A 104513-nucleotide genomic window follows, 5' to 3' on the forward strand; every position below is an offset into this window, starting at 1 on the left:
TAACAATATCATATCATAAAAACGAATTTTTTTTATGAAAAAAGAAACAGATCTACGCGTATGACTTCATATATCCAAACCTAGATATCTGAGAAGTCACCGGTACACAAATAATTCGGACGTTAAGGGGTGTTTAGTTGGGGAAATAAAAATTTTTAGATATCACATCAAACGTTTGATCAGATGTTGAAAGAAGTTTTAGACACGAATGAAAAAACGAATTTCACGGCTCGCTTAGAACTCACAAGATGAATCTTTTGAGCCTAAGTAATCCATCATTAGTCCATATGGGTTACTGTAGTATTTATGGCTAATCATGGATTAATTAGGTTCAAAAGTTTCGTCTCACGATTTCTCACATAACTATGCAATTAGTTTTTCATTTTATATATGATTAATACTCTATTTAGATGTCTAAAAATTCGATGTGATATTTTTGGCGGAAAATTTTTAAGAACTAAACGGGGCCTTAGTTTGACGAGATGCTTATCCAAAATGACACACACACGCACATTGATGATCCACTGGAGGGAGTAAATGGCAGGAGCGGTCAGAACGTGGATTCCGTCCCCAACCATCGGTGGCTACCTTTCAACTGGCACGGCATGGTCCTGGCGCTGTCGACCACGCTCGACCGGGTCACACATTCGAACTTGTGCGCGGTGGTATATTACACGAAATCCTCGCTGTCTCTGCAACAAGCAAACAATTTCATAAAACGAAGGGAGGGAGGGAGGAAGAAAAGAAAAAAACGAGGGCCCAGCCAAGTCGATCATACGCAGTTTGTGAGCAGCGCGACATGATGGAGATCGACAGGAGAGACGGATCGACGATGCATCGTTCGGAGACGCTGTTCACATGAGCTCCATCATGGCCAGAGCCAACACGGAGAACGCTCCGTCACATGACCCAGGGCGGGGGGGCCGGCCGGAAAGCCGTTTCATTAGTTTGCATCCTTGTTTCATCATCAATCTCCTCCTGTTCCCTCCCCTTCGTGCTCGTGCCTCCCATCAATGCGTGTGTGGCCTTTAGATTCTTTTGCCAAAACTTTTGCTGCCCTAAAATGACATGGTGCCACCACTGTAATACCCATCTGTCTCGGCGTCTCGCGCTGCAAACCTGCAGTGTTGGTGACCCGATTGGTGTGTGTGTGTGCATGCATATATGTACATATAGATATAGGTATATGTAAAGGTGGGGGTACTATATACTAAAAACTTCTTTCTTTGCACTCAATTTCACAGTGCTTTTCCTCTGTCATGTGTTGATGCACATGTACACATGCTTTTCTTTTTAGGGGGGCACACACATACATGGATGGAAAATTAGCCATTGGCTCACTTTTTTTTTCCCCTCGAGGGGAGGACACTGCACTACTGCTGTGGTCCTTGCAAAGTTTATGTGGTGCTCTTTATGTAGCGGCCATTGTGGTTGGGCATCCTTTACTGTTTTGCCAAGTATCATACAGCAATTTGCTCTTAAGTAGTATTTCTCATGTCAAATATTATACAGCAAAGTTGTAGAGGCAGTTTGGCCTATAGTTCCTGTTTTGGGGTGCAGGATTCTTATGGACAGTCTTCAGGGGCTTTGTAGAGAGAAAATAATATGCGCAACTTCCTGTATCATAATTGAACTAAGGATTACACATATGAATTCAAAATGAGGTCTACTGCTTTTGCATTCCCCACAAGATGAGAGTGTGTCTGATGCTGGGGTGTGCGTGACCACCACCATCTGCTGGTCAGTCTCTTTAATACTGTTGCAATTAGCTTATCTGGTTCTGAACCTCAATGCACACAGATAGGTATCCTAGGGCTGGAGGTCGCCAGTATATTAAGTCCAATTAATACAAGGAATTAACTTTGTGTGCTGTACAATGCACTGGCATTGGGAATGGCCTCTTGCTATTGGTCAAATTTTCTGTGAGATTTTCTACTAGTGGAGCACCACTAGTTGTTTATTTAGCAAGTCAGATAGGAGTACCAAACCACACACTTGTGCTCCATGTTGAGGCTGTAAAAAATGGTGCATGTTTCTAGGTTGCGAGTGACCAATAGAAGAAGGGATCCCCCTAGCCACCACACAACATATGCATGACTTGTATAGTATTGCTAGTAAACTACAGGTAAAAGAAGAAGTGGTTTAGATAAGATAGTCTATGGGCCTTGTAATCTTCCTGATGCATGCTCTGATCTCTCCTTATACCCAAACAATTAATCAATCATGCAACTGTATGAACATCTTTTGTCTCGCAAGTTGGAGGCCGTCGATTTGTCTATGCATATGTACTCATGCAAAAGACATCACTGTGACGTATGCTTGGGTAAGATCTTGGTATATGCTGGAGTAGTTGGTTGTTAAATCTTGCTTTGTAGCAGTTGGAAGTACTCAAATCAGTGTTTCTTTTTTAATGGCTGGAAATGGCTTTGTTGGTACCTGAAAGATTCTGCCGTAGTAGCGATTGATGTATTGTTGCAGTACAAAAATTACTCTACGGCCTGAGAGAATTTTGAGATCGGGCACGCGCGCATGCATGTTATGTGCATGGTCCGTGCCCTAGATAGCGGCAGCAAACTATACGCTCGCGTACACGTACAAGTCAGTGCAGGTGGAGACAGTGGAGCGTACTTGCTTGTATAGCTTATTTTGTGGTGAATAAATAATTTGTAGCTTACATGCATTGCAATATTGCATCATGATCTGCATAAGGGATGATTCCTGCATGTGTTCTGATTCAAGCATGATGTATTCTACGTGCAGGATGGAACAGTCTCTCTCTGGACCATAACATGATGCATTGATGCTTTTATTTTGGACACTGACATATGGTGGTCATATTGATATACACAATTATATACTTTTTTAATAACTTTATGATAACTGGTACTCTACTAATTATTTGCTCTGTTTCTCTTTATAAACGGTACATATACATGATTTCTTATCTTGATATTGATTTTTATTATAATAATATTTTTTATTGTTCTAGATTGTACTTCTACGTGGAACCTCATTTTACTATTCTTTATTTTTTAATTCCTAATTTATATTTATACTTGTACTCCAATCTGTGCTTGCATAAACTCTTTTTTTTATAATATTTACTTTTCAGTTCAAATTTTAAGTACTTCTAAATTTTATTTATATGTCGACTCTTTCTCTTAATATAACTTACTTTTATAAATTTCACTTATAGATGGACACTTTGCTCCATTTTAATTATTTTTTAATTTTTAATCCGGATTTTGGATTTTTCTAAACTGTATTTACACATGAACTCTTTTTTTACTTTTCTTTCTTTTTGATTCTAAAATTATATTTCTAATCGGATCTTTTTTTCGAATAGTGTGGGTTTTTTTTTAGCCCTGTGAAAGCGAACATGACGACTCCCTTCATATTATTTTTTCTGTACTTGTTTCTGTGGCTGATCCCCTTAATTGTCTGTAGATCTACTAGATATATTGGCAAACGATCGTGCATGGATGGCCATGGCCATGTCTGTGACCACTAACCACTAAGCAGGCCGCAAGTACATCGATCTCGGTGAATCATGGCACAGGCCATGAGAGAGGGCAATGAAAAGTACTACGACGTGAGGTGACAGTTTGGTACTCCAGTCAAGTTGTCACAAAGAGCCAATAAGCATTACTACAGTACTTGTTACTCGGTTAATCAACGCGTACAGTATGACAATTGGCCCTAACGAGCCTTCCATGGCCGGCTCATGCTGGATGGACGAGTCGCCTGTGTGAATTGTGATGATAGCTCTTTCTGCCCACTGCCCTTCTTCTTTCCGATTCGCCGGGGCCAAGCCAAGGCACGCACGCAGGCGAGGCGAGGAGGGAGGAGCTCATCGTCTGCGGATTGCGTCACATGGTTTTGGTGGGAGCAGCAGCGGATGTGTCCCCTCCTCCGCCTCGAGGACAGCAGGAATAAGGGGGACTCGCGAGCGTTTTTGGATTTTGGAGAGCCACGCACAACAAACGCATGGACCGAAAGATTAGCGATCGAGGCGAGCGATACGCGCGTGCTGGCCGCAGTGCATGTCGTTGACATCCGCGCGCCCGGTGTCCGGCCTCACCGACCCCGTGCATGGCAACTCGTAAACTATTGCTAGTACTGCTGCCGTTGCTGCTGCTGCTCCTCCGTTGCAGCAGCAGGCGGCCTTTTTCGTGGCGGTGAAAAGGCTTTGGCTTTGGCAAATAATCCGCGTCTCCTCTGTTCGTGGCTTTCCATGGTTTATACAGCATATGGTCCGAGGCCGGCCGTGCGTGCGTCGCCTGGAACGCGCTTTGAGATACCTGCATGTTCACCACGTACTACGTGTTTTCTTATTTCCGAGGACGGGGCAGGACGTACGTGCGTGCACGTAGACGCACGCAGGATTAATCGATTGATGACCAAAAAAGCTATCTTCGCCAGTACGCCCGTTATTTCATTTCTTACATATAACTCATTCTTTTTTTAAAAAAGTATTATATATGTAAAGTTTGTATCATCCATGTTTATGCATATAAAGTGTATATATTTGACTCCAATTCAAACTAGTATTCAATTTTCTAATTTCAAGTCAATATATTTATATATATATATATATATGCTTAAACTTTATACATATAAAATTTATACTTAAGGTTTATACATGTAAATTTTATATATCTAAAGTTTATATATATTAATTAAATAAAGTGATCGCTAGGAAACTATACTCGGGATGGTTTTGGCTGTTTTACAGTAATTTTGGGTCCACCCTACTTTAACTAAATAAAGTAATTTTATTTTGAAGTAAAGTATTTTGTTAAACTGGTCGATACTAAATTGTCCACGGGTTAACTCGTGCCCATCCCATGAGCTACAATATCTCGAGTCAAGCAACACGATAATCTTTGATAAAATCTATTATTAAATAACTTATGAAGTGAAGATAATAGTAAAAAATTAAACAAGATTAGTATATTCTGGTAACAATAAAATCGATTAACTGATTTTGTATCTCTGCCCGTATCACACATTACAAACGTTTGATCGCGTCTATCGGCCGGTCAGGGCTGAATGCGTGCTAGCCGGTACGTTCTGCCAAACCGTCGGTTACGAAGTACTACCTCTGGTACGAAAATATTTGACGTTGGTTAGTTCAAATAATAATGTTGGGAGGGAGTAACTAATCCACGATTGCGACCGACTGCATGCGTAGTTGCATATATACTTGCATGCACGTCGTGACCACCCCCAACCACGATCGTCGAATAATTAACCCGCTGAGTTGGTGCTACCAGTAGTAGTATATACAGCAAGTGCTTTAATAATTTCAGGGGATCCGTCAAATCCTTAATTTGTTGGTTAGATTCTATTTGGACCAACCTTGACTTGATGCATCATGGAGATAGGTCATATCCCGATCTACTAGTGTTTGATCTATCCGGTGATAGATATAGTTAACGACGTCGCCTCCGTCGACATGTACGTGGAGCCCATCTCATTCTGTTAGCCTGTACTTGGCTCGAGCTAGCTGCCTAAGCTTAGTGGACGCTAGCTAGCAAAGGCCCCAAGTCATGTGCCCAACTGGCACGAGGAGCTAAAGGGTATATGCCCCGGAGATGGCATTTTCGAACACAACAAATTTTGCCAGCCCGCGTTAACAGTTTACATAAACACTTTTTTCCCTGACCAACGTTTTTGAAAATTCCGGCGGTGGGACACGTTGATTTCCCGTCGCTGACAGCTAATTCCACCGGATTTTTTCTACTATGGCATTATCACCCAGTGATCCGCCGACCGTCTAATCCCATGTCGTCCGATCTAGTCTATCATCTGAGCAGGAGTGTGTGCGTCGCATGACAAGCTCATCAATTGGCAGTCGCCACCAGATCTACGCACAGGAGTACTGCTACCAACTCGTCACGAGCTCTGCAGCGACGGCTGGCTGCAACTCCCTGCTCCAGCATACATTTCCCATCAGAACGTGTGTGCATTTGGGAGCCAATCGATAGTAGGTTATCTAATCATGGTCACGTTGATTAATATTGCAACGTTTAGTAACGCATGATGACGCAGTAATTCCATAAGCGTTTCAGATGCAGAGATCATGTGAGGAGAAATTAAACGTGCCACGGCATACGTGATCCGATCGGTCACGTACCACTGCCGAAAAGCTAGATTTGGGCAGATTTCTCGAGCTTAGTTTACCCTCGGAGAGAGAGCGCCGGCGATCGGAGAGGAGCGGTGCGTGCACCCGAGCTGTACGCATTCGAAAGCAAAGCAAATTATACAAAATAAATACCGGTGTCTGCTGCACGCTGCCACAACGCACAGTGCGGTCTAACTAGCAATTTCTCCCTTGTACGATGCCGTTCGTCACAACTGCATCATCGCTTTGAACGGGCTTAGTTTAATGAGGTGATCAGAGGAGCTCCGTGTCCGTGGTACTGCGACTCACTCACACCAGTTTTTTTTTTTTTTTTTGCTTCAAGGGGGAAAAAAATACCTTGTCGGCACAGAACGTAGTGTAATTGCCCACCTACTGCATTGTTTGTTCCGGATGTTTCCGGTTAGTGACACCGTGACAGCGTTGATTGATCTATCACGAGACAAACTACTGGGAATAGGAATAACAGCTCTTCACTCCGCTGTCATTGTTAGGAAATGTACTTCGGTCCTCAAAGAGGTATAGGCCTCTCATAGTATTAGAGACGTTATACATCTCGATTAACATAAGATACCTCCGTCTCATACATACCGGAGAAAACCATGGATGGTACGGCAAATTAAGGTCAGATGTATCAACAAATACAAACTCGCGCACTGTGAAATTTTGGTTCACGGCAACGGGCATTGTCTTCGATCGTGTTGGAGCTCAAATTGTTTCCGTTCCGTTGCACCCAAAACAAAACAGAACACACACACACACAAAATCCTCTTAAATAAAAGACTACCGTTATGGGATGCCCTAATCATCCAGAGGCTCCTCCCGGTGGCGATGGATCAGACGATCACGTGGACGGCACATGGAGGCCGCCTAATAAACCCAGCCAAAGCCGCGCAAAATGCCTTACGGAAACAGTTATGGATGTGTCACAACCGCTACGCTGCTACGCGCAAGATTAGAATCGGTTCCCCGTTTCTCCTGTTTTGTTTAGCCACACAACTTGCCTCGTGCTCCGTCTAACAACGGAGGCTGTTGTACTGGGTGAAATGAAAACTTTTGCGTGTCACATTAGACGTTTGATAGGATATTGGAATAGGTTTTCGGACAATAATAAAAAAACAAATTTCACGGCTGGCATGTAAACTGTGAGATGAATCTTTTGAGCCTAATTAATCTATCATTAGCGCATGTAGGTTACTGTAGCACTTATGACTAATCATGTATTAATTAGACTCAAAAGATTCGTCTAACGATTTCTCCCATAACTATATAATTAGTTTTTTCATTTATCTATGCTTAATACTCTATTTAGATTTGATGTGATGTTTTTGGGCGAAAATTTTTTACAACTAAACGGGCCTAAACAAACAGGCTCACGCACCCCCGTGCCGTGCGTCACCCTATCCCCCACCACGTTGCTGCCGTCAAATCGCTCTCCCCCCGTCAAGTCGATCAGACCGTCAAATCCCCTCCTGCGTGTGATACGGCGGCGAGCAAGCACACTCTGACCTCTAAAAACCGCCCACTTGGGACGTTGATTCATGCGAGTGCAATGCTGATGCATCATCAGCGTTGGCTTCCAGAGGCCACCACCACATGTACATAGGGTGAAAAAATAAAAAGGGGTGTCAAGTGATGCACGCTGTAACGTGCACTGTCGTAGCTGCAAAAGAGGAAGGGGGAGAGCTCTCTGCGTCTCTGGGGGGGTTCCCCTTCTCTGCATCTGGTGGTCTGACCTCCCCCGTCTGCTCACAGCAAAAAGAGACACCACGGCACGGCACGGCGCGGCGCGGCTTTCCCTTGCAAAAGCCACACCCCGGTGACGCAGGCGGTCATGCGGCGCACAGTTTGGCGCAAGGCTCCGAGGGGCGCGAGGAAGATGATGACTGAAGAGCGTAGTCGTATCTACCACTAGATCGCATCATCAGGGCCACTGTTGCAGAGGTGCAGGACAGGGGCTGCATGCAAAGAGGCCAGTGTGTCCAGTTGAGAGGTAGACATCACACACCAGCACCAGAGCCAGAGCACCCCGAAGAAATCGGCCACTGTGCATCATTTACTCGCAGCTTTAAGGGTCGCCCCATCCTGTGATGATTCTGAACGCATTGGCCGGACGCGATGATGCGAAGATGCCTACTAGTAGTGCCCTAGTGGATTGCACAGGATAGATGTGTGCAGTAAAAGATGGGTTGCAGTGCACACACAGCAGCACAATCTTGAGCCCAACGAAAGGGGGAAAAATGAAGGATGTACACATGGTGGAAGGATAATATTAGGGGCACCGGTAGCTCTCAAGTCTCAACACAGGAAGGAGCTGCAACCGGCAGGAAACATGGAAGGCTAACGGCACTGTAACAACTCACATTAAAGAAGATGCAACCAAAAATTTACCCTCCAATCTCCACCTCCCTGCCAACAATTTGGCTCTGCCACTCTGAATTTTTTTTACTAGTTTTCTGAACGATCCGTTTTTTTTTCTCAAACGCCCCTCTTCCCAAACTGTACAATAGCGAAGATGTATCGAACAATTCAAACTTCTCTCCGGTTTCCCGCCACCATCCTGGATCTTCTGTTCCATCCGTCCCCGCGTGGTCCGTACAACCCGCATCAGATCGCTCCGGCGGGCTGCTGCTTGCCGTGTCATGGCTGGCACCCGTCAGCAGCTCATCGCCTCGCACTTCACCGGCAGGGCGCGGTCGAACCCGCCGCGTGATAGCAGGGTCCCCACCACCGCCATGTCGCGGCAGAACACCCCTTGGTACACCGGCGCCGTAGACGTTGATGCCGCCGACGCCACGCCGGCCACTGGGGTGGTTGATGGTGATGATTTCGGCGCGGCAACAGCGGTCGCTGTTGTCTTGGACATCGTTGCCGCGGTCGTCCTTGCGGCCGTCCTCGCCGTCGTCGATGTTGCTGCTTTCCTGGACATTGTTGTTGACACGGTTGCAGCGGGCCTTGCCTTTGGTTTGAGCTTCAATGGCGTGCAGCGTTTCGAGCAGGGTGCGCTCTCCGTCTGCCTCGGCCTATCCGCCATTGGTGGCACGGCCGGTTCTGACTTCGCGGCTTCCTGTTTGGCCGCCAGAGCCACCGCTGCAGCCGTGGCTACCGCTGCCGCCGCCTCCTCCTTTGCCTGCTTGGCCGCCAAAGCCGCCGCTGCAGCCTCGGCTGCTGCCGCAGCCGCTTCCTTCGCCCTCTGCCTCTCGGCAGCCTCCTCATCAATCACGGCAGACATGATGAACGAGTAACCCTTCTGGAGCATCCGGTACAGCAGAAGCGCTGACATGCGCGCCTGGTCGCGTACCGCCTCCAGGTCGCGGTGCTCGTCCACAAGCTCCAGCCGCTCGCCAAACACCACGGCACGGTCAGGCTTGAGCTTCAGAGAGAGCAGCAAGTGCGCGCGCTCCAGCTCAGAGCGAGTGCATCCACGCCGAACACCCAACAGCGCGTAATAATCAATGTTGCACGCCTCGCCGGCGGCGACGCGCCCGCGGAGCCCTTGGATGCGCGCGATAAGCTTGCGGTGGGCGCCGGCGATCTCGCGGTACCGCACGCCACCTTGTGGTCGCCACCTGGGACCTGGGAGCTTTCCGTCCCGGAGAGCGGCGTCGTAGAGTAGCTTGAGATGGTCAAGGTCACGGAGACAATCGGCCAGTGCGCCCACGGACTGAAGAAGGTCGGCACGGGCACGGAGAGCCGGAATGTACGCGGGGTCGAGGGCGAGCGCGCGGTTGCAGTCGGCGATGGCGTCGGCGGGGCGTCCACCGGCCTGAAAGGCAGCAGCACGACCAACGAGACACGCGGCAGCGAACGGGTGCGGAAGTACGCCACGGCGTGCCTCTAGGATCTTGGAGAAATGGCGCACGGCCTCAGCCGGGAGGCCGGCGTCGAGTGCGGCCATGGCAGCCGTGCGCCGGCGGAGCAGGAGCTTGACGTGCGCGAGGAGCTGGGACACGGCCTCCGACTCCATGGCCGGTATAATGAACGCCGCACCGGATTTGGTGGTGTTCCCTGGTATGGGAGCAACGGCTGCGGCAGGGGAGGAGGAAGAGAAACTGTCCTCCGACAATGAGACGCTCTCGCGGCGGAACGCCGCAGAGGCGAGGCGGCGACCGGTCTGGAGAAGCACCATGGCGTCCTCGATCAAACCAAGGTGGAAGCAAGCTTGTCCAAGAACCAAGTATCTGGACATTGCCAATTTCCACATTAGAAATCAGATGTATGTACTGAATCGGGACACATCAAACCAGGTGTAATGGTAAAGGTTATACCTCCATTGGGTGTCCGTGTTGGGATTCTTGGATAGGCCGGCGAGAACTCGGCGCTTGAGCTCGGAGATGTCGAAGCAGCGGAATGAGCGGGCGGCGGCGGCAGCGCCTGCTTCGGCGGCGTCGGAGCGGTGGCGGTCTGGCGAGAGGAGTTTGGCCCTGGATATTGTGCCGAGGTCACCGGAGCCGGATGACGAAAGGGACGACGACGTCGACGACAAGGTGTCGTCGCCGGAGCAGGTCTTGGTGCAGCTGGGGATGTAATCCCGGAGCATTTCCGCCACTTCCCGGTACCGCCGCAGCGCGAGGAGTGCGCGTCCCCGAAGCTCCAGTGCGGCCTCCATCCTAGGCGACAGCTCCAGCGCCGCGTCCACTAGGCCAAGCGCCGCGACGGCGTCCCCGCTGCCGGCTTCCGGCGCCGCCGCAAGAATAGCCCTCGCCTCCCGCAGGTACTTGTCGATCACCTGCAAACCCAAAAGAAAAAAAGAGATTTTCCAATCCATGGTTAGATCTTTTCCCCAAACCGAGAAAGATCAACAAATCTACGGCCAGAAAAAAAAAATCAAAAATTTTGGGGGACAAAGGGGACAGACAGAACAACCAAAACAAGACGAAGAGAAAGAATGCGCTCAAATCAAGCTGTTCTTGAACGAAACAAGCAAACAAAAACCGCACGCCGGGCAAGATCGAAAGGGGTAAATGGTCCATGGCTCAAACAAGCCGTCGTTGCATTGGGACTGAACAGAAGCTTCTCAAGTCAAATGAAAGGACCAAATGCTGTTGACATCTGTGCAGTACCAAAGACCAGGCTGTTCCGGAACAGATGAACGGTCGCGTTCGGCAAGAAACCGCTCGAATCGCTGGAAACCGGCGAACCCAACCCATCCCAACCCAACGATGGTGCAGAGGGAGAAGAACTCGCAGGGAAAACCGACCTTCCGGTTGCTGAGCAGCCATTTCCTCTTCTTCTCCGGAGCAGAAGTTGGCGAGGACACCGCCATTGCCTTCCACGCATCAATCGATGCCAACCCAACGGAAGCCTCAGCCGATCCCCCCGGAGACACAGGAGGAGGCACCCCCAAAGGAAGAGAAAAGAGAAGATGGGAGGAGAGGAAGGCAGGAAGGAACAGAGGTTATATATACATACTACTGTGTGTCGTTCTACTTCTGCCCTCGCGTATTTTATAAGCCTTTTTTCGTTTGAAGAGTGGGGAGAAATGGGATCGGAGATACAAATGCCAGCTTTGACTGCACTGCACTACACCAGCTCTCTCTCTCACTCTCTCTCCTGCGTTCCCTTTCGGAGAAAGCTTCTATCCTTCAACATCCTAGCTGGCCAAGATGTCTGTGGCTCTGTGCAACAGTTCAAACCTCTTCCGCCGCGTTTATCACATATACTGTCTATATTATTTTAAAAAATAAATTAATTTATTTTTAAAGTTTTTAAAAACTAATACTTAATTAATTATATACTAATTATTTTCTTCGTTTTAAATTCGCTGATTGAACATGTAGTCATTGCCGGCTGCCAACGAGCCCTTTTTACACACACTCATGTGGTGTTTAGATGGAGAAAATTTTTGGGAGAAATGTCACGTCAAATGTTTGACCGGATGTTGGGGAGTTTCGGGCACGAATGAAAAAACGAATTTCACGGCTAGCCTAGAAACCGCGAGACGAATCTTTTGAGCCTAATTAATTCGCCGTTAGCACATGTTGGTTACTGTAGCACTTATGACTAATCATGGGCTAATTAGTCTCAAAAAATTCGTCTCAAGATTTCTTTCATAACTGTGCAATTAGTTTTTTGGTTCATCTATGTTTAATGCTTTATTTAGGTGTCCAAAAATTCGATGTAATATTTTTGGAAAAAAATTTTGGGACCTCACATGCCCAGGAGATCTAAATAGGTTCTTGCAGTATTATGGTGAGCTTTTAAAGGGTGTAGAAAGAGTAGTGTTGATGCCCCTAGAGTACTTCTCTTTTCTTTGCGCAACCAAAAATTTCCTCCTCTTCTTTTTTTCCTCTCTTTTTTGCACTTCTTTTTGCCCTTTGTTTGATTCTTTTATTCTCTCCCCTATTTTAGGTTATCAATTTTAAAGTGTTCATCATACCAGTCCTAGTATATTCCTTCAAACATAAGAGGATATCAAAAAAATAAAGCAACGGAGCATTTTCTTTTAACTGGTGTGGGTCTATGTATATAGAGAGTTTTGCTAAAATAAGTTGTAACTCACAGGTTGCTCTGTGAGTCAGGTCCAAAAACATATCAAATCACCTCTAAATTTTGATTTATATGACTCAATACAATCTTCATATCAAAATCTTGTTGCATGCAATTTTTTCTATTTTTGGAGATTTTTAGGTATTTGTTTGAGATTTTTAAAAATGGATGTACAATATTAATAAAATAATGTCATGTACCATTTAAAAAATCTCAAACAAAAACCTAAAAATCTACAAAAATAGAAAAATTTTGTGTGCTACGAGATTTTGATATAAATAATCTATTGAGCCATATAAATCAAAATTTAAAGGTGATTAGATATGTTTTTGAACCGCAACTCAACGGAGCAGTCCATGAGTCACGACTCATCGTAGCTAGACTCATAATATAAGACGTGCTACGCACTAACTAGCACATATATTTTCTCCAAATTTGATTTATTTTAAATTTTTTACCATCAAAACGTTTAACCATATTATATGTATGCATAGACACACCTAGGTAATCTAAACGATAAGATGATTATAACTCTTTCTTGATCGCCGTGTTAGTGGTGGGTACGTTTTATATTATGAGACGAGGGGAGTATTTTCTGGTATAAACGGTAAAATTAACTATTATTGATTTAAAATTCTACTTTGAAAAGGGTTACATAAAAGTCGATAAATAATTCAGGGATAAGCTGCTAAAAATGCGTCAAACGTTCTATAAATTTGACTATTCTAAAATCCATTTCCTTCAATCTAATTTTTTATGTTTTTTCTAAGCTGTGTTTCTCTATTTTCTAAGCTATACGGTCATAATTTCTATACCATCTTTAAAAAAAAATCAAATTTCTGGCTTTGCTTTTTTTATTTTGACAATTAACCGATATATTTATTGTGGTCAAGATGGTCTCATTTCTTAAATGCCCCAGGTATCCACGTATGTAGAGTGCATTATAAAACATGTGTAACCATCTCGTTTGAAATTTAACGAAGATTCATCCATAACATGTCTTTAATTGACATATTTGATTACACACAACCTATATTGTGTCTCAAGAACACGCATTAACAAATGAAAAAAACTCTTTTATCATCTAATTTTATTATAGATTTATATTTTTTCTAAATTGTGTTTTGTATACACCCTCATTTTTAAGGAACGTATCCTATATATAATCATGATAGTTTTGTTCATTGAATCTAACTACCTAAGAGTAATTAGTACTCAAAGTCAAAATAGTGATACTCAACTGTGTTAGTTACGTGAAATTGGAGGGAGTAAACTTTTTGTTTAACCTACAGCGTTCAATCAAGACCCACTCCACTTTGAATCAAAAATCAGTTTTCTCATTTTACATCATATTTGTTTCAAATCTTGTAGATTAAAAAAGTAATAAGAAAATGAGCCACTACTTGCACTCTCACGAGTTAAAAAGCACCAGATTAATCAAAAGATAAAAAATGAATCTAATTAGAAATACAAATTCGGGACTAAAAGTAAAGAAAAGTAAGAAATCCATCTACAAATACAGTTTAGGAAAATCCAAAATTTGGTGTAAAAAATAAAATAAAAAAATAATTAGGTGAAAATCATATCCCGAAATACCACTTAGAAACATCTAAAGCTCAGCCATGAAATATTCAAAGAATGAGTCATCGTAGAATTACAATTCAGAAGTATCTATATTTTGGATTGAGAAAAATTATATAAAAAGGAATTTATGTATAAGTAAATTTTAGAATACAAATATAAGTACAATCTAGGCACAAAAAATAAAGAAAAGTAAGATGATACTACATGTAGATATACAATTGGCTATTATGTTAATAAATTAATTGTAAAATAAACCACCATGTTCGGTCTCAGAGGCTGGAAAATCACACATTAATCAACAAATAATTAATATAATTCGACTAGAAATACATAAATACACTTTAGAAAATCAATGAATTTTGGATTAAAAATTTAAAAATAGTTGATATGGGGTTTACAGTCCATCTAGAAATATATTTTAGAAATATCTAAAATCCTGGTTAAAAATAAGTAATATTAGAAAAAATATCATTGTACAAATATAATTTAGAAATATATAAAATCTGGCAAAACCTAAATGTTATGCAAAAAATAGACTATTTTGGAATACAACTTAGGCCACATCCGGCTAGGAGGCTAAGTTGTCTAACCGGTTTTCGCGCGCACGCTTCCCGAACATTGTATTTTTTACAAAAATTTTCAATAGAAAAGTTGTATGAAAAATCATATTAATCTAATTTATATTTTTAATAATTAATTAATTATGTACTAATCTATTACTATATTTTCCTGCACCGGATAACAAACACCCCCCCCCCCCACCCCTTCTTGAACGTGTCCATAGAATCCAACTGGAAACATAATATGAGAAAAAAAAGAGTGTCCAGTTAGAAATACAATTTGGGGGAAAAATCTGAAATTCGAGCCAAACTTAAAATACAATTAAGATGATGATAAAATCACATGTTAAATACAATCTCGAAAACAATAAAATCTGGATAAAAATAAAACAGTAGTTACTGTTGAGAAAAGAGTCTGCGTAGAAACAAATGGAACAATACATTTTGGAAATATTTTTAAATTCGAATTAAAATAAATAATATTAAGATAAAAGGTTCACATGTAATACAATTTAGAAATATCTTAAATTCGAGCTAAATAATTAGTATTGAGAGAAGTGTTCATTTTTCAATGCAATTTTGAAATATTTAATTTAAATACTATAGCAATAAGTAAAATTGATGGAACAGTTCATGTCTTTTCCTATATTAACGAAGTCTCTTTTAGGAACCTCACATTAATCCTACGATGCAAAAATAGCTAGAAACTCTGATGTTAATTGAACAATTACTAGAATTCGTGTGTTAACCGAATAAAATAAATAGATTGACTCTTCGGCCCACATCAAAAATACAATTAACAGATGAGATCAGATCCTGAAACCTATACCAGCACGAATGGATTGGAAATCCTAACTGGATTCTAAACCATGAACATCACCAACAGCAAAAAAAATATAAGAAACTTGAGAAGAAAAGAAGTGTTGATTATAATTGATATTGTTATATTTAAATCTGGTTGCAAGCTATCGTGAATAAACGATGCAACCATCATGTTTATTTTATGGACATATTAATTTAATTATAGTATCAAACATATAAGTTTGATAAGTTAGTTAGTAGTTTAAAATTATATTATTGTTTTAAATATTTTACGCACTAAAATGTGAAAGAGGATATGTCATTGTATGAAATTTTTAACGATAGTAGTTGCAGAATATGCGCGGGTCACCGTGCCAGTCCAATTATTCTAGTTATCATGTTTGTTGTGCACTCTGTTTTTAATATACCATATTAAATTTTATATGTCCCTAATTGTTACGAGTAACCGCTATGTTTGTTTAGACGAAACCATTATGATGGCCATTTTTGGTTTATTAGAGAAATAAGCGAAATAACATGTTTGCAAAAAAAATTAATAAAACTTTTATATATATGTTTTTAGCAATCTAAAAGTCAAAGCTGAATAAACTACGATAAAAAACGCTAAAATCAATTCTAAATTTAAATCTTCTCTTTTAAACATAAATATAAGTGAAAAGATGACGTTGTATCATTTGGCTCTGCAGTCCCAAACAGCAATCATTGATGTTGATTTTTCTATTTATTTAATTAGTGTGAGAATTCCTAAACCATAATACTATTGCATTGGGTTTTTTTATTAGTATTAGTACTAGTACATTGCTCGTGTGTTGCAACGGAATTAATTTAAAAAATATCATAACGTGTTATTAACATTATTTTTTTGTATGTGTCATATTTTAATTGTTACGCATATTTGTTATTGACATATATGTCTATTAATCTCAGGATTGTTTTCTTCTCATAATAAGTATAGTTAGTGAAAATGGTTAATATATGAAATCAACCACTGTTTTTTCTTTTAAAAATAGAGTGTAGATAAAAAAACAAAGAGTCGGTGGTAGTGGTGATAAATTCTTTGTCAGCACCACTAGTAATGTTTATATGTTTATAGTAGTCAGATAATTTATTAGCATGTTACAATTCACGCATGGATTGTCCTTTTGATCTATACCACTATAATTGACATATTTAGTACAAAAATTTATATCTACAATAACAATTTATAGTTGGTTAGCTGGCTAGTTCTTCTTGTATATTTACCATACAAATATAAGTATATAAGAGGGTAGGAACTTTCCAAATTTGCCTGAATACCAGCGTCCAAACTCCAAACCTGCCAGGCACTTCATTTGATTGTAGGTTCACCCCTGTTTTGGTGACAATACCTGCAGGTATAAATAGCACTGCAACTTGCTGATACTAATGCCTCTGCAGGAACATCTACTAGCCTACTGCCGTCATAAAAACCGCACCGTATGTACCGCGTAAATGGCCACAGCTCTCAGCAGAATACAGGGGAAGCGTCGGGTCCCTTTCTTGTGTGTACGCACGGGACAAAATAGAGTTGCGCGCAGTCTACGCACTCCTGTACAACGTACGTACACGTACAGAACACAAATACGCACCGGTAGCCAACCAGGCATCGGACCACGAAGCGCTCGCGTCGCCAGGGCGCGGTGAAAAATCGGACCGGCCCCTGGTCCCCCTCCATCTATCGTCGCCGCACGAACAACCGGACGCGATCGGCCGAAAAACGGTGGATTTCTTCGGTTGATGCGATTAGGCTGCTGCTCCCCCCACCCCGTATGGGTTAAGCAGGCGTGTCCGTGCGTCCGCCACAGCTGATGCCGGTGTGCAGCATACCGATCAGATCATCAGCGCACGGCTCGTCAGCGCGAAGCCGAGCGCAAGCGTTTTGATTGACACTTTAACGGCTAAACACTGTCTTGATCTCGTTTTCTGATGCGTGGACCCCCTGCATTTGAGCGTGATTAGCCCTGCTCATGTCCTGCTGACACTTTAGCCATGCATGACGGAGTAACAACGAGCGGAAAGAGACGGCCGATGCATGTCGTGAAAAGTTTCAGACGGTCGCAATGGATCAGCTAGCTCGTCCCTATCCACATCGATCACCCCGGGGGATCGGAATGTTGGCAAGATTCACTTTTGCTGCTCCGTGGGCCTCGAGTCCTCGATTTATCGATGGATGAATCGTTCACCAGCAAGACGCCAAGCTCCCCTCTCTGCGATCCATGCTTCCCGTGCTGCATTGCCAGTTTGGCACTGTAGCGGGCGTCAGCAAGCAAGGCGATAGGATTGGGGGAGTAATTACTACCACGCGCTACACCGCCGTAGGGCGATTATGGCCTCGTTTAGTTTCCAAAATTTTTTCTAAAAACATCACATCGAATTTTTGGATACTTAAATAAATCATTAAACATAGATAAACCAAAAAAACTAATTGCACAGTTATGGAAGAAATGTTGAGACAAATCTTTTGAGTCTAATTAATCCATGATTAGTTATAAGTGCTACAGTAACCAACATATGCTAATGACGAATTAATTAAACTCGAAGATTTGTCTCACGGTATCCAGGCTAGCCGTGAAATTTATTTTTTCATTCGTGTTCGATAACTCCTTCCAACATTTGGTCAAACATTTAACGTGATATTTCTTCTAAAAATTTTCTTAATCTAAACATTACCGCGTGCGTGCCGGACTAGTCCCGTAGTAGTAGGAGCAAGTTCAATAGTATAACCAACTACTGGCTCCAATTTATTTATAATCAATCTGATAGCCAACTTATACAATAGTTACCTATAAAACATCAATATATGGTCCTACATGTCATATATATATTTTATGTTGAAATTTGTATGTAGCTGGCTATAAAATTATAACCCAACTCTCTTCTCTCTTATATTTTATCTCTTTAAAATATGTGTGTAGCCTGCTTTAAGAGTACGTGGAGTGCGGCAGAAGCAACGCCGCTGCGGTTAGCCGAGTAGCCTGTCCTTTGCAACCCCTACCGGCTTTACCCATCGCCATTGAATGCGTCACATGCCGAGGAAATGTCAGCGTCGCCGCCCGCCCGGCCCCGTCTCCCCTCTCCTATACTACACGTACTCCTGCTTTACAGCCACGGCTAGCTAGCCGCGCTGGCTTTCTCCTACTAAACTATAATTATTTCTAATGTATTTAACAGCAATTAAAATTAAGAAAAAAGATTGCAGTGTTTTTTAATAATAGGAATTAATAAGTGTAGGAGATTATGTGGGGATAAAATAAGAATAGTCTTCAATAAAAAATAATTGACGTGACAAATAATACTACAAATAGGGTTAGAAATGCTTACGTTACAAAAACAAGATTCAAATGCGAGAAAGGATTATATTTTTAATACGGGGTACATTCATTTCGAAATATAATCATTTTAGGTTGTTTAATATAGACTAAAAAGAACTAAAAGGTACTCTTTAGTCACTGCAATAGTTAACTTTTAAATTTTGAATTGATTACATTCTCTTTCTAAACATCAGTGCACAAATACTTATATTATGATGTAAAATTTAAATTCTAAAAATATTTATATTTTGAAACGAAGGAAATAATACTTTCTCCATTGCAAATTGTTGCTATGTAGAAAAAGATTTCATCTATATTAGAATTATGAATTTGGACCCATCTTCGATGGTCACATTTTATGATGGAGTGAGTATCTCTGTATGTGGCTTTAATAGATCTAATATATTCCAATGTCTATGTAAATTCGGGGAAAAAGCTAGACCAAACTGACGCAGCCTAAAGTGTATAGTTATTTAGTTAAATTGTTGAATATAGTTAATTCACAACCAATCGAGAGTCATTTGTGTATAGATGCTATACCATATAGCGCTTTTGACCGTTTTCATGGATGCTCCATGATACTCCTATATGAGCAAGAACGAAAAAGAAAAGGTGCGTGCCTGATGAGCAAGGTGTCCCATTATTTGATCAGGAGCTGGGCGTGAGCATCTCCTGCTAGCTAATCATGTGTACATGTTCGAGCAGATTAGGCCATCGATCTGTCCATGTGTTCTTCTGTGAAGTTACTTGCTCGGAAAGCATGGTAGGCTGATTTCAGAAATCAGAACGGAGCAGCAACATAAAAATAAAGTCGCTTCGAAACTTCTGTAGTCTAAACTCTAAATACATAGTTTCTGAATAGGTTAAGACTGGTATGAATTGCATTTTGAAAATGTGGGGAACAAACTAATCATAGGAAACATTAAGACAGATCCGTCGTGAGTGACCACCCCATCTTTTCACTTTCATATGTCAAAATTTCAATTTTCAGCTTTAAATTTTGAGTTGATTTTAAGGTTTTCTCATCAAATTTTATTTTTCAACATTGTCTTTTTTATCAAGAAGAATAAACATATAAATTTTTTATTTATAAATTATTTTTTGTTTGTAAATACTACTATGTTGTTTGGCACCAAGCTAACAGGGAAAAAAATAACTAAAATTCTTTTGGTCAACGTGAGTACGTGGTACAAGTCCTCCATTCGGTTCTAGAATTCTACTCGTCCTGGCCAAACAGTGAATTTCAAAATTCAACACGTTCTAGTATTTTTAGTTTATTTTGGACTTGTATAGCCTTGCATGTGCACGGTGGACGCATTGGCTTCCGGCTTGAGCGCTTGCTCCCGAAGCATGCATGCATGCATGCAGCTGGACGCATGCAACTTCTAGGCGCTCCATTCCGATGCATGCATGCAGCTCCCGTGGCGCTGCGCTTCCCGTCTCTTACGCTGCTCTTTAAATTGCGTCGCGGCTGTGCTGCCATCCCATCTCTCCCTCGCTGCTCCGCCATTGTTGCTTGCTGTGTGCCGTTGCAAGCTGCATGAACATGGCTATCGTACCTGACTCAGAGGAGGAAGACGCGCCGGACAAGTGCAATGGTGACGCACTGGAGGACGGGGCGCCTGAGATGGAGGAGGAGGACAGGGCGCCCGAGATGGAGGAAGACGATGGCACGCCTGCGTGCGAGCGCTGCGGAAGTGTACACGCTGTCGACGACGGGAAAGCCTGCTGCAACGCTCACCTCCTTGCTCGCCAAAAGCCATGTTCACGATGTGGTTTGTTTCACGACGTCTATGCGCTCTCGGCGCAGATTATCTATGGCCTTGATGACTTCGACTGCGAGCTTCTGATTCCTGATGTTAGTGTGCTTCGCATGGACGGCGAGACCATTCTACTACCTGAGCACGTTCTCAAAGTGCTCGACGATATGTATGCAAAGAAACAAGCTACAAAGGAAGTCGTCAAAAAAAAAACATCTAGAGCATCAGTAAGTAAAAAGCTGGTTCCAGTTTCAGCAGTTCATACATTTGCTAGTTCTAATGATGATACAATTAGAATTGCCTAGTTCTAATCTTCATCTAATTGTTTGCTACAGCAAGAATTCCCTTTGCCTCGTCAACTGTTGATCTCTCACAAGCAATTTGCAGTGGAAGCTGACCTAGTGTCTCTAGTCTTTTTTTTGTTCATGTGAGGAATTTTGTACTTGTTCGATCCAGCAACCTTCATGGATTCCTTCATAACTAGATGCATAGTGAGCCAAATTCTATTAGCCTTCTCTGGACAGTACTCATTCAAAGCATGTTTCAGTTATGAAAAAAATGTTAGAATGAGTATGCAACATAATTAACTTACATGAATGTACGAGAAAATTTACCTCTTGCACAATTGGAACAAGATCCTGAACCATTCTCGCTGATTTCCTGTATTGAATGGCTTGAATTGCTCGAAAGAATCCCAAATCCAATATATTGAAATCTGGAGAATTTGGAGATTGACAAACTAGCCTAATATCGAATCCTCCTTGTTTACCAGCTTGGCAAAACAAAGGGTCATTAACCTCTAAATGTGATGGTGCATTGTCTCGAACAATGTAGATAGGATTGTGAATATCCTCTCGTGACCATTTTTCTCTAATAGCCGGCAACACCCTTTCAACCATGAACACCCTAATCACATCTTTTGTGATGTGAGTAATTGGCTTAACTTCCCATGTTCCGGCTTGTCTGTTCACTCTACTCCTCTTAGCATGTTCATAAGTCACAAGAGGGAAGCATCCAATTTTTCCATCAAAAATACAAACTCCATTATGAAACCTTGGCCGAGCTGAGGCAACCAAAAACATTAGACGTGGAATGTAGTTCTTACTTTTACTACAACGATGTGGATCATCTTCCTCAGGCAACAAGTAATATTTTGCAGAATTTTGTGTAAGAAAAAACCACTTCTCATCGATGAATACATGATCAAATAAAGCTTTGAACCTTTGATCATTAGGTGTGCTATTTGGATCGAGCATATCAACACACCACCGCAACCTATTGTTCTTGTTTGCATCGGTTAGGTAAGGTTTGATTTTGTTTGAATGACGTCTAAGTAGCCCTTTATGCATGTACCGAATGAACTTTGCCTTATGCATGTACCGAATGAACTTTGCCTTGCTAACATGGAGGCGCCTGCTCACAGCTTCTAATGTCATTCTTTCATTGAGAGGAATATTGCATAAAGATTCTAAATCAATAGGAATTTCCTTACGGCCTGAACGACCTCTCTTTCTACTTGTTACATTGACCACAACACCTTGGGCTAGTGACTCTTTTCCTCTCTTCCAAATATCCTGAACAGTACGAATATGCAAACTAAATTGAGATGCAACCTCATGTGTAACCCTCTTCCCTAACCTCCCATTGTTACTTCTAGCCAATAAAGTTTGGTAAATTAGTTTTCTAACTTCATCAGTGGCATCTTTCCTTCTACTAGGACCTAGAAGTTAAAAATAAAAATGTGTTGGCATGAAATTCAACATAGGTACAAGTGGACACAAACACAGATAGAACTTCAAGAATCAAAACCTTGTACAGGTGCCTCCATCTCTAACCCATCACTGCCACCACTTGTTTCCTCAGTAAACCCCATCACACTGTCATCATCACCTAAGCGCGGAAAAAGACATGCCAATCAAACACAAGTAAAAAAAATACAAATCAAAAGCAAAATGGGCAAGTTCAAAATAGAAACCTTGATCCGCTGCCTCAATTTCTAATTCATCAGTCAAGTCCATAGCATCATGTTAAAAGTAAAGGTTAAATCCACCTGCAAGACTAAATATTAGCCGGTTCTACTACCAAAAATATGATAAAAAATTTAAATAACAAACTGACCATATTGAGGTGCTTCAAAATTGATGGCACCATCATCTAGTGGCAAGTTCAAATCGATGAAATCATCATCTTGTGCCTCCATGTTTAAATCAAATCCTATTAAAGAAAACTAAGAACTGATGACATACTGAAATGATGGTTGCGCCGGAACTAAAGAAAGAAGAAGAAGAAGTAAAGTATTACCGTTGTCTTGTTCCACCTCCAGAGGTTCCAGGTTGAGATCAAAAGTTGAAAAAAACTACGTCATTTCCAGTCCCTGGAAGATGCACTGGAGGATGCACTGCTGGCCGCCTGCTTTCTTCGCGCAGATGAAAACGCACAGGGAGGACGCGGTGAAAAGAAAAGCACGCACGCACGGCGGGAACAAAAAAATGTGGCGTCCGCTAACGAAAAGAAAAGCAGCGCCATGCAAAATATGCAAAGAAAGATTCGAACCTACAATCTCAAGAAACCAGACTCACTAGGCTAGCCAATCCAGTGGAGGGCAGCTCTTGAATGAAAACAACCCCGAGATTTATTTAATAAGGGCAAATATGAAAGACTAGACCTAAATTAATCACATCTTGATATACTAAACTATGTCCTAAACGAGTAGAATTCTAGAACCGGAGGGAGTGCATTTTAGGCCTTGTTTAGTTCCCAATTTTTTTTAAAAAACATCATATTAAATTTTTGGACACCTAAATAAAGTATTAAACATAGATGAACCAAAAAACTTACACTGTTATGGAAGAAATCTTGAGACGAATCTTTTAAACCTAATTAGTCCATGATTAGCCATAAGTGTTACATTAACCAACATATGCTAATGACGGATTAATTAGGCTCAAAAGATTCGTCTCGCGGTTTGCTAGCCGTGAAATTCATTTTTTCATTCGTGTCAAAAACCTTTTCCAACATCCGATCAAATATTTAACGTGACATTTCTCTAAAAAATTTTCTCAGATCTAAATACCACCTCACAGAGTGCAGTCCCATCGTGCGAACGACCAATCCGCGCCTACGGGCTACGGCATGCCAGCCAGCTATAGTACTCCTAAAATATTTTTCCAGGGGTTTCGGTAACCAAAAAGCAGCCGATGGCGCTGGCACGGCGTGGCGTGCGATTCTCGCGAGGACGATGAGGGGGAGGCGTGCGATTGGTAGCATGCATGGGGTACGTGCTACACACCTACCGCATGGTGGTTACTCCTAGGCTAGCCGGCCGGGCGAGAAGCTAGCGCACGTCGTGGCGCTGGGCGCGCGCGTGTGTCCCCGTGGCCAGCAGCATGGGCGCGACCGGCGGGATGCGCCGCGCCAGCAATCCCGGCGCCTGTCCCTCTCCCTCTCCGCCTCCCCTGCCGCTCGCTCGCTCCCTCCAGCCCCGCCCCGGATGGATAGACAGGATCACTCAAACGAGACGAGATATCATCGTAGGAGTAGTGGCGCACCATACCTGGTTGTGGTTTGGTTGGGTTGGGTTGGGTTTCTTTCGATTCTGTGAACAGCTTGGCCGTGTGGGGTGGGTTCTCTGGATCCCGGGTCTGCGAAGTCAACCGGTGCGTGATCCTGCGAAATCCAGCTGCCACACGTCGACGTTTGCGTGTTGATTTCGGCGTGCCTCGTGGAGCTCGTACAGCGCTCTGCGACCACTTTGAGCCTTGACGCTCAGAGACTCCAATGGTGGCCAAAATACGATCGATGTGGTGTACAGTAGTAGTCTATGATTGCTTTATTTTTTACGGATAATTTTCTTACCGGGTCATCTTTTAGTTTATTGGTGGAAGAAGCTAAAAGACATATTTAAAAAAAAATTTATAAAGACAACTTTTATATACGTGTTCAAGACGATTTAAAAAAAATATAAAGACTTTTATATAAGGTTAAAAATTTAAATTTTGTCTTATAATCCCAAGTAAAAGCCAAATGATTGGGAGGTTAGTTTTTTGCGTGTACGATTACCAACCGGTTATATAATATATTTTAAATAAAATATGTAATATGAAAGTTTTGATTACACTATATTTCTAAAATAAATTTCCAACTTTGTAGTAGCTAGTCTATCATTTATATCATGAAAATAAGTATAAGAAAAACATATAATCTTTTATATATTTTATTTATCTAACAAAATACTCTATCCGTCCCTAAATGTTCGACGTCGTTAACTTTTTTATACATGTTTGACTATTTGTCTTATTTAAAATTTTTGCATAATTATTAATTATTTTATATCATTTTATTTATTGTCAAATATAATTTTATGCATATATATAACTTTATATATTTTATAAATTTTTTTAATAAAACAAATAATTAAATATATATAAAAAAGTCAATTACTTTATTTAGGGATAACACTTTGACAGGCAGAGCCACATCGGATCCTCATATGCTTCTGTCTGTGGGCCACTTGGGAGTATGCTTGTCTACGTGCTGCCACGGTGTCCGAGAAGTTGAATAGGAGTACAGCTCTCGCCCTATAGGCAGTGCATTGTTGACAGGTAAGCCTAGTGGCAGTCGTTTCGACTTTTCGACTAGGTATAGGTCCACGTGGACAAGATAAGCTGGGTCCACGACAAAAGACAGGCGTGTTTGCCGCAAATGCAAATGCAGGGCTTGCCTGTTTTGGAGGCTCAACAGTAATAAGATAATACGTGTGTTTACTGATAAGAGTAAGAGTTACTTCTAGGAGATTACTGTAAATATAGAAAATTAAAAAAATACGAATGATTTTCATGTGAAAGAGATAGATCTACACATGATACATGATATATATGCATTACATATATTATATATAATTGTAAATATATACTAAGTGAAAAGAAAAATGCAACAAAAATAATATAGCTAATCTACTCCTGCACATTTTGTATTTAATGTCGTTGAATCTTAAATCATAACTATTTATCTTATTAAAAATATAGTTATAAATTATTTTATTCTGATTTGATTTATTACTAGAGACACTTGTAATTTCGTGTATTTACACAAATATTTTGAATTTTACGAGTGGTTAAGCGTATATATAAGTAAAACAGAGAAAATATTATATATGTTAACTCTGATGGTAAACACATGCTATAAAAAATTATGCCAGTTTACCTATGATATGTTTTTAATTCTTCTAAACATCGTGATTTTCAAGAAAAAAACTTTCTATACATGTACTTCCTTAATTCAAAATAACTTAATCTTTCTAGTTCAAATCTAAACTAACTTATTACAGGATAAAGGAAGTTCTATCATTATAGAAAACTATTTAAATCTATCTTTTAACATTGTGATGGTTATATTTTTTTATGCCCTTGAATAGTTGTAATAAAATCATTTGACTATTCCGCCAGTCAACTTATTCCTATAAAAATAGTGTCAAAACATAGCACTACGTTATGGTAGGCCATTAAACTAAACCAGCCCTAAATTCCTTACCTCCACATGTGAAATGAGCTCTGTTCTGATCGTTTGGGCTGACACTGAAACATGTTCTAGAAATGAATTTTCTTGGAACAATGATTATGAATGATTTGGATTAAATTCGGTGACATGACTTGTACTACTAATTAATATCCTCTATACAGCTCTACCAAACCAAAGAATTGTTAGTGCCAGTCTGCCGCACACTACTAATCATTTGGTAGGTTTGAGAACTGAAAGGTACCCATATATATGTACAGTACTTCTTTTTGACACAGTCTCCGACTCTCCGATTCACCCTTTCAATAGTTGCTTTCTCCAAGTCGAGTATATGTTTATAAGAAGTGGTAAAAATGGTCATTATCAGTTTATTAAGGTTGTTTCATAAAAAAATACAATACATTCTGAATATATCATGTCTAAAGTTGTAATTTCACTGTATTTAAGAACGAAGTAATTTAAACACACTTGTTCCCTTGTTTGGGTCCATTAAATAGATAGATACTTGCGCTTTACAATGGGTATGGATAAAAAACACACTTTACGGGTATTAACATGGTTTCCAACAAGTTAATTCTAAGATTTTAGAAACTATTCTATCTATGTGGCCGTGTTTACATAATACTACCTCTATCCTGAAATAAAGTCATTTTTCAGTTTTTAGATACAATGTTTTGACTCTTCGTCTTATTTAAATTTTTTTACGACTAATATTTTTATTGTTACTAGATGATAGAATATGAGTAGTTGACTATTTTTTTTTAAGTTTTTGAATAAATTTTTCAAATAAGACAAATGGTAAAAGCATTGGGCACAGAAATCGAAAAACGATCTTATTATGGGACGGAGGTCGTAAATTTGTACTAATTGTAGAGATAATATGTAGAGTGAAAATTTAATAATATTAAAGGACATAGTGCAGTGAGTAAAACCATGAAACGTTTGTCCTATAAATATTTCAGTTTTCTACGCGAATCATTCACAAAAATGAGTTTTTGGATCGAGGGATACAATATTAATATATACGATAGGTGATAAATTCATCGTTACCACTATTTTTTAATAGGAATATAAATATTCGTTCGAGTTTTAAAACTAAAATGCGCGCTTATCGTCGAAGGTATAAGACTAAATCTCGCTTACCCAAACACATCAGCAAGGAGGAAGCAGCTGCATGCCATGATTATGGAGCATCGGTTTGAACAAGTATTCAAGGAAGTAAGGTGCGCTACAACAGTACTACGGTATACCAAAAACTTTATGATATGCGTTGCACGTGTGTCGGTTTCTCCCTTCAAGGGTTGGCACTCGGTAGAACAGGCCAGTTCGGTGCAAATTAATAGCTTTCGTTGGGCTCCAAATCAAAATAAATCGCATCAGATGATGGATTGATGCGTCCTGCGACCGGTGAATGGTGATCCCTCTCCCCAGCATATACTCCCTCTGTAAAAAAAAAAAAAATCAATTCTCCGATTTCCATGACAACGTTTGACCATCCGTTTTATTTAAATTTTTTTTTAGAAAATAGTTACACATAAAGTACTATGCATGATTTATTATCTAATAAAAACAAAAATATCAATCGCAAAAAAAATTGTATAAGATGAAGAGTCAAAAATTATAGATAAAAAGTAAAAAATTGGTTTATTTTAGGACGGAGGGAGTATATCTGGAACAAACCATGCACACTAATCTATATACTCATGCGGGTGCTAGCTGGTCAAACCTGCAGATTTAATTTGTATGAATATTCCAACCTACTGTGTCGGTTCTAACGTTGGTTTAAACGAAAGCATCGAGCCATCAAGGCCGAAGACACTTGAAACTTAAGCAACAAGAGATACTTAATATATAGCCCGTCATTATTATCGGCCAATTATTATTTTGAGCTGTTAAGCACCTAGTCTGCTGCTTAATCAAGGTCGTTCTTTATATATGCGCGTGACGGCGTAAGTGATGGATAAACAGTCAGGGATTGACAGCTCTATCTGTTTGATCAGCAAGTGAACCGTCATTATCACCTCTAATTGTCTTGAATCGAGACATTTAATTTCCGCTCCGGATCGATGACCGGATGGATTTCATCATTGGCAAAAGACTAGCGATAGAGTGATTAATTGTTGAAGAAAAAAAACAAATAACATATTTGCAAACAAAAACTAATATATAAATATTTTTTATATATATTCTTAACGATCTAAAGCTAATGTTGAAAAATAAGCTTCGGTGTAACAACCTAAAAACCAACTCTAAATCTAATGTTTAAAATTTAAATTTTAACTTATAAATATAAATAAAAGTGAGAAGACAGAGGTGCAGGTGCATTGATCCATCTCACCTTAATCTCTCTGTAGTACTAGAAGTCTAGTACTATCAACTATGCAAGGCAGCAGTTGCGTAGACCCAGTAATCTAAACTCGTTTATGTAGGCAATTTGGAATTACTGTAACTAAAGAACTTTGGCACAGTATGCATTACACCGAAGATTCTCATCTGTGAGCCACTCCACTACCTGAGCAGCCATTCCTTTGTGACTAGCTAGCAAAAATATCCCGAGTACAGTACAGAAGATTTGCGCATTCATGCATGCCTTATAATGCCGAACAGCTAGTCGAAGCTCCAGTACTGTTAAGGTCAATCTCAGTAGAGATTTTATAGTTAATAAATAAGGTGTCATGTAGATATTTTCGATGATGTAATAAAGTATTAACTAAGAGAGATGAAATGAGTTTCATAGAGATGAAACCTTGTGTGTATTGTTACCAAGACATGTTATATTTTGCATGTAACCTAGGAAACAATTATAGATGAAACTATGTATTAGAGATGAGTGTTTTATTTTAGTTTTAAACTTTTAGATGACATGTTACTTTAGATAATCATGTCCATAAAACTTAAATTGAAAATTGTCTAATGAGTTATTAATATAGGTGTACCGTGTACCAAACATGTCGTGCAAGGTCTAGAAAAATAATTGGTGCATGCACCAGATATTCAACATCCACGCCGGTAGCTCCCCAACCACTCCGAGAGTTTTTGGAGACCGAGTGATTGTGCGGCTTTTGAACGTCCAAACTCCAAAGCCGTTGTATTTGATGCACAGCTAGCTCCACACCGCGCAGATCGTTTTCATACGTATTTGCTGTTTTTGTTTGTAGTTTATATATGATGCAGATTTAGGAGTCTATGCTTAAGGGAGCACGCTCGTGGTTCCAAATTTCAGTTTTTAGAGGCTAGACTAATGAACATAACTAGACAACCTCCATGTCACGGGTTGTTATTTTTGTTTGAAAAAAGTTTGTATTACACTCCTGAATTGTTGCGTGAGTACAAATTACCCACATGAACCAAAAAACATCATTTTTACCCTCAACTAGTAATACTGGATAGAAAACCCTCTCAAGTGGGTTTGAGGTTGGTTTTTGCTTAGTTTAATACACGTGATTGTTTTTTGAGCAGCCACATATACGATCACACGTGTTGATCTAAGCCAAAACCAGCCTCAAAGCCGCTTAAGAGGTTCCTCGTCCGGTATTATCAGTTAAGGGTAATGCGTGGTTTTTGGGTTCAAAGGATAATTAATACTCATCCAATAGTACAGGGTGTAATTTATACTTCTCCTTTCCTGATATTATAAATGTTATGGTTTGTAAATGTTGTTGGAAGTTATATTTAAACTTTGTTTAAAAGACTTAATAGCACAACAAATTTATTGTTTACTGTTTTAAAATCGAAATTGGTATTTAATACATGTAATCCATCCTAGTATATCTTCCGTTGTCTTTTATTTAATTAAATTAATAGTTTTTTTAAAAAAAATTAGACTTAGTAGGCACCTCTTCGTATTCATGCGGGAGTCTATTTAATATTTACATAATTCAATCTAGAAATTTAAAAATAATAAATATCTCTCTCTATATTATATATAGAGAGATAATTTTTCTTTTACCAAATATTGATAACGTTCTTACACGGAGCGTGAACTCCTCGAGCCGAAGATCATGGGATCCTCTTTTGTGTTCAGCTCACAAAATGCATGAGAAGTTGCTAGCTCGAGTGCTGAGAAGTAAAATGTGTGAGAAACTACCAACACAACACACAAAGCGAGCATACTGTTTCGGGTCGCACGGAGGAATAATACTAGATTTCTTATGGTTTGCTGGGTTACAAGTTGAGAGGGCTTATGCTCAAGCTACTCATGCTGCATTCTTTTGCCCCTGATTATTCCTCGGCTTTTGTTGTTTTACGTCTCTTGAACTGTTAAATGGTCCATTTTTTCATAAAAAGTTTCTATATAGAAGTTCATTGTCTCGTCTTTATGGAGTAAGTTTTCAATTTTATAGTAGTTATACACTATTAAATACTCATTCCATTTTGCAATGTAAGACTTTCTAGCATTACCTAGATTCATATGAAAGCTAATAAATCTAGATACATATATAAATTATATGCATTTATCAATGAATGAATTTAAGCAGGGCTAGAAAGTCTTACGATATAAAACGGAGATATTAGCCATTACCAAAATCATATAATCTTTTACCTTTCCTTGTTCATCAACTAAAAGAACAAAGTCTCATATACTTGGAACTGGTCAATCTTAGGAGTGGTAATGACCAAAGCCCTTGGGTTCTTAAATAACCCTATTTAGTTCTTAAAAAAATTAGTTTAAAATTCTATACAATTTTAATTTTAACCCCATTTTAAACCCAGCCTTAAAATTTAATAGGTAAAATAGTTAGACTTATTACCACTCCTAGATGAGCTTGAGTCCTCCTCTGTGAGGAGAGGTCATCTTTTAATTGTGTAAAAGGGATACCATAATATCCTGAAGAAGTACGGCTACAGGAGCCAGTAATAAGCATGACACACTCCTGTTAACAGGATGAATGGGATCTTTGGGTTTTTTAAAGAAAAAACCACGCGATATATTTGAAAATAAAAAAATAATTGATGAATAATACTTTCATATATATGTTCATAGCTATCTGAAAGCCAAAACTAAAAAATAATTGAAGGTCGAAAATTTAATTTTTAAATTATAAACATAAGAAAAACCAAAAGATAAAGGATAAAAGATGGGATTGGCGGCGTTGAAAGTCGTGGATGAAGGCCTATGGGCACCGCATGTCAAAGGATGGAAGTCATCAATGGCTAAGAAATCTTTGATCAGGCGGCCAACTAGTGAGCGGTAGGCTACAATATTTTTAGACCTGATTGGATGTTTAGAAAGAAAATATAATTAATTTAAAATTTAAAAATTAATTACTAAGATGTCTAAAAGAGAATTATTTAATATTTTTAATCTCTGCTACCACACAAGTAGAAATAGGACAAACAAAACTGCAAGGAGAAGCACGACATTTGATAAAACTAGGAGGAATCTTGTCTGTCTCACTAGTAGCTCTGGTTGGCTGCTAGTGCTGGCCAGTCAAATTGACGATGGAAAGTTCATCATCAAGAACAATCTGCCTCGCCTTCTGTGTGTTGTAGCTAGGCTTTGACAATCCAGGACGGGGTAGTACTCTACCGCATTTTCCTTAAGACTGTACTCCCTTTGTTCTAAAAAAACTAATTTTTCAATTTCCGTTTCTAACGTTTGACCATACGTTTTATTTAAAATTTTTTTAGGAAATTAGAAAAAAAATTAGTCACATGTAAAATACTATTCATGATTTATTATCTAATAAAAACAAAAATATCAATCAAAAAAATTTAAATAAGATGAAGAATCAAAAATTTTAGGTAAAAAATAAAAATTTGGTTTATTTTGGAACGTAAGAGTATACTCCTGCAGCAGTGAGTGGAGTATACTGGAGTCGTAGGGCAGCCCTGGCCTTTTGGATCTTGGTTAAAGCGCAGCAACTTTCTTGTGATCGCTGGGCTGGCCTTTCCCTCAGCTGAGGCCACCGTCTTTTACCTCGGTCGACACCGGCGTTTGGCGCGGTGTTTCTGCTGTAGCAACAGCCGATTGGCCATGCGACGACGCTACCTTGCCACCGTGATGCGCGGACCCCGGCCGGCCCGCGCGTGGCGTAGCGCGGTTGAATCCCATTCCCGCAACGTCCAAAACCCACCAAAATATATGCTGCAGCACAGCAGTAGTACTAGCTAGCATGCTGTGGGCACTGGCTGGGCAGGCAGGCAGCCGCAGCAACGCGTAGGATGCAAGCGTTTTTCTCTTCCTCTCATGGCTCGTAATGGGAACTGCCCAGCTATACGCCTACAGTAGAGTACGGGCAGAGGTTCTTAAATTGCCCACAGAGAAGTGAAATACAGTACATCGAGAATTCGAGGTAGGATCGGAAGAGTACATGTAGTACACCTCAATAATGCAGTGCTACGTCCAGAAGTTATTTCTTTCTTTCTTTTTGCTACCTTAATAATTAATGGAGCGCAGAGTCTTCTTAATTAACTCTACCTAGAACGACCAAGAATATACTTCGTACAATACTACTATACTAGTACGTGTACAGTGTACTATTATATACCATCTCCGCTCGGTGTGATACTGGGATAATCAGTAGTATTAGAGTTTAGAGAGGTATGGTGCATGGATTAGCCCAGATCATTGGATGGTGGTTTGATGTGTCCATCTGGCGCGGTTGCTCCCTAACCCAATGATCTATCCATCCATGCATGGTGAAATTCTTAGTACCCACTTCGTCTAAAATGTAATTGTTTTTTGAATTTAAATTTTAAATATAAGATTTCTAACACTGTAAATTCACATGCTACTTGTCTTATAATTAATTCTGATTTAAATTTATTTTTATTTTATCATCGCCCACCCTTCCAGCCCATGCTTTCTTATTTAATGTAGTCTTTTTTCTAATATTAATTTCTGCTAAGCAACCTAAAATGCTTATATTTTGGAAGAAATACAGTAATTTGCACATGCTTTCTTGATCTTGGCATGCATGGATGCTGTCAAGTTTTCTATTTAGTTATCTTAATTTGAGCTTTGCACATAAAGACAATGTTGCTGCGTGAAGCAACAGAGTACTGTAAAGAACTACAACTCCGTCTCACAAATGGTATGTTTGTAGTTTTCATCATTTATCCCCCAAAGGCTTTAATTCTTAATTGACTATTGTATTATGGTCTGCCTAATGATTAAATGTTTGAAAATTTTAATTTCATTAATCAAATCTGATCATTATCGTTGGATGATAATCTGAAGGCATGCTCGCAAGTCAAAAATCTCATACACGCCCTCACTCAGCCCCCCATGTATTACGCGCGTGTTTGATAGAAGAAAAAAAAAGCAAAAGTGTTCTATTATAATTTGGTAAAGAGGGCAATAAATGCCTTAGAATTTGAAAATGCAGGAACAAATGCTGGGATTTGAAAACTTGAAGAACGTTCTACTCCCTCAGTTCTATTATAAGTTTATTTTTAGCACTGTAGAAATAAATTGGTTGTAAAACAAAATTACTTAAATGTCACTCATTAAGTAGAGTGGTTATATAGAGTCAGAGATAAATAGAGGTAAAATATATAAAGATTTAAATATGAGACGATTGATTAGATAAATAGCACTCCATAAATATATTATTTGTAGGATAAATTTGAATTCCAGAAATATATTTATTATTGGATGAAGGCAGTATAATTTTATATTTATTTCTATGAGAGTTAAAATGAAATCTTCTAGGACGAAAGGGAGTTCTATCGAACTAGCCAAACTATAGTGTGCTCTCTTAATTGTCACTGAGACAACGGTGAAAGCACAGTTTATGGCCTCCAACAGGGGTAGTTACATGTCCCTGGCATGCTAGCTAGTTCAGGGTGCGCGACACAACAAACGCTACCCAACAATGAATGGCCATGAAAATACGCGAGTGCTACACCTCCCGGCACGGAATCATCTCCGATCATGCCCCGTACGTCTGACGCCAGGGGAGATGTGCACACCCACGATACCGCTTGGTCCGGCCGGCGAACCGCCTACTGGCATTGCCTCCTGCTTCTTCTTCTGCTCAAGTCCTCACCACTCGATCGCCACTCTACCTATCCCCATCCTCGTCGCTGCAGTCATCTCTACCGTGTCCACCCGGCCGTGTCATTACCCCCATTTCTTTCCTCTTCTTGACTTCACCTTGTTCATAATGCACCGTCCATTCCCAACCGCGATATGCCCTCTCCCCAGCTTGAAGCTTTTTCAGCGTGCTGGGCTGCTGGCAAGTCTGCCCGTGGTGAAGTTGTCTATATATTATCATGTTGTAAAATTAGCTGTTTTGACCATCTTGTAGAGAGGCGTGGGCGCGTGGCGATGTATTACTGCTAGACACCGGGGGTCTAGGGCTGTTGCATCAACTATGTTGCTCTGTCAGTGTGGCAATGTTCCTTCGCAGACCCAGCGAGAAAAACTATACCTACACATCAACAACTAAGATTGCATTCTCTAAGCCAGATTATTCTTAATTTTTTTCCGGTGTTCATGCAAACCTGCTTTTCAAACTACTAAATGATATATTATTTTTAAACATATTTATAAAATAGAAGTTTATCATCTTAATTCTTAAAATATAGTTTTAATTTTATAATAGTTAATTTTATAGTTTATATTATTAAATAACTATCAGAAAAAAAAATCTTCCGTAACACAGTCAGAACAATCCAGTGCTGGAATACCTGGCCCTGGTTGTCAATATTTTCGAGGGGGACGCAACGCAAGCGAAGCGACGCAACGGGATATTAATTCCTTCCCATTGATAGATATGCGCGTGGTACGCATGCAGCAAGTACGTGTCGGACCCCATTGCATGAGACACGATATAACAGCGTACGTGCAAGACGTACGCCTGTCCACCGATCAGTCGATGTGCCCCATATAGTACCCATTAGAGCAGGGGGCGTCCGTTGCGACGCACGGATCGATCGATCGATCGATAGTTCGGGCGCGCGTGAATGCACGCGGCCGTACGTCGGCCGCACGGTCAGTCACAGGGGATGGACAAGCGCCGCAGCACTGCAGCAGGAGCGAGTAGTCGTAGCACGCACGCACGGCGCAGCGGCACGTACGGCCCGCAGTTGTTAATGGCGCGCGAACGCTACTACGTTCATGAACTATATTTTGTCCTTCCATGGGTAGGTAGATATATAGATAGATCGATGCATCCAACCGCCTGGGACTTGGCGTGTGACCGGTGGATTTATCGGGTCCGTGGTGGCTGTGCTTGGCGTGCGCCGGCAAGCAAGGCATCCGGGCGCGCGCCGCGTGCTTGCGTGCTCCCGTCGCCTCCGTCACGTCTCACGTGAGCTTAGCTAGCTCTACGGCACGCGACGGGCGACGGCCGCGGTAGCTGATGCGCGCGCGCGTGTGCGGGAAAAAAGGTTAAGGCGCTGGCTAAACGGGATCTACACCGTGGGAAGATCTCCAATGATCCCGTCGGCATCACCGTTCCAATTTTTAGACGTGTCTTTAAGGTGGAGTTGGTTGAAGGACGTTTTTACGGTACATTTTACTTATGAGGGTAGTAGTGCAGTAGGAAAAAAATCCTGGTTGGAAGAATATAGATGGATAGGATATATATGGTCATCGGTTTTTTTTTTTGGTGGTGTTTCGTTGCCATATAAGAAGTGAATATAGTGGTAAACCAAGTGGGCATATAAAGAGTGAATATAGCAGTAAACCAAAGGATATTCTTCAAATATGTGGGAGAAATGAATTCGGCGAATTTGGCCAAACGACACCATCACCATTGGTAACCGTGATCATTAGCAAAATAATTAGTGACAATAATTTATTGCTCATCGGCAACTATCATTTAAAGATTAATACTGATTAGGGATAATTAATACATTCCGTTCCTATTGCTATTAATTATTATAAGATTAGTGATAATTAATAAATTTTAATATGTATTAATAATTTACCATTTTATTCCATCCATCCTCGTACATCCAACCCAAAAAGAAAACAGAACGACTACAGGACGATATTCCGTCCGTACGGAATACATTACGAACAAGATGATATTAATTGATATCATCTGATATCAGATAATAATTGGTATTATCGGCGCTGCACAACAAAACAACACGGAAGGTGCGGACAAAGTGACATGAAGAAGCAGTGCCAACGTCCAAAGTACTTAAGTACAATAAAAACTCATGTCTGGATGGTAGTCATTTTCATTACATCCGCTCAACCAAGTAGTTAACTTGGATTATCATACTCAACAAACACATCAATTATCATGTTCAATCTAACCCTATCCATAAACCAAATACACTCTTAATTGGATGACCAGCGGGAATGAATAATACATAATTGTGCCATTGTTGTACCGGTATTGTGGAGCCTTGAATTTACTTAAACGCCTGGTAAGGAGTACGTAGCACGTACTGCCCTCCTGTAACTCGTAACAGTGCGCCACACAGTGTACGTGGCTGTAAACGTGTGGGATCGAGGGTGGCAATTTAAGACGCTGCTAGCTAGTAGCGTCTCATCAACTTTACCAGCGGTTGTTTCTACGAAGACAAGAAGAACCAGGCGGCTGCATGCATGTGTCTTAGCGCATTAATTCTTAACGCGAGCCTAAGCTCCCATCTTTCCCTATTTCATCCAGTATAGACACCGATCCGCGTACGCTCCGTTGCGTCGTGCGCATTGACACCGGTACAGTATTTGTCCAGCCGCCGCCGCCGCCGGGTGAAATTAAATATACGCAGATGTGGTAGCCCGAGTTGTCCATCTGTACCCTTCGATGAAATCAGAGAGATCCTTAGCCAGATCAAGAGGACTACAGTATACAGGGAGTAGTAGTACGTACGTTAGTGGTAACCGAGGGATTTATTGTGCTTTCACTTTTTTTCCTTGTGTGTCAGCTAGCTAATCCTCTGTTGCGAAGATGTGAAAGCGAAGTTCCAGCCTAGCTCGACACTCCAGCTGCAGCCAAATGTGGCTTAGGATTCCCATTCGACAGCGACGCACATTGAGGCAGATAGTTATCTCTCTCGCTGCATGGCTCCATCCCACGGCCAGCGCGTGTCACTCCAGGAGAAGACGGGTGAGTTTGCAGCGGTAGTGCGTGGGTGGTGCCGTGGTGGTATCATCGTATCAGCTCGCAGCGCGCACGTACGTACGCCTTCGCGTCGCATCGCATCAGCCCCGTCGCTCCGCGCGCACATGCCTTGGCCTTGCTGGCTGTAAAGTGGCGTGCTTATGCGCTAGCTGCCGCAGGACTAGGGTGAAAAAGGTTCGCCCTTTTCTCTCTCTCTCTTTTTTCCGTTAAGTATAAGCACGTATACACGGGTGTAAATACCTGTTATCAGTGTACGATATAGTACTAACACTGCTCTCAATTATCATCAGAGAGTAAAGAAAAACATGTAAATAAATATCCTGATTACTGGTGAAACAGGGATGGTTCTGATGCAGCGGCTGCGGCGCTCCGCCGTGCGGGGTATGTGGCAGGCAAGCGAACAAGCGAAGCCCCACCGGTGCTGTTCCGGCGACCCGCCCGGCCAGGCCCTGTGGGTGGAGGGCACGTGACCTGGCCGAGCTCGTCTGCCGTGCGGGCCCAGCTATAGGACTTGTTTGGGAGCTTCTTCCAGCGGCAGCTTTTTTCAAAAGCTGCTTCTGCCAGAAGCTGTCCAAACAGTGAGAATCTATAGTTACAGATTCTGAAAAATGAACTAAGAATCCATAATCTGGAGAAGCTGGATTTAGGAGCTTTTCCAAATTCTCAGAAGCTGACTACCAAGCAGCTGCTTTTTAGAATCTAAAGCTTCCCTAAATACCTAAATAGGCCTTGGTACGTCTGCGTGGAGCATTTAACACCCACGCGACCGCGACTACTGCTGCTGCACCCTGGGCCGGCCTCCAGACCCGTCCGCCGGCTATAGGGCCCAACCATGAGGCGAACAAAGCACAGGCTGGCCCCCGCGCGGCGGCAGCCGGCGCCGCTGATCTGTTTGGAGATGAACCGAGACGCACGCGCACGGTAAGATCCAGTGAGAAATGATAAGGTTAGCGAAAGGGTTCGTAGCCCTAGTAGTTACATAAGGCCTTAGTAGCATTTGAAGTCGTAGGTTCAACTCCTCTTTACAGCGAATTTTCGATTCTAAAGAATTGATCGATCGATCGAGTTTGCATGCATGTGTGCACGATGTTATACATCTTGCTTATTAAATAGCCACATAAGCAGAATAATGACATAGTAACATAATTAATGAAGAAATAGAGGGCATGTGACATGCTCACCATTAATGAAAAAATATAAAGTTAGAAGAGAAACAGAAAATAATTATTACTCGATGACACCCTCACTATGAAAAATTGTTTTTATATATAATTTCTTATACTATAACAATCATATCAGTTTTTTTAAGACCGCTCTATACTCTACTACGTATAGCTGTAGGGTAGGGTACCCTGGATTTCCACATACATCATCATGCTAGTTCGAGCAACACTACAACAGAGACGTAGCCGTATGGCGGTGTATGTATGCCTGCTGGCTGCTGCGTTTGTCTGGATCTCGATCGTGGGCGACGACTGGGCGCGGCCCCGGGGTAGTTTTCGGTTTTCAGGTGGACGCAGAGCGACTCGGCGTGATCTGGGAAATGATTGGCCGCCCGGCCGGGCGTCCTGCTCGGAGTTGGCAGCGCAGCGTAGCGGCCACCAGCTGCTAGCTACCTGCCTGGTTCCGTCCCGCCCAACCCATCCTGCAGCAACGAGTCCATCCAACAACGCTCACAACGCCCCCGACGAGGTGTTTTGTTCTGTTACCTGCCCTGGGGGTCGGGGTCGATCGGGGGCCATGTGTGTACGTACGTGAGCCCGTTTCGCGTCGACACCGATCGAGATGAGCAGCAGCCTCCTGCGAACGCATGCGTAGCTAAGGTGGTGTTTAGATGGAGAAAATTTTTGAAAGAAGTGTCACATTAAATATTTGACCGGATGTCGGAAGGGGTTTTTGGACACGAATAAAAAAAACGAATTTCACGGCTAGCCTAGAAACTGCGAGACGAATTTTTGAGCCTAATTAATCCATCATTAGCACATATTGGTTGCTGTAGCACTTATGGCTAATCATGGGCTAATTAGGCTCAAAAGATTCGTCTCAAGATTTCTTTCATAACTGTGTAATTAATTTTTTGGTTTATCTATATTTAATACTTTATTTAGATGTCAAAAAATTTAATGTGATGTTTTTAGAAAAAAAAATATTGGAACTAAGCAAGGCCTAAGCTAGCTAACTTTTGGCAGGCAGCAGTACAGGACGGACCGCCGGAGTCAGGGAGGAGAGCGATGCGAGCTAGTAGTAGTGAGAATGTGGTCCAGATCTGCTGCATGCGTGACATGTCAAGTTGTTTCAGCAGTGCAAGCAGCTGGACCAGCACGTACGTACGCATATGCTTAGCGGCCAAAGTTGAGGAAAAAATATCGTCGGTTGATCTAAGCTAGTGTTGGGTTTATTACCACCGAGAGAGTTCCCACGCATCTACGCGTGCGTGCAGCGTGTGCTACAGCGACAACGCCTGTGCTTAATTTGTCCCTCGCTACTATGCTCGTCGATCATGTCATTGTCATGCATGCAGCCCGGGCCTCGCGTGCCCTGGCAGCTGATTGCGCAAATGGAGGCAACAGAAAATAAAGCGAGTTTTGGACCGTGGTTTTTGTTCTCATCTCCCAGATGAACTCAGCCAGAATTTGTGACTGTTTTATTTAGTTTCACCATGCATTTGGGCGACACATAGGCATGGCCACCTAATCGATCCATCAAGAGATCCTTAGCTTCTCACTTACTACCTCCCCTTCTTTGAACTGGAAAGTTGCTTCCATGATGCTGGCTACTGGTCTCCACTGCTTTAATGGGTTCTATTCCAGCTTTCCCAACCATACATATACTATACAGTACCCAGCTTTTGAATGGACGCATTTGCATCTGGATCAACCAATGCAATGTTCAGGAGCATGCTGCACCAATCAATCAACCGCCTGTGAACATTTAGTGAGAAAAGATGAAACCAGGATCTTATCCTGACCATAATTATTGCAGCTTTATAAAGATCGTACCCATCCAATAACGTAATCAGTATCCTCTAAAGGCAAAAGGGAAGGTGAGATCCTGATCAGGATGGTCAATCAGCCAATGATATTGTTGGTTACAAGCCAATTAGGCAGGAGATGATCACCATGATTATTATGACATATTTTGAACCACAAGAATCCATGGCTGCTATCAAGACGTCTGTAAAAGGAGAGTAGATAACCATATCAAGACTTTAACTTTACCTCACTTTGAAAAAAGGAAAAGAAAAGAATGCTCTGGGATTATCAAATGACTCTCATGCATGTTGAACATGAGTTGAGTTTTGAATGATTTGTAGCAGGTTACAGCAGACCGATCACAGGCTCAGTGGATTACAGCTGAATTAATGATTAAGCCTGGTAAAGCTTGCCACAAGATCCAAGGCTAAAGAGGTAAAAAAGTATGGTACTGGTCCAATTGACGGCTCATGTGCATCTATGGCCAGATCGATCAAGATAGGTACAAAATACAAATCTACAATTATGCACAAAACTGAGAAAGGTGGCAGATTGACGGATCTTCACTTGTCAACTACTGTAGATGACTTCCCACCGCTTTATGCGTTTTCATTGAATCATGAGACATTTCAAGATCTACACACGGATTTTCTTTATAAGCTATAATGTTTTTATGCATGAATAATACTACTATACTACTAGAAGCTTTTTTTTACGCCGGCTTAGAACACATGAATTTCCAATGACACAATTTAATTCTCCATGGGGCAGAAAAATCCCAGCGGTTATAAATGCGAGAATCGTGCCAGTACAAATTGGATGGTTAAGGGCCAGGAGGCCAGGTAATTGGCTGGTAAAGTATACAGTATACTTTGCACTGGTATTATAGCCGGTCGCCAGCTATGCTTGCAAGCTAGACAGTGCAATTGTGCAAAGTACGCCACTCTGTCGATCTGTACCCGCTGCTCAGCACAGCTGCACAGGTTAACGCCCTGTTTGGTTTGATTCGCACGGTGAACAACTGACAATGACAAAATGTTGGCAAAGAATTCAGAGTTTCAGGCATAACTTGGTTTCATACTAAATTTTTGCACTTTTGCTACGATAAAACGTTTGATTTTTTGTTCTTTTGTTAAACACGCACCCAATAAATAGGAGGCTGGGAGGGAAGGCGTATATTGACTTTTTGACTTGCGTGCACACCTTTAGATTATTATCCAGCGACAATGACCGGATTGATTGATGTAATTAAAATTTTCATACCTTTGATCACTAGATTGACCAAATTTTTGCTAAGTCAATCACCTCCTTGGTCCCTCCATTTTCAGAACCAAAATTGACCAAAACATGGGCAGTCCCCCACTGATTTTGGTTTCCCAACATTTCGCTTACTAGCTTTTATGGGCTTCCTTCGGGCCAAACTAAACACGCCCCAAATTATCTTAACATTTTGCCTGCATTGACATTTGACAGGATCATATGATATATGTAAGCAAAGTCTGGGCTACGCTGGGAAAAAAGCCCAGTTCAGTTTGGACCTAAAATACCTACCCAGCCTTGGCCTGTGAGGTGAACTGGGGTGGGGTGGTTTCGAAACCATTTTGTGGCCTAGGTAACTTCAACAACACAAAGCCCAACCGCTGTACGCCTGTACCATGTTTTGACGCAAACGCTTTTATACCATGTGATATCTGAGTTGTTCATGATAGTGATCGTTAATCCGTTCCTTTTTTTAGATAATGGAGATTTCATTCAGCAATGGTTAATCCGTTCTGATAGACATAAAGTATGCAACTGCCAGAGAAGCTAGCTGCAATGCAGAGTTGCTGGACTGTTTCTTTCCTACGATTTAGGACAGGCTAAAACACTGATCTGAGTCCATCTGTTCCCTTGTTGCTTTGAGGTCTCTAGCTGCCGCTGCATTTCGATGCCTGCGAGTGACATCAACAGCACAGATCAAGCTGAGAAATGGGTCATGCCTCGTGGCGTTTGCTTAACTACAGCTCTGACAGAAGCTGCAAGAAAAAAAAAATGGAGCTTTGGAGGAGTAATGTGAGTGGTGGTTTTGAGTTTACCTCGCTGCTCAGCTTGATGCGCAGGTTGGCTTGCGAGGAGGGAGCTGATGACGAGGCGTTCTCTGAAGGAAAAATAATCAAAATGGATAGCTAGTAATTGTCATTTTACTGTCAAAGAATCTGGGACAGTCATTGTTCTACTGAACCTTGAGCTTGGGCTTCAGAGTCTCAACTGCAGCCTTTGAACTGCTGCTGTTTGCACCTTGCTGAAGGAGCTCCAGGGAACAGGGTTAGATTCAGTCCGAAGACATGCACGCCTGAATATTGGACTGAGGATTTGTCATTTACCTTGCCAAGGACCCAGTCTGCAGAATCAAAGTATGCGCGCTCATGGTCCTGCATCAGCACCAGACCATGCAGCCAATGAGCCAAAGGAAATGTTCAGATTCGCTTTCAGATATTTATCACGATAGATAAGTATAGATGCTGCCTTTGATATCAAAACCGAACTGGATATAGTGTCGGCAACACACATGAGTTCTGATACTCTGAAACAGTAAGACCGACAGAATGGTTACACAGCTTCAGAAAATGCATACCTTTGATATCAAAGGCTTCTTGGGTGCAATCCCTCCATACTTCTTCTCAACGCACGCCTGCAATTCAAAATCACACTCTTTTCACAAACCCTACCACCAAGCACTTGCAGAACCAAGGAAAAAAAACATCCCAAACAAAACATCTCGCTCGGACTGAAAGAATCCCGAAACACCGAACTTGCTGCGGTGCAACAGGGAAGGGAGGCTTATCCGTTCGCTCAAGGGTCACGACGCTTCTCACAATGCCGGTGCAGACACAAGCGCTTTGTCTCAGTGGACCGTCGGACCGACGTGACGGCGTGACAAGCACACGCACACGCACCAACTCACGCCGAAATTGCCTGAATGGTTCACGGCTTCAACGAGATTGGCCGAGACCGATCACGTAATCATGCCGCATCCGCAGGACACCATCTCTTTTCGGTCACGCGTATGAGCCCAACAAAATCTGGATTTCGCCCGGCCGCTCGCTGCGGCGTTGCGCACCGCCCATCATGTGGTTGCCTTTTGATCCACCGAAAAGCATGTGACCGATCTAGCGATGGCGATCCCCTAACCAGAGAGCCGTGAAAACGACGCGATTCCTGAAGCCGTTGAGGCGCCCCGGTCTTGTTCCCAGCTCGCTTTCTCTCATGTCTCATGCACAGCCCATGCATATGCTGGGTTGGTTGCTGCAGGCTCTGCAGAGGTGAGATTCGTAGGGAGGCTTTGCAGGATCGGTGAAAAAGCAGTGAACCAAAAAAAAAAATTGCAGGTGCTAGTAGTAGCAGTAGACCGTCATCTTTGTTCAGAGCCTCAGAGAGTGCAAGCAGTCAATAGATTCTTGGGTTGAAAAGGAGATTAGGATCAGGTTGAAAGTTTGATTTGCCCTTTTGGCCATTCATTCCTGGTTTGTATTGCTACCAAAAGTGGTTTCTTCTGGATGCATATAATCTAAAGTAGTACGGGTATTAGATAGTGCAGAATCTTTAATTGCTCACAGGTTCGGAGAGTTGGTGTTGAGGGCAAGTTAATTTTGGTGCACGTTAGGTAATGTTCTGGTGGTTACTTTCTTTAAACAGATTAAAATTAATCAACTAGTTAAGTGACTAGTTAAGATACGATTAAGACAACATCAAAGGAAAAAATGGTGACAACACAAAACTGATGAAGGTTAGCTAGCTTCTTCTTCACTGGCAAACTAAAGCAGAGTCGTGCGTTAGTTGTGAAGGCAAAACTCTCTCATTTTCGATTAGTCAGAAAAGAGAGGGGAAAAAACACTACAGTGTTGGGATTCCTTCATTTCCCTATTTTGTAAGTTTCTTCAGGTCACACTTTTATACGGCATCTGCTTCCATAATTACCTTGAAAAGTAGCGTTAGGGGAACGTCTCCCTAAACAAATGCAGGTTTCCACATTGGACTAGTGAAAACTGAAACTCTCAAAGCTCTAATCAAACATTGCTTCAAGAAATTGTGACCCAACTATAAACCAGACGTTCAGATCAAGAAAGCTAATTGATTGTTTTGAGAGACCTAACTCATAGAAGAATTTTTATTTTCAGAAAAGTTACCTCTTCCTCCATAGAAGCCAATGACTTATTAGCTTCATCACTGCCTGCCATCTCCTGTCCTCCCGCTAGCTTCTCTGCAAGAAGCAACACCTCAACTTTCATTTCCTGACTAAAACCAGAAAAAGGAAAACCAAGATGGTGAAGTATTTTGGCCTCAAAAGGAGGAGGAAACAAGTGCAGGAGGTCGTGCAGATGTACACAAATACTATGAAATTTACAAGATTTGGGTGGTTCAGAGAGACCTTGTGCGCTCCTTCGTCTGGGAAGATGGAGAGGAGGTTATGAAAGGGAAGGAGAATGAAGTGTGGGCAGAGCTGAACCTGATATTTATAGAGAGCTTGTACGGGAAACCAACGTGTTCTGGTGGATATATTACTCACGTTTCTAATCCAAATAAAAGGATCTTTTCTTTATGACGCTAGGAGCAAATCTAGAGCAAGCACTATTCCTCAATCCAGTGGTTAGATAAGGAAGTCATCACACATCCCATCCAAAAGTTTGAGTTGATGAATAGGGAAGGAAAAGTCAGTGTATACTTGAAGCAAGCCTAGTTTATATGTGTAAAATTTCTCGGGTTTTAAATGCGAAATAAAAATAAATTATATTTTGAATTTAATTGAGTTAACAAGATTTCAAACTTGAGACCACTTGTCGGTAATCAAGAGAAGGATCCAGCATGAGGGCTCTAGTCCTCATATCCACTGGATCCCTATGGAAAATAAGAGACAGAGGGGGAGGAAGAAGAAGATAATCAGCTCCCCACCCAATAATATATGCAAGTTTGCCTAAAAACTTAAGAGTGTAAATGAACACAATTTTTAAGCTAACAATGCATTGTAGAATACTATACTTTCATTATGGCAATATTTATACACACACCTCTTCTTATGCTAACATTCAACAGTTGTAGCAGCTAAGTTATTCAAAATCACAAAAGAAACTACGCCCACCAGTTTGACAATTCCCGATGTATTAGACAATGACATGGTTCCCAAAATCTATTTTTGACTATATTTTTTATAAAATATATAATTATTAAATATTTACTTTTATTATAGTACTTTTTAAAACTTATTTAAGTACAAGTTGTCCTACTGTCTTCAAACTAAATATTTTAATAGTTATTAATAGTCAAAGTTTTAAACATTCGAACTCAAACTTGTCTAACATGACATGAATTATGAAACTAGAATGAGTAGTCTTTAAGCGCTAAAAGAATATTTATACTACCTTGTGAAAAAACTAGTCCTTAGCCAGACTTCTGAACATCTCCATAGTTGATATATTATTATAGATTCAACTTTGACCATTAAATCATATTTACAAAGCCATGTGAAATGGGGCAATCTATTTGCCAATAACATGGTTTAGGCCAAATATCAATCAATTTTTTACAGCTAAGATTACTTCAAGATCTGCACATCACCAATAACCCTACCCAATGCTATGCCTTCTCTCCCCCCCCCCCCTCCCCCCCTCCCCTTTAACGCCACTCCCTTGGTCCATTTAACTGGCCCCCTCACACCCCTGCCTCCAATTGATCTAAAGTTTGATAGAGTTGGGATCGCCGTTGACACTGCACTTTGCGCTGGAGAAAGAAAAAAAAAACTGCCATTGTTGATACTTCTGCTCTAGCATCTCGCTGGTTATAGGTTGAAGATGATTCCCAATCCAACGACTAGCGAGGGAAAGGGAATGTGACTGATATTTAAGGTGATATCAGTCACCTGATCATTAATTAGCAAAGGTGATGTAAAATTGTAGTGTCTTAGAAGTATCTTTTTAGACAGATCCATGAATATACTCCCTTCCCATTTAAATGTATGACATTATTGACTTTATTTGATCAAATTTTTGAAATTTTGACCGTCAATAGCTCTTGAAGTATTTATTTCGAAAAGATAAAAGCCATATGGTAGATTTTTTGTTTATAAGAACATTACAGTATTATAGTTTTTGTTAGATATTCTAATAGGAAAATAGTGGTCAAGTTATACACTAAAGGCAGAATAAAGTTTAGTATTGTCATATAACTAAATACAAAGAAAGTACTTCCCTCTGTTCAATAATAAATTTATCTATTTCGTCATAATTGAAACTTGAAAGATAAAATTATTTTGGAAAGGAAGCAGAAACTTTTATACATTCCCGACACTTTTCTCCTACGCAAGTATGCAACGCATAAGCTCAGGTCGGTAAAACATGTCCTGTCTTGTGGCATTGCAAACCAATTCGCCCCAAGACTTTCGACAGTTGCGTGCCAACAACTATAGAACCTGCTTCTCAAGTAGTCCCAAAAAAATATTTAGGTGGGGAAATCCTAGCCATTCAATTTTGATAGTTTATTTTCTCAAAAAATATTTGCTTTTCTACCATAAATACATTAACCAATAAAGTAAAGTACCGATGTACATTGTTCTTATGCATGCAATCCGAGAAGAATATATAACACACATGTAATCAACTAATTAATAACCAAATTTTTTATGCTCTGTTTTAAACTAAACATGAAACACATATAATTCTATATATATATATACACACACACACGTATGTATGTATGTTGTCACTATGTAATAGAAATTAAATGCATTTTAAAAAATAAATTATTTTGAACGTTTTAAAGTGAAGACAAACAATATAAAAATTCATTATACTGCATATAAAATTGAATCAAAATCAGGAAAATGGGTTATAAAAATATCCGTTTAATAAGCAGAGTTTATTTTTGCACTATATTTTGAATTTCGTAAATGAAACAAGGAAATTTGTTTCATTCCTCATTAGAAGACAATAATTAGCTTTACTTGTTATTGAGTGGTAATAAACAATTCTTAATGTCTCTAAATGAGGTAATCTGGCTTATTAAAGCCAGAGGGCCGCAGTCATATTAGTACTAAATATCCATCCGTGATTGACAAATATTTACATAATCACTGTCTCTAGATTTTAGAATGCAAGATGTCATTGTCTTCACACCTTTGCAGCTGGATCTTAATCCACTGTGTGGCCCTGTAGAATAGCGCATGTAAGATTCTATTAGAGAATTATCAAACACGAAATCATTCATACTACTCCAAAGGGGGTCGTTGTTTTTTTGCCTTTTTAAGAGAAAACCAAATGTCATATTTGTAAATTAAAAATAATTTATAAATAAATTTTTTATATATGTTCTTAGCGATCTAAAAACAAAGGTTAAAAATAAACTACAATAAAAAAAATTAAATTAAAGTTAAAAATTTTGGCTTATATATATAAGTACAAGCGAAAAAATAGAGGGAAGATTTTTACAAAATAAATACCGTTTAGCCGCTCGAAAAACATGCGCGCGAAAAACGAGAGAGATTAGTTAACTTATCCGGACAGCCGAACGCCTAGGTCATACTAACAAAAGTTTTTGAGCTCAAGATTTACGCCCACACAACCAATGTCTAGTCATATGAAAAACTATTTCCGGGATTAAAACCAAAAACAACCTTGGCCGCTCTCACAAACATAATAAAAAATAAATACCAAATAAATCCATTATGCATAACAAAGCAACTTTGTTACTTCTGTCCTAGATTATTTAGCCAAAAAAAAACACCTTTATAGAAATGCCACACGATTTCCCCCCTAGATTCTAAAGCATTCTTCGATCGCTCTCGTTCCAAATTCTCTTGCTTTATGTACCTTTCTTGTACCTCACTGTAAATTCAGCTCGATATTTCCTAGCTTGCTTTGCCTGTATCCCCGTAGATTCTTGTCTCTGCAGCTTTGATGTACATTCTCCCATTATCTAATCCATGGATGCTCTGTCTCCCCTTATCCGTGCTCCGTGCATGTCGCAGTGTCTCCGGATGGTTGGCCGCTGGAGCTTTGCCTGGTTCGTTCGCCGACCAGCCATTTTGTTCTCCCTCTCGGTCAAAATTCTGCTGGGTAGCTACTATCTTGGTGTGCATCTTCTGTGTGCTGCAAATCGTTTATGATCCATATATATGAAGTTGTAAAATTAACAGCCGGCCTACGCTAGAAATATATAGCATCCAAGGTTTTAGATTTTAAATCTCCACAGGAGTATGAATTTTAGATTAGGTATTTGAAGGGCTAAGTCCCCTACTTAGTTTGAGGGGCTAAGTTTCTCAATTAAAAAAAATGACTACATATAGAGACCGGATAAAAATATCATTCTCTTAAAAAAATATGTTTCGTCTTATATATGATCGATTGGTGGTGGTACATTTTGTTTTGTGGTTTGGTAAGCAAAGCAAGCCTATCAGCCATCCTGTAACCGTATTAATAACAAGAACGATTACTCGATTAACTCTCTCAGTTAAACTGCACACGCAAAGCAACCGATACAGCGATCTTGGAAGGCAGGCAGGCTAGGTACATCGATCTACCTCAAGAGTAGTAGTAGCATCACAAATCCGTACTCCGTAGTTAAGATAGACAAATCAAGAAACCAATGATGCATTAATTTAGACTCTTGATATTTGTTACAGATAAAAAGAATGCACAACGTTTGGCATTTTCCCCTGTTTGTAGTGGAAGATATGCGTACTCTATTATTTGGTTGAGATGGTTGTTGTCTTTTAATAAATTTCGTATGGTATGTGGATAGCAATAAAGACAAGACGTATATAATAGTCTATCTTGTAGCAGCTAACAAAATTAATGTGAGTTAATTACTTCAGATTAGTTAATCTATCCATTTTTGGAGTATAAATTATGAGCTATTGCAATGGGACCGTAGGACTAGGGAGGAAATAGGGTGTGAATGTGTGATCGATCTACTTGATGCAGTTAGTTACTCTTTTCTTTTGCTTTCTATTCTGTGAAGACAATCGTCATGCTCTTCATGCGAAATGGGGAGTAGAAGACGAACAACTCTATATTAAGTTAGTCTATTAAGTTACAGAGTAAGGAGTCCAATATTATTCCGAGAAAAAATAATTACACTATTAAATCATGTTGGTGCAGATAATAATAGTGTTGTTGCCTTCCGACAACCTGGTTCGAGGCTTGGGAACATATTGATCAATAAGTTGTACATAATATATGTTGTTGATATCGAAACAGAAGCTCAAAATGGTATATGAGATGCCACTCAGACTTTCTATTGTATATAAACTACAACTGTATACATAAAAACAGAAGCTAACAATTGTATATGTCATTCAATTCAGTTTTCAAAATATTTTGTATAGAAGTTACAATTGTATATATGGATATAGAAACTAATAGTTGTATATTGATTTTATTTTTATATACTAGCTCCGTCCCATAATAACTTTATTTTTTTTATTTATGTGCTTCAACGTTTGACTATTCGTTTTATTTAACAAATTTGTACAAAAATTTAAAAAATTAGTACGCATAAAGTACTATTCATGTTTTACCATCTAGTAACAATAAAAATATTAATCACAAAAAAAAATTTCAAATAAGACGAAGAATCAAAACATTGTATCTAAAAACTAAAAAATGAATTTATTATGAGACGGAGGTAGTGGCTTGAGGCACAATACGCAAAAAAAATCTGCTTATAGTATAAAAATAGCTTTAAAAAGCCACCACATTCGCTTTGGGATCTAAGAATTCCTACGCTAACTGCAGGAAAAAAACATTATTACACCAAAATTAGGAGTCATAAATCAAATCCAATCTATATTTGAATGTATTATAAACAAAATACAAGTATATGTATGACAATATGATCCCAGAGTCAGTGTCAAATCGAATTCAACATTAAAATCTACTAGCTCCATGCAAATTGCGTGGGGATAACCCACCGGTTGCTTTCAGATATTTACTAAAAACGACATAAGACATCGCAAGCAAAACAGCAAAACAAGACTAAAGAAAAAGCCACTGCTAGCATAAGTTCAGAATTTCAATATTCCAAGAAGACCATCATTAACGTAGCATGATATTATCTCCCTGCTTTCTTTCTGCCGTCCCTTTGAGGAACACCAATGCACCGTTAATCACCAAAGCAGCAAAGCGAAGAATCTTTCTGTCTCTTTTCCCATGAGTCTCTCCTAACGTCTTTCTCGCCTCACTCAAAGTCAAATCTTACCGTATCAATAGACTAGACCCCAAAACAAATTGGACGGAATATGTTCTGAATTTCTGGTGGACACGATGGAGCCCCACACATCTGATTTCAGATTTGCCATGTCCACTCATCATATGATCAAATATTCAAACTGTTCGAGGTCACACGTGTGAAATGTCTGGAGAGTGTGTATTACTCCAGTTTTAAGTTCTTTCTGATCCGATTAGAGCAGCTACAATAGCATACTATAAGTCAGCTATAAGCATATTTTAATGTGATAAGAGAGAAGAGAAAAAAGCAGCGGGCTATAGATTTGTAGCCAGCTGTAGCACAAATTCCAAGACACATGTGTGTATGACAGGTAGGATCGGATATTAATTGTATAGTATATGACTATTGTATGAATTGGCTATTAAGTTGGCTACAGATAATTTATAGCCAGCAATTGGCTATACTATTGAACTTGCTCTTAAATGGCTCCCGGACCTCAAACATCTGGCTCTTGTTCTTCCTCCCAATGCTCTAGGATTTTGAGCCGATTTTTTCAGTTTTACTCTTTTATAGGCAAAGTGTGCAAATCAAGGTTGTCAGGTTGTGTTCTTATCCTACAAGGGATTATCGATTTTGTGTAAACGTCTTTTAAACTCTTAAAGTATGTGTTTCGTGTAAAATTCATCATCTTAAATTGCTAAAGTAATATTCTTATTTTATAATAGTTAATTCAGCTGTTTATATCGTCAAATAGCTATTACAAAATTCAGATTATCATTCGATCCAAAAATCTTAGCTATCTTAAATATCACATGTTTGTTCTTTACAGTATTATCATTTACAAGATTTTTAGTTGTCTATATCTTAGAGAGATAATATTTGAGTGTGTACATCCGGTTTGGATGTAGAGACTGGTTTTTAATCCATTAGAAAGACTAAGAGATAGTATATTTTTTTCCTTACTCATAAAAAGAATAAATATCAGACCTGTGGCTAGCAGCCTTAATTAGGAATGACGAGTCCAACTGGCCCTAGGGTCAAGTAGACTGAACATTCCATACGGTAACTATACATCATTTTGAGCAAATCCAGGGACTAAAAGTATGATGCCATTTAACCGGTATTATGATTGAGGAAAGAAAAATAGACTAAGCCAATAGTTAACTGACTAAAAGTAGACCTATTCAGAGTACTATTTATCTCAACAATAATTTTACATTTAAATTTCTTCTTATTTTATTCATACCTGTCCTTATCTATCAATTTCTCATTTATTAAACAGTACTATAATTCTTGTAAACTTTAATCGTTGCTAAACAACATAAATTACTTAGTACATTTGTCCTAAAATCAATCATTTATATGTTGTTTAACAATGATTAAGGTCAAGGGAAAAAGTATAACACTACTTAGTAAATGAGAAATAGACGAGGATAAAATGGTGAACAAGGATAAAATGAGAAAAAATTTTGAATATGAAGTGATTTATGAGACAAGTAGTAATTTAAATAATGCTAGAAAATATTATATTTTATGACGGTATAGCACAATCTAAATCAATCCTATTACCTTCATCCCAAAGAACTTGTTTCTCTAGAATTCAAGACATATAAATAATTGGCATCCTAAGGACCTATTTGGTTTGAAGAAATTTGAACTAATAGAAATAGGAAACATAGAGAAATATAAATACATGACAACATTAATTCATAGGAATTTGTAGATAGAAATTTTCCTATGTTGTTTTCTCTATAAGGAAATTTTCATTTAGTTTTCTTATACTTTATTCTTACAAACCGAATAACATTCAAAAATCCAGGCCTTAGGAATTCAATCATTTATTTTTCGTTTAAAACAAATAGGCTCTACCTGTCACTTCTCATTAATCCTCTCTTATTCGAATTTCTCCGCATTATACCTCTAATTACATTCACTCACTCCTAATCATATAATGTTTAATAAGAAACATTATAATATTTTTCTTAAACATTACTCCTATGGCATGGATGAAATGCCTCCTTTCCCAGGTCTTTCTCTGCATGAGAGTACAGAGTTTAGACCGCTGGCTGGCGTGACACAAGGGATAATAAGCGATGTGACCTGCTCTTTGGACGACTGAGATTCGACTGTGTTTTCCAGCTGTGCTGTCGACTAGGAATGTTGTCCACGTCAGCACCGCGCCATGGCGACAAACCTCGACTTGGCGCCAGAGAACCTTGCAATGCGTGTTGCAGACTGCGGGAGGCCCTGAGAAAAGGAAAAGACGCTTTTGTGATGGTAGCTACTAGCTACGCCACCTCCGATAACATGCTATTAAATTTCTAAAACATAACTTCCAATGGTACGATTCTTCACAAATAACTCATAATATAAATGACGTTATAATTCATTCTTTTTTAATATTATAATATGTGTAAGAGATTATTTTTTAATTATATAGTATATCTTATAGATAGCTTATAGATACCCATTAAAGATAACGGTAGAGGATAGATCGAGGTTTCTGGATGACGTGTCCTTGCCGTTGTGTCTTTAAACCGACACGTCGGTGATTGGACTGGCTGCTTCATTTCGGGCTGGCTATTCCTCTTTTAAACATCGTAGTTGTAGGCAGAAAGTCAAACCTCAAGCGATACCGTGCTATATAGGATTTTGATCCGTGACTACACTTTTTAGTGTAAAAAATATGGTATCTTAAGATACATTATATCTTAAGATATTAAAGTTTTGTCCTAAAAATCTTGGTAACTTAAAATGCTTTTTAAGGATGATAAAGAAGCCCTAACTTAAAGCATTTAGTTGTTCATGTTCCATACAAATCCAATGGTTAATTAAAAAAAAACATGCTACTGTTCATCCGAGAAAAATTACTATGGCATATGAACTCTAGAAGCCGATCGTAGTATTTCCTTGAAAAAATAAACGACTGATTAAGTATAGCCCTTACCATATAGTTGCGATTGGAACTACACGTGATCTTAATTCTGTGCTATACCATCCGTCCAATTTGTTATATTTCGATAATTCTATTACATGCCATTAAATTTGTTATCTCAATAATTTACCACTGATATTGTCTATTTGAGTTTACAAATTATTTAACAAATACCAACGAGTTGGTTATATTTTTCCAAATTGTGCAGCTTTGGTTAATATATATGACCCAATTTATAGCTAAATTTACACGTCTATTTATTGATATTTTTAAAATGTAAGACCATATTTTGTTATTAACACCAGGACCCCAAACTCCAAGGTACAACCCTGCTCTCCTGATCAACAGTACTCAACCGCGAATTGCAAGGCAGGGCTCACAAGCCGCGTTAGAGCATTGTGCCCCCACTTCATCGTGTCGATCACTGTGTTAGAGCCATGGTCGTTGGAGATTCAATCCTCCATCACTTTACTTGATCTGCCACAAAGGACACTTGATCCTTCGCTCACCACAGGAGAGGATAAGAGCTCAAAGACGTGCCTCGTCGCCTAGAGCAACACAAAGATGACCAAAGGAGACCTCATGACCAGTGTCCCCCCCGGCACAATTAATCTATCCACTGACCAAATAAAGAAGGAGAGGATGACAACAATGCTCTGCCTTGGTTGAGCCACCCCTAAGCTCATCGGTTGATTCGCCTTGATCTGCATCGAAGAGGAGACATAGGACATGAAATAATGGTGGAGGAAGAGGAGATGTGACATCAAAGAAGGAAGGATGTAAGATCATTCACGGTGCAGGGTACACCCCCATGTGTCATGTAAATGAAACTACTCTAAAGACCACTAGTATCCTAGTGCAAGCCAATTAAAATGGGACCTATGACAGCTTTAAATGGACCCACGATATTTACCATTTCCATTCCTCTCCACGCCTCTGCCTCCCACTCCACGCCTCTCCCTCTCACCGCCAAGCCATCCTCTCTCCCCGCTGGCCAGGAGCGGCGGCGCTCCCTCCCCTTGCCGGTCCCCACCGCTCCCTCCTCCCCCCCCCCCAGCGGCCCCTAGCGACAGCGGCGGCCTCACGATAGATCTAGTACTGTCAGCGGCGGCGTCGGAGCTCGGATGCGGCGGCGTCGGCACAGGAGGAGCACGGGACGGTGGCGCAGGCGGAGCATGGGGGCGGCGGCACAGGCGGAGCACGGGGTGGCGGCGTTGGCCGTAGGCAAAGCGCGGGCAGCGGCGGCCGCGGCGGGAGCCAAGACCACACGCCGGGGCGACAATGTTGCTATTGACGTCAAAAGTGGACCCGATGACATGTCACACACGAAGGGCTTTGTGAGTTGGTGCAGCATGCTCTCTCACTGACGTGGAAGTTCCGGGCGACTCACCAGCTAGACGTATTGTGAATAGCCTAAGAGGTGGTGCCTGTGGAGGTGAGGAAGTGACAAGGATGGAGAGGGGAGGGGGAATTTTGAGGCGTTCTGTAAATTGCAAAAAGAATGACATGATAATTAAAATAGAAAATTTCAAAACTGACATAGAAAATTCAAAACCACCCTGTGAAGCACTTTGAGTTGTGGAAAAATACTACTTGAAATATATAGCCTCAATCAAACGGGAGTCCACTTACGCCGATGTCTTCTCGCTCGCCGGTGCCATGCGCTGCTCGCTCATGTCGTCTCCTCCATGTTGTCTCGCGCGCCGGTGTCCCTCCTCCATGCTACCTCACGTGTGGGACAAGTTTCTGCTATTCTATTTTTCAAACTACATGGTTCAAGACATGTACCGTTTGCACGGTATAACATGTTGTAGTTGGACTGCTTGTTTTTTTAATACCAGATATTGAAAACATTGTTATTTTTATGTAAACTTAACAAATTTAAAAATTTAAGACTTAATAGAAAAACTCAAAAAAAATTATAATATGAAATGGAGAGAGTAGTGATGTCCAGTTTGAAATATATGGCCTCAATCAAACGGGAGTCCACTTACACCGCTGTCTTCTCGCTCGCCGGTGCCATGCGCTTCTCGCTCATGTCGTCTCATCTGTGTTGTCTCGCGCGCCGGTGTCCCTCCTCCATGCTGCCTCACGTGTGGGGGGCAAGTTTCTGCTGTTCTGTTTTTCAAACTACATGGTTCAAGACATGTACCATTTGCACGGTATAACGTGTTGTAGTTGGACTGCTTGTTTTTTTAATACCAGAGATATTGAAAACATTGTTATTTTTATGTAAACTTATCAAATTTAAAAATTTAAGACTTAATAGAAAAACTCAAAAAAAATTATAATATGAAATGGAGAGAGTAGTGTTGTCCAGTTTGAAATATATGGCCTCAATCAAACGGGAGTCCACTTACGCCGCTGTCTTCTCGCTCGCCGGTGCCATGTGCTGCTCACTCATGTCGTCTCCTCCGTGTTCTCTCGCGCGCCGGTGTCCCTCCTCCATGCTGCCTCACGTGTGGGGGGCAAGTTTCTGTTGTTCTATTTTTCAAACTACATGGTTCAAGACATGTACCATTTGCACGGTATAACGTGTTGTAGTTGGATTGCTTGTTTTTTTAATACTAGAGATATTGAAAACATTGTTATTTTTATGTAAACTTTAACAAATTTAAAAATTTAAGACTTAATAGAAAAACTCAAAAAAAATTATAATATGGAATGGAGAGAGTAGTGCTGTCCAGTTTGTTCATTTTGAACTGAGGATTTTCGGGCATTTTTTTCGAGCTTTTTTTCGCATCCTAAAGAAGGTAACGAGAGGTATCACTATTTTCTATATAAAATTTGGTACCATTGGTGTCGATTTCGGTACTGTTCTAACTACTCAATGCTCATTTTCCCCTAAAAAAAAAACTACTCAGTGCTCTTTGTGAGTCTTAAGATTGCAGTCCAGTAGGTTGTTAGTTGAGACAGCGAACCAACAGAAGGGGAAAGAAAACCTGAAACAGAATTGCAATGATAGTCTGTTCTTTTAGAAAAGGATTATCAGTTTATCAGACACTACTTCTTACCTTTGATCTTCATTTTTCATCGAGTTGGCAATAATCCTCACCTGCTTGTGTATTATTTCAAGCTCCAATCACTCATCGATCGTGTTGGTGATACAAGAACGAGGCTAACAGTTTACAACTCTCTCCTAAAAGTACATGGCAAGGGCGAACTGGTGACCACAAATACAGTAGCACTCCGTACAAACAAACAAGTGTTCCTTGAGAGCTTAAGATGGGCTCACATCCTGCTCTTCCGGACCGGGCCCAACTCCTTGGCCTTGGCCCTCAGCTCGTGCTTCTTGATCTTCCCCGTCGCCGTCTTGGGCAGCGGCCCGAACACGACGGACTTGGGCACCCAGTAACCCGGCAGCCTCTCGCGGCAGAACCGCATGATGTCGCCGGCCAGCGCCGCCTCGTCGGAGCGGTCGACGCCGTCCTTGGCCGTCACGAACGCGCACGGCGACTCCCCCCACTGCTCGTCGGCCCGCGCGACGACCGACGCCTCCAGCACCGCCGGGTGCTGGTACACGGCCTTCTCCACCTCCAGGCTGCTGATGTTCTCCCCGCCGGAGATGATGATGTCCTTGGCCCGGTCCTTCACCTCGACATACCCGTCGGGGTGCCTCACGCCCAGGTCGCCGGAGTGGAACCACCCGTTCTCGAACGCCTCCGCGTTCGCCTTGGGGTTCTTGAGGTACCCCTTCATGACGCCGTTCCCGCGCATGACGATCTCCCCGAGGGTGGAGCCGTCGGCGGGGACGGGTGCCATCGTCTTCGGGTCCACGACGTCGAGGCCCTCTAGGCCGACGTAGCGGATGCCCTGGCGAGCGTGGAGGCGGGCGCGCTCGTCGTCCGGCAGGTCGTCCCACTCCGGCTTCCACGCGCACACCGTGGACGGGCCATACGTCTCGGACAGGCCGTAGGTGTGGGTGATGCGGAAGCCGAGCTTCGACATGGACGCGAGCACCGAGGGCGGCGGGGCGGCGCCGGCGGTCATGACGTTGACGACCCGGGGCAGTGGGAGGATGGTGTCAGCCGGCGGCGCGTTGACGACGGTGTTGAGGACAACCGGTGCTCCACAGAAGTGGGTCACGCCTTGGTTGGCTATTGCCGAGAAGATGGCCTTTGCTGTTACCTGCGATGCGGATGAACACAAGAATTAGTGAATCAATTGCTATCGTCCAGCATCAATCTGGTAATGAACTGGGTAAAGTCCTCCAGCCTAATCTATGACATCATATTTATGTTGCACACTTGCACGCTATAACTGCATCACAAACTAGTCCATCAAGCACACCTAGTCCTAATGTCTGCATGATTCAGTTATCTAGGAAGCAAGGAATAAATGAACGTATGTGTACATGACAACCCCCATAACCTAACAGCGTAGCAATAGAAAAGAAAGATAACAACAAAGTGGCCTCTAAAATTTCAATATATATACCAACTGAATTAATCCTCCTATATTCCATCCTGGTATTACTGCAGTAATGCATTTGTTACCAGGCCTTGATTTAGAGTTTATATGTCTTCGACATAACAGATTGTATCCTTTCACTGCAATGCTGTTGAAAGCTGAAAGATGCAAAGTAAATGTAAAATCAAGGCGGATTTTAATTTGTCAGGGAGTATTCATACTTGGATATCATAATCCACTTTTACCAAATAGCATCCATTGCCTCTGATTATCATGGTAATTTTGTAATGTTGTAAAGGATATTATATCAATCTAAGTATATATTTCCCAATGACATGATCGTGGTTTTGTACTTCCTCTGCAAATATATTCTATTCATATAGATTCAATAGAAGTAAACTTCAAAATAGCGCTTTACAGTGTTCATGTTCCATACGAATTAATGATAGAATATGGTTTAGAAAAAGCATGGCATACCTGACGAAGACAAATGCTTGTTCCACAAAGAGCAGCAAGAGTCCATGTATAGCACCAGCCATTGCAGTGGAACATCGGCAAAGTCCACAAATAAACAGCACCTTCATTCATTCCCCATACGAGAGCACCACTCAGTGACATTAGGTAAGCTCCCCTGTGATGCAATACCACGCCCTTTGGATTAGAAGTCGTCCCAGAAGTATAACCTAAGGCAATACTCTTCCATTCATCCTGTGGTGGTTTCCAGGCAAACTCAGGATCACCGGTTTCCAAGAACTTCTCATACTCAATGGCTCCTTTGCTCAAAGCACTTTTTAGGGACGCAGGATCACAGATTTGATCACCAATAACAATTAGAAGTGGCTTTTTGAAAGCGCCTTTCTTTTGCTCCGCGATAATCCTCAGAGAATCCTCTGCTAGGGAGAAAAATTCCTGATCAACCATCACAACTTCCGCTGACGAGTGCTCCAAGAGAAATGCAACAGTAGGAGCATTTAATCGAATGTTGACGCAGTTCACCACTGCTCCAACCATTGGAACTCCAAAATGAGCCTCATATACTGCTGGAATGTTTGGAGCTATTACAGCTACCTATGGAAGGAACCAATAATCAGTGCAAATTTAATCCAATATATTGCGTGCACGCAACTACAGAGGTTTTAAGCTAGCAAAACTTGTAGCCCTATCTTTTCGCTTATGCTTATGTTTATAAGCCAATATTTGAATTTTCAACCTTAAATTTGAAGTAGATTTTAGGGTTTTTTATCATATTTTTTTTTAACCTTGACTTTTAGATCAATAAGAACATATATATAAGTTTTATTCATAAATTATTTTTCATTTGCAAATATATCATTTGGTTTTTTCTCTAAATAAGCCAAACAATTACCCATTGATAAAATGAAAGTACTGTAGTAGCACGTAAGAATTTAAGAGCAATTTGCAGCAGGCAGTTTTGATCTTCTCATGTGCATCCAGGATTTCTAACTGGATATAGAAGGCTTCCATTTCCCATCAGCATCAAGAGATAGGACCATTCAATTTCCATCGAGGCATAGCATGATATACATTTAATTCACTTTGCTAACAACTGATGTTAAATCTTAGCATGTGTTTGTTCAATTAAAATGCATAAAACACATGCGTTGGAAAAAGGACAAGTGTTGGGATGCACTCCTCTGAGGACTGATAAAACTCATCCACTATCTACCAGTCTAACTAAATGATGGGTCTGCCCTCTGTTTTGCCCCTGAATGGAAACAGTACGTGAGGATCCTACCATGAATATTATGTATGCAGATATTGAAAATTTGTGGGTACCTTATGCTAAGTTATGAAACCATATTTTTTTTCTTTGTCCTATGGATAATCATGGAAAACTCATGTTTAAGAATAGACTTCCAAGTTCCAACCGTCAAAGTTATCATATTTGAAAAATCATGTTACTTATGTTAATCTAAATGCTCCAAGCTGCCAGGATAATGGCCTAATTAGCCTTCATATAAAAGGTATGTTTGTACATGATTTCAGTCTTTCAGATCGACGAAGGCTTCGTCAATAGGCAGATCTTGAGAAATAGATGCTGCAGTGACATGGAGCACAACTGCCCTCTGTTACAAATAATCCAGGAATTGAATGAGCAGTTTATCAGCATAATTAAGTAGTCGAACATTTTCTGACAGTAGCAGGGGTACTCCGAACGTTCGAGCCTCGAAACTGATTTTGTTCACTTCTAATCCGTAATATATATTGACAGGCAAAGATTTTGTGTGTGTGTTCGCAAAGGAAAAGGGTATCGGAAAAAACGAACGTTTTACTGTTACCACTCCCGTTTTTTTTGGGGGTGTTTGACATCGCCATCTCCAGGATACCAGGGGAACAGTACAGTATACAGTAACAATGAGAAGGAGCAGTGAAGAAATCGGAGAATGGGAGAGTACGGCGTACCGTGGTCCCGTGCCCGACGGACCGGCGAGCGAGGGCGGAGGCGAGGCGGCGGCAGCGGCGGTAGGTGTCGGCCCAGGTGTAGCGCACGGGGCCGTGCACGACGGACGCCCGGGCGGGGTGCGCCAGCGCGGCGCGCTCCAGGAACCAGAGCGGCGTGAGCGCCGTGTAGTTGGCGGCGCCCCGCGGCAGGTCGTCGATGTCCCTCTCCGCCGCCATATCCGCCGCCGCCGCGATGCGCCCCCTCTCTCTACCTCCTCGCGTGGCTGGCTGGCTGGCTTTGACTTGGCACCGGGGACGGGGAGCCGGACGAATGGGAGGCGCCACACTTTGGTTTTTATTACTCCCCCGGCGTGGCGGCGGGGTGGGGCGATGAGGAGCGGGTGGCCGTGGCGGGGATGGATTTTTGCGAGTGTTTTTCTTTTTCTTATTTCTAGTGGCCACACGGCGGCCGGCAGCTCGCGGGTGGTGCACTCGTGGCCTGGTGGCTGGTGCCGGTGGGTCGCCAGCGAGAAATGTATTCTTTTTCCCTCTCCTTCTATCGGCCGGCGGATCATTTCTGATGGGAGAAGCGAAGCCATGCATAGGCCCATGCCCACCCGTGCGTGATCCACGATTTGCATGCCACCGTACCGCATGCTGGGATCGATGAAATTCCAACTTCCAGGTTTCCAACGGTACGCGTGGGTGTGACTTGTCACCGGGTGCTTGCATTTTATCCTCGTGTCTTGTTGCAGTAGTGCGTGAAGAAGAACGCAATTAGGTCTATCTCAATGTATGTTTTATAGAGATGTCATACATATTAAATATGTCACATCAGTAAAATTGTTTATTAAATAAGAGAGTTTCATTAGATGAGAGATGAGTTTTATCCCTATGAAATACATTTGCTCGGGTATGTCCGATCTAATAACTTCCTTTTTTCGCGCGTACGTCTCCCAAACCATTAAACGGTGCATCTTTTGCTAAAAATGTTTATATAAAAGTTGCTTTAAAAATCAGATTAATCTATTTTCATAGTTTATAATAACTAATACTTAATTAATCATATGCTAATGATGTTTCTCGTTTTGTGTGCGCTGTTAATTCCAACCTCAACATCACCTCCGAGTAAATACAGGGATCCAGGCTAGATGAGAGCATGATACGCAACAAGAATTGCGGGCGCGCGATCAGAACAAAATAGAATATCAAGCAGCTGTATTAAAAGATTTGACACCCGAAAGATATTATACTCGTAAGTAAATTGTATTTTGGACTCTTTAAACACTTAAGCATATCCGGTCCTTTAGTGTAGATCATCTGAATAGTTATAAGAATAAACTACAGCACTTCTAAGTTTGTTTGGAACCTTTGTTAGACACTAATCTAACGGTTGATACTTCTCTTATCTTGTTGGAAGGGAACAAAACAATATTATTACGCCTACCATAAGTAAAGCGATGTTTGCTTGGTAAGTACTAAAACAATGCTTTCGGTACGGAATTAGATTGTAACTACAAAACTTGAGTTCGTAAGAAAAATGTTGTCTATCACTAATTTCGAATATACTTAAAAGTCTCAAGTTCTGTCTTTCAAATCGTTCTCCAATTTGCGACTAATATCTCAATATCCAAATTCAAACTATTGAGAAAAGTAGAAAATATACTACCTCCGTCCCTAAATGTTTGACGTCGTTGATTTTTTTTTATCCATGTTTGACTATTCGTCTTATTCATTTTTTTAAATATGTAAAGCTATATATGCATAAAAGTATATTTAACCATGAATAAAATGATATAAAAATAATTAATAATTATGTAAAATTTTAAAATAAGACGAATAGTCAAACGTGGATAAAAAAGTCAACGGCGTCAAAAATTTAGGGACGGAGGGAGTATTTGTTTTTGTTTCAAATATAAACATTGTAAATATTTCAATTCATATTTGTTCTAGGAATTTTCAAGTTCAATTTTTAACCAAGCATGTAAGAATACCTTAACCTTGTTAGGACCATACAAATTTATTGACTGACTCTTTCTCATCACGCAAGCAAATTTGGTGACATGACCGAAAAAAAAGAGAAGGAGAGAGAAAAGTCATTGTTACATATAATAACGACCTAGAGTCGACTCTTCGTATTTATTAAAAGAAATTTTACTATATGAGAGTAGACTCCTGGCATATTTGTTATATTAATTAAGAAACTATATTTGATTCTACCTTTACACGCACCATTATAAAATAGATTCTTATTGTTTATGTGAAAAAGTCAATTGTCTATATTTTGCTCGAACATGACCTTATGATTTATACCACACCAAATTGTTCATCAAGGAACAGTGAGTGCATCGGCTTGACATATCGGTGAACTTCTCCAACTTATGCACATGCCATATCCTTACTAGAAGTGAGTTTGGACATGGCTTAAGAAAACATATTTAACTGACTTGCTGTGAACCTTTTGGGTGCAATGAATAAACAAATTTGTTTTTGATACACTAAATTATATAATTCTTAAAGTTCATCTTCTCCTAATGATTTTATTTGATTTTTTTCCTGTGATTTTCGCCGTCGCGGCGGCAGAATTTCTTCTCCGATTCCTCCGGATGGGAAGTGGATCGGAAAATTCTTCATGTTTTTCTCCTAAGTTCCCCCTTGTAGTTGATGTGAACTAATTGAATCTAGTTTGGTGCATAAAGCTAGCATCGAGGTCTGGCTCTTCGAACGCTAAGGATCATCGTAAGTTCCTCATATAATTTTTTGTTGTAATTTTGAATAACAGTGCTATTTCTACCGGATATCACAATTTTAGTTTTTCCGCCACAACGCATTACCCTTTGGTAAAAAATATTTATTATTTAAGATAAGATTTTATCACACTTCTAAGTTCTAAAATTACAATAAGTAATTTATTGTTATCACAAAATTATAAAATCTAATAAGTTTACGATATTATGATAGTATTTTTTAAAAAGAATAATGTGTATTTAAACTAATATTTAAGAAACTATCGATGGTAGCAATCTTATAAGTTAACTTAATTTTATTATAAACATTAAATATTACTTCCTCCGTTTCTAAATATTTGACATCATTGACTTTTTAACACATATTGATCGTTCGTCTTATTCAAAACATTTACATAATTATTAATTATTATTATATTATTTCATTTATTGTTAAATATACTTTTATGCATAGATATAGCTTTACATATTTAAAAATAATAAAACAAACGGTTAAATATGTATAAAAAAGTCAATGTCGTCAAACATTTAGGGACAGAAGGAGGGACGGAGAGTGTATATACTCCCTTCGTTCCTAAAGGTTTAATGCCATTGATTTTTTATTCATATTTGACCATTCGTCTTATTCAAAAAATTACATAATTATTAATTATTTTTATATTTTTTTATTTATCATTAAGTATACTTTTTATGCATATATACAGCTTTACATATTTTATAAAATAATTTAAATAAGCCGAATGGTTAAACGTGTATAAAAAATTAAAAACGTCAAAACGTTTATTGACGGAGACGGAGGGAGTATTTTTTATCTGTATTTCGGAGAAACGAGCAAGCGACCCCGCATCCACGAAACCGCAAATTCTACGCCATCAAGCTGCGGCCGGCGACCGCCGCTGCCCGCTGCCAAGGCCGAGCAGTACCGTCAACTCGTCACGCCACCACGCCTACAGGGAGGGTCAATCACGCCAGCAAATCCAACTTGACTATCCGAGCAACTTGCGTTCTTGCAGCCGGTTGGTGGCGACTTTCGTTCGCCCGACCGGGTCACCTCGCTTCGATCCCGCCCCTAACTCTAGTCAGGTCAAGTGCACATCAGCACGCACAGCACAACGAAAGCCTCGTTTTTGGCACGTATACTAGTAGCAAGTATGGAGTAATATGCTCAATTGATCGGACTCGTCGCATTATTCTCGCTCCCGGTCACCGCCAGCGCGGGCAAGTTTGACGGAACAGGTTTACAACAGCATGATGCAATCCAGCCTTTTTATCTGAAGAACACGACGGCGACCAGGGTGCAGAGGCTCACATCACATCCGGCTCTTCTTGACGGGGCCGAGCTCCTTGGCCTTGGTCCTCAGCTCGTGCTTCTTGATCTTCCCCGTCGCCGTCTTGGGCAGCGGCCCGAACACCACCGACTTGGGAACCCAGTACCCCGGCATCCTGTCCCGGCAGAACCGCATGATGTCGCTGGCCACCGCCGCCTCGTCGGAGCTGTCGGCGCCTTCCTTGAGCGTCACGAACGCGCACGGCGACTCCCCCCACTGCTCGTCGGCCCTGGCCACTACCGACGCCTCCAGCACCGCCGGGTGCGCGTACAGCACCTTCTCCACCTCCAGGCTGCTGATGTTCTCCCCGCCGGAGATGATGATGTCCTTCATCCGGTCCTTCACCTCGATGTACCCGTCGGGGTGCTTCACGCCCAGGTCGCCGGAGTGGTACCACCCGCCGGCGAACGCCTCCGCGTTCGCCTTGGGGTTCTTCAGGTACCCCTTCATCACGGCGTTGCCGCGCATCACGATCTCCCCGTAGGACTTCCCGTCGGCCGGCATGGGCGCCATCGTCTTCGGGTCCACCACGTCGAGGCCCTCCAGCGCGGTGTACCTCACGCCCTGCCGGCAGTGCAGCTTGGACCGCTCCTCCAGCGGCAGGCTGTCCCACTCCGGCTTCCACGCGCACACCGTCGACGGGCCGTACGTCTCCGACAGGCCGTACGTGTGGGTGACACGGAAGCCCCGGACCGACAGCGCGGCGAGCAGGGACGGCGTCGGGGCGGCTCCGGCCACCATGATGTTGACGACGCGGGGGAGCGGCAGGAAGGTTTCGCTCGCCGGAGCATTGATGAGGTTGTTGAACACGACCGGCGCAGCGCACATGTGTGTTACTCCATGGTTTACTATGCCCGAGTATATAGCCTTTGGGCTCACCTGCAAAGCACACGGTTCATTTTTGGGATTGTGCAGTCACATCTCTTTGATTACATTATTTTTCTAGAGAAAAAATAGATCAAAAACCCGACCTTTACCTTTAGACCAGATGTACACTGCCAAACTATCTCTCATCGTTTTCATAATAGCTTACAATCATAAGCAAAAAATAAATTTTAAGTTTATTTTAGAGTAGTTTATCGTATATTAATTTACAGAATTTATTTTTTCATCGCTAACAACACGTATACGTGTAAGCAAAACGACGAATACGTTGATTAGTTAATGATAAATTTAACCTTTGCATAGGCATAAAAAATAAAGTAGATGCAGGCATTGATTGCCAGTTATGTCATAATAAAGAGCAGAAACTACACCAGTACCTGGCGAAGACATATGTTGGTTCCACAAAGCGCAGCCAACGCCCAGGTGTAGCACCAACCATTGCAGTGGAACATGGGCAAGGTCCACAGGTACACGGCTCCCTCGGGCATCCCCCACACCATGGCGACGCCGAGCGCCATGACGTAGGCGCCGCGGTGGTGCAGCACGACGCCCTTCGGGCTGGAGGTGGTGCCGGAGGTGTACCCCAGCGCGATGCTCCGCCACTCGTCCCTCGGCGGCTTCCAGCTGAACTCCGGGTCGCCGGTCTCCAGGAACTCCTCGTACTCGACCGCTCCTCTCCCCAGAGCGTACTGCAGCGACCTCGCGTCGCAGGTCGGGTCGCCGACGACGACCAGGATCGGGGGCCTGAACGACCACTTCTTCTTCTCGGCGAGTATCTTGAGGGACTCCTCGGCCAGGGTGAAGAATTCCTGGTCCACCATGACGACCTCTGCCGCGGAGTGGTCGAGCAGGAAGGCAATCGTGTCGGCGTTTAGCCGGATGTTGACACAGTTCACCACCGCTCCAGACATGGGGACGCCAAAATGAGCTTCGTAAAGCGCAGGGACGTTTGGAGCTATTACAGCAACCTAAACATGCCAAAGCAAAAGAATAATTTAATAACCGAACAAAAATCACATGATCTGTTTTCATGATCTAACAAAACGACTTATTAATTATTAAAATTGATTTATAGCTAAAACTTTTATACAATGTTTTAAGCGATTCAAAATAAAGGTTAAAAAATTAACTATGATGAATAAAGGCAAAATCAAATCCAATTTAATTTTTAAAATTTAAATTTTCGCTTTAAACATAAACGAAAAGATTAGATTGTAAGACCTTATTTAGTGCCAAAATTTTTTTTCAAAAATATCTCATTAAATTTTTGAATATCTAAATAAAGTATGAAATATACATGAACACTAAAACTAATTATATAGTTATGGAGAAAATCGTGAGACGAGGGGAATATGATTAGGCATAAGTGCTGCAGTAACCCACATGTGCTAATGACGGATTAATTAGACTCAAAAGATTCGTCTCGCGGTTTGCGAGCGGAATCTGAAATTTATTTTGTAATTAGACTATATTTAATACTTTAAATACGTGTCTAAATATTTGATGTGATGTTTTGTATTTTTTTTTTCAAACTAAACGAAGCCTAAGTTATTTTAAATATGAAAAAATAGTACTTTTCGCCTCATATTCTCAAAAGAGACGGGTATAATAAGAGTTATTGCCTTATTGGCGACAAGGAAAGCGATAGCCTTATCTTATTTGACCAGAAACAGTGACGGTTCCGTGTTTTATTTGGCAAGCAAACTAGTACCAATGTTTCGAGCGCCTTCATGTAAGAAATGAGGAACACTGCAGTGCTTCACTTACAAAATATATGCAATATTGATAAGCTTCTGCATGCCACGTGATAATGACGTGGACTGATGAAATGATGAAAACCCAGACACCACCGATAGGATAACAATCTAACTGGAGTAAACGTCGAAGTGATCGTTATCAACGGAGACTTAGCAGGATGTTCATGGAATGAGGGTTCTTGGAGCAAAAAGCGTGACTTTTCTTCTGTTTTCCCCTTTAGTAAACTAAGAGGATCCCCTGTTCCATTTCGTTGGAAAACAAAAGGCCACCCTGCTTATTATTATAAGCAGTTTACAGCATCGGTGATATCAGATTCCACCACTCCACCAAATTTTTATCACGATAGTGGCATGGATCGTATATATAATATAATAGTCCAGCTATATATACAGACAAAAACGGTAGCTAAAAAATCTTTGAAAAAATAAGTGGATCGTGACTTTATTTACTAGTAAATTACAAAAACGGTAGCTAAAAAATCTTTGAAAAAAATAAGTGGATCGTGACTTTATTTAGTAGTAAATTTTCTTCCTTTTGTTTTACTAAGCGATCGGGTTCATATATGTTATGAGGGCTCACTTCTAACCGGTAGTTTAACTAATCTTATCTAAAAAGATATTTTGATATTTTATTAATTATTGATTAGTAGTATTTTGTAATTTTATTACTTTTTACAGTAAAGATAAAAAAGAACAATATTAACCCTTTAAATTTTTAATACACCTAATATTTTGATAATGTAATTTAATTACATCTATCCGATAAAAATAGATTAAAAATACAAATTAAACGCGAATTAAATATCAGAAGAATACACCGGAGTCTCAGCCCCCGTACGAAGGAATGAGATCGAGAAAACTAGACAGGTTCCTTTCAATCGTCGATGATGGTAGTTGGTAGGGTCCATTCCATAAAGATGAAATGATCAGATCAAATCATCCCACACACAGGCTCCACGACTCTGCCTAAGCTAATATTTCCGGATAATGGGGGGACGCGTTCGGCCAAGATGAAACAGAACGTTTTCGGCGGGCATGCTTCCCGGCTAAACGTGTATTTTTTATAAATTATTTATATAGAAAAATTATTTTAAAAATTAAATTAATATATTTTATATTTTTTTAATAATTAATAATTAATTAATCATATACTAATCATCTTTTATGTTTTCCGTGGCATTTAAGTTAACTTACTCTCGTTGCCCCGAACACACGGCCTAAGCTATATATACACCTCAGAGAGAAAATACGAAAGGACAAAGAAAGAAATATTCGGTTTTTTTCTCTAAAAGGGATAAATTTACCGTGCTGACTGGGTTCGTCAGAAAAAAAAAACAGAACAGAGAGAGAAATTTACCGTGCTTCCGGGGCCGACGGATCGTTGAGCGAGGGCGGAGGCGAGGCGGCGGCACCGGCGGTAGGTCTCCGCCCAGGTGTGCCTCACCGGGCCGTGCACCACCGCGGCCCTGTCCGGGTGGACCACGGCGGCGCGCTCCAGGAACCAGAGCGGCGTCAGCGCCGTGTAGTTGGCGTCGTTCCGCGGGAGGTCGTCGATGTCCCTCTCCGCGCCGGAGCCATGACCCGCCGGCGAGCCCATCGCTCCCTCCCCTCCCTCCCCCTCCCGGAGATGGCGACGAGACTGGAATGTGCCGAAAGCGTGGGGGAGGGACCGGGAGGAGTAGTGTGTGTGTGTGAGTCGACACTGCTTGCTCGACGCTCAGTGCAATATATAGCAGCTGCACGCCGGCGTGGCCGTTGGTTCGGCCGGCGACGGACGGTCGGGATCGCCTCGCATAAATGGCAGGCGAGAGACTTGGAGTTGGACTTCTCCTCCACTGTCCAGTGGGCCATACGTGCTTTGTCCAGGTGGCCCATAGGCTATACGTGCTGCTCTAGTGCTCTGTTGTATACTTGTATTGCTGCTGATCTGGAAAACAACAATTTTGTTCGTTTTCTCGTTATTATCTTTTCTCTTATGTTTATACTTATAAAGCAAAATTTAATTTTTTAATCTAAAATTTAGAGTTAATTTTGAGGTATTTTATTATTTATTTCTCCATATTTACTTTAAAATCGCTAAAATATGTATATAAAAAATATTTTGCATTTACAAATGTGTTGTCTGTTTTTAAAAAAATCAAAACAACGAGTACTTTATTTCTGAAACGAGACAAATGCCAATATGTGTAAACAACTACTTTTAAATAAGACGAATGGTTAAATATTATAAGAAAAAAAAGTCAAATATCTTACGTTATGAAACGAGTAGCATTTTAAAATCAAGGCACGACTGGGTCGCGTTCGAAATTTTGAAACCTCCCCGACTGCTCTGGCTAACCGGGTCGCGGACTCTTGTTCCGTCCTGGCCTGATCTGATTCGAGTCAAACACTCAAACTCGGCCTTACGTCAAGTTCTGTCTTACTGTATAGCGTCAGTTTCATCAGCAATTCGTCCTGGCTAATTGGGTTAACAGTCGAGCAGCTTTGGGGAGAAGTTTTCGTCGTGGTCGTCATTGCACTGAAGTAAGCCAAACAACTTGGAGCAACATTCAAACGGCTCGGACATTATAGGTGCTAAAAATTTTTAGCGTGTTCCAGACGAAACAAGGCCCTATTTAGTTTTTAAAAACATCATATCAAATCTTTAAATATATAAATAGAGCATTAAATATAGATAAAATAAAAAAACTAATTATATAGTTATGCGAGAAATCGTAAGACGAATCTTTTGAGCATAAATAGATCATGATTAGTCACAAGTGCTATAGTAACCAATATGTGATAATGCCGGATTAATTAGACTCAAAAGATTCATCTCGCGGTTTCTAGGTGGAATTTGAAATTTATTTTGTAATTAGACTGCGTTTAATATTTTAAATGTGTGTTCAAAGATTTTATGTGATGTTTTTGCCAAAACTTTTTGCAAACTAAACGCTGCCTAAACACACCCTAAATCAGTGAGATTGCTGTGATGAGTGGAGTTGTATCGTTGTCAGATAAGAAGATTGTTTCGATTCCATAGAACGTTCCGTTGAACTATTCACGAATTCGTGTCAGTCGATTGGCTCTCGCGACTAAGTTATCCATCTTCTTGCTTATTACGTGAATAATCAAATATCATATTTTACAAATAAAATATAATTTATAAAAAAAAATTTATATATGTGTTTTTAATGATCTAAAAGCTAATCCGTTAAAATAAAATACAATTAAAGAATCGGCCTATCTTCGTTGGAAAGAAACCGTTCGTGCTATTGCCAGTATAGACCTTATGAAAATATTTGCAGGTCAAAAGTTTGAAAAGAAAAAAAATGCACGCACAACTAATATTTTCTAGATAATGCACATCTCATTTTGTTTAAAAAAATTGGTACAGACAAGGGTATCAAAACCGATATGAGATCCCTATCCATACAATAGGTGTCACTGACATGTGGGCCTAAATATATGAGACCCACATGTCAGTAGCACTAGCTGCATGTCGAATATATTTTAAATCGGGTCCAAAACCACTACACAGGCATGTTCCGTTAGAGAAATATAATAGCACACTATAAGTTAGCTAAATGTTAATATGGAGGAGAGAGGAGAGAGAAAAGAGGAGAAAAGAGTGCTATAAGCTTATATCTAGCTCGGACATCAGAACTAATCAACTCTGTGAGAGACATGTGAATCATGTATTAATGATAAAGAGCTAACTAATATATGAGTGAATAAAAAAGACTATAAAAAGTCTTATAACCAGCTCATTGGCTATATATTAGCTTTGCTCTTAAGCTACTTCTGTTGTATTTTGTAACTTCTAGACCAAATTATTGGTTTTAACGGAGTTATAATATATTATATACTATTAATTACTTACTTGTGTCATACATTGAGTAAATTTTATATATGCCTATTGAGTTCATGATGTTATGAAAATTTTGAAGGCGCATCTGGTTATATAAGGTCGGCCTAAGAAAACTCATGTGGTATCGTTGCTATATCGATGAAAGAGACACTCGCAGGTCATGTCGTTGCCACCGCACGGAATCGCTGGCTTCCACAGGTGCGCCTTCATTATGCTCCTTCATGCTTGACTTGGGGAGTGACCTTAGCAGAGCTATTGTTTTAGGTACTTCCCTATTACAGAATTTCTAAATTTTAAACTTTATTTCGGAATAAATTAATATCTACCTTCCTATGATCATATCACACTTGGCTTGCAAATTGAAACCTTTTCTCGGAAAACGTAAGATATTTTGGTGTTTTATTGTTCTTCTTAGTTTTCTTTTCCGATTATAAGAATTTTTTTTTCTTTTGACATTTGGAGTAGGGCTGCAGGGAGAAGTAGCTTCTTATCATTTCATTTTGTTAGAGCCGATAATACTCCACTGTTGTTCTGGTGACGCGACATGGATGCCGATGATGACCTAGCGCCGCATGAACGTGAGGTAAGTGCTGATGCAGTCGACAGCAAGTTGTGTCTACTGACATGATTCTTGAACAATCCCGTCCAGATTCATGGCATCACCTGCGGATGCCACGCGAACGGGCAGCACTTTTGTGATTAAAAAAAGTTTATCTACGGAATTCTTGCATTCTTAAAAATGCAACTCAAACAGGCAATTTGTCGCCAAGCGATAAAAATAATACCGTACGATACTCATATATACTACGGGTCATCTTTCCACCACTTAGAAAAATACAAAAGAAACATAAAATAATTTATAAGTAAAAGCTATATATACATGTAGTTAGTAATATAAAAGCGAAGACGAAAAATATACTAGGATAGAAAACTTTAAAATTGACTTTTAGTTTATGATTAAAAATTAAAGTTTTTAATAAATAAGTATAAATATAAGTGAAAAGACGAGACTGTGGTCCTGTTGTCGAATTATGAGACATTAGCATTTGCATTCGTGGCCAGGGAGGGAGAGGGACTAATTGCGAGATTACCTTCGTACGGGCCTCCAAGTAATTCTGCTTTATGGCCCATGTGACCCTGTCGGCGGCTGGCCGCGTGATGGGCCGTCCTCTGTTGCCACTTGCCACGGCCGGATTACCCCGGATTTCTAGCCCGTGGGCGCCCTGCCGCTCGAAACAAAAAGGAAAGCTCAAGTCCGTGGGCGCCCGCTATCTCTCTGGCCTGGTCCTCCCGCTCGAAACAAAAATTCAACGGGAATTTTTTGAACTTTTAATTTTATTTCTTAAATAATTTACAAATTTAATTTTATATTTCAAAAATCATAAAACTAACCTCCTGCCGTCCTCTAGGAGGACGGAAAGGTGACGTGGCAAATGACCGGGCTCGAACCCGCAGCTTCTGCCTTGACAGGGCGGTGCTCTGACCAATTGAACTTCGCGAGCAACGGTCGGAAACGACGACACAGCAAATTTTGCAATGATGCTCTTTTCGCCCTCTGTAAGGGTGGCAAGGAACTAAGTGCAAAATTCACCGTGCCGTTCGGAAATTTTACGATTTAACTGTGGTTTGATATATGTATAATGTATGATTGTTTAATCAATAGTGCTACTTAGCTCAGTGGTCATTATCCCACTCTTCTATCGAGAAGACCAGGGGTCGAATCCTCAAGAGTGAGACGGTGACCATTGAGCTAAGGTAATCCTTGTGATTAAATAATTACATACGTTATACATATATGTATCAAACTGTGGTTCAATCGAAAAGAGTTTGTCGTTTGCCACGTCACTTTTTCGCCCTCCTAGAGGGCGGCAGAATGTTAGTTTTGTGATTTTTTTGAAATGCAAAATTAAATTTGTAAATTATTTAATAAATAAAATTTAAAAATTCAAAAAATTCAAAATAACGGCAGCACGAGCAGCGCAGCTGTTGAGATGTTGGCCTGTATGGCTGTATCATGCCTCCGTTCTACTACCCGAGGGAGACACTGGCGTAGGCGGATAGCACGACGGCAACAGCATCCAAGCCGTGGCAAAAAAAAATCCTTTTTTCTTAAAAAAAAAGCGAAATTCCAGCTGATTTTTGTATTAAGGCTGTCTTTGTTTGGGTTTAGCTTTATTGGCTTAAGCTTTTTAGCCGGTTTTTAACTCATATGGTATATAAAACGATAGCTTTAAAAATTGAAAATTAACAATGGGGTGAAACCTCTATTCTAAATAAGCCAAAAGGCTATTTGAATTTAGTTTTGGGTTAACAGTACAGAATGATTTATGACTTTAAAAGAATCCATTGAAAAGGCTTGTTGTTTAAAAGAGCTTATTGAAAAAGTTGGTTGTTTGTTTAGGCTTAAGTTTTTTTTTTTGCTTAAAAGCCGGCTTATAAACATAAATAAAAAAGGACATAAGGAAAAGCAAAAATACGTACAAGTCCGGTCAGGTGGAAACCGAAAGAGAAGTAGGAACAAAAACAAATGGGTTGCTTTGCTTATGTCAATATTCTCGCAATGTTATTTGTCCTACATCTTCCCCAAAGCTTGATTTTGTCCATAACTTTTTCGATCTACACTGGCAGCTCCTCCTTCCTTAAAAACTCTTCTGTTCTTCTCATCCCAAATCTCCCCAAAACGAGCACGTTGTATGATCGATTGCACTCCCTCTATCCCCCATCTTTTGCCTCTGAGGTATGCTTATAACCGAAAATTTAATTTTTAACCTTAGATTTAAAGTTGATTTTTAGGTTTTTTTACTCAAGTTTATTTTCTTGTTTTAGCTTTTAAATCGCTATAAATACATAAATAAATGTTTACAGATATGTCGTTTGGCCTTTTCTTTTAAAAAACCTAAAGTTCAAACGACATATTTATAAATAAAAATAATTTATAAATAAAACTTTTATACATGTGTTCATAGCAATATAAAAGTCAAGGTTAAAAAAACTATAATAAAAAACTCTAAATAAACTCTAAATTTAAGGTTGAAAATTCAAATAGTGGTTTAGAAGCTAATGTCCACGTCTTATTTTACAACAGCAGCCAGCCAAATTTTTGCACTTCGATGGTGCTCGTTCTTTCCATGCCGTGGCAAAATCCTGGACAATCTTGTTAGGAGTGATTGTCAAAATGTCCTCTCTCATTTCTTACACACCATCTTGACATTGTTGTGCGCTTGCGCCAGTGTTGCAGACCTGCAGTTGCATCAGGCGTAATCAGGGCAAGTACACTTGAACTCCTGAGCAACGAACTGGGCATGACAATCTCTTTTTTTTTCAATTTAAAGATTTTTTTAATGGGCAGTTTGGTGCAGCTTCACTGATGCCTGTTTTTAGACATGCAACCTCCGTTCCAAAACTAAATCAATTTTATCTAAATGTTTGACTTCTCGTTTTATTTGAATTTTTTTATAATTAATTTTTGTATTGTTATTAGACGATAAAACATAAATAATACTTTACGCGTGATAATTTTTTAATTTTTTTCAAATAAAGCGGGTAGTCAAATGCTTGAAAAAAACCAATAAATGTTTTTTTGGACAGAGTAGTATAACATATTCGACTGTTAGAGAATAAAAATGAGAAATGAGAATTTGGAAGTGTCAACTCACACACAGATAGTTTCATCCGGTTCAATTCGAGCTGTTTACAGACGAAGACTCCAAACACCTAACTACTGTAATTACAGGGCATATTTCATTTGTGCTATCTCATTACAACATGCCATTATGCGCACATCGGTGCATGCATTTGACGGATTAGATTGACAATTGACGATGATCCAGCAAAGGAGAAGAAGAAAGAGAAAAGAGAGAGAGAGAGAGAGATTAGATTGACAAGTCAAATTAAGAAGCCTCCTGTCGCTGCCGTCGGCGACGAGATTAGAAGAGCCAATGGGACACCTTCTTGGGCGCGACGCGCTCCTCAATGGTGATCAAGCTCGGCTTCCATCCCCTGCTCGACAGCTCCCGGCTCAGGAACTCCGGCCGGTGCTCCTCGAACCCGTCCGGGCTCGCCGCCGTTTCCTCTGTCCTCCCCGTCTCCGCCACCGACACCGCCACCGCCGCGCGATTATCGGACACATCGGCGTCGCCGTCGCCGTCGACCTCCATGCTCTTCTTGGACGACAGCTTCCTCCTCAGCCGGCCAGGCATTGACCGTGACCGCTCCAGCGACCGGGACGCCGTCAGCGCGCGGCGCGCCTCCTCGGCCGACACCTTGCCGCGGGTGGCCGGCAGGAGGACGTACACCCCGCCGGCGCCCAGCACGCGGTCGGCCGGCAGCGGCGCGACCTTGCTCGCATTCGCGTTCGCCGGAGCGCCCCTCCCCCCGCGCCGCCGCTGCCGCTGCTGCTGCTGCTTCTGCAGGTCGCGCGCGTCGACGACGAAGTGGCGCGGGTGGTCCATCATCAGCTCCGCCACGGACACCGGCTCGCTGAGCGCCCGGACGCTCCCGTCCGCCATCACCACCTTCCCGCCGCCGCCCGCGCCCACCGCCACGCCCGCCGATACCAGGTTCCCCATCCTGGTTGCAAGCAGCCAAGCTTCCGCTCGCCAACAACGCGTGGCGGGAGCAAGGGAGGAGGGGGTATTAAAGCGGCGGGAGGAGGATGTGGTGGGAATCGGCTCGAGAAACCCCAAAAATACACTGTATTTCCCTAGCGATTTTTCGTGGTCGTCGGGGACGAATACTCCACGACACAAAAGTCTCGAGGGGTTTAGTTGTGGCGCGCGCCGTGGGGGATGTGTGTGGAAAATGGCCGGTTCGGTTTGAACCGAACTGCTCCTCGTCCTCCTCCTCCCGTGAGGTCGTTGGCGCGTTGACTACACTCGTCCTGTGCACCGTCACTCGCTCTCAAACCGAACGCAAAACGCGTTCAACTCGCAACACAGGAAAAACACACACGCACACACATTTTTCTGGGATGTCACTGTACGCAGAAACTACGTCCAGTTTTGTTCGGAAGGTTCGTGACAGTAATGGCATGGTTGCATAGCGTCCCCACACTGACTGGCTTTCCAGCCGTAACGGGCGGGGTAACAGCTACAGGCAGAGGCGAATTTGGCATGGGGCGGTGAGGGCTCGAGACTCCGTTATCCCCGTTAAAACTATTAGATTTGTCCACACGAAGTCCTGCTAAAATTTATAGCAAACATTCAATAGAAAGGGGAGGCTAAAACTCTATCTAACTTGTTCAGACACTATATCCGCCATTGGCTGCAGATCGGTGAAAAAGACAGGAAAACTGCAGGAGAGATTCAGATAATTTTTTGAAGACATAGAGACTCAGATAATTACAAAGGGGAAGGAGAAAAGAGCTGTAGCGGGTTAGAGACCGAGAGTGTTTTAAGAATGGATTTGATTGATTAATTGGTTTGGTTGGGCAAAATGGTAGTAGTGAGTTCGGTCGAGCTGGATGCATGCGTACTTTTTGTCTCAGGGCCGACGGTGACGTGCGACCATTTTGTCGTTGGGAGCCTCTCCACTCCTCTCTCTCATGTGAAATACAACTATATTGCTTGGACGAGAATCGAAGTATTCTAGTGAAATTTATCCCCAGTTGGATCTTGGAGATGTTTCAGTTGATATTTCAGGCGTGTGTCCTGCATCTGACGACATCTTTACTGTGCGTGCTATCACGAAGGCTAGTACTGCCTGGACTTTTTGCATTTCACAGATCAAAATGAGCAGGTCGTATATAGCTGGGTTCAGCTAACTACGCGTATTTTGTAATTTATTATACCATATCGTCAAATGAATAGGTGCATTATTTATGGTGTTCTGTTTGTTCATTGGGTCGATGAAAATGTCCTTCCTGCACGGCGAAGTCGTACAGAGATTTTCATATCAAATGACGAAGATATATATAGTACGTACAACATCTCCATTTATTACAAGGGAGAAAATGTTTGAGGTCAAAAAATGGGGGAAATAATTTGGAAATTTGCGGACTGGCACTACTGCAGCAAATGCTGTCCCTACCGTGATGGCGAGTTCAACATTTTTCATCCGGTGACACTGGTACCGAACTGCCATGCTTCTACTTGCAAACATCATTGCTGCAAAGTACAGTCTTTGCCAACCTTACTTTATGTAAACTTTACTCTGGAGCCTGAACTCTCATGTCCTAACAGTCTTTGAATTCTACCAGTAATTTCCATGGAGACCATGCAAAATGAGTACACCCATCTAAACGAGAAATTTTTTTATTTTTGAAACATTTTTAATAAATAATTTTATTACTAAATCTCCGGAGAAAATATTTTCACCGTATGAACCTTTTGGCCACGCCATCAATATTGGCGTGGCGAAACGGCTTGCCACGCCATGCTATCCGACCAGGATGCGTGGCAACGTTGTCTTGCCACGCCACCGACACTGGCGTGGCCAAAAGATTCAGTTTTGAAACAATTTTGTCAGGTGGTTTAGTAATAAAATTACTTGCTAAAAATATTTATTTAATGTGCTCTTTTACCATCCTTGAAAAGTACCTCAAGGTACCAAGAATTTTAGTATAAATTTTTGGTACCTCAAGATACCACATATTTTATCCTAAAAAGTATGTTACCTTAAGTTACTTTCTTAATAATAGTTTAAAAAGCTCTTATTTAATAAAAGTATTTCTCTAAACGAATCGTCACGGTCATGCTGCCTACATTATGAAATCTTTACAGATTATGGTTGCGTATAAGCTTCATATATCACTGATTAACTCCATCAACCCTGTCCAAAATGGGAAGGCAACAGTGTTGCAACCCATCACCATCACCTGCCCAAACGAACAAAACAAAAACAAAGAAAATCCCACCAAATTTGACAACATTTCTTCCAGAACCTCATGCCTTTGCATGGTCCAATGAGGGTGAAGAAAGACAGAATTGGCGTAGGAGTTGGGCCTGGCCAAATTGCTGCCCTAGTGACGGTCGATGGAATGATAGTTTCGGTTGATCTGGAGAGGGATGTGTACCAAACCAAAGTACGAAGCTTCGTTTTGCCGAGACACATAATTCTGATCCTATAATAATCTGATCTAATAATATTACTTGTCTTCTACTTGGACCAGCCGGGACTTCTAATCTAATCAAGCCGTGCCGTTGCTAGTCGAACCAACCTCCGGTTTGGTCTGAAGCGTATTAAAGCTCGTTCCTTCTCTAAATTATCCTGTCTGAGAAGGACAGTTCGCTTATTGCTCAAGCGATACTGTTGTGTCGCATGCATTAGTTGACTGGTCAGGCATGCATACATGTAATCTGAAAATTCTGAATAAAATTTACTGGCATTATCTTAGTCTTAGAGCAGCACTATATTGCGGAGATTCTGGCGGTATTTGCAGCCTTACAACGAAATGATTGATCAGTGTTAAGCATGATCTACCATCTATTGGTCACATATGAATATATCCAAAGGTCTGATGCATTAGATATTGGAGTACATATCTATGATGCTCGATAAAGAATTTACTTCCCAAGTTAGCGAGGCGAAATGAACGTCTGAATTTGAAACATTCAAACGCGCAATGTACAGAGAAGCAGCGAAAGACGTGCAAAATTCAGCACCGACCGACGGTGAACAGTACATTTAGCTCGTATACTCTTACCGCTTGGAAATATAGCTAACTAGTATTCCACCCATTCAGACTTTATGATCTTACATAGATTCATATATATGTTAATGAATTTAAATATGTATATAACATATATATATTAATAAATTTACATAAAAATCTTGTAATATTAAATGAAGATAGTATAAGATTTATTTATCCTACGCTGCGAATGTGAGCAGGACCAAAGCCACTAGCCACAAGATGGATCAACTACTAACCTAGATAGCTATATTTTAAAACTTTGTAAAACGGAGAAAGTGGATCGAAAATGATTTCTGGGAAGTTACATTGGTGGAACAGTCACCGACACTTGGATTGGAACGATTACCGACGGTGCTGGTTTGAAATATTCAGACTCGTCAGGGTTGTGAGCAAAATTCAGGCTTTAGAACGCCATCACGTCAAAGAAAAGAGGGGAAAAAAAAAGGAAAAATCCTAACCTTCGGAAAAAGTAAAAGTAGAAAACAAACACACGGATAATGAGAAATTATATGGTGACCAGATGCGAAGAGGTGCCAGAGACGGTGAACGTTCTCCATAAATTTTGCTTGTAAACTGTCCGTTGCTTGGCATTGGTAGAATCTATTATATATATAAATAAAGTAATAGGAAAAAGGAGCCACACGTTTTTTCTCACAGGCTAAAAAATCTCACGTTAATTTGAGAAAAATAAAAAAATAAAAAAGGCAATAAAAGAAACAAATCATAAGAAAATAAAAGAAAAGGCAATCGGACACTAGAGAAACAAATCGTAAGAAAATAAAAGAAAGAAGGCAATCGGACACTAGAGAAACAAATCATAAGAAAATAAAAGAAAAGGCAATCGGACACTAGAGAAACAAATCTGTTGTTTTTTCTCTGTTTTCTTTTTGGATGATAGGATGAGACAGCCGATCCTAATTGAGTTTTTGAGGAGCCGGACGACGAAGCCTCAAAATCAGATAAAGATGTCTCTGATGCACCAGACTTCAACTACAGAAAATAAGAAAAATAGAAAACACAACCGGACAATACATTAGTCTTACGTAGTAAATTTGAAACTACATAAACAATTAGAAAATAAAGAAGAGTCAATCAGATAATAGATTAGTAAATTTGGACTCTTTCTTACGTGAACCACATTTGTTCTCATCAGCTATAAAACCTCACATTAATCAAAAGAAAATAAGAAAAAAAATAAGTAGATAAATAGACCCATATTAAACAAAACGGATAAGGATTTTTTAATAAAAAAACGTGTGAGACATAGATATAAAGGTGTTCAAGAGACGATCAATTAAAAATAAAGGAAAAAAATAAAAAAGAGTGCATGTGTAATAAAATTTAGAAAAATCCAAATCTCATATTAAAAAATTTTAAATAATTAATATTGAGGGAAGAGTCTATCTATAAATACAATTTAGAACATCTAAAATTCCAGTTAAAAAGAATCAAATTAGAAATACAAATTCGGAATTAAAAATAAAGAAAAAATATATAAAAAGGCAGTCCATGTGTAAATACATTTTAGAAAATTTCAAATCTTGAATTAATTTTTTTAAAATAATTGATATTGACATAAGAGTCCATCTATAAATATAAAAAATCTAAAATTTTGGTAAAAAAAGAGTTAATACATAAATACAATTTAGAAGTATCTAAAATTTGAACTACAAATTAAATATTATGTTAAAAAGAGTTTCTGTACAAGTACACATTAGAATACAGGCAAATAAGATTCTATGTAAAAATATAATTTAGAATTTAAATTCAAATTAACAATTAAAAAGTAATTATTATTAAGGTAAGAGACTCTGTATAGATATAATTTATAATGAAGCTAGCCGCGCAATATACGCGGGCCACCATACTAGTTTAGTTTTATTATACTACACCAATAATATATATAGCATAAATTTTATAGGAGTAAAAATAGAACTAAAATATAAAATATTACGATAAATTTGTGCACCCTAAATCATGTTAAACTTAATGAATTGGTAAATTTATATTACCAAAGTTTCAGGTAAAGTATTTAATATATTTATAGAAACATTGTTAGACTTAAATTTTATTACGCTACCACACCACTATTAGTATAACACACCACTATTAGTATAATAGTATAAGGCAGCGTAACCGTGCCCCTATTTAGGTTTGAACATGAGAGAAGTTTCCAGAGATTCGTAGATGGGTAATTTTACGTTGATCCATTAGTTGTGTACGGTTTGTATTCTTTTCCGATTTTTTTCTAGCGGAAGACGAAAGATTATTTAATTTTTATAGTTATTTAATAGTATAAAAAATAAAATTATCTAATGTAAAGTTAAAAATCTATTTTAGAAATATAAAATGATGAGCTTCTGTCAGAAACTTTTTTACGCTAAAAATATACAGCGTACGTACAAAGCCGACAAAAGAATAAGAAAAGAACGCAACATATGTCTCAGTGTCTTACAGTTTTTACTTTGGAGATCTCTTCGACATATTTACTTCCTCTCGTCTTTTCGTTTTTCTTATATAAGCTAAAATTTAAAATTTTAATCTTAAATTAAATTTAGTGTTGTTTTTATGCTTTTTTTACCGAAGTTAGTTTCTAGATCGCTAAGAATATGTATATAATAATTTTATTCACATATTATTTTTCGTTTACAAATATATTGTTGGACTTTTTCTCACCCCTAGTTATTATTTAAGCGGTTGCAGCCTACATATGCTTAAAGTGATTCAAAGTTGATTAAAACGTTGACTAGCTCAATGTGAAATCTTTTTTTTGAGAGAACAAAGTACCACGCAAACGCTCACGACGCACGCACACTCTCTCTTAAGAACGCATGCACGCAAACCTTACCCCTATGAGCATTTTCGAAGCCTAATCAGCGGGAATAGCGCCTACCCCTGAAACCACAGAGCCGTTAGAAAATCCTGGAAAATTCGCTCCAACCAGGAAGACTTTCTAGCATTACCTAAATTCATCAATTGATAAATGTATATAATTTATATATATGTCTAAATTCATTAGCATACATATGATTCTAAGCAAGACTAGAAAGTCTTACATTATGAAACGGAGGGAATAGTTATTTATCTATATTTATGGTACATACATTCAATGCTAAAAAAATAATATGTTACGAGTTTGTCAAATTTAATATTATGGCCATTTTTGCTCATTTGTAAATTTTATCCTTTTATCCTTCCTATCTAAATAACTCTACACTTAAATACTCTTTTAAGTTTGATGAAGAGCTGTAACTTTACATTTTTAAAATACAACACCAAAAATGCCTCATAAAGAATAAACCAATCTCGATAATAGATTAGTGGGTCATCCATTCATCGTTGAAGCCCGAGTATCTTACGGAAATACGGAGTACTACATTAAGCCTAGTCAGCAACGCAAAAAACACAACCAGGGCCCAACTCGTTTTCAAAGGAAAGCCATTGGAATAAGTTCTTCAGCTCCAACATATTGATGCCAAGTTTCAAAGACACCCCTAAAACGCAACATATTGATACCTAAAATCTAAAATCTTGGAGGTTGAACTTACTATTCCCATTTGAAATAGGTCCAAGCGTGATTTTGCCGGAGTGTCATCTTAGTCAGTAAAAGAAAACTTGAAAGTTTTGCAGGGCACACCTATAAGTCCAACAAGGGAAAATAACACAATTTTTTCTCCTTCCCTCCTATATCTCCCCTCCTCTCTACCAGCTGGGTGGTGAACAACAATGGCAACCAGGTGCTAGAGAAAAGGGCGCAAGGAGCAAGAGCAAGTGGTGGAGTGCTCGAGGACCTCGGTGGCAATAATCGAACAGAGGGGATGGTGATGAGAGTTCGAGGAGGATGGGGATGGAATTCATCATCTGCAAAAAGAGACATCAGGATCTCAGGAGGTCGCCTAATCCTTTTTCATCGCCTTCATCCAACCTCCCGCTCAAGGAGAACAAGCTTGTTGTTGCCCCCTCTCCATGTTGCCAGATTTATGGAGAAGGGGTTTTGTTGTGGCTCCACCGACCTCGTCATAGCTGTCGAAGAAGTAACGATAGGCCAACTCAGAGCAGCGACAGCGACGACCTCCTCTCCCTTGTCTCCTACCATGGCCACTTTCACTCCCGTTGTCTTCTACTTCGACGACCTGCACCTTCAGCCGCACTTGGTCATGGAGCTAGCGAAAAGGGAGGCTAGGCTGATCCTAATCATGGATGTTGTCGTCGCCCTTGGAGCAGATTAGAGTCGTCGTCCCCATCGTTGCTCATTTGGATGAAGCGCCCCCATCAGATCCTGTGAAGGGCTTGGCTGATGACCGTTGATGGCAAGCTTGACAAGTCGTGCACATGTCTCCTCCTCTCCTTCTCCCTCTGACGAAGCACATGTCGCCACGGAAGCCATCGCCCCCTGGTTGACTGTTACCCCTGCTATCGTCACCCTCTACCTCTGCTCCTGTTCCGTATGCTTGTCCCTACCACCGCTGCCTCTATTTTAGTCGTTGTCGTCACCTTTCCTGCTTGCTAGTCGCCACCTGAGAGGAAGGAAAAAGAGAGGGAGGAGAGAATGAGGATGCATGTTAGTAAAACCTGCTTACCGGTCGCCGCCTGAGAGGAGGGAAAAGAGAGGGCGGAGAGAATGATGATGTATGTTAGTAAAACCGTCACTCTATACTTCCTAAGACGTATTTTAAATGGGATTCGTAAGTTTATGGTTCAACATTTTAGGTGTTATGGTTTAGGAACAATTTTGAAACTCGACGTCAACAATCTAATGTGAACTTATTCCAGAACTGTTTCACGTTTTACCAAGCGACCAGACCTGAGGCGAACCATGAGTAAAGCCCACAATAAGTTTTTCCGAGAGCAATAAAGCCCACGATAATAACACCAATAGCTACACGGCCCAAGCAATTACGCTTGGTCTCGTGCAAATTGTAACGTGGTGGCCGAAGACGGACACGGAGAGACAACAGCAACAGCAGAACAGAGGATGCCGAACGGGATCAATGTAATAAACGCTAGCACCCGTCTCTCTAAAAGAAAACATGTAAAATTAGATGAATGAATTGCTAAGAATAGATTTATTTATAAAAGGAATTATTTGTTTCTGTGTAATGCCTAGGGAATAGATCAGGCAAACTGGAGTTCATTGATTCGTTCATTTGCTCGTTGCGCCGTGCGGCCAACTTCAGAAATCAGAGTGACAAAATTAGAAGCCAATGACACATAAGTTGGAACGGTCTTTAACAGGCAGTAGAAGTTATATGTACACGCTGCTTGACAATTCCAGAGTTACGAGTCTTCACTAAACACATCCACTTCCGGCAGATGACATGTGAAGTAAACTGAAGTGTAGACAGACGAAACATTACACAAGCAAAACAAAAACGCCGGAGAGAGCAAAGCACACATGCTGCTGCACAATTACAAGAATTGGAGCGCATGACAGCTATGACTTGACGATGAGAACCGGGCAGTTCGCGTTCCTGACGCAGTAATCACTGACGCTCCCAAGCAGAGCCCTGCAAAAACAACGAGCACGGCGTAATTAGTCACCACAGCGACTGATCTCGCACAAGCAGATTGGCAAAACAGCTAGCTGCTCTCACAGCTTCTGAGACTGAAAACGAGATCGTTCTAGGGACCTCTTGAACAGGCCATAGCCATGGCTCCCCATCACCAGCACGTCGGCGCCGAGCTTGTCCACCATCTGGCAGATGACGTTCCTGGCGTCGCCGACCGCCACCTTCACCTCCACCTTCATCTCGTGGTCAGCCTCACCGTCACCGACCTCCTGCAATGCAAGCACCAAATCGCCACTGATCCGATCAATGGGTGATCGAAATTCCGAATGGTTGCTCGCAAGCAACCGTTGAACTGTGTGTAAACCGACTTTGCCGTAGAGCGTGCAGAGCTTCTGCGCCTTCTCCACCACCGCCTCCGCCACCTCCCGGCTGTATCCGTCAATGGCGGCGGCCACCTCGTCGGAGAACACGTAGCCTACCATAGCTAGCACAGGTCTGTCAAAACAACGAATGCGAAAAAACAAGTGGAGCGAAATGGCGCGCGCAGCCGCGGGTGCGTACCGGAGGCGTCGAGCACGGAGTAGGTGGGCGGGGGAGGCCGGACGTAGAGAAGGATGATGGTGTCCGGCGGCACCGCGCCGCCGCCGCGCTTGGCGAAGCTGGCGAGGCACCACTTCAGCGCGTGGACGCTCTCGTCGCCCTCGTCCACGGCCACCAGTATCCGCCGCCCCGCCGCCGCCGTCTCCTCCTCCGTCGCGCCGTCCATGCGTACTACTCTCTTCTCTAGTCACGAGACCGTGTGCTTCACCGCTCGATCGTTCGGGTGGGGGACGTGGGGTGGTAGATTCCGCCCCGATTTATGTTCCGCGGGGCGCGCGGATTTTTTCCCCCGGGATCGCGTCTCGCACGCACCGGATTCGGAGCTCGTGGTTTCGTGCTCGTCGTGGCGCATGGTTTTGCGTTCCGCGTGCGCGCCGGGCTCGCCCGGGTTGGCGTTGGCGGGTGGGTGGCGAGTCAGCGACAGGTGGGCCCCAGATTGTCGGCGAGGAGGATAAGGACGAAGGGTAGTCGCCACGTGGCGCTAACGTGTCCGAATGCTAGGAACCCACTACGTGTGGAATTTGACGATGGGCCGGAACAGAAGAAATCCGTCGCACTGGGCCGGCACGAGTGAACGGGCTACCACGATTTGCTTCGGATGCAACCATCTGAATGGGTTAGTCGGCCCATGGAACTCAGTGGTTGGATGGCGTAATTAGCGGAACTAAGCATGTTCGTGCGCCACGATTAAGCGCCACGACCCCCGAAACGAGCTGGCCACACATTTGCAGCGTCCACGACCGTGGCAGCCGCCGTGGTGGTGCACTGCACGTAAAGCTCGCCACCGCCGCCGCGTGCACGCGCAACAGAAAAAACCAGCTCCAGCCTACGAACGGCGCCACGAACAGATAAACGCCGAGACATTTTCCTTCCCGGCCTGATCAAGCCTGCGGTTTCCCGAGGGTGCGTCGTGCGACCATGTCGACGGCGACGCCTCGCGGCAGGTCGTCCCAGCGCCGCAGCCGGTGCAAGTGCGCTGGTGGCGGAGGCGACCGCTCAGCGCCGTGCTGCTTCCATCCGCTGAGGTCCCTCTTCCGGTGCCCCGGCCGCGGCCGAGGTCGACGCAGCCGCAGCCGAAGCCGGCACGCGACGACGCCGTCCAAGGTTCGTGACGCGCCTGTCGCCGGCGCCGAGCAGGAGAGCGAGGAACCGTCCTTCTTCGTCTACGCCATGCCGGACCAGGGCGGCGGCGCCGCAGCCGACCACAGCAAGAAGAAGAAGAACAAGAAGAAGAAGAAGAACAGGAAGGCGCGCCTCCCGTCTATCCATGCGTGCTTCCGCGGAAAGAAGAACAGGGAGCGGAAGGCCAGCGCTGCCGTGATCGAGCGGCGCCAGGCGCTCACGCCGGCGCCGTCGTTGGTGACGCATCCGCCGCACTCCCCGTCGACGCCCGAGAAGACGCGATCGGTGGCGCCCTCGGTGACACAGCCGCCTTCACCAGCGGTGACCGAGAACGGCGGCACTCATTCACCGGCGCTGCCCAACCGGATTCCGGGGACGCCGAGGCCGGGAAAGAAGTCGACGGGCTCATCAACTCCGTCACCGTCCCGGCCGCAGTGGCAGCAGCCGAAGCAGGTAGAGGGGCTGGAGATCGTCGAGGTGGCCACCGGCGAGCGGCTGTCGGCGCACGACGTCGGGCTCATCGAGATGGTTGGCAGCTCCAATGACGTCTCGGCGGAGTCGTCGGTGAAGTCGTCGCTGGACTATGTCAACGAGCCTCCGCCGCAGCTGAGGGCGACGAAGCCGACGGCACTGGAGAAGACTCAGAAGAAGGCCACGGAGCCGCCAAGGCTGTGGCTTAATGGCAAAACTGAGACGGGCACCGCTGGCGAGCGGTTCACCGGGCCGCCGGTGGCGGGGGAGGCCGACGAATTGTGGGCGCACGACATTGCCTGCAGCCGCGTCCACGCTACTATGCTGGCTGAGACGGTAAGTTTTGGAATTTGGATGATACGTTCTCACATTCACATAAGCATCATATCATGTATTCATGTTGTTTGAGCATTGAATGAGGCGTACTATAAAATTTACAGGAAAAAGAATAATCTGTCTAACACTTCCCGAAATTTGGTTTCAAAAGCTTTACCTGCGAAAGCGTTTTGTGTGATAAGTTTTGATTATAAATACTAAGGTTATCGTTTGTTTTTTTAGGTAAAAAAAAGAAATGTCATATTTACAAATAAAAAATAAATTTGTAAACAACACTTTTATATACATGTTCTAGTGATCTCAAAACAAACGCTAAAAAATAAACAACGATGAAAAACCTTAAAATCAGTAAAAATTTAAAATTTGGCTTATTAGCCTGAGCAGGAAAAACTAAGACGTAAAACTTCGGCCTTACATTCATTCTTTGTTTAAATTTGTAACACAACTTAGGCCGCGCTTGCCGACAGACGGTAAGTTATCTTATCTTCTCGTTTTTCGCGCGCACGCTTCCTGAACCACTAAATGGTATATTTTTTGCAAAAATTTTTATAAGAAAATTGTTTTAAAAAATCATATTAATCTATTTTATACTCGTTAATAATTAATAATTAATTAATCATGTACTTACGTTTTCCACGCTAGATAACTAACCCTCCCCATCCCACAAACGAACGCAACCTTGGACTAAATTAAAAGCAGCCAACGTGATTTGCAACTGGCAAATTCTGAGTTTTTGTTATATTATTAATGGAATTGCTAAAATGAGAATCCAATATGCGTAAAACTTTGTTACTTTATTTAATCTCGTCAATATCGAATATTGTATTTGATGAATAGCAAATAAAACTACAACTAAGAGACCACGGCATCTTAATTTCTACATCCGTTCCAAATATAAGCATTTATAAATTATTTAACATAGACTAAGGAGATGATAAGCATTCGCTGTAACTTATCCAAATTTAATCATGAATGTCAGTGGTGGAGCCACCTCCGAGCAAGTCGGGCGACCGTCCGAGCTACGAGATGTCACTTGCTCCGCCACTGATCAATATTGCCATTTGGATAGACATCTAAAATAAATTGTCTCTTATCTAGTAGAACATACATATTATATCTCTACATATATATTTTATTAATATTTTGCAATCACCTTATCTTATGTTGTTTTCTCTCTCTACATGAGATTTGGAGTTTCTTTTTCCATATGGAGGATGGTTTTTTTTTGTTAAGATGAGACGGAATATCTGCGGCTGAAACAAATTTTTTTCTCATATACTTTATTTCTAAAGTAGAGGATGAGATAAAGGATATGCTAGGAATGCTTTCAAAAGATTCTCTTAAGTTATTCTAGTGATCAATATTTAAATTATGAATTGATTATATTTTCTTTCGTAAGCATAGGATTTGCTTTGAAATGGTTAGAATGATTGAAATCATGAGAATCATCGTGAAAATACTTATATTATCATATAAAATTTAAATCATAGAATTGTTTATATTTAGGAATGAGGGAGTATGTTTGATTTAATATAAACTTTGAATAGAATAGACATGGTCCTGATTAATAAGAACCACTCTAACTAAAGTCAAATGTAGAGTTTATTGCTAAAAATAAGTATATAATAATAAATAGACTGTAACTCTATGGTACTACTCCTATTTGATTGGGCTTAATCCCGGTCCATCAGTGTGGACAACCTGGGATTAAAGGCGCGTCAAAGTTCGCCGTAGCCCAAGCCCGCCCCGCAAAGGATACACCGGACACGAGGTGACGAGGACACCGGTAGGCTGTAAGCCACCACCTACTCCCCCACCGCGCCGCCGCGCCACACTCGTCGTGGGGAGAGCGAGACATCGCCGGGACGCCTATGGCAGCCACCTCCCAGTCCTTCTTCTCGCTGGTACCCAAGCCCCTTCTCCGCCCGAGGAGCCTCTCCTTCTCCGCCGGCGGAGCTGGCTGCTCCCTCCCCGGCGGCCGCCGCCTCGCCTTCCCGGCCGTTCCCGCGGCGTCCACCTCGATGGCGTCATCGGAGAGCGAGGAGAAGAAGGAGACCAAGCTGTGGGGCGGGCGCTTCGAGGAGGGCGTCACCGACGCCGTGGAGGGCTTCACCGAGTCCATCTCCTACGACTGGCAGCTCTACAAGTACGACATCATGGGCAGCAAAGCCCACGCGTCCATGCTCGCCGCCCAGGTACCGTATGCGCGCGCTCCACCGAACCCACCTACGCTGTTCGTGGCGGTAGTGCGATCGGTGTTCGACCAATCATGTCTGGTCTGGAGGGAGCTGCGGGGAAGCAGTTTTGGGGAGTTCTAGTCTGGGGTTGATCCGATGCTAATGCACTCTCCATATGTTCGATGAAATTACTAGCTCCGCTGTTATGGTTTAGATGTGAATGCAGGTTTTAAAATCTAACTACTTAGTTCTTTCAGAGCGCGTTATCAAAGGGTTTAATGTTATTTAGCATGTTAACCAGATGCTTGATGAAACACTTGCTTCCATGTACCAATGTGCTGTGAACCTTGATTCATAATGGTGAATCATTTGCACTGCAGGGTTTGATAACAGCTGGCGATAAGGACATCATCTTAGAGGGGCTTGATCAAATAGAGAAGCTGATTCAGGATGGAAAATTTGAGTGGCGGACGGATCGGGAGGATGTGCATATGAATATTGAGGCAGCTCTGATCGAAAAGGTGGGTGAACCAGCCAAGAAACTGCATACTGCTAGGAGCCGCAATGACCAAATCGTGACAGATCTCCGGCTGTGGTGTCGTGATGCTATCGACAAGATTTTGTTCCGCATCAAACAGTTTCAGGTTTGTTTCTGAATTTACCTCGTAATGCCCATAGTTCACTGTTTACAAATATTTGCATATTTCTTGTGCATGGGTAACTTCTTGTCTGGTGCAATACTCTTCTTTATGCTTGATCAACACATGATGAAAATTATCAACTATAGTGAAAATTATGGATTCATACTGCAGCGTAATCTGCGATAACTGAACTGTTTTTTTTTAAAAAAACTGATCATGCTATACCAAACCAATTATTCAGGTATGCTAGCTAAGCCAAAAGCTTGAAGTGTTAAATGTTAATTCTACTGATTCAACTATAATGCTGACCATGGAAATGGTTTCCAAAGAGAAAGAGAGAATGCTTCCTTTCTTTCACTATCTGAAAGCTGGAGCAAGAGACTAGGTTGGCATCTTTTAAGTAACAGCTCCAAGCCTTCAAGGCTTCAACCCATGGTTCTTAAAGCGTTGCCTAGGCATCAGTGCCGTCAGGAAGCAAAACATCGGCACCGCCTAGCATTCTTGTTGACTTGTTGCCTTATTTTCATATTCCACTTGAAAATATAATTAGACCTCTAGTATGCCTCTTATGCTCATGTGTGTAACATGTCGCCTTACACTCACCTTAAATGCCTAGGTGTCACTTAGTCAATTGGGCAGGGGTGGGTCGCCTTGCCTCGCCTTGTCGCCTTAAGAACACTGCTTCAAGCAAATCTGGTTGACTTATTTTACTAGAAAAGTATCTAATGCCATGTTGCTGGCATCCATGCTGAAATATTTCTTAAGCACTTCCAGTGCATATCTTTTTTTTTCTTAAGCAGTTCTTGATGTGCAGAAATGCCTCATTGTTATGTAGCTGTGATTTCTTCTTCCGTTCAATTTATCTTGTTAGATACTCTGCTATTCTGTTGATTGCATTTCCATTTTCTAAATACTAACACTAGTTGCTCTCTCTTTTTCCCGACAAAGTCCAAGGTGCATGTTTTCACTTTCCTAATACCACTTTGTATTGTTTCAGGTGTCTCTTGTTTTGTTAGCTTCAAAATATGTTGACTTAATAGTTCCTGGTTACACTCACCTGCAAAGGGCACAGCCTGTTTTGCTTCCGCATCTCCTCTTATCATATGTTGAACAGGTGAATTTTCGCATACATCCTTTCCTGATACCATTCATGCCCATTGGGTAATTTAATGTTGGTTTTCTCCTTGGAAGCCAAGGGTCGCCAATGCGCGTGAATGCCGTGCAGTTTTCTTGTGACTTATTTCCTGTGATTATACCTGATAATTATTAAGTTAACAAACCCCTGAATCCTCTCTCTTATATTAATTAAATTAATCTACTTTATCCCAAGTTTTGATCAAAAGAAACTTTGGACAATTATGTAGAGAATCTTTTCTTTTTCTGTGATATAGAAAATTGATGCCTCTTATGCAGATGAAACAAACATTTTGTGCCAATACATTCAATTTAGTCTCTATCTGTTCTACAAATTCCAGTACAATGCCGAAAGATACATGATTTTCAGGCTAGCCTTTACTATCCAGTGCTGATATATCTACGGTATATACACTGGCGGGTCCACCACCTGGGCTCATCGACAGATGATCCATTAAAATTCTGTATAATTTGAAATTTTCAAATAAATTTCTAGCTATAGTCAAGTTTGCCCAGGCTCTAAAATTTTTCTATATCTGCCACTGGGTACATGTCCCGTGCACAAACAAGTATTAAATCTGGAATATGTAGAAACTGCACTATATGTTGGCGTTACTTGAGCTAGGATCCCCTTTGGTCAATAAACCTCAACAACTCCAGCTGTATTTGCTGAATTAGCTAGCATTTCATGCCAGTATGACACAGAACAAGGAATCACATACTATAGACAAGCACTTCCTGTATTCCCTGCACAAGGATACAATAGTGTTTTGGATGCGACATAATCTGCTCATTTTGTGCTTACTTTCTTTGAGAACAAGCCATCAATGAGCTCAAACTTTGATATGTACTCTGCATAGTTGGAGCGTGATGCTGGGCGGCTAGTCAACTGCAGGGAACGGTTGAATTTCTGCCCTCTTGGTGCTTGTGCTTTGGCTGGTACTGGACTTCCTATCGATAGGTTCAAAACAGCTAAAGATTTGAAGTTTACAGCGCCAATGAAGAACAGGTAAATTCCTCTGTTTGGTTTAGCAGTATAAATAAGTTTCAGTCACAATGCATAATTTCTATGCTAGATGTTGTTTGACCCATAACAAAGCTAAAACACACAGCAAGTAGTCACTCTTCATCTCAGCTTAGATAAATACGCCATCTTCTAACATCACACATGCAGATGAAATTGTATTTCTTAGCTGGAATCTCCGTTCCAAAATATAATTATTATTAGCATTCAAATTTTGTACCATAACATAAATATTTCTGATCTGATTTTCTTGATTCCAATCAATTCAATGATTGCTAATACAGTCAGGTGCTTGTAATGAGGATCTAATATATTCAAAATTCAAAAAATGACCACTGAAGTGACTAAAAGAGAATCCTTTTTACCAGACCTTAGTATTTGCTAAATAGCCTAGAAATGCTTATGTTTTGAACGGAGGGAGTACTGAAAAGAGTTTAGGCTTTCCTCTTTGTTGAGTTATCTCGCTTTTGACATATGATAAGCCTTTCCTTCCTTTAATCTGGACACTCTTCCTTGTACAGTATTGATGCAGTATCAGACCGTGACTTTGTATTGGAATTTCTCGCTGCCAATTCAATTGCTGCTGTTCATCTTTCACGAATTGGTGAAGAGTGGGTCTTATGGGCATCAGAGGAGTTTGGATTCATCACACCAAGTGACTCTGTCTCTACTGGAAGCAGCATTATGCCACAGAAAAAAAATCCAGATCCAATGGAGCTTGTTCGTGGCAAATCTGCTCGTGTTGTTGGAGATCTCATGACTGTCCTCACCCTCTGCAAAGGCCTTCCACAGGCCTACAACCGTGATTTACAGGTCATTGTCCTTCGCACAAGTTATTTTTGCTGATGTTATGTCATTGTATATTCTCAATATTTCGTTTTGAACAGGAAGACAAGGAACCCTTGTTTGACAGTGTGAAGGCTGTATTAGGAATGCTTGAAGTATGTACCGAGTTTGCTCAAAATATCTCCTTTAACTCAAAAAGAATACAAAGTTCGCTACCTGCTGGCTATTTGGATGCCACAACGCTAGCAGATTATCTGGTGAAGAAGGTAAGTTACTCCCTCTGTTAACCAAATTTACTCATAGCTTGTAAAGTCCATTTACAATCCCGAATTATGTGAAAGTGTAGAAGTCAACTCTCAACTATATCGAAACCAAGTATTTTATAACCTCAAACTTATCAAACCATAACTTCACCCCTATGTTGGTTTCGTTGGTGATTTTTGACATGTTGGTAGCCCAATACATGTTTTAAGCTGATTACTTGGCAAAATCTTCAGTTGCTTCTAGCGATCAAGAACTCGGAGGGAGTGACGAGGTTGCAAAATCTAGTGACAAGTAGATGCCACTTTAGTAAAATCAAGTTGATATTGGTTGTCATAGAGACATGAGTGACAAATTATTAAACACCACTACCATATAAGTGATAAAAGCTTAAATGCCCCCCCAAAACTAAGGTTGTAGACCATTTAGTAATTTGGTTGTATTTCTTCCTCCAATTACAAGTTTACAACTACCCTTTGCAACTTCTCCAACATTTTCCCTTGACTGAAATAGTAATAGCACAAGAAGCACACTGATCTGCATCAAGTAATGATAACACAAAGGACACACGCTATCCTTAATCATTATACTAACTGCTATGCTGCTGTACTGGTCAGTTTATTTATCTACTTTATTTATTTGCTTTTCAGGGCGTGCCATTCAGAACCTCGCACGAGATAGTTGGAAGGTCTGTAGCTCTATGCGTCTCGAAGAACTGTCAACTCGCCGAGCTTGGACTGGATGACCTGAAATCTGTTCATCCCGTGTTCGAGGCCGATGTTTACGGATACCTTGGAGTGGAGAACGCCGTAAACAAGTTCATTTCTTACGGCTCTACAGGCTCGGAGCAGGTCAAAAAACAGCTCGAGGATTGGCGCACTCAGCTTGGGATTAGTTCATAAGGGTTGTGAAAGAGCTTGGGAATCTGATTATTGTGGTTTCCAGTTTTCCGAAGTGGGTCGGAGTGTCATGAACTTCTTTATAGACGACAGTTCGCTGTTGCTTTAATTTGAGAACGATCGGTGCACTCTGTATTGGGAACCATATTGTTTTGGTGAACTATTGAACCGAATAATAGTACTTGGTTGTCACAACTCTATTTGTCTCGAGAAAAGTTAGGGCGTGACCTTCCGGCACTGCTCGAGGCTATTGCCCACGTGTCACTGTGTCAGCAACTCATCATGGGGCCGCCTACCAAACTCTTCTAAAAGATCGCTTTGGGCCTTTGGGGCCTTTTGAAAAAAAAAAATAATCACTTTGATCAAGCAGATCAGCTAATCAATTGAATAACCAGACACGTCCGCGAAGAATGGAGGCGGATAAACTGCAGATTCCAAGGAACACGGAGGCGATCGTGCACGTTCCAGAAGAGCGCCACGAGTAAAGCCGCCTCCCGGCACGTGTCCGGCGTGCCAGGCGTACGTGTCGTGCCCGCTTCTCCCCGAGGACGCCACCAGTAGGATCGGGTTCGTGTCGCCGCTTGCTGATCTGTTCCGCGGTGACGACTGACGACGACTTGCTCTTGTCTCTGCGGTGCTTTTCCTCCTCTCACAATCTCACTTGTTTTATGTACGGAGTGCGCTGGTCAGTTGCTGTAGCTTGTGCATTGCAAACCTCAAACCTGTCTCTGGGTAGATTAGCCTAGCAGAGCAGAGGCTAGACGGAAGAGAGAGCAAGCAGGGGCGGCGCCGGAGCGGAGGAAGATGAGCGGGAGCAGCAACAGCAGCCTGGAGACGCGCACGTTCCTGGACGAGGTGCGCGGCCTGGAGAAGAACTGGATGCTCGACCTCGGCCACCCGCTCCTCAACCGCGTCGCCGAGAGCTTCGTCAAGGCCGCCGGCGTACGCCCTCACCCTGTGCCCTATTCTCTCTCTCCTCTTCAACGTTGCCCCTACCGTGCCACCGTACAGTTCGACTACTATCTAACCATCGTTTTGCTTCAAACGCAGATCGGCGCAGTCCAGGCGGTCGCGCGGGAGTCCTACTTCATGGCCATGGAAGGCACGTACTAAGGAGCAAACCAAACGGGGAGCTCAGTTCTTGAATGCTAGTTCATTCTCGCTCTACCCCGTCCCAAGTGTCCCTCTTTTTTTTTTTTTCTGATCAACTTAGTTGCTGCAGGGGAGGGTGGGGGCGCGGGAGCCGTGTCCGACTCCACCGGCGCCAGGAAGCGATCGTTTCCTGACCTCAATGGTAAGTTGGTACCAACCGTGGCATGGCAGGCGTTTGAATTGATCACAACATGTTGATTACTGTAGCATGACCTCAACTTGGGTGGCGCTGATTTTTGTCCTGACGAATTGAGCATGCAGGTGGGAATAGTAGCAAGTCAGCCGAGGCTATGGTAAGTACGCCAAGTGCCAATAAGGAAAAAAAAAAACTGTGAATCTGTGAATGCTCGGTTTCTGATTTTCCTCTATTTTGCTCTCGTTGCTTTCTTGACAGGTGAAGAGCGTGAGCAAAGAGTCTCTCCAGTGGGGTATGCGAAGTCGCGAACCAATTGGGTACAGTTTGAGTTGAGTAATTTGCTTGGTTTTGATTTGATCTGTTCCTGGCTGCATGGGGGCAGGGCTCGCCGCCGGGCTGCACTCGGGGCTGACCTACGGCCTGACGGAGGCGCGCGGGACGCACGACTGGAAGAACAGCGTGGTGGCCGGCGCCCTCACCGGCGCCGCGGTGGCGCTCACCTCGGACCGCGCGTCGCACGAGCGGGTCGTGCAGTGCGCCATCGCCGGCGCCGCGCTGTCCACCGCCGCCAACGTGCTCTCCGGCATTTTCTGAGCCACTCTCGGTCGGCCAGGGAGAACGCCGGCAAGCTAGTAGTAGCTCTCCGAGTCCGGAGTGGAGAGCTACGATCTGCACCCCCAACTTCTCAAGTCTTCCGTTCTTTATGATGTTGGGAGCTTGGAAGTAATCTTCAGTGTAGCACTCAAAATCATAATTTGAGACCTTGTATGCTTAATTTTGTGTGCTATCACGGGCTATAATAAAATCGTAAGATCATTATCGAAACTGTCCCAATGGAATTGAGAACTGCGTAGCGATCTGGTTTCTATAAGCTGCTTTCTGCCTGTTGCTGCAGTATCTGAGAATTATCGAGTTTTTGAAACATTCACGTTTGCGGTTGCGCTAACTTAAGTCGACGCCAGAATGCCGATGAACTATGGTTGCAGACTAGGAGCAAATCCATTTCACGGTTTACCTCTGGCGGTGTTGCTGTTGATGGAAGGCTATACAGCTCAGTGAAACGAATGACCGAATGGAGAAGAGGTCGCACCAGCCACGTCGCTCGATCTAATACGTGCTTCGAAACGATTAGTCTCAGTGAGGCACCCCGTTACGAATCTGGCACAATCTGACCGTTCGAGATTTCCTTGAATGGAAATATGTTATTGGCTTATTGCCGGCCCAAGCACAACATGGTTCTGATTGATTTTATTTGTAAAATAAATGCAAACATATACAACATGGTTCTGATTGATTTTATTTGTAAAATAAATGCAAACATATGTTTGAACCGTTGATGAACTAACTAGTTAAAAATCGTGGAAAACACAAAATATTATAGAAAAGCCGCCTTCCATGCAGCAAAACGTATCATCCTCTAATAATAAGCCTTGCGTGTAGCAAAACGTAGGCTAGTCTTCCGATGCTCCAACACCAAACTGTGCCAGCTCTGCGCCGGCGCCGCCGCCGCCGCGAATGGCTTCCCGCCTCCTAACTAGATCAGCCGCCGCGCGCCTCCTCTCCCACCTCCGCTCCTCCAGGGCCCTGAACCCTACCCACCACTTCCTTGACCATGGCGCCGCGTTGGGCCCCCTCCTGGGGACCCTCGGCCGCGGCCTCCCCGCGGCAGGCAAACCATCAACCTCTCGCGATCCGCCGACGACGCGGTGGTTCTCTTCCCCGGCCATGGTGGCGGAGGTGCCGATGACAGCGGACGGGCTCACGGTGGACTCGATTGCGGGAAAGGGGTGGACGATCCTCCCCGAGGCCGAGAGCGACTGGCGCAGCCACGCCGCAGCCGTCGCGCAGTCCGTCAAGCTCATTAAGAAGCGCCTCAAGGTACAATCATTTTGCGATACTTGTGCTTCGCTTAGTCTCCACGCGAAATTGGTGAAGTTACTGGTGCTGTTGGTTCGGTTCGAGCCAAGCGTATCAGGTGCCTTGTCCCTCGCCGGCATATCGACGAACACCTTATGTGCGTTGTGTGCATTATGTGCTAGAGTATGTTTGTGCACGCGTTTCATTATGCTTTTAATAGGTTCGTTTTGATTTTCTTAGTGGGGATGGATACTTGAGAGATCAAGGCAGTTGTCTGTGGTGTTGGAAAGGCCAGACCTCTGGGATGATCCAGTTTTTGCGGGGAAGGTTAGTCGTGAACATGGTGAGCTCATGGGCAAGATTAAATCAGTGAATCAATTCGAGCAGGAGTTGATGGAGCACATTGACATGTTGAGGCTGGCACGTGAAGAGGACGACAATGAACTTGAGACGGTGAGTACACTGCTTCCTTCCACTGCATGACGATATGACGTTACAACTTCGTTTCATTCATTGTGCAACAGCTATTTGTTTTATCTGATAATTAACATCTTGTGCAGGAAACCATGAGGGCATTAGCCGAAATGAGAAGAAGTGCAAAGGAGAAAGAACTGAATGCGTTGCTTTCTAGAGATAATGATTCTTGCTCTTGCTTCATTGAGGTATATTGTATACCACATTTGTTCCAAAATATAAGCATTTCTAGGGTGTTTAGCATAGATTAAGGAGATGTTAAAAGAATCTTGAGCATCTGATTGGCTCTGGAGTCATTGGAATGATTGAAATCATGAAAATCGGGGTAGAAATGCATATATTTTGGTACAAAATTTGAAGCCTAGAAATGCTTATATTTTGGGACGAAGAGAATATCATCTTCAGAATTTTTGGTAGTGCTCAATATGGAGTTGTTTTACCTCGAACACTAATGCTCGTTCATTCGTTTTTGGTGAGTGATTCATGATGATGATTCCATAACCAGGTTCAGGCAGGAGCAGGGGGTACTGAGAGCATGGATTGGGCTGCAATGGTTATGAACATGTACAGCTCATGGGCCCAACGACGAGGATACACAGTCACCATTATAGAAGAAATGCCTGGTGAAGTAGCAGGAATCAAGGTTTACATTCCTTATCATTAACTCCTGTTACTGAATTTGCCACCTCTTCATACAGAAGTAGTTTCAGTTACATCTTTGGCTGGAAGTGATGATCAAACCATTAAACTTCCAATGTTAACATAAAGAACTCTTTCCTACAGCCAATCTACCTTTAATTCAAGAATACCTTTAGAAAAATGTGTAGATTTTATACTGAAAAGCTGCTATTCCTAGAGGGCAACTATCAAAGTGGATGGTGAATATGCATTCGGATATGCTAAAGCTGAAGTAGGTGTTCATAGATTGGTGCGAATTTCTCCATTTGACAGTGGAAAGAGGCGGCACACTTCCTTCGCTGCTGTGGCTGTTGTACCTATTCTTGGTGATGGTTCTACACGATACCAGATAAAAGATTCAGATCTTCGGATAGAACGTTTCCGCTCTGGTGGACCTGGTGGCCAACATGCCAACTGCACAGAAAGTGCTGTTAGAATTGTACACATTCCAACCGGTATAACTGCAACTTGTCAAAATGAAAGGTAATTTTGATGCATTCGCTTGTTCTCCATTATTATTGGAACACTTGAGCATTTCCTGTGATGAAATTAGTGTACTAATCTCTTGAGTATAATATAGCATACATTTAGTTCCATGTTAGCTGTGTCCTTGTGGGAAATTTGAACTTCTATAGTTCTATGAACCTAGTAATACCTCCACAATCATATCAATTATTTCTTTCTACTTTTCAAAGGATCCTGAATCTTGTTTATTGATAAAACATTAGCGACATTTGGTTATTTCGAGATATGTGTTGTGTGACTAGAAAATAAATGCTTCTGGTTCGTTTTAAAAATCCAGATCACAACATATGAACAAGTCGTCAGCAATGGCAGTGCTCCAGTCTCGGCTGGACCAGCTTGAGATTGCCCGCCAAGCACAGATGAATGCAGACCACACGCAATCACTCTCTGAAATCAGCTGGGGCAACCAAATAAGATCTTATGTGCTCCATGTAAGTTCTTTTAATCATGTGACTTGTAAGAATAAACTAGCTAGGCTTTGGAGGATAAAGTTTCAGCTTAACTATTGGGTTATCCATGGTCTCAATATTTCCTGTATATTAGGCATTAGCTTGTGGGATTCATCAGATGTTTACATCTGCTGGTATTTGAAAATTAAGAAAGAGGCTAGGGACTAGTAACTGCCAACGTTCAGCTATCCATGAAGCTAGCTAGAGGTGTCTTTAAATGTGAACATCATAAGTTCGTGATGTATCTCTGCCAGGACATGTGCAGAATTACTTCAGACATATAGCTCACTTTTTTGCCTTCGTGCAGCCATACCGTATGGTCAAAGATCTCCGGACAAACTACGAAGTATCCGACCCTGATTCAGTCCTTAATGGAGATCTAGATGATTTCATCTTGAACTTTTTGTCAACATCACTGGATGAAGCTGATGGAAGTGCCTGAAGTCCCAGAAAACTATGGTTATCGCTTATCCTCGGCAGTAATGACCAACCTGAGATGGTAAGAAGAGCAACTTCATTCTTTAGCACACTGACAAAAATGACATTTTAAATGGTGAAAGGCTAAAGCGCGGAACAATTATAAAGGTGCAAATATCAGAACTAGACTAGAACGAGCTTATATTAACCTTCTAGTTAGAAAAGGGCAGTGCACTTCTGCTTCATGGTTAGACTACAGTTCCTTTATGTATTAATTGGTGCCTTTTGGTGTTAGTCTGCTAAATATAGTCATCTCTTCTCAATCCAGTTACCATTCATAATTTTTTTCTTTTCTTATTCCACATTCACAAATCAAATATTGTGCAATTTTTTCCTTGAATGGATGCATAAACAATCTATATACTTTGCCAATAGTAATAACAAAGAATGAAGCTTGCCCCAACAAACATCGAAATTTCATACATGATGGCAATTTTCATAAAAATTAGCACGTACATGAAGTGAGAAAAGTTTGGTGCAAAATTAACACATTAAAGTCCTCATACATGCATCAATAAATATCTCCAAACGAAAATCCAACCTAATCAATTTATACTTGTATAGTATCTCCTTAATTACAAGTCTTCTTTAAATAATCCTTATATAAAATTAGCTACGAAATTATTACCCTAATGAAGCCACGTCATCAATAATGTTTGAGCTATGGGATTAAAATGCGAAGTACAACGCCGTCCAATTGTTGATTACCATCGACAAATGAATCGGTACGATGCTATTCTCCCTCTTGCGTTGTTGAAAGCTGGATAAACACGTCCTTCGAGGGTATAACTGCTAGATTTCTCCTTTTGCTGCTTATCCGATTGGATTCAAATGATGCATTGATGCCAAGCGCATTCCACTGAACTCTGCTGTGATATATTCGTATCAAAATAACTTTATCATAGTGTTCTATAGCACAAGTTCACATTTTCTACTGCACTATGTTGCACGCGCACATTTTTTTAACTACGGTTCCCTTTTTTTCATATTATAAAACTTTCTGGCATTATATATATATATAAATCTAGACATATAAAACATATACATTGATGCATGGATGAATATAGACAAACCCAGAAAATCTTATAATATAAAATAGAGGGAGTAACTATATATTTTTTTGTCAAAACATCCATAAAAATGCTTTAAAATTTATATTAATATATTTTTCAAGTTCTTTAAGCCCGTACTTAATTAATCATGCGTTGATAAAAGTCGCTTCATTTTTCCGTCCGTGGGAGATTCATTCCCAACGTATCATAAGTAAACATACCACGAGATAGAGCACCGTAGCACCGAGATGCTGATATGGCACCAAGGGAAAAGAGTACACCGTGATAGTGCCATTATAACCATCAGTATATGAGTCTCATTCTTTTATGGTTCACGCGTGTAATTATATGTAACATTATTGGTATGGATGCTCTCACCTTCTATACGGTGACCGTCAACGTCATGGCATAAGCACAAACTGATGTTGTGGTCTTGACGGCTCTCTCATCTTTATGCATAACTTCTTTCTATATAATTGTACACACTAAATACTCATTTCATCCTAAAATATAGCTATGAAGGACCATTGTAAGGGAATTAAGGATTAGAGTAAAATATCTAAAATGTCCATTATTAATGAAAGGGATTGATGGGATCAATAATAGTATAGGTAGGGTACTAGGGTGTGGGTCTTGAGGGCTAGTGAGGTGCTGGGACTCGACAGGAATAATGGGAGTGCAAGTAATATTTTATATGGCCTATTTGTATTATGATAAAATTTGAATAACTTTATTTTGAAACGAGGGGAAGAATGTATTAAGATTTTTCCACAAGCCATCGCCTGACCCCAAGCCGTACGATTTCATCCACCGTCAGTTTACGCATTTATAGCACCATTGCTAAAAGCCTAAAACAAAATTGTATCTGATTAAACAGCAAATAACTTGACACATCAGATGTCTACATAGGCGAACCAGCAGCGTGAACAAACTTTTCGCCATCCAAAGAAGCATTGCGCAGGCAAATCAGACTGTGAAACTGCCAACAAGAAGCAGATCACAGCGAGTGATGCAATTCACGGAGGTCATCAGCGACTCAGCGTAGCCGCGCCGACGAGGGCCTGCGGCATTGCCACGCAAAATAAATCCAAGATCCTCATGTAAGAACATGTAACTTGCCAAGTTGCTCGGCCTTACTTCCATCATATTCATATGTATGTAAGAACTGCAAGGTAGACACAAGGAAAACAAAGAAATGGCCCTTTTGATTGAACCTTAAATTTCTCCAATTAATGCCGGATACATCTGGATGTAGGGGTTGCATTGCAGTCCACTACTGAAAAAATGTTGAATTTTCCCAGAATTTTGTCTATTTTTAATTCACAGTCACCTAATGCTGGCTAAGGGATGTCCATAATTACATGGGCCTGGCGGCTCTGGACGTCTTCTTTTTGCGGGCTCGGAATGTTGGGTGCAGCAGGTGACCGAGCTCCTCGTCGTCGGCGTCCAGCGGCCGGCCGGTCTCGTTCTTGACGCGCCGAACGGCCATGGTGTCGAGCGACTCGTGCGCGAACCCGTACAGCTCCAGTATCTGGTCGTCGGCGAAGTTGAAGGCGCGGTCCATGCCGCGCCGGCACCGCTCCACGTCGTAGCTCGCGTCCTGGCCCCCGCAAGGCTTGCACCCGACGAAGTGCGTGATCAGCGGCCACCGGTCGTCGCCGAGCCCCGGCCGCCGCCACTGCCGCCGTATGTCCTCGTACCTGTCGACGATGTCCGCCCAGAAGCCGTGCAGGTTGTACGAGTTCTCGAGGAATACCTTGCCGCCCCACCGGTCGCGCTGCGTCACGAGGAGGAAGACAAGCGCCGACTGGTCGTCGGCCTCGTACGGCGGCCGGTTGGTGAGCGTCTCGGCGAAGATCTTCCCGTACATGTCGCGGACGGGCCCCGGCGGCCCCATGGGCGCCCAGGCGTCGAGCAGGTCGAGCGACCACTGGCAGTTGCGGATGATGAAGCTGCCGGCGTTGAGCCCTAGCCACGTCTTGGCGTCGTACACGGCGCCGTCCCAGCCGTGGATGACAAGGTTGTGCCGCCTGTACTTGCCCCACGGCGGCTCGAACAGCATGTCGGTGAACACCACGTCGGAGTCCACCCACCAGAACAGCTCCGTCTCCGGGTGCGCCAGCATCAGCGCGCGCAGCAGCGGCAGCTTCGTCCAGAACCCCGACATCTCGGCGTCGAGCACCGTGTTGCTGTAGAAGATGTCGAAGCCGTGGATGCGGCAGTAGTCCACCTTGTTCTTGAGCGCGCGGAGGAGCACGTGGTCGCCCTCCGGGTCCTTGCACCGCCGCGGCGCCGACCCGGTCACCATCAGCACCCGCGGCCGCCCCCGTCCAACGGACGCCGGGAACTGCGGGTGCTCGCGGAGCCACTCCGCTCTGCGGGCGTCGTACCCCGTCACGGCCGGGCCGAGCGCATACGGGCTATCGGTCAGCTGCCGCAGCCGCGGGAGCTGCCGTGCGTCACCGCCATCGCCCACAAGTGGAACTGGCCGTGGCAGCGATGACGTCGGTGGAGGCGGTGGCAGCGTGGACGCCGGCGGAGGCCGAGGCGGAGGCGGCGTGTTCTCCGCTGCTAGCGGGCTCACGGCCGGAGCCTCACGGCAATCGTACTCGACGCGGATGCGGGGGAGCGCCACGTCGCGGGACGAGAAGAAGAAGATCGCGCACGGGGCGATGAGCAACAGAGCAACCGGAAAGACCGGGAAGCTGTGCAAGAACAACCCCTGATGACGCGCTCGCCGGCCAGCAACGACGTCGGCCGCCGCCGCCGCATCGCCGCCGTTGCGCTCCTGCACCTTCATCAACATCTCCTCCGCCTCAGGACACGTTGCATCAAACACACTCGATCAGCTCGGTTGGTATAGCTCGGCACACTCGCCACGCTAATTAACCTCCTAATCTGACACGCTTGATGGGCTAGGAAGTTTCGCTGTTTCGTCGTATTGCAAATGCGTACGCGCCGGCCGGACTCGGTAGCTAGCGCCCTTCGTGAATATGATCGATGTGCCAAAGAGGAGTACACAAGTTGCAAGGAATATGTGTTGGCTGTCCTGCTAATTGTAGAGATGATTATGCATGTGTGAAGCCAGTGGTTACACCAGACTGCATGTGAACTGTTGAGTTTAAGATAGTCCCGATCGAATTGATTCGCCAACTAACGAACAGACCAGGAGATGAGAGAAGTACGCTAGGTATATGAAACAATGCCGTCAAAATGTTCTCCACTTATATAATAGTATAATGCCGATGTTAATAATTGGCTGTACCAACTAGCTAGCTAGCAAGTACACTTGGCATTGCGAGCAAGTACACAAATATATATGCTAGCACTAAGTCGAGCTGGTGTTAAAATCTTAAAAATGTAAGTTAATTCTTCAACCACAGCAATCCGGCCCCATTGGCCCATTTGATTTGTTTAAGTGCGTACATTTGGCATTGCTAGCTGTTGACATTGACGCAATGACACCAACAGATATCTACTCCTTAAAAGAAAAGTTGGTGATGCTGTTGCTGTGAATCTAGATGGGACTATATGTAGATGCTCCGTGACAGGTGTGTGTATATGGTGTATCTGGTTTTACACAAAGGGTAATGGTTGCATACGGCATATTTGTAAATAAAAAATAATTTATAAATAAAATTTTTATATATGTATAAAAAAATTCAGTGAAAAACCTTAAAATTAACTACAAATTTAATATTGAAAATTTAAATTTTAGCTTATAAATGTAAGTAGAAACGAAAAGAAAGTGGTGAATGTATTGTGGTATGTACGTGTAGCTATCATTTTGTGATATGATTACACGTCTACAATTATTTTAGTTAAGGATCAGAAATACGTATTCCCAAAAAAAGAAATACGTACTAGAAAAAGCTACTGCTCTGTTTCAACGGTATAGTCTATCAGGCTAATAAGTAATACCCATATGTATCAAATTGAGCATTAGATCTGAAATCAAGAATACAATTACTTTTATTATTTAAATTTCATCCTAGAATATAGACATTTTTAATCTATGTAACTACCTTCTAATCTCAATCAACTACAACATTTTCACATTAACTTTTTTTACATATTCTCTCATCTTAACCAATCATATCCATTTCTTCTTTTATGCCATCCATCAATTCCCGTGAAAAAGTTATCTACCGCCGCCGTCCCATAATAACTCCATTTTTTATTTTTCCGTGCCCAATGTTTGACCAGTCGTCTTATTTAAAAAATTTATACAAAAGCTTAAAAAATTAGTCACGTATAAAGTATTATTCATGTTTTGTCATCTAGTAAGAATAAAAATATTAATCGTAAAAAAATTTTAAATAAGACGAAGAATCAAAACGTTGTATTAAAAAACTAAAAAATGATTCTATTTCGAGACGAAGGTAAGTATTAAAAAATG

At 41.8% G+C, this 104513-nt stretch overlaps 10 protein-coding genes across 15 annotated transcripts; 3 read left to right on the forward strand and 7 right to left on the reverse strand.

Moving 5' to 3' along the window:
- Positions 1-8377: 8377 nt before the first annotated feature.
- On the reverse strand, positions 8378-11548 carry LOC102720029. The gene is made up of 3 exons (XM_006649889.3): positions 11346-11548; positions 10414-10874; positions 8378-10326 (listed from the first exon to the last, which is right to left on the reverse strand). Exons 1-3 carry the CDS (start codon positions 11409-11411, stop codon positions 8802-8804), a joined length of 2052 nt encoding a protein of 683 aa, XP_006649952.1. The 5' UTR covers positions 11412-11548; the 3' UTR covers positions 8378-8801.
- A 30333-nt stretch (positions 11549-41881) lies between these two features.
- LOC102720499 lies at positions 41882-44688 on the reverse strand. 2 transcript variants are annotated; one of them, XM_006649891.3, is made up of 7 exons: positions 44617-44656; positions 44375-44483; positions 42823-42879; positions 42572-42619; positions 42430-42489; positions 42284-42345; positions 41882-42139 (listed from the first exon to the last, which is right to left on the reverse strand). In XM_006649891.3, exons 2-6 carry the CDS (start codon positions 44474-44476, stop codon positions 42292-42294), a joined length of 321 nt encoding a protein of 106 aa, XP_006649954.1. In that variant the 5' UTR covers positions 44477-44483; positions 44617-44656; the 3' UTR covers positions 41882-42139; positions 42284-42291. The 2 variants fall into 2 exon arrangements, with proteins under 2 accessions (XP_006649954.1, XP_006649955.1); XM_006649892.3 differs by having other exon boundaries at positions 41885-42139; positions 44375-44448; positions 44617-44688.
- Positions 44689-56332: 11644 nt separating this feature from the next.
- On the reverse strand, positions 56333-60686 carry LOC102706996 (acetate/butyrate--CoA ligase AAE7, peroxisomal-like). Its single transcript, XM_006665044.3, has 3 exons — positions 60175-60686; positions 58228-58818; positions 56333-57468 (listed from the first exon to the last, which is right to left on the reverse strand). Exons 1-3 carry the CDS (start codon positions 60388-60390, stop codon positions 56572-56574), a joined length of 1704 nt encoding a protein of 567 aa, XP_006665107.2. The 5' UTR covers positions 60391-60686; the 3' UTR covers positions 56333-56571.
- Positions 60687-64040: 3354 nt separating this feature from the next.
- Positions 64041-68559, reverse strand: LOC102720964 (acetate/butyrate--CoA ligase AAE7, peroxisomal). Its single transcript, XM_006649893.3, has 3 exons — positions 68228-68559; positions 65491-66081; positions 64041-65107 (listed from the first exon to the last, which is right to left on the reverse strand). Exons 1-3 carry the CDS (start codon positions 68465-68467, stop codon positions 64211-64213), a joined length of 1728 nt encoding a protein of 575 aa, XP_006649956.2. The 5' UTR covers positions 68468-68559; the 3' UTR covers positions 64041-64210.
- Positions 68560-74308: 5749 nt separating this feature from the next.
- Positions 74309-75384, reverse strand: LOC102700609. The gene has a single exon (XM_015834381.2). The coding sequence runs from the start codon at positions 75286-75288 to the stop codon at positions 74647-74649; it is 642 nt and encodes a 213-aa protein (XP_015689867.2). The 5' UTR covers positions 75289-75384; the 3' UTR covers positions 74309-74646.
- An 8214-nt stretch (positions 75385-83598) lies between these two features.
- Positions 83599-84815, reverse strand: LOC102721251 (universal stress protein PHOS34-like). 4 transcript variants are annotated; one of them, XM_040522457.1, is made up of 4 exons: positions 84425-84815; positions 84232-84338; positions 83984-84132; positions 83599-83860 (listed from the first exon to the last, which is right to left on the reverse strand). In XM_040522457.1, the coding sequence occupies exons 1-4, from the start codon at positions 84627-84629 to the stop codon at positions 83788-83790; spliced, it is 534 nt and encodes a 177-aa protein (XP_040378391.1). In that variant the 5' UTR covers positions 84630-84815; the 3' UTR covers positions 83599-83787. The 4 variants fall into 4 exon arrangements, with proteins under 4 accessions (XP_040378391.1, XP_040378389.1, XP_040378390.1 ...); XM_040522455.1 differs by having other exon boundaries at positions 83948-84132; XM_040522456.1 differs by having other exon boundaries at positions 84232-84347.
- A 566-nt stretch (positions 84816-85381) lies between these two features.
- LOC102721529 (argininosuccinate lyase, chloroplastic) lies at positions 85382-93506 on the forward strand. 2 transcript variants are annotated; one of them, XM_040521931.1, is made up of 7 exons: positions 85382-86392; positions 88950-89213; positions 90208-90324; positions 91205-91353; positions 91890-92181; positions 92256-92420; positions 93066-93506. In XM_040521931.1, the coding sequence occupies exons 1-7, from the start codon at positions 85382-85384 to the stop codon at positions 93315-93317; spliced, it is 2250 nt and encodes a 749-aa protein (XP_040377865.1). In that variant the 3' UTR covers positions 93318-93506. The 2 variants fall into 2 exon arrangements, with proteins under 2 accessions (XP_040377865.1, XP_006649958.1); XM_006649895.2 differs by lacking the exon at positions 85382-86392 and adding an exon at positions 88146-88587.
- A 466-nt stretch (positions 93507-93972) lies between these two features.
- LOC102700884 (outer envelope pore protein 16-2, chloroplastic-like) lies at positions 93973-95453 on the forward strand. Its single transcript, XM_006651243.3, has 6 exons — positions 93973-94256; positions 94365-94416; positions 94537-94608; positions 94728-94759; positions 94861-94894; positions 94985-95453. Exons 1-6 carry the CDS (start codon positions 94119-94121, stop codon positions 95194-95196), a joined length of 540 nt encoding a protein of 179 aa, XP_006651306.1. The 5' UTR covers positions 93973-94118; the 3' UTR covers positions 95197-95453.
- A 594-nt stretch (positions 95454-96047) lies between these two features.
- On the forward strand, positions 96048-99457 carry LOC102721817 (peptide chain release factor PrfB2, chloroplastic). Its single transcript, XM_006649896.3, has 7 exons — positions 96048-96480; positions 96700-96912; positions 97020-97121; positions 97439-97576; positions 97790-98094; positions 98414-98567; positions 98893-99457. The coding sequence occupies exons 1-7, from the start codon at positions 96118-96120 to the stop codon at positions 99025-99027; spliced, it is 1410 nt and encodes a 469-aa protein (XP_006649959.1). The 5' UTR covers positions 96048-96117; the 3' UTR covers positions 99028-99457.
- Positions 99458-101238: 1781 nt separating this feature from the next.
- On the reverse strand, positions 101239-103683 carry LOC102701158 (probable glycosyltransferase 4). Its single transcript, XM_040522115.1, has one exon. It carries the CDS (start codon positions 102918-102920, stop codon positions 101472-101474), a length of 1449 nt encoding a protein of 482 aa, XP_040378049.1. The 5' UTR covers positions 102921-103683; the 3' UTR covers positions 101239-101471.
- Between the last annotated feature and the right edge of the window lie 830 nt (positions 103684-104513).

The sequence above is a fragment of the Oryza brachyantha genome, chromosome 3 (assembly GCF_000231095.2).
Source record: "Oryza brachyantha chromosome 3, ObraRS2, whole genome shotgun sequence".
In the NCBI taxonomy this organism is placed as follows: Eukaryota; Viridiplantae; Streptophyta; class Magnoliopsida; order Poales; family Poaceae; genus Oryza; species Oryza brachyantha.

Excerpts from the sequence above, each read along its gene's own strand:
- LOC102721251 (XM_040522454.1), bottom strand. The coding sequence starts at position 84,629 with ATGGACGGCGCGACGGAGGAGGAGACGGCGGCGGCGGGGCGGCGGATA. Across the intron at positions 84,348-84,424 it reads CTCCGTGCTCGACGCCTCCG|CTATGGTAGGCTACGTGTTC; the intron begins GTACGCACCCGC and ends GACCTGTGCTAG. Across the intron at positions 83,861-83,947 it reads CGTTTTCAGTCTCAGAAGCT|GGCTCTGCTTGGGAGCGTCA; the intron begins GTGAGAGCAGCT and ends TTGTTTTTGCAG.
- LOC102721817 (XM_006649896.3), top strand. The coding sequence starts at position 96,118 with ATGGCTTCCCGCCTCCTAACTAGATCAGCCGCCGCGCGCCTCCTCTCC. Across the intron at positions 97,577-97,789 it reads GTGAAGTAGCAGGAATCAAG|AGGGCAACTATCAAAGTGGA; the intron begins GTTTACATTCCT and ends TGCTATTCCTAG. Across the intron at positions 98,568-98,892 it reads TAAGATCTTATGTGCTCCAT|CCATACCGTATGGTCAAAGA; the intron begins GTAAGTTCTTTT and ends GCCTTCGTGCAG.
- LOC102720964 (XM_006649893.3), bottom strand. The coding sequence starts at position 68,467 with ATGGGCTCGCCGGCGGGTCATGGCTCCGGCGCGGAGAGGGACATCGAC. Across the intron at positions 66,082-68,227 it reads CCGTCGGCCCCGGAAGCACG|GTTGCTGTAATAGCTCCAAA; the intron begins GTAAATTTCTCT and ends TGGCATGTTTAG. Across the intron at positions 65,108-65,490 it reads CCAACATATGTCTTCGCCAG|GTGAGCCCAAAGGCTATATA; the intron begins GTACTGGTGTAG and ends TGTGCTTTGCAG.
- LOC102700609 (XM_015834381.2), bottom strand. The coding sequence starts at position 75,288 with ATGGGGAACCTGGTATCGGCGGGCGTGGCGGTGGGCGCGGGCGGCGGC.
- LOC102720499 (XM_006649891.3), bottom strand. The coding sequence starts at position 44,476 with ATGAAAGTTGAGGTGTTGCTTCTTGCAGAGAAGCTAGCGGGAGGACAG. Across the intron at positions 42,880-44,374 it reads TGGCTTCTATGGAGGAAGAG|GCGTGCGTTGAGAAGAAGTA; the intron begins GTAACTTTTCTG and ends TTTGAATTGCAG. Across the intron at positions 42,346-42,429 it reads CTCTGAAGCCCAAGCTCAAG|AGAACGCCTCGTCATCAGCT; the intron begins GTTCAGTAGAAC and ends TTTTTCCTTCAG.
- LOC102720029 (XM_006649889.3), bottom strand. The coding sequence starts at position 11,411 with ATGGCGGTGTCCTCGCCAACTTCTGCTCCGGAGAAGAAGAGGAAATGG. Across the intron at positions 10,875-11,345 it reads GGCTGCTCAGCAACCGGAAG|GTGATCGACAAGTACCTGCG; the intron begins GTCGGTTTTCCC and ends TTGGGTTTGCAG. Across the intron at positions 10,327-10,413 it reads AACACGGACACCCAATGGAG|ATACTTGGTTCTTGGACAAG; the intron begins GTATAACCTTTA and ends GGCAATGTCCAG.
- LOC102706996 (XM_006665044.3), bottom strand. The coding sequence starts at position 60,390 with ATGGCGGCGGAGAGGGACATCGACGACCTGCCGCGGGGCGCCGCCAAC. Across the intron at positions 58,819-60,174 it reads CCGTCGGGCACGGGACCACG|GTAGCTGTAATAGCTCCAAA; the intron begins GTACGCCGTACT and ends TTCCTTCCATAG. Across the intron at positions 57,469-58,227 it reads CAAGCATTTGTCTTCGTCAG|GTAACAGCAAAGGCCATCTT; the intron begins GTATGCCATGCT and ends TCCGCATCGCAG.
- LOC102721529 (XM_040521931.1), top strand. The coding sequence starts at position 85,382 with ATGTCGACGGCGACGCCTCGCGGCAGGTCGTCCCAGCGCCGCAGCCGG. Across the intron at positions 90,325-91,204 it reads TCTTATCATATGTTGAACAG|TTGGAGCGTGATGCTGGGCG; the intron begins GTGAATTTTCGC and ends TACTCTGCATAG. Across the intron at positions 92,421-93,065 it reads CAGATTATCTGGTGAAGAAG|GGCGTGCCATTCAGAACCTC; the intron begins GTAAGTTACTCC and ends TTTGCTTTTCAG.
- LOC102700884 (XM_006651243.3), top strand. The coding sequence starts at position 94,119 with ATGAGCGGGAGCAGCAACAGCAGCCTGGAGACGCGCACGTTCCTGGAC. Across the intron at positions 94,760-94,860 it reads GCAAGTCAGCCGAGGCTATG|GTGAAGAGCGTGAGCAAAGA; the intron begins GTAAGTACGCCA and ends CTTTCTTGACAG. Across the intron at positions 94,895-94,984 it reads CAAAGAGTCTCTCCAGTGGG|GGCTCGCCGCCGGGCTGCAC; the intron begins GTATGCGAAGTC and ends GCATGGGGGCAG.
- LOC102701158 (XM_040522115.1), bottom strand. The coding sequence starts at position 102,920 with ATGTTGATGAAGGTGCAGGAGCGCAACGGCGGCGATGCGGCGGCGGCG.